This window comes from Ananas comosus, linkage group 2 (assembly GCF_001540865.1).
Source record: "Ananas comosus cultivar F153 linkage group 2, ASM154086v1, whole genome shotgun sequence".
Lineage (NCBI taxonomy): Eukaryota > Viridiplantae > Streptophyta > Magnoliopsida > Poales > Bromeliaceae > Ananas > Ananas comosus.
The window spans coordinates 13,502,612-13,638,528 of record NC_033622.1 but is presented as its reverse complement, the minus strand read 5'-3'; the positions used below and the strand labels follow the sequence as shown (position 1 = coordinate 13,638,528).

The 135,917-nt window shown below is 35.1% G+C and overlaps 15 protein-coding genes, 1 long non-coding RNA gene and 1 other non-coding gene across 30 annotated transcripts; 13 read left to right on the top strand and 4 right to left on the bottom strand.

Moving 5' to 3' along the window:
- On the top strand, positions 7,678-10,081 carry LOC109705582 (heavy metal-associated isoprenylated plant protein 5-like). The gene is made up of 3 exons (XM_020226327.1): positions 7,678-8,150; positions 9,230-9,305; positions 9,784-10,081. The coding sequence occupies exons 1-3, from the start codon at positions 7,830-7,832 to the stop codon at positions 9,921-9,923; spliced, it is 537 nt and encodes a 178-aa protein (XP_020081916.1). The 5' UTR covers positions 7,678-7,829; the 3' UTR covers positions 9,924-10,081.
- LOC109705574 lies at positions 12,474-14,088 on the bottom strand. The gene is made up of 4 exons (XM_020226315.1): positions 13,896-14,088; positions 13,180-13,405; positions 13,038-13,087; positions 12,474-12,787 (listed from the first exon to the last, which is right to left on the bottom strand). Exons 1-4 carry the CDS (start codon positions 14,016-14,018, stop codon positions 12,620-12,622), a joined length of 567 nt encoding a protein of 188 aa, XP_020081904.1. The 5' UTR covers positions 14,019-14,088; the 3' UTR covers positions 12,474-12,619.
- Positions 14,280-19,293, top strand: LOC109705558 (tRNA modification GTPase MnmE). 2 transcript variants are annotated; one of them, XM_020226304.1, is made up of 11 exons: positions 14,280-14,458; positions 14,549-14,841; positions 15,059-15,197; positions 15,276-15,397; positions 15,520-15,723; positions 16,134-16,193; positions 16,765-16,903; positions 17,064-17,182; positions 17,520-17,744; positions 18,320-18,532; positions 18,692-19,293. In XM_020226304.1, exons 1-10 carry the CDS (start codon positions 14,290-14,292, stop codon positions 18,512-18,514), a joined length of 1,665 nt encoding a protein of 554 aa, XP_020081893.1. In that variant the 5' UTR covers positions 14,280-14,289; the 3' UTR covers positions 18,515-18,532; positions 18,692-19,293. The 2 variants fall into 2 exon arrangements, with proteins under 2 accessions (XP_020081893.1, XP_020081885.1); XM_020226296.1 differs by having other exon boundaries at positions 18,686-19,293.
- On the top strand, positions 19,476-19,561 carry TRNAY-GUA. The gene is given in 2 exon segments: positions 19,476-19,512; positions 19,526-19,561. It is a non-coding gene; the product is annotated as a tRNA-Tyr (tRNA).
- Positions 20,238-21,238, top strand: LOC109727977 (non-specific lipid-transfer protein-like protein At5g64080). Its single transcript, XM_020258224.1, has 2 exons — positions 20,238-20,530; positions 21,013-21,238. Exons 1-2 carry the CDS (start codon positions 20,238-20,240, stop codon positions 21,236-21,238), a joined length of 519 nt encoding a protein of 172 aa, XP_020113813.1.
- Positions 22,559-24,110, top strand: LOC109706787 (chlorophyll a-b binding protein CP24 10A, chloroplastic). Its single transcript, XM_020227771.1, has 2 exons — positions 22,559-22,944; positions 23,331-24,110. Exons 1-2 carry the CDS (start codon positions 22,718-22,720, stop codon positions 23,878-23,880), a joined length of 777 nt encoding a protein of 258 aa, XP_020083360.1. The 5' UTR covers positions 22,559-22,717; the 3' UTR covers positions 23,881-24,110.
- Positions 37,086-38,860, bottom strand: LOC109706568. Its single transcript, XM_020227492.1, has 2 exons — positions 38,284-38,860; positions 37,086-37,527 (listed from the first exon to the last, which is right to left on the bottom strand). Exons 1-2 carry the CDS (start codon positions 38,658-38,660, stop codon positions 37,371-37,373), a joined length of 534 nt encoding a protein of 177 aa, XP_020083081.1. The 5' UTR covers positions 38,661-38,860; the 3' UTR covers positions 37,086-37,370.
- On the bottom strand, positions 47,595-63,968 carry LOC109704030. 10 transcript variants are annotated; one of them, XR_002214131.1, is made up of 9 exons: positions 63,818-63,963; positions 63,449-63,737; positions 63,036-63,291; positions 61,745-61,815; positions 58,139-58,237; positions 56,935-57,047; positions 56,309-56,533; positions 49,968-50,071; positions 47,595-48,129 (listed from the first exon to the last, which is right to left on the bottom strand). It is a non-coding gene; the product is annotated as an uncharacterized LOC109704030 (long non-coding RNA). The 10 variants fall into 10 exon arrangements; XR_002214148.1 differs by having other exon boundaries at positions 56,309-57,047; positions 63,449-63,653; positions 63,818-63,968; XR_002214132.1 differs by having other exon boundaries at positions 47,595-48,176; positions 56,309-57,047; positions 63,818-63,965.
- LOC109704018 (type I inositol polyphosphate 5-phosphatase 5-like) lies at positions 66,102-70,245 on the top strand. Its single transcript, XM_020224763.1, has 10 exons — positions 66,102-66,505; positions 66,604-66,691; positions 66,810-66,881; positions 66,973-67,060; positions 67,179-67,283; positions 67,991-68,528; positions 69,019-69,212; positions 69,305-69,413; positions 69,528-69,676; positions 69,806-70,245. Exons 1-10 carry the CDS (start codon positions 66,425-66,427, stop codon positions 70,032-70,034), a joined length of 1,653 nt encoding a protein of 550 aa, XP_020080352.1. The 5' UTR covers positions 66,102-66,424; the 3' UTR covers positions 70,035-70,245.
- Positions 70,832-73,920, top strand: LOC109706466 (metallophosphoesterase 1-like). 2 transcript variants are annotated; one of them, XM_020227287.1, is made up of 5 exons: positions 70,832-71,214; positions 71,410-71,650; positions 71,705-72,005; positions 72,630-72,716; positions 73,565-73,920. In XM_020227287.1, the coding sequence occupies exons 1-5, from the start codon at positions 70,939-70,941 to the stop codon at positions 73,818-73,820; spliced, it is 1,161 nt and encodes a 386-aa protein (XP_020082876.1). In that variant the 5' UTR covers positions 70,832-70,938; the 3' UTR covers positions 73,821-73,920. The 2 variants fall into 2 exon arrangements, with proteins under 2 accessions (XP_020082876.1, XP_020082875.1); XM_020227286.1 differs by having other exon boundaries at positions 71,410-72,005.
- On the top strand, positions 74,188-77,424 carry LOC109706467 (annexin D7-like). Of its 2 annotated transcripts, none has more exons than XM_020227289.1 (4): positions 74,188-75,173; positions 75,907-76,058; positions 76,147-76,351; positions 76,804-77,424. In XM_020227289.1, exons 1-4 carry the CDS (start codon positions 75,104-75,106, stop codon positions 77,325-77,327), a joined length of 951 nt encoding a protein of 316 aa, XP_020082878.1. In that variant the 5' UTR covers positions 74,188-75,103; the 3' UTR covers positions 77,328-77,424. The 2 variants fall into 2 exon arrangements, with proteins under 2 accessions (XP_020082878.1, XP_020082877.1); XM_020227288.1 differs by having other exon boundaries at positions 76,147-76,365; positions 76,791-77,424.
- On the top strand, positions 78,100-83,492 carry LOC109706908. Its single transcript, XM_020227930.1, has 5 exons — positions 78,100-80,182; positions 80,274-80,345; positions 80,489-80,694; positions 81,609-81,832; positions 82,567-83,492. The coding sequence occupies exons 1-5, from the start codon at positions 79,231-79,233 to the stop codon at positions 83,225-83,227; spliced, it is 2,115 nt and encodes a 704-aa protein (XP_020083519.1). The 5' UTR covers positions 78,100-79,230; the 3' UTR covers positions 83,228-83,492.
- On the bottom strand, positions 83,884-86,527 carry LOC109706632. The gene is made up of 5 exons (XM_020227573.1): positions 86,340-86,527; positions 85,055-85,824; positions 84,873-84,926; positions 84,560-84,744; positions 83,884-84,269 (listed from the first exon to the last, which is right to left on the bottom strand). The coding sequence occupies exons 2-5, from the start codon at positions 85,815-85,817 to the stop codon at positions 84,186-84,188; spliced, it is 1,086 nt and encodes a 361-aa protein (XP_020083162.1). The 5' UTR covers positions 85,818-85,824; positions 86,340-86,527; the 3' UTR covers positions 83,884-84,185.
- Positions 91,924-97,727, top strand: LOC109706769 (uncharacterized WD repeat-containing protein C2A9.03-like). Of its 2 annotated transcripts, XM_020227745.1 has the most exons (10): positions 91,924-92,029; positions 92,157-92,323; positions 92,445-92,603; positions 93,758-93,844; positions 95,541-95,675; positions 95,755-95,865; positions 95,953-96,044; positions 96,138-96,243; positions 96,360-96,446; positions 96,919-97,727. In XM_020227745.1, exons 2-10 carry the CDS (start codon positions 92,177-92,179, stop codon positions 97,330-97,332), a joined length of 1,338 nt encoding a protein of 445 aa, XP_020083334.1. In that variant the 5' UTR covers positions 91,924-92,029; positions 92,157-92,176; the 3' UTR covers positions 97,333-97,727. The 2 variants fall into 2 exon arrangements, with proteins under 2 accessions (XP_020083334.1, XP_020083335.1); XM_020227746.1 differs by lacking the exons at positions 91,924-92,029; positions 92,157-92,323; positions 92,445-92,603 and adding an exon at positions 94,797-94,858 and having other exon boundaries at positions 93,771-93,844.
- On the top strand, positions 106,382-108,325 carry LOC109706612 (ethylene-responsive transcription factor RAP2-13-like). Its single transcript, XM_020227555.1, has one exon. The coding sequence runs from the start codon at positions 107,078-107,080 to the stop codon at positions 107,981-107,983; it is 906 nt and encodes a 301-aa protein (XP_020083144.1). The 5' UTR covers positions 106,382-107,077; the 3' UTR covers positions 107,984-108,325.
- On the top strand, positions 109,687-114,595 carry LOC109727970. Its single transcript, XM_020258216.1, has 6 exons — positions 109,687-110,077; positions 110,755-110,925; positions 112,565-112,744; positions 113,769-113,822; positions 113,919-114,068; positions 114,233-114,595. Exons 1-6 carry the CDS (start codon positions 109,961-109,963, stop codon positions 114,593-114,595), a joined length of 1,035 nt encoding a protein of 344 aa, XP_020113805.1. The 5' UTR covers positions 109,687-109,960.
- LOC109727964 lies at positions 117,615-123,991 on the top strand. Its single transcript, XM_020258207.1, has 6 exons — positions 117,615-117,731; positions 118,323-118,493; positions 122,109-122,288; positions 123,156-123,209; positions 123,302-123,451; positions 123,635-123,991. The coding sequence occupies exons 1-6, from the start codon at positions 117,615-117,617 to the stop codon at positions 123,989-123,991; spliced, it is 1,029 nt and encodes a 342-aa protein (XP_020113796.1).

Sequence of the window (135,917 nt, the reverse complement as noted above, 5' to 3'; positions counted from 1 at the left end):
AAATATAAAATATATGTATTCGAGCTGTGGCCTATGTAAATACATAGACCACAGAAATATATGTTTTGGGCTAGTGTCGCAAACTAGGGCCTCAGTCCAACAAATCTATGCTATCTAGGAGTATGTTCGAACACAGGTTGGGCCTAATTTTGTTATCATCGGACTTGAGCCCAAGGGAGCCTTACTGTGTATAGTGGCGCTTATTGACCCGTCCAAATTAAGTAGTTAGTATTTTAGTACTAAACTCTAACTACTGATCAAGAAGTAATTTAAAGTGCGAGCGCATTTCTGATCTTTAACATAGTGACACTACATTTTATTTTTTCACAGGAAGTGCCTTGGGTTGCCCGAACATAATATCTCTTATAAAGCATTGTTGTGTTGGCAAATTTACGTGATATTTGGTCGACGGCATAAAATCAATCAAAATTTTTTACATTACGTGCATCAAAGTGTTAGAATCTTATTATGAAGATAATATTATGAAAAACTCAAATCATTACACAATTTTTTCACTAGGCAGAGTAATCTACGGTAATGATGGAAAGGCTTAAGTTATAACTTGTTATCGATCTATCTCTCTCTTTGGTCTCTATCCGCGCCATTTTTGTGCGAGTTCATTACTAAGTAGAAGAGCATCATAGCACTCTCACGCCCATCTACCAACGTGTTGGATTTGGATGTATTCTCAGTACAAAAAGCCAAATATAATTAAACAAATAGGACCACAAACTTTGGGCCCGGGACAGATACAGCAAGAAATGATTCATCTTGTACTATGTAATTATTTGTTACTCTTATATTCCTACTTTAATATTGGACATAATTCAAGTAAAATACATAGAGCTCGATCAGCTCCTACAAGTGGGTCTAACCATGAATCCATGATGGGACAATTCAGAATGGGCTTGGCCTACAATCTTTAGCTAAAGCTCAACCCAGCCCAAATCAAGCCCGAGTTGCCCGGTTGCATGTTGAACAACTAGAGACATTTACCGACCGTCCCTAGAGCAAGTGACAAAGGGCTTGGTGGTTGGTACCCGAGACCCAAGTTCGAATCCTAATTGATTCACATTTTCAGTTAAGTTTATTTCTAAATGAAATAAACAAAGCGGGTAGGGTGCTACTTATCCCTCAGAAAAAAAAAAAAAAAAAAAAAAAAAAAACTAGGAATGTTTTTTTTTTCCAGATTTTATGCATTGCCCCTAGTTTGTAGGCTTCCACCAACAGGCAGGAACTATGCTAATTACAAAACGTAAAAATGTCCAAAACTTATATAAACTATAGACTATTTTGAACGGACTATCTAATGTTTCAAAAAATTTTAATTTTACTATCCACCCTTTCAATTTGTTTGATTTGAGCTAATTAAATGTACAAAACTTGCATAAACTATAGATCATTTTTAGTCGGCTATAAATATATTTAAACTTTTAAAATTTTGATTTTACTATCAAACCTTTCAATTTGTTTGATTTGATTCAGTACTTTGACTTTAAAGTTTGTCATTTGTCTTAGCACGTTTAAGTAGTATATCTCATGCACAATTTCCGCACCTTAAATTCATTAAAGTAAGCAATGGTTTAATTTTTAAAGTCAAAGTATGCAACCAACTTATTAATGTCAAACAAATTAAAAAATTAGGCAATAAAATTAAATTTTTGAAAGGTTGGATAGTCGACTCAAATGGTTCATAGTTCAACAAATTTTGTACACTTTTTACTATTAATAAATGACAAACGTGAAAATTAAACTTGCAACGTTTTGGAACTAATTAGGCTTAAGACCGGTCTCGAAAACGGATATAATACGAACATCTTTGAAATAGTCTTAATAGAGGGTTAATTATCGATGGTGCTCAGTTGTTGATATATATACATACTTTGATGCTTAATTTGTTAGTGCACTCTTCATATGGGAGAGTCTCTGTAGTGCAAATTGCAAAGTGACAACATTCTGAAACTATTTATGCTTAAGACTGATCCAGAAAATAGATATAACATGAAAAGCTGTGAAACAACCTTAGAGGCCAGGTTAATTATGAATGATGCACGATGATTAATATAATCTAAACTTAAATACTTAATTTGTTAGTATGCACTTCGTCTGAACTAGACTCGAACTATGTAATCTAAATTTACATACTTAATTTGTTAGTATGCTCTTCGTCTGAACTTGACTCGAACCGCAAAGTGGCAAACAACTTGTGAGGGGAGGATGAGTGAAGATAATAAAGGCTGTGTAAGAGCTTCACATGGGGGTGCCGGGAGTACTATAGCGGCAGATCAGTAGTACTGTTAAAGGCAGTTAATCGTGGGACGCTGGGCACGCAGGGAGCACCAAAACCAACCAAAGTTGGTTGGGGGCAGCTCAGTGGTAACTACCTCTTGTCTCCTTAACTTAAGGTGAATGATTGGGCTATATATATATATATATATATATATATATATTTATAGAATTAAGCTATTATCCTTTTAAAAAGACGAAGATCTTCGTCCTTCTAAATCGTTTTAGATGATAGGAATTTCGAATCAATGATCGAAATCGTTAAAGTTAATTTAGCGTATTTAAAGTGTCTAAAAACTAAATTTTAAAAATTTTAAAAATTATTTACGTAGGGCTCAAAGAATCACAAAATCACCGTTTTTGACAGCCTGTATAAACCGTTTGCCTGTTTAATGGTGTAAAATTATCCAAACAGTTTTAAATTTTTGAAAAAAAAAATTTTATACTATTTAGATAATTTTTTATAACTCCAATCATAAATTGTAAAAGTCTAACATCTATTTTCACAAGATTTTTTTTTTACCGTTCATTTTTCAACTCTTCAATGAACTTGATAATAAATTTTAAAATTTATGAAATTTAGTTTTTAGACGTACGTTATAAATACTCTAGATCAATTTTAACGGTTCCGATCATCGATTTGAAATCTCTATCATCTAATATAATTTAGGAAGACGAAGTCATCCGTCCTCCTAAACGGATAGTAGCTGCGCTCTATATTTATATATAGCATGCATATATATATTGAACCTATATATAGAGCTTGCATTTCCTTAGCCCTAGCCCTACAGGATAAGTTAAATGGATGTTTAAAGGCACAGGGGACCAATCCCAAAATGACCAATCATGCACAAATACTTAGTTTTTTTTTTTTTTTTTTGTGAAAAGTATTGTTTGAATAGAATTAATTGTCGAAAAATTATAATTTGTAATTTTTTTTTAAGATTAAAGATAAAACTTAGAAGTTTCTATCTTCTTGAGTACTAGTGCTCTCTTTTTTTTTTTCTCAAAAAAAAAGAAAGATGCATTAATTTAATTTTACCAAACATTAACATTGGAAGGAATTTCGCATCCTTTTAGCTCCATCATTAACTTTACCGTATATACATAGGTAACGCATCATCCTATCTTTCACATTATTAGAATATTAAACATCTAATTAAAGTTCGTGTTTCGTCCATGTTGTGGTTATTTTATATATGATTGGTACTTGTCATAACGATGTTACAACTAATTAACTTAATTAAGGGTTAAAGAGTTGACCAAATCACAATTAGTGTTGTGACTTTTTTCCAAGTTGCTTTAACTAACAAACCTACTGTATTAAGCGATGATTGCTATGATATCTTATAATCACAGGAATACGTACTCGACAATAATTGTTTATTCAATCCTTTTAAGTCCCTTTCCACACTAGCGGGCTAAGTTCAAGTTCCAGAACAGTTAAGTCATTTTTTATTTTTATTTTTAAAAAAGTGGTCAGGAATCTATTAAAGATGACTTACTATCCATTAATTAGCACTAAACACTTGTTTCTTAGTTAATTGTATTACTTAATAATATCCCAAACATGTCAATTTTTATATATACAGTGATAATTATACCATGGTGAAACTATATTCCCTTTTTTTTTTTCTTTTTTTTTTTTTCATTCCTACCTCATGGAAGAGCCAAATTTTGGCAGCTGGTAAGTAATATATATATTGACATAAGACATAAGTTATATGAAACAAAAAAAAATTAGTAATTGCATGGGCTCACTATTCACTCCCTGCTACTATATATTCCCTGTCATTACTGCATATTCGTGTAGCTCTGAGTCTCTGACTCAACAGGTAAATAACACTATTATTATGCAATAAGGAGGGGAAAAAAACAAGTCATGTAAATTTGTGGCTAGTTTATTCGGATAAGGTCAAAATCCAGGTCTTATCTCTTCGCATTTTTCTATTATTAGAATCTCAATGGTTTGGTCAATGGTTGGTATCTGAGATCCCAAATTCGAAGCCTAGTCGTTATTTCACATTTCCAGCTAAATTTATTTCTAAAAAAAATAAATGAAGCGGGTAGTATGCTATCTTTCTCTAAAAAAAAAAAGAGAAAACAATGTAGAAATTAATACCAAAATCTAGTAGCGAGTTTTCCACCTCTTTGGTTTTGAAAAATTTGTTTGAACTTGTGATTTACTTGTACTATTCGAATTATGCTTTAGCTTCTGATCACAGAAGAGTAAAAAAGATTTGTTGCCTTTTTATCTCATCTGTTAATTAATTAATTTCCAAGCCATGCCTCAGATTAAAAAATAACAATCATCAGGCCATGTCTAGCAATTGTTATTTTTAATAGGTGTAATTAATAAATAAAGTTGAGCAAATTTGGTTAATTATCCCATTCCGGCTCGGCTCGTTTAGGAGTGTGACATGGGATATTCATGTCCTTTTGCATGAATGGGCACCTCAGACACCTCAGGCACTGTCTCCCTTTTGCCTTCTTCCTAATTAATAGCAAAAGGCCATCACCAAGAGAATCCAAAAGATAGAGTTCCCCAAATTATATAACCCCCCAAATTTTAGCCCAAAACAATAGAGTATTTCATGAGTACTACAAAGATGAAATTGTATTGGGAGGGATTGGATGTTCTTTATTCAGCTAGTACTTACTATCCAAACAATTGAATTAATTATTTTCTTTCTGGATTAATTATTGTTTTTATGAACATTGCTTTGTTGTCTCGATTCTCTTGAATTGAAGGTTAGATAGGGAGCAGAATAAATCTGACTTTAGCCAACTGAGTCTAGCTATCTACAGGTTAAGTCATGCTCGGCTCAGTTCACAGGACTAAATCGGTTTATAAAGAAACAAAAGGGACGGGCGCGTACACTTCTCGGTACTTCTTTAGTTTTACACGACCTAACTAGTTCGAATTGGGTTCCAATACTTAATAATCCGCTACGACTTGATTCAAACTCAAAAACTATTTTGTTACACTCAAATCGTGCAAAAACTAACACGATCGATCCTTTAACATGCCTATTTGGAACGCGATCCAAGTTGAGTAGTTTAATTCACTTAAGCCTGTTTAGAGAACTAGTTGAATTAATGAATAACATTCGATCCCTCCTACTACAAGCAGTTAATTAGGGTAAGTTTATAGTTACCTTGCTAGCCTTAGAACTGGCCTGGGGCTGATACTACTTGTGGGCACACGAAGAAGCATCGATCTCCCACCCAGCATCGATCTCCCACCCATCATTTATTAGTGGAAAGCATGGCCAGTTTTTGGGGATTGGAGGTGATTTTGACGTGTGATCGGTCGGACACCAACTGCTTTACGTTGCGCCTGCCATGCACAGCCCAACATGCCCGCTAAGTACGTACCAGCAATGCAAATATGCACGTCTCTATCGAAAAAGCCTTTATTGTAAGAGGTACATAAAATTTAATCAAAAATAATGATAATATTATATTATATTAATTACATTATGATGTTAAAAGAATTTTGTTACTACACCTGTGTGCAGTAAAAAGACCATTAACTAAAACTGGGACAAAAATTTTTTTCTCCATCTCAGCCTTTTCTTATGGCTATTAGCTGGCCGGAGTATATATATATAGCATGCTGATTCACTTATTACTATTCATGATTATAATCATTTACGTAAATTTTTTTGTAGTATTGATTCTATTTGTATCAAAAGAAGTCACGAAGGTTGCGTGTTGTGTTTTAGAATTATTCTTTCGAACTAGGTTTGAAATTATGACGTCTTATAGAAATATTCAAAACAATTTTAGATATTTTTGATGGTTCAAAATATAAAAACAGATGTTTTTAGTAACATAATCCTAAATTAGACCATGATATATATATAGGAAAGCGAAAGTAAAGTAACATTGATTACACAATCGAAATTAATGATGTAAAAAAAAAGAAAAAAAAGCTCCTTAGAGATTTTTTTTTTTTTTTTTTTTTTTTTTTTTTTTGCCCTGAAATGATAAATCTGTAACTGTAGGACGAGGCACAATACGAGAGAGGGGTTCAGGGAGAGCTCAGAGTGCAGTTTCCGAATCTTTCCCTCTGTTTACTGCAGTTATTGCACTGAACTTTAACTGAATCCTTACCACTTTTTACCATTCCCCCCTGTAGCTTTTTGACCCTCTTGATCTTCATTTCGTGGTAATTAATATTGTCCTTTGATCAGGTACTCTTTGTGGCCCCTAGAATTATAAAATGAAAAAAGGATGATTCAAGCTGCTTCTTTTTTTTTTTTTTCGTTGCATATAACGTTGCATGTTTGTAAATGAGAAATTTAGAACTTCATTTTTACAAAAAGCGAAAAGCTACTAGAGAAACTATAATAAAAAAATTGCTGATGCATTGTTTGACGAATAATTTTAGGTAAACAGCACATCTATAATCTTTTGTTAGTCATTGGTCATAAGAAAAAAAAATTACAATCATGGAAAAATTAAAGATTTTCAAATTGGTAGTTTTGGAAGGTTCATTCAAAATTAACGCAAAAACAATCTAATTGATCTAGAGTATAAAGTTTAAACATACTTCTGATTTATTTTTTTGAAAGAAAATTATATAAACTTGGAACGTGATCGCGCGTAAAGTTCATGCACGATTAATGGTGAGAAATGGACCGATCGAACTTTATCTCGACTCGACATTTATTACTGAGTCACTTCATAAATTAACTGGGACCCAACCAGTTAATTATTTTAGTGGTTGTCACGTGACCATACCCTTCGTGAAAATGAAAAATGGCAATGTTACCTTTCTTACCCCACTCGGTACATTACCCTACTGTGGTAACGAAATGACAAGGGCAGTATGGTCATTTCATTCCCACTATCACGTGACCGAGTCGAGCCGAGCCGATCGAGCCGAGTCCGCGCCGCTCTGAGTTAGCTCAGTCATTAAGAAAGCATGTCTCTCTCTTCCACTGTTCCTGCATATATATATATATATATATATATATATATATCTCCTTAACATAAACCACTTCACAAGTCAAAATTAAGAATATATGAGGGGAAAAAAAAATACATATAATGTTGAAAATGTTACCTGTCATAGTGCATTTTTACAGTAGAGTTTTTGAATTGAATTTTGATTTAGGCTTAATCAAAATTTGTTAGAATTTGGTTCTGAATCTCAGTTACTGATCATATTTAGATCAACATCTGACCCAAAGGACCATCGAACTCTAATGTCAAGAATTTGCTAATTAATATCATGTTTTTTTTTTAAAGTTTTATCCTAAGTAACAAAAAAAAAAAAAAAACAGTTGATATAACTTAGCTACTTCATATATGTACCTTATATTTTGCCATATATATTTGGAACTCAAGGTAGTTAGATGGTTCAGCAAGAGCATCATATCAACCTCCTTTTTATAAGTAAAGAGTGAACCCTCCTCTCTTTTCCCCTCCCTCTATTCCTATATATATCCTTAACCTCCACAAAACTAGCTCTCTCCTTCAATACCCCTCCTCCTCTCTCTCTCTCTCTTCTATCTCTCTCTCTCTCTATATCCATGAAGGCCAATGGAATGCTATGCCGGTCGCACGAGTCGACGGCGGTCTGCATACCGTGCGACGCGAGGACGATGATCACGACGACGAGGAGGGCGGCCGATAGGAAGATTATCGAGAATTCGCGGCACCTGGTAGACTTCAAGTACTCTCGGCTGCCCGACTCGCGGAGGTTCGGCCCCGGTCATGATCGGAGGCGGTCGGCGGTCACACTCCCCATGCTCACGAAGAAGGAAATCAGCAGGGAGCAGCCAAAGCCAAACAATGCTAATGTCGTACTGCCTCCTCTTGAACCTGTATCCACTGCTGATCATGTCTTTCAAGTAAGCTACCTACCTTAAGTCTCTTTTATTAGTGCTTTAAAAAATTACAAATATAGATGCTCATGTGCTTTTAATAGTAGAGGAACTAAACTCTCTCTCTCTCTCTCTCTCTCTCTCTCTCTCTCTCTATGTATATATAAATATATATATTTGTATTTCATGTAACTTTTATATTGTTTTATGGAGTATATTGTGGAAATTAACTAAAGGAGATTAATAAGCTAGGTTAATCAAATGAATTGACTTGTTAATTCGTGAATTAAAGCTACTACACATGCTAGGATCTTCTTAATTTTGCCCCCAATTATATATAAAATGCAAATAGAAAATCACGCTGTGTCTTACATATATGCTAGTTCAAAATTGGATGAAGTTGCATCATTCAATATTCTTTTTGGTGCCTAGCTGCTCATACGTAGAATAGCTTTTTTACCTCGAGAAGCAGATGAGAGCCAATTATGTAATTGACAAAACAAATTATGCATTTTTAATGTACTCTTGCGGATTAATGTGAAATAAGTCGATTATAAACCTCCAAAATATGTACAACGTTTAACTTAAAACTTTACTTCGGGTATAGCACACAATAAGAAATTTTGTAGCTAATTAATTAGTTGGCCAAAGAGGCCCTTTCATCATTCTAATCAAGAGAGGGCAAAACAGTACAGCATTATGTCAAGTTCATGAAATTTATTTATGTAAACAACTCATACTACAAACTGTGAGATTAATGAGATAAAAGCCTCCATAAAAGCTTCCTGCTAAACTTAACTGTGTGGTAATTGACATGTAGTAAAAGAAAAACAAGGAGGAGAATCCAAATGGCTCAAGTGGATCTGTATACATAGTACCAATTATCAAGACAATGGTAGTACTATGTACAAGTTCTCTTTTTTAAGTGGAGGAACAGTAGTGGCCCACTAACAAATATTGCTCCTTCCCTTCCTCTATGGTTAATTATTTTGGTGTTCACATTTTCCTCCAAGTATTAACCTGTTCCTTTGTCTTCATCCCCTACAAATTATTCTAGTTTAATTTCCTTTTTCACTCCTCCCTATTCTTTCTTTCTTATTTGATAGGTAGTGGTGATGAGAGTTGCTATTCATTGTCAAGGGTGTGCAGGAAAAGTAAGGAAACACATCTCCAAAATGGAAGGTATATAGACCAAAATATATTTAGTACTCTTCTGGAACTACTAAGAGAGTTCTTTAATTTCCTCCTCTTTTCTTTTTTTTTTCAAAAAAAATTTAAAAAATCACCCAATGTATAGTATTATTTAATATTTATAGTTTACTATTCCATGCATGGTTCAAAGATACAGTACTTTACCCTAAAATGTGGTTTTTGTTTTAAACATGGCAACAAAATTGATGGTATATTTTATAAATAACAAAGTATAGTGTAAAGTACAAATCTTAAAATGATAAAGTGCTATAATTTACTAACTTATGATTTATAAATACAGTATTTTACTATCGCTATTTAATGAAAGATACGTACGAAACTAAAACAGAACACATATATAGGATGGTAAATTGTAAGTGAATTATATATACAGATAGGTGGTTTTTGAGATTTTTTTTTCTTATTTAACATCATCACTTTATTTTTTTTCATTAAAAAAAAATGACAGGGGTGACATCCTTTAGCATAGATCTGGACACCAAGAGGGTCACTGTGATGGGCCATGTGTCACCAATGGGGGTCTTGGAGAGCATCTCAAAGGTTAAGAAAGCTGAGTTCTGGCCTGCTGATCATCAGTTGATCAACTAGATGCAGTTTCTGTGGGTGTGACATTGCAGCAGAAAATGTCTATGAGCTTTTGGTGAGGGAGATGAGTTGGATGGTTACATTATTTCATTATGAAAACTATGTTTGTAAGTCACTATTGTATAACTATATTTTTATATTTGTAGCAATATTTGTGTGTAGCTCTAGCATGTTAGTATTCATATATACTCATGTTACTTCTTTTGTTGATGCAGAATCATGCTAAGTTGATGAACATCTAATCACTTGTATTAAAAAAAAAAAAAATGTTCCTATACGTATCAAGGGACCTTTAATTATATATTAGTGGAAACACTAGTTGACAATTGTCTACCATCTAAAAAATTCGCATTCCTAGAACTCATTCCGTGGAGTTATAAATTGGTAGATTAAATTAGAACAAAGGTTTGAATGCTGTCCCATAGGACCACTTTTCTCATTGAGTGGTTAAGGGACCACTAAATTTTTTTTTAACTATTTGGAGATCCAAGTCAATAGGCTCTATTTAAAATGCCCTACTTGTAGATATTAAAGATGCACAAGGTTAGGAGCTAGATGATGCAATGTGTATATTTAATTACCAACATATATATGCATCTTTAGTTGTCTAATTCAGTTCAGAGAGTTAGATGAGAGGTGTTCCTCCTAAATACAACAAACTATTAGCAACCAATGGTAGATGAGTTCTTTTGTTTAGGCCTCAGGTCAACATGTGATCATGCTAAAACACTTTAATTTCAAGAAGAATCTCAGCTAATATGTGTTGTGAAATATTGAAAAAATGTTAATTAATTAACTCGACATGGTTTATCGGAGTAGTTGGCATCATATACCTTCCATTAAGGTGGACCTGTATTTTCGTTTTTTATGGAGTAATTGAAGACCAAAACTAAATGACATAATTGTTAAATAGTGTGATATATATTTTAGTTGTTAATAACTTCTTCGTGTATCAAAAGTAGAAGCGGCAAAATTGAGATCTCTATTTTTTGGTGCCTAGAAACGAAGTTGGATTTGACAACAAAATATTCAACCCTTTCAATTAACTGCCTGAATAAACATCTAGGCTTTGGAAATTTCCAAAGCAACTCACATGATACTGAAAAAAGACTCCTAAAAAACAGTACATGTTTAAAAAGCAACTCACATGATTCAGAAAAGCTTGAGCCGAACAAACTATAGCGAAAAGCTCGTCTCAAGTTTAGGGTCCATTTGGCTCAAAGTAAAATCGTGAAAAATAAGTTTTACGTCTTGTAGTATTTGATTTGTAGGAAAAAAAGTAATTTTTCATCAATATTTGTTTGATTGAAAGGAAAAAAAAATCACATCTGTTTGGTTCAGTGAAAAAAAATAAATGAAAAAAGTTTTACGTAACGTGAGTTTTCGTTTTCTGCCGAAAAATAGCGAAAATTGTAAACTTCAATTTTTTTCCAAATCTATAAAAATATTTTTACGAAAAAATATTTTTACATCAAACCAAACAAGCGGAAAACTGGTATCATACTAAAAATAATTTTTCAGTTCGTTTTACTGTGAACCAAACGCCTCTTAATTCGTTGGATTTTCATAATGTTGCATGACTTTGCTTGATCAGTTGAGTGTTATTAGTCGGCTGTTAATTTTTTCACAAATTATTTTTAGTAGCTTAGGGTTTAGTTAGGATTTGCATGAGTAATGATAAACTTAATTACAGCCCAAAATGAGCTGTAATCCTACACACTCTCTCATCCAAAGATCATTTTACTCTGTGAATTTTATCACTCTCTTTTTTCTTCTTCTTTTTTAAACTAAAACCAAAAAGAGGCTAGAAATTAAACTGTAGTGACCTTTGGATAAAAGGATCGTAGCCTTGTAGGATTCCGATTGCTTTTTTGGTTGTAGACTTCGCATTTTTTGGTTTGCAATAAAATGACCAATTCTGCATAAAAGTAAACAATTTTTTGTAGGTTAAGAGACATAAATTATACATAAATTTTTAGAAAAACCTAAAGAAAAATATAAAGGGAAAAGTCTTTGAACCACCTTAATTTGTTTGAATTATAATTCATTTCTAACCTTAAAACATTGATATTTACTCTCTGAACAAGAACACAACTAAGCTCTCATCTTCATCCAGCCACTAAAAGGTAATGTTCGTATCACATTTTATTAGTTATCCCAAATGTTTGGTGCTATTTATGACTGGACTAAAATATAATGCAAAAACAAAATCAAATTTGATGTATAGGGAGTTATTGACAAAGATCCTAAAGTGCAGGGTGGCTTTTGAAATATAGCGAAAAATTATTGGAATAGGCCCTGTTGGGTTGCACTGGTGTTAAACAGATAAAATCCTACAAACTTGTTAGAGACATACATTACTCTTAGGTATCCAATAGGATTTGGATACCCTCTGTCATGAACCATGATACAGATTCCAGGGCAAACAACATTAAGATGATGAAGGACATGAAACCTTAATGTCAGCTTAAACAGTTCATAGATTACTTTCCTGTCGAAAGTAAGAGAGATAAAAGGTGAAACAACCAAGGTTTAACATTATCTAACACCTTGTTCAGATTCCAATTGCAATATTATTACTGTGAGTTTCTGGCCAAGAAGTACAAAAATATAAGATTGACATAAATCGTGTATCTGCAATATCCAGAGAAAATTTAGTTATACAGAAAACTGTTAAGAGCATTGAGTCAACAGACGAATTATAAAGATGTTGCAAATAAGAGTAAGCTCGGAAGAGTTTCTAGGAACATAGTTAATACTCCGCCAAGAAGGAACATGAAGGCAAAGGTAAGCAGTATCTTCCCAATATAAGTCAGAAGTGTTAACCTGCCACTAGGCTTCTTCATAGACTGGAGTTCAGGTGGTTTCTGCAAAATAAAAAGCAAACAAAATGTCGGATTCCATTAAAATTTCAGCAGAATCCTAGATTCAAACCCAAAAAGAAAAACATTATAGACAGAGTAATACTAGGGCAACCCTTATGCGGCCCCCAAAGCGCCTCAGGGCAAGGATGTAAACTAGTAATTGTGCACCACGCGTGATTACTGACGTATAAACAGCCTTTAAGGAGACCTTTCATGATTTCCGTAGTAGCACTTCTTCTATGAAAAAACATACCTTGTTACTGACTGATGTAGACTGCATTCCTCTTGCATCTTCGTCGCCGACTTCACAAAAAATCAAGCATGTTAAGTTCCAGTTTGTTGATAAAAGTAAGTGAAGTTCCAAGTTCCAACAGATCAAGACTAGCCTATAATACCTTCTTCAGTAACTGTCTGCAACTTCCAACCTCGGCCATAATTAACCAAAACTGTCCTGGGACCAAAAATCACCGGTTCCTCCCCCTCCTTGACGGCCTCAATATACAAGGCGGGAAGAGTGCCGGCAGTTAATTTGCGATTAATACTATATAGTGCAAACCTTGCTTCTGTTCCTGCAGCAAAGCGCCGAACTTTACCTGAGCTCTTGCAGGCAATCTCCAAAAACTGATCAAGAAAAAGCTTTACTGGCTTCAACATTTGCATGGCTCAAACATACAAAGCAAGCAACATTTGGAAACGAATTGGAAGTACAAGTTTGGAATATGTACAATCTCAGCGTAATTGAGCTACAAGTAATTTACAGCTACATGTTTTATTGCAATACAAGTTGAACTAGACATAATTCTGAGCTTATTTGATATTATTGACAAATACTAAGAGCATTTAACCATATTAAGACGTACAAAAATGCACACAATGTGGAGCTTCCACACAATTTTTCAGCAACATGATAAACTAAATAATGAACTTAGAATCTAATGCCAAATTAACGAGCAGCGGCATGAAAGAAAGGATCAAGCACGCATAACACCACATAAATCACAACTTTCTTATACTTGAAATCGTGTTGAGCATGAAATTAATATAACCACCATAGTCTCAATCATCGTACAAAATCAAACCCTAGAACAAGGAAAAGCGTGCGATTTCTTACGGATTTGGAATCGGAATCGTCGGAGGGAGACTCGATCTCCTTCAACAACGAAGCTTTTGCTTCCTCCTCCTCCATTGGCACGTCATCGAACCTCGATCTCTTCTCCTCCGCCGCATCGGCCATGGAAACGAGGGAGAGGGGAGAGAACGAAGACGAAGAGGCGACGAGAGAGAGGAGAAATAGCTCTGTTTGAGGAGATAGGGAGAGTTGACTTTTTTAATCGGGTCAACGATTAGCCGAACCCAACCGGTGATCCTACTTTATTGGGCCGAGAATAGGCCCAAAATCGAGGATTATGTCCAAGGCCGAGGCACATCCTGGGCCCGTTAAGCCCATTAAAATTTTTATCTCCTCCCCGCGAAGAAGTCCAAAAAAGACGCCAAACTCGAAACCAATGGCTCTCACTCTCCCCCGCCACCTCCTCCCATGGCGAATTCCCAATCCCCTTCTCCTCCTCTCCCATTTCTTAAACCCTAGAACCCCTCTCCTCCCCTCCTCCTACTCCTCCCCCAATACCCTGATACGCCAATCCAGAACCCTAATCTCTCGCCTCTCCCCCTCAGGTTTCAGTCCCTTACCCTCCTCTCCTGGATTCTCCACTGTACTCGTCCTCAAAGTTTTGATCTTTTTCTCTCATCCGTTTGTTTCTGTAGATAAAACCCTAGTTCTCACCGAAGATGAGAGAAGCGCCTCATCCAAATCGGAGGAGGATAAGGCCTCGCCGGAGTCGGCAACGATCGCGGCGATCGTCACTGCCTTGGGCGGCGGTGCGGCGCCGGTGGGGATAGTTCGGCTCTCGGGTCCCACGGCGGTGGCGGTTGCGCGCCGCGTGTTTCGGCCTGCGAGGAGTTCGGCGAGGGGGCCTCGCGGAGTATCGTGGAAGCCCAAAAGCCATTTTGTAGAGTATGGCTTCGCGTTGGATCAAAAGGGCAATGTTATTGATGAGGTATCCAGTTGCTAATTATCTCTTGTTTTAGTGTATGCTATGTAGGTGACAAGTTCTATAGTGTTATCAGGTCCTTTTGTTTTGCGTTTGCATTTCTATTTCGAATGATTTTAATTTTTGCATTTCTCTGTGTCATCTTAATGAATTTAACTTCCGACGTTCCGGCATAGTGAATTGTTCACTTGGAGATGGTTTTTGATGCTGTAATCTCTATCAGGTTTTGGCCATCCCTATGTTGGCACCAAGATCCTATACCAGAGAAGATGTTGTTGAGCTTCAGTGCCATGGGAACGATGTTTGCTTGCAGCGGGTGTTAAGAGCTTGCTTAGAAGCAGGGGCAAAGCTTGCAGAACCTGGTTAGCTTCTTGTTCTTTTTGCCGATTCCGTATTTCTGGTTAATAGGCTCTCGTATTTAAATGGTTCAACTATGTTAGGCGAGTTCACTCTTCGTGCTTTTCTGAATGGACGATTGGACCTTTCTCAAGCAGAGAATGTTGCAAAACTTATTTCAGCCAAGTCGTTGGCTGCGGCAGACTCTGCATTAGCTGGTATACAGGCATGTTTTACTCTAATGCTGTTCTTTTTGCAGATTCTTAGGTGATGGTGCTTATAATTTACTGTCTAGGTTTCAGTAAAAGATGACGAGAATAAGCAGAATTTTTGTTCTTTTCTGTGCAGGGAGGCTTTTCTGCCATAGTAAAATCTTTGAGAGCTCAGTGCATTGAGTTGCTTACAGAAATAGAGGCTCGTTTAGACTTTGACGATGAAATGCCACCTTTAGACACCACAATATTGATCAACAAAATAAGTGATATGCGGCATGATGTGCAACAAGCAATGGATACTGCAAACTATGATAAACTCTTACAGTCAGGCTTACAGGTATTGTTTGCAATCTCGTGCTTCAGTCTTTGTATCTGGTAATTGAAAATTAAGAGCGTAATTAAGTTCTTTCTTTTCTGTCTTTTCGCCTCTTCTCTCATGTTTTTTCTTTTGCTGATACATTCTTTTCACTTGAGTGATTGGCTTACCTTCTTTCGTATATCAGTCTTTTCCGAAGTTTGCCATATTGACATAATTCTACATTAGATTTTTGAGCCTTTTGATGTGTCTAATCCCTTCTTACAGGCTTCTTTCATGTATTTCTCTTTTGTTTTGATATAAATATTATTGAGATATAGATATTGTCTTATATAAAAGACTTCTTTTGTGAATTCCCGGCCTGAAGGGTTCACCTTCATCTCCTGATATATTACAAAATCTTTAAGGAGTTCTGATTTCTTTTTTTGCAGATAGCGATCATTGGCAGGCCAAATGTTGGAAAGTCAAGCCTCCTCAATGCTTGGAGCAAAGTAGGCTACACTCAATTTGCTTCTTTTTTTTTCCCCTCTCTTTACATTTGGCAGTGCATTTTACTATTCTTGGAGCATTTTGGCCAAAGCGACAAAATTTAGTCTTAGAGAATTGATTTATATCCTCTTACATTTTGCTATACTGGGTGTGCAACTGACAAGCTACAGACATGCAATGGTTATGTCGGATCATGAGGGACATGCAACTAACATGCGATGAACACCTGATGAGATGCTGTTAGGATAATGGATGTGTGAACCATGGTAGTGAAGAATCCTAGTCTTCATTGGTGTGATTGGTGCTTAATGTGTCTCATATACAGCCCAAATCCATCTGAAGAAGCATGACTAAACTATTGTTGAAAAAAGATTATTGCACCATCTTGGATGAAAAACTATTAGTTCCTTCGGGATCTTGATAGACATTATTGTCTTAAATTTGATACTAGGTAATTCGGGATTGCCTGTACAGTGCAACTTTTTTGTGTTGATATGATGGGCTTTCTTTGGACTTTGATATCTATTTCTGCATCCTGTTATTTAATTATTAGTGTTTTATTTTAGCTTGCAGAGTGAGAGAGCAATAGTAACTGAAGTCGCTGGAACTACGAGGGATGTGATAGAAGCAAATGTCTCCATTCAAGGCATTCCTGTCACCCTTCTTGACACTGCTGGTATCAGAGAGACCGATGATATTGTAGAAAAAATTGGTAAGGTTCTCTCATATGTTACTAAAGGGTTGTATATTGCAGGCAATCATCTGATTGCAAATACATCACTTTTCTTTCTAATTTGCTGATGGTCTGCTACTTCAGAATGTTAACTGAAGAATTTGACAATTTGCTCTTCCTAATACTTTTCTTTTTATAGGTGTACAGCGATCAGAAGCTGCTGCATTGGCTGCTGACGTGATTATTATGACAGTAAGTGCAGTTGATGGATGGACGGAAGATGATGCAAAACTTATTGAGCACATTCAGATGAGTCAGGTATGCTATTTTATCTTCTTTCGTTATGGTCATGTAATTTTTAATGCAGTTCTGTCTGAAAATGCTGCAAAACTCTTGGCTCTATTGCTCATGCTTACCTTGCCAGTGGGAATGCTCCCTTTTTTTTGTGTGTGATAAAAAGAAAAGTAAGCTGTCATTAGACGATCTAACTATAAAAAAATTAAGTTGGACTTACCGTCACCTATATATAGATGCAATTGCTCTGAGATAATTTATGAGAAAATGCGTTTGATAGACCATGTTCTGTATGCCATTGTTTTCCTTATATAATATTTCCACAATACATATGCTGACTTTGTTTCTTCATGGAGAACAGAAACCTGCAGCTATTGCAATGCCCATCATTCTTGTTATCAATAAAGTGGATTGCGCACCATTTGTTTCGGTGGAAGAGTTTGGGAACATTAGTAGCTCTTTCAACAAGCATGTCTTGACATGTGCTGTCACTGGTAAAGGCATCCCTGAACTGGAGAAAGCAGTACTGGAGGTCCGAGGTCTTGAACCTACTGCTGTAGGGGGTCGCAGGTGGACTATAAACCAGGTAGAGATCTATATACAGGATAATGAGTGTCTCTTTACCCTATTACTCTCTTAATTTTGTCATCTTTCACTAGTTTGTTGCCAAACTATGGTACTTCGAAGGCAGTAATGTTGTAGTAGTAAAAGATTATGCAGGTAATAACTGAAGAGGAAAGAGGTGGTGGAATGCCATTACTACAAAGAGCCATCAAATTTCTATTTGTAATATAAGTTGGGTGTCAAAACGAGATACCTGTTCCACTTAACAAAACCAAAAGGGATTACATACATATCTTACTCAGATATGAACCATATAATATATCAAATGCTCAGTTTATGCATTGTTCTTTTTCCCCCTTTAGGGAATGACTTGGTTTTATGAGATTTATATAATAGATGTCACATGAATATTCAGGCCTCGTTTGATCTTGTAAGGACATTAGAGTAAAATTGGTGTTAAAATGCTTACATATCTGTTATGTTGTATTTGTTGAGCAACCAATACCATTTTATCCGGTTGGGTGGCTTATCATTTGTTAAAATAGATTTGTATGCAACTGTTTTCTTATTAATCATAGATCAATGATGATTATCCAGAGACAATTTGAGCAGCTCCTACGCACCAAAGAAGCTTTTTCTAGATTGAATTTATCAATTACTGAGGAGTTGCCAATGGACTTCTGGACTATAGACTTACGGGAAGCAGCTTTGGCTCTTGGAGAGATCACTGGGGAGGACATATCTGAAGAAGTCTTAACAAACATTTTTGGCAAGTTCTGTATTGGCAAATGAATGCGCTACTCTGGTCAGGTTGTAACTTTACCCCTACCTAACTGTTATGAGCAAATCCTCACACCTTATGTAGTTTATATCTGATAATTTCTATCAGAAATAATTTCTATCAGAAGTATGTTTTCTATTATTGTCTGTGATTCCCGCAAATTTCTGAAGCAAACTAAACAGTTGCAGGTCCTTCGGAGGGTTCGTTACTTCATGATTCTGACAAATCTCTTGATGAGCTTGGAGCGATAGATGACCATGCATAACTCAGATAACAAGTAGCTATGAGGATAATACCATCCGAAGACGCAGACATTCTGTGAGAGAAAAAAAAGGTTGTCGGAGAAACATTACTTCCAAGTGAGATTGCGCACCAAAGTTAACCCAGCGTATCAGATGACTTGCAAACATCTTAGAAGCATTTCTTTATGTTCTCTGATATCATTGTAATATAGGCCTCAGTTTTCAAGTCATATATAGTTAAGACTTTTGCTCCGTGCATAATGAATGTTTTGTATTTCATCGGGTGAGAATGGTTTGACCTTTTCCGTTGCTCTTCGGCCTGCCAATTTCAAGTGTTAGTGAAATATTACCGAATCTGCAGGATGAAGGTCGAAGCGATCTTTTGGTATCTTAAAAATTGCTTGCAAGCACGAATACAGGAATGGATAATGGATATTTGTAGTGATAGTAGAATGAATGTATGTGAATTTTTCCATCGCATCTTCAATGTGAAGTGTTGTAAAGCTACACTTCTCGTGTCTAATATTACGTAATCTATTGCTTATCTATAATCAATGGAGATAACCATGACATTATACCAACTATTCTTGCTTCTTTTTGTAGAATTCTGATTCAGATCAAGAACCAAATTAGTGTTTTTAGCAAAAATCCTTCGCTTACTAAAGTAAAGCCCTTAAATAGAGACCTCTAATTCTCGATAAAACTTAAAATAGTCAACAAAAATTGCAAACCGACCTTAGCTCAGTTGGTAGAGCGGAGGACTGTAGTCGTTGCAGCTAAATCCTTAGGTCGCTGGTTCGAATCCGGCAGGTCGGATTAATTTTTTTTAACTTTTTCTTTTATTTTAAAAATTAAAAAATTTGAGGGAGCTAAAAGACTTGATCAACTTCTTTGAAAAAAAAAAATAAAAATCAAATTTCTTATTTTATATTTTAAAATCTTTGGTTGATTTAAAATACTTCAACAAAGAATTAATTTTTTTTACGAGAAAGAAAAAACCCTTTATATTTTCTATTCTAAACTTAACTGCGTTGGAGGGGGAAACAGCCCAAAGTCTATATTTCAATAATTGATTCAATTAGTCCTTCCCTCACCCTGAAATTCTCAAATTTAAAATACTTTCCAATGAACTCACTGATCCAAATGAATGAATCACTATGAATAGTTGGTAATTCCATTGAACAAATACATGCAGTTTTTCAATAACCAAAAACCCATTCACTAATCACAACTGTTGCAGCTACCCAGAACCTTTTGATCTTCCAATGAATGATGTCAACCCACACTCTTTATCTCCCCACCAAAAGAGTTACTTAGCTTTTATTATTAGGATGATCTACACAATTAGCACCACTTAAACTCCATCATCATCATCTCCTCATTCTCCTAAACCAAATACCACACTCCAACAATGTCCTATGTCACGAATCAACTCTTCTTTTTACTATTCTTATTATTATTATTCTCGTTCGAGACCCTTTTGGGCTCGGTAATGAGCACGAACCTGTCAACGCCATTCGGGTCGAACCATAATTGTTCGGGCGCGTTGTTTGGGTTCAGCGAATGTTTGGAGTTTGTGGAGGGCGGGGCGAATGCGGCGGGGCCGAATCGGGGTTGCTGCTCCGGGCTCGGTCACGTGCTGAGCCGGAGCGTCACGTGCCTCTGTGAGGCCATACGAGAAGGGGCGAGGCTAGGCGTACCCGTGAACGTCACCAAAGCTCTCGCTTTGCCCTTGCTTTGTGGGCTCTCCTACACGCCAATAGTCCCATGTTACAAAAGTAAGGGGTATATTTTTTTATTTTTTATTTTTAGGATAATATATAAGAACATGAATTTTATAGAGAATACAATTCTAGTCATTATATGAAACAAAAATTTTAAAACTATGTAAATAGCAGATAAATGACTTTGTGTTTTACCTTTTTTTTGGTTTATCTTCATTATTATTATTATTATTTTACTCTTATTAAATTATGAAACAACTAATAAATGCCTAAGTATTTTTTCCTATTTTGTTTAATTTTTGAATGGCTAGCTAATTGTAATTTAGTTGCCTCAAAAATTGAAATTTTTTGGAGATCTATTTTATGATTTTAACAATTTTGAACATCTATTATGCTATTCTCCGTTGTATTAGAGGAATAATAGGAATATTTACCACTGTCCAATCTTTAATTCTTCAATTAAACGCAATCCTAGTTATTATTTCAAATATTTATTAAAACATTAATATTTCTATTCAAAAAATTTAACCGGTTATATTGAAGGTCCACCAAACCAGTCACCGGCGTACCCACCGTCGACGCAACCGACCCCATCCCCTTCGACGCCTCCGACTTCACCATTTCCTGCACCATCCTTGCCTCCGACGACATCGCCTTCGCTACCACCATTCTCTCCGGAGGGTCCATCCGTGCCACCACCGTTGTCGGAGTCCCCACAAGCCCCGGTACCGGCTGCGACATCGGCGAATTCGAAGTCGGGTGCAATTGAGCTCGGGTTCTCCGTGATGGCTCTTGTGGTTGCTTTTGTTGTTGCCTTGTTCTCGTACTTGGAGTTTTAGACTATGTTATGCATAGTTTACTTAGTGTTAGCTCTTCGTGCGTTGATCTTTTTTGGTTTGTTCATCGATGTATGAGGTGAATTTGTAGTTGGACATTTTGTTTTTGTTGACGCTAAGGAATAATTATGTGCATAATTTTGTATTATCCCTTATAACCAATTCATTTCTTGTGGCTATAAAGTATTTTATCATAAAGTACTATACAATTCGAAATGATTTGAACAAATTTCTAGTCCACGATAGAACCATGGTTGTAAGAACCAAAATTTTTGGCATTATATAATTAGTCTTAAATTTAGAGGGTTAAAATTTTAGATTAAATAGGTTTCATCAATATTTGAGGAATATTCTTATTAGGATCCACATAAGACTAAAATGTATATGCATGCAATTTATTAGTTCCCTCTCTTGTCGGGTAGTTGGCGCTTGTCATTAGTTCTAAAAATTTACATAATGCACACAGACACAATACTCACGTGTTTCAATTATGACTCAGTTTAACTAGCCTCACATCATTTTGAGTATAACTCGACTCAATTCAGTCTCTCATCGATTTGAGCAGGACTTGAACCAACTTAAACCTCTCGTCATAGTACAAAATGCTAGTTCCTTTGAGCTAACATCTCTTTCATAATCAAAATTGCTACTCTTACACCCTAGCTAGTTATGAGGTGCACAACTTATATTCACCATCCAAAAATTCTTTAATTTTTAATATTTTTAGCACAAAATTATTAATTTTTGAATAAATAAGATTGTAAGATTTATTTCTTACTTTCAGGTATCGTTTGGTTTGGGTATAAGCAAGAACTAGCTATTACAGGGATAGGTATAAGTATGGGAATAAGAAAAATAGTGTTTGGATAAAAATTGGGTTGTTTCCAGGAATAAGAACAATTTTAAATAGTTTTATATAGAAAATGGAGATGTTGGTGGGGATAATCGAGAATTACTATTCTCGAATAAAAAATTAACGTTTTGGTATAAAGAGAAGGATAACAGTCTATTTCTATTTCTATCCCCTAACCAAACGCTGCCTCAAAGTACAAAGCTCATAAAAAAAAAAAAATCTTAATTTTCTGGCCACTAAAATCTCGAGAGCCAAATCGAAAGGCCAGGATGAGGTCCACGTGTCAGTCAGGCAGCAGCCGAAGTGGATGGAGAGCCTCTTCCTATTGGCCAGAAATCTATCCTCCTTGGCCTCCGAGATTCCCCCCCAGATTTAGTGGCTCCCCCCAACTCCCTCACTCCCACACCTCAACCTCTCAATAGTATAACAACTATACCACCCAATAACTCACAGAGGAGGAGGAGGAGGAGCAGGAGGAGGAGGACGCGCACATTGAATCTTTAAGCACACCAAAGAAGAGTTTTGTGCTTGTGAGCTTAGAACAGAGGAGAAAACAAAAATGGCCATGGCCTCCACCTCCGCCGCGGTCCTCCAAAGCCTATCCAGCCCCTTCGTCGCCGGCTCGCGGAGGTCGCTCCTAAACGCCGCGATGGCCAGCAAGTCCGCTGCTGCCGCTGGCAATTCACGCAGGCTCCTCGTCGTCGCGGCCGCCGCACAGAAGAAGTCGTGGATCCCTGCTGTCAAGAGCGACAGCGAATTCATCAACCCCCCCTGGCTCGATGGCTCGTAAGCCCTCAAATATCTCTCTTTCTCTCTTCGGTTCTGTAGTTAACAGTTTTTTACTGCTAGTAATGCAGTCCATCGAAACAGAGATTCGATCTATGTTTGAAAATTTTAGGGAAAAAACCAAGATTTATAACTATAGAAAAAAAAGAAGAAATTAAGACTTGTGAATATGAAATTAGGAGCAGAACTAAGAACTAAATTATTATAATAAAAAAAAATAGCTGTCATTCAAATCATTAAAATCGGCGAACATTACATTTGGTTTTTTTTTAATTATTTTTATATTCAACACATTTGTTCTGTCGTATGATAAAGTATGAGAACTTAAACTTTGGCGGTAAAACTCTTTTTTTGTTTTGTTTTTTGGCGCGACCAATGTATGGAAGGCTTGCCGGCGACTACGGGTTCGACCCGCTGGGGCTGGGCAAGGACCCGGCGTTCCTGAAGTGGTACCGGGAGGCGGAGCTGATCCACGGGCGGTGGGCGATGACGGCGGTGGTGGGCATCTTCGTGGGGCAGGCGTGGAGCGGCATCCCCTGGTTCGAGGCCGGCGCCGACCCGGGCGCGGTGGCGCCCTTCTCCTTCGGCTCCCTCCTTGGCACCCAGCTGCTGCTCATGGGCTGGGTCGAGTCCAAGCGCTGGGTCGACTTCTTCAACCCCGAGTCCCAGGCCGTGGAGTGGGCCACCCCGTGGTCGCGCACCGCCGAGAACTTCGCCAACGCCACCGGCGAGCAGGGATACCCGGGGGGCAAGTTCTTCGACCCCCTGTGCCTCGCGGGGACGCTGCAGAACGGAGTCTACGTGCCCGATACCGAGAAGTTGGAGCGGCTGAAGCTCGCGGAGATCAAGCACGCCCGCATCGCCATGCTCGCCATGCTCATCTTCTACTTCGAGGCCGGCCAGGGCAAGACCCCGCTCGGCGCCCTCGGCCTATGAATCCAATCAACTGCTGCTCTTCTTCTTCTTCTTCTTCTTCTTCTTCTTCTTCTTCTCACGTTTTAGTTTTTTCCGGCTCTCTTAACTACTTGGTTAGATTCTCACTTCCAAGTGTGTTGGAATGTAAGGTAAGGTAACGTGGAAGGAGGGGTGGGGAGGCTTTTGTACAATGTAGTATATTTCCCTTTACTGTATGAAAACTATGGCATGATTTGTTTGATGGAGATATACATGTAGGCTATATATATATATATATATATATATATATATATATATGTATATATATATATATATATGTATGGCTTGTGGAGCTGCGAATGTATCTACGGCCTATGACATTTTATTTGAAGTGAGGAATGAATTCGCTGTTATGGAAGCGAAATCTAAAATTTGACTGGTTTGATCTTGAATATGAATTTCACAAATCTTTGAGACAAGGTCGAATTCCGATATGAAACTATGAAAGATACATGGAAGTAAAATACATGAGTACATTCAATTGCGCGGGTGCGTGGTAGGAAAACATAGGTATAATAGAGTATGAATAAGCGTGTTTTTAAGAATTTATGTGAATAGTCGTTCCATATGAAATTAAGTTCTGAAGATAAATGAGTTATTTATATGTAATAAATATGCCACATCCTAAACTCACGAGGTTGAAATGGGTTCGATCCCCCGCCTTCGAGGATAAAAAAAACACTAGGCGGCGTCTCTTAACTTGTACATATGTTTTGGAGAAAAACCAAAAGTGATTCAGCTGCAATTAATGTTTGAAGAAGATAAAGCTTAAGGAAGAGTTGGTTCTTTTACTTATGAAAGAAAATGATTATTAGAAATTCACCTCTAAATGGTTTATACCAAATAATTAATAAGAAAGTAAACAACTGATATATACTTAGTGGATCCAAATTTATGGGTATAAGCTTTTGGATTTTCTGACCGTCTTTAGCGCAAATGACAAAAGGTTTAGTGGTTGGTATCCAGAATCTCAGGTTCGAAGTCTAGTTGTTTCACATTTTCAGCTAAGTTAATTTTAAAAGAAAATAAATAAAGCAGATAGTGTGTTACCGTTCTTAAAAAAAAAGAAAAACCTTTTGGGTTTGATAAGTTCAAGAAGCCGATGTCGAAACTGGGCCAGTCCAAATTGTCGAATTCACTAGGCCCAAAATGGAAAATATGGGCTCCAGTTTTCAGATCCAAACTAAATGGGCTATAAATCATGGACCCCAATAATATCCAACCCAAGCCCATTGGGGAACAATCCACTAACTGGTCCATGGATGTCAACTACTATAAAGCTAAATCAACCCAACAAATTGATATGCTAAGCTACAAATTCAAGCCTCAGTTTGTGGCTCTAAATTTATGGTGGACCATGTACAGTACAACATACACAGCCCAACTTTTGGTTACCAAAACATCTACTCAATTACTCTAACCATGTTATACATACAAAACCAGAAGCTTCAAAGTTATTTTTCATATATACAAGTGTCCCAAGCTTCGGTATGATCTCGGCGTATTTGGCTTAAACATGAAGCAGAAGCAGAAGCAGAAGCAGAAGCAGTTGCTTATATATTCCGATCCCCATGTTCTAATATCTATTTAAGTACTCCTCCACTTGCGTTAAGACAGGTGGTTTCAAGCTGTACCCTCTGATCAGTAGCACTTATCTTTGGATTTAATTTGTCTTGGATCAACTTAGGTACAAAGAGTACACCTCCTAATTAATCAAAGCCATTGTTGCTATTCTAATTAGAAACATGTATATAGGGATAAGTTAAACTAATACGTGGTGCATGTTCCCAACTGTACGTTGAAGACACCAGTTGATGCGCGTGCACGTAAAGGAGTACATGTATAAAGCAATCAGAGCCTTAGATTTTCTTCCTTTTTTTTTTATAAATTTTCGTTGCTGTATAGTAGAGAGGCATGCATCAAGCATAGTCTTAATTAAAGAACTTCAAATCTAGTACATATATTGGCTTCTAGATTTTTTTTTTTTTTTTTTGAGAGATAGATAGCACGGTACCCGCTTTGTTTATTTTATTTAGAAATAAACTTAGCTGAAAATGTGAATCAACTAGGATTCGAACTTAAAACTTCTGGTACCAATCGTCAAACCCTTTGCACTTGTTCTAGGGACGGTCAGTGGCCTCTAAAATTGTTAACCATGCATATAAAGGAAAATGTTTGTTGCTCTCAATTGGATTCAAGCTTAATTAGGAAGTATTGGAAAACACTAGTTAGCTACCAAAAACTGAATTTGGAAAAGTGATATAATTACAAGAAAGAAGAAACTAACTAATGTATGTTTTTTTCTCTAAGGACTAATACCAATTATGTGGAGATGGGTACAAGTATTATATATCACCTTATTATATATCACCTAATTATATATCAACTAACAATCTTTAGAAATTCTACTGGGCATGTGCATACCATTGTTAACATCTAAAACCATATGCATTGGGCATTTAATAAGCACCAAGTTGCCATGTGGGTGCCCTTGTTCAGGTACATATTGGCTAATTGGACAACTCATAAGGGTCTTCTTGTAAGGCTCAACTGAGCTCGTTCTCAAGGAAAGGCACCAGTACAAGATAAGGAAATTAAGGCTTCTTTTTTTAAATTTTTTTTTTATTACAAAAAAGAGAAATCAGAATCGAAATCAAGTGCTTGGCTTACGCTTTATATCTCCAATCTCGTAACTGGGACTCAATTAATTCCACACCCTCGCCCGATCCCCACTTATGCCCTACCACTAGGGATCCTTAATTTATCGGTGTTCGAATTTCTAGCTTCTCACTTATCCATTTAAACCTCACCATTATGGTTCATCGTCTCATCGACTGCTCTGAAAGTTTAATAATGCTTCTATACTTACTATTTTTTTATACCGTTTATTCATTTTTAATCAATGGCTCAAATTTAATGTTTTTTTAAATTGTGACATGCAATACCAAATCATTTTGAGAGAGATATTTTGATCTTTTAATATATAGATAATTTAGTAATTTTACTTCTATTATAAAAAACTAAATCTCTATTCGATCTCTTTTTTGTTTCCTCTCTATTTTTCCACTTCATTCATGGCAGAGATGTAAAAAGGGTAAAAATGGTAGGATTTGAGGCGGATTTTCAAATATCCGAACCTGAACCCAACTATCAAATTCGAAACCCGAACCCGAACCCAAACCCAAATTCGACGAATTTTAGAAAATCATATCCAAACCCATACCCAACTAAAGATCCAAAACCCAAACCCTAATCCGAACCTGAAAATCCGAAACCGAAACATTTATTTCTCTTTACAATGTTTTAAAATATATTAAATTAAATCTAAATTTTTAAAATACATATTCAAATATAATATCAAACATTTATATATATTATATATAATGTAAAATAAATTCGGGTTACGGTCGGTTTCGGGTTCGAATTAGATACAGTCAAAATCCATATCCGAATTTAAATCTATCGGATTTCATTTTTGATATCCATATCCAAAACTATATCCATCTAGCATAGATAAATTCATTGCATTTGCTTTCGGGTTTGGATTCGGATTCGGATAAAATTATGGGTATTTGTATCCATTGACATCTGTAATCCAGAGATATTTTGTCATTTCATATCCGTAACCTACATATATTTCATTAGAAATATTACAACATATTAAATATATATGTTGAATCTAATTTTTTTATTTTTTTTACCTACATTCAAACTTTTTTAAAGTTTGTGATAAAAAATTAATATCTAAACTAGAGGAATTTAAAAGTTTCTTAAACAAATTAAATATGTTGAATTCGTTATTATCAACATTAAATTTGTTAAAATAGTAACACAAAATTTCTCTTTTTTAAATTTAAATTTAAATATTAAATATTTAAACTCAAGGTATTTATTACTATTTCTAAAATTTCAACAAGTTAAATTAATGCCTAAATTAGACGAATTCTAAAATTCCTAAAATTAATGCCTAAAATTTAGGATATCAATCAAATCTTAAATTAATGCTTAAATTAGTTACAAAATTAATGCTAAATTTGGGATATTAATCAAACTTTCTTAAAATTTTGTCTAGTTTAATTATAAAAATACCCTCACATGAAATAATCTTCTAACCTGCTTCATACTAAAATGATATTTTTAACCTTCATTAATCAACGATCAAAATCTTTTTTATTTTTTATAAAATAAAGTACCGAACCATTTCTCTAATTTAATTTGACAGATGTGGACATGATCTAGTAAATAGAGAAAATTAATTAAATGAGGCCAGGAGTTTGGTAAAATTTGAATTCAGAATCTCCTACAGATTTTGATACCATGTGAAATAACCAATTAAAGTACTTTGAATTCAGTGACGGCCGCCCGGTCCCAATGTTTTTTAGAGGGGGATAATTATTACCAATGAAGGTGTGGATTAGTTCAAACTTCATCTCTTTTTAGGGTTCCAGTACCTGAAAATTTTCAGGAAGAAGGATTAACAGCAAACCAATCATCAGGGGTTGTTCTTAGCAATAATTAGCAGACCAATCCATTTATGTTCAGGTCAGCTGTCAGCCTGTCTTGAGGGCTTTGTTTGCACCCTCATGAAGCTTTCACTCATCTAATGATGATAACTCTCCCTGCGTGCCTCCTGGGTGCATATGAAGGGCACAAGGGTTTTGGATCCTGTGGACAATTAATCATTCCAACAAGTAAACAACAGAACCCTTCGATCAAATGGAACAACATGTGGTTATTAAAAAGATCAATAATTTGACGAACGACTGATCAGAAAATAGTCTTTACACCCCTATGTAAGTGCATGATGGAGATCAGATGAATCCAATCAAGTTCATTGTCCGAGGTGTAATATTTATTTATATAATTAAAAGAAAACAAGAGAGGAGGCTTGTGACCGAGCTTAGGATTGTATTAAATTTAGACCAGTGGCAAAGACAAATCTGATGATCTCACACAGCCCTCCCAAATCAATTAATTATGGGCTACTTCTATTTGGAATTAATTTACCGATTTCTGTGGTGTTTTTGTGCTGTAATTATTTTAATGAAGCAATCAAATACTAACCAAAGAAAGATTAGGGTTGGTTACCAACCATTAATTGCCACCTTTTACTAAGGAACTAAACAAAAAGACAAAAGCGTAAGAGAGACATAATATAACCTGACTAAGTCTATACAAGCTACCACAAAGTGTGTTCTACATATATATATATATATATAACAGCTTATTCTCCCAACATGTGAGTGTCCCACAATCACCTGCTTAGCTGTACAACTCCAAACTTTTTCTTAGGGTTGGTTGCAATTATGTGTATTTGTAGCTAGTAGTGATTGAGTTCCATGAGTCTCTTTACCAAATTTAGGCAAACACATGAGACATTTTTTTTTTCCTTTTTTTTTTTAATTAATAAGAGTGCACCCAAGTGCTTCCCATCATTTGCATATCAAATATGTGAGCACGTCTCCTACGTTTTCAAAAATATGGAGGCTTTCATACTTGTAAGTTATTTTCGATGATGGAACATCCGATTTAGCGATCTGTTAAATATAATCTATATTATATTATTAGAGCTATTTAGAAACCAAAATTTTATAATTTTTCGACATCATTTACAAAGTGATCAAATAGTCTAAAAAATAACTATTTTAATGACCGATGTGATACATTTGTAAGTTCAACGGTGTAGAATAATTCAAATTGTATGAAACTTTAATAGAAAATTCTATTTAATATCAAGAACAAGATTAATATTTCTGATTCGAAATTTGAGTCTTTTATCATTATTTTTATGAAATTTTTATTTTCAACTGTTCATTTTGAGACAACTTGTTCACTAATAAGCAAATGAAATAAAAAAGTATGAAATTTGGTTTTCAAATGATTTTAATAGTATAGATCATGTTTAACGAAACCAATCATGAATTGAATGTCATATCATTAAAAATAATTTATAAGTGTGGAGGCCTTCGAACTTTTCAAAGTGTAGGAGCCTAGCTCCAAATATGTTACCACATGATCATTTTCATAGATACAATCAACATAATATACTAAACATCCACTTGCAAAGGTAACTTAATTTGGAGCTAGTAGGAGGTAAGCAAAACCAGCTACATGTGTAGCTGTCTCTTTTGAGAGGGGCTGTGATTACAACATCTTAACTTAACTGGGATTAGTAAAAGGATCAAATAAAAAATTAGCATGTGAAGAGAGGTTTAGTCCCCTAATTCCCAACTTATCTAGATTAAAGATCTAAATTAATCCCATGGCTTCCCCATCCACGGCAAGTGGTGATGTTTTAGAGGGAGACACTCATATATATATATATATATATATATATATATATATATATATATATATATATATATATATATATATATATATATATATATATATATATATATAACACCAAACTCCCTTCACCATTTTTTATTGGGTAAAATGTATGCATGGTCCTTGTGTTATCCCCACAGAGAAACCTGGTCTCTATACTTTTAATTAAATATTTTTGTTTCTAAACTTTTTCGTGTGTTGCACCTTTAGTTTCTAACAGAATATTTAATCATGTTTAAACTTTAAACTAAAGCAGCTAAAATAAATGAAAAAAAAATATTTTTCTTGTAATATTCTAGACTCAAGTACTTGTGCAAAAAGTAGAGAGATCAAGTTGCAATATAGGAATGGTACAAAGGACTATTCCCACAATTCACCCTTTTACTTTTAGAATAACCACTTGATCACCCAATTCCACTCTATCTTATATATTACACCACTCTATCTTATATATTACACTCTATCTTATATAGTATAGAACATTACCCTTTTCTTTTAATGCCTTAAGGGTGGTTCGCATTATGAAATATTACTAGGAATGAAAAGATGTCCGAGAATCTTATTCCTATTCATTCTATTACTAAGAATGTGAAATTCCTGTGTTTGGTTCGCACGGTAATATTATTTAGCCATGTTATTTAATATTACAAAAAATATACTATTTATTTATTTTTTTTAATTAATTTTAGATAATGCTACCAAAAGTTTCAACATCTTTTTAGAAAAAAAGGAAGAGGGAGCATAATTAAAAAAATAGAAAGAGAAATAGTGTCGAAATTAGAGAAAGTAAGAGAGTTGAGATTCTAGAAAGAGAGAGAGAGAAAGCTTAGTTTAGAGAGAGAAAAAAAAAGTTGAATTTTAGAGAGAAAGATAAGTTTAGAAAAAGATACGAGGTTAGAGTGTAAAGAAAAATGATATCAATTAGCCGGCGGGTAGGGAGAAAGAAAGAGAGTAGACATATTATGATTGATTATTCTAATCTATTAATATGAAGATACCCACCATTCCTCAAGGAATGAGATTAGTACTTTGGGATGAATCTTATTTCAAGTGAATCCAATATTACCAACTAGACTACTTACTGCGTTTAGCCAAACACCGTCATATTTTTTTATTTCTATTGGATTATTAGAAATCTTTAAAAAATAGCGCGAATCAAATGCACCCTAAGGCCCCGTTTGGATATCTCTAAAAACGTAGCATAGTTAAACTATGCTACGCTAGTAGGAAAATAATCCTATGAAGCGTTTGGAAGAAAAAAAAAATAACGTAATTTTTGGAGTATAGTTATACTATACTCCAAAAAATGGAGTAAACTTACAATCCACTTTAACCAAAAAAAAAAATTCCACCATTTTAGGCTCCCAAAGATGTATCAATTTCTAAATTTTAAATTTCTAAAATTCAATTTTAATTTTGATTTTAAATTTCAAATTTTAAATTTTAAATTTTAAATTTTAAAAAGTTCAAATATCAAATTCAAATTTCAAATTTCAAATTTCAACTTTCAAATTTCAAATTTCAAATTTCAAATTTCAAAAAGTTCAAATTTCAAATTTCAAACTTTAAATTTCAAATTTCAACTTTCAAATTTCAAATTTGAAATTTCAAATTTCAAAAACGTTTTAAATTTAAAATTTAAAATTAAAAATTTAAAATTTCATCTTTCCAATTCAACTTTCAAATTCAACTTTCAAATTTCAATTTCAAAAAGTTCAAATTTTAACTTTCAAATTTCAAACTTCAAAAAGTTCAAATTTCCAAATTTCAAATTTTAATTTAATTTTTAATTTTTAATTTTCAATTTTTAAAATTTTAATTTAAACTTAAATTTTAAATTTTAAATTTATAAATATGTAAATTTATAAATTATTAAATTTAAAATTTAAAATTTTAATTATATATTTTTTAAATTTCAAATTTTAAAGTTTAAATGGTATACTTTAAATTTTAAAATTTAAAGTTTCAAATTTTAAATTTTAAATTTCAAATTCCAAATTTCAAATTTCAAATTTAAAACATAAAATCTAATTTACTTTTTAATTTTAAATTTTAAAATTTAATTTTATATTTTGAATTTTGAATTTTAATTTTTAAAAATTTTATTTTTAAATTTTGAATTTTGAATTTTAAATTTTAAAATTTTAGATATTTAATTGTTATAAATACTGTGGAATTGTATGATCTGTATCCAAACAGCTTAAAAATGAAGCTGTGGAATTTTTTTGTAGTTACAGAATTTCGTATTTCATTTAGATCAAAACCATAGAATAAAAATTTCACGGAATTTTTTAACTATGCATCCAAACATGGCCTAAATGTAAGGCAACTCCCACCACTTTTCTCTATGGGGAATATGTTTTATATGTGGGTGGGTGGACAAAGAGAAAAAAAAAAAAAATAATAATAATAATAATAATAATAATAATAAACAAAAAATAAAAACAAATGCATTTGGAAGAACCCCAATTATTCCATTAACCCCACTTAATTCCCGGTCCCCCTCTTCTCCCAGTTGTCCACCTGATCGAAGCTGTTACACTTTGCCCAAAAATGTAAATATAATCCTTCTTAGTATATTTATATAACTCGGCGCAGATCTCCAACATAGTTTGCATAGATTCTACAGCATTTTATTATAAGAGGTTTCACCTCATCTAGGATTAATATTTTTATGGATACGTTACGAAAGTGGATTGGTTCATAGAACACGAGAATAGATTCGACCAGGTGAGCCCATTTTGGATTTAACTAAACTAAATAAATTAGAAAGTGTTTGGTCACTTAATTAATTTAAAGGAAACTCTTCATTACTTATTTATCTTCATAATATATTCTTTACAATTTGAATTATTGCATGAACCTGGTCCAACATGCGAGGCACGAACCCTCTTCTCTTAAATTCTTAGCCAGTTGTGTTAGATACAATTAGTGATTCTTTTTTATTTTAATCATTTCGATTAGCAAGTTATAATCTTTTTAAAACTTTAAGTTGTACATAATCAATTAAGTTAATTCCTCCAACCACAATGACTTGCTCGGAAAATAAACAACTTCTAAGAATAGAATTTTTTTTTTTTTTCTGAAAGAGATAGGTAGCACGCTATCCGTTTCGTTTATTTCATTTAGAAATAAACTTAGCTGGAAATGCGAATCAACTAGGATTCGAACTTGGGTCTCGAGTACCAACCAACAAGTCCTTTGCCACCTGCTCTAGAGACGGTCGGTAAGAATAACGGTCGGTAAGAATAGATGTGCGTTGTTTACTTGGGACTAACATTGTTTCTATATATCATCCTCACCGCAGATGGAGACTATACAATCATATCGCATATATAATTACTTTGCTACATCTATAGTGATAAATATATATATATATATATATATATATATATATATATATATATATATATATATATATATATAGAAAAACTTTAAATACCCCCTGTAGTTTCGCACTTTCTCATTTTAATACCCTCTGGTTTAAAGTGTATCAAGTTAATACCCTATAATTTCACACTTTCTCACTTTAGTACCCTTTGGTTTCAAGTGTATCAAGTTAGTATTCTGTGATTTCGCACTTTCTCACTTTAGTACTCTGTGGTTTAATATTTCGTTAAATTATATGTCCCGAAATGGATAATAAAAGAAAAAAAATTAAAATCACAGGATACTAACTTGATACACTTGAAACAACATGATACTAAAATAAGAAAGTGTGAAATTATAGGGTATTAACTTAATATACTTTAAACCACAAGTAGAAAAGTCAAAAAATACGAAACTATATGGGGTATTTGAAGTTTCCCCTAAAATATTCTATCCCGCGATCTACGTCACACAGCGAATATGAGAAGGACTGAGAGAGCGACACGTCGCGGTGGGGAGAAATGGACGGTCATATATAAAGGGCTTGGGGTGTGGGTGGGTGCAAATGCATCTTTCCAATGGGCCCACCTGGGCAAATGACAGGCTCTAATAAAGCTACAGGTCCCTCGTCTCTCTCTCTCTCTTATTAGAAATTATTTAGTTGTATGTAATTATATATATATATATAATAGATATTATTTAGCTGCATGTAATTTTATATATATATATATATATATATATATATATAAAATATCTAGAGTTAAGTTGGAATACTATCAGTAATTACCATCTATTTGTTTTCAATAATGTTGCCTCTAAATCGACAATCGGCACCGCCGAAAATGATCTATACCACTTGAAATACCTAAACACTAAATTTTAAATCTTATTAATATTATTGGTCTAATGATCAATATAAGACGTTTTTTGTTTAACGGTATAAAGATATTCAAATCAATTGAATTTTAGTTAAATTTTTTTAAAAAACTATTTTAAACATGAACTATACTCTTGATCTTGATTACAAAATTTTTATCATTATTTTTTAAATGATATTTATTTTTAGTCATTCATTTTTGTGTCCACTTGATTGAGAATAGAACAATTTCGAAAAAGCATGAAATTTAATTTTTAGATCATTTAAGTGGTATAAATTATGTTCAATGATACCGATCGGTGATTTGGAGGCTCTATCATCGAAAATAAATATGTGACAATAGAGTCCATTTGCTACTGATAGCATTCCAACTTAACTATATATATATATATATATNCTTAGAGAGAGAAAGGTAGTATGCTATTTATTTTTATTTTTTTTCTTTTTAAGAAATAAGTTTATCTGAAATTATGAAATAATTATATTTAGCTATGTAATTAAAATTAAATTTAAATCACATTCCCCTAACAAAGAAATAGTTAAAACATTTTTCGATAATTTGGTTAATTATATTCAGATTCTTTAATTTGAAGGGAAGATTAAAATAAAGAGAGCTTTGTTTGGGTATAAATGTTAGGAGCCATTTTCGCTCCTAAAAAGAAGATAGAAAAAAAGGAGCGCAGAAAAATAAGATTTTATTTTATTTTTTTGTTTTTTTTTTTTAAAAAAAAACTTCGTTTGAGATGGCAGAGAGATTGCGTTACGTGCGGTGAGAAAGTACGTTGGAAAAATATATTTGTTTCCGTAGGTAATATTGCGCTTCGCATATTGCGATGAGTCGGTTACGATATATTTTCTGCAGTTCCACCGGAAAAAGTAGAAGCAAATCCCTATATGCTTTTTTCTCAACTCTATTTTATCTAATAGCGTTAAATAGATTTCCATACCAAACAAAGCCTTAATAAGGGAGGACATTAGTGTGAAAAAAAATAATAAAAATCTTATTAAGTATTTCTTAGTTTATTTTTGCTGCTTACTACTGTTGTGTAAAACTTTGCTTTGAGTGATCAATATATGTGCAATATTACCGACCGTCCCTAGAGCAAATGTCAAAAGGCATGGTGATTGATATCCGAGGTCCCAAATTCAAGTTCTAATTGATTCACATTTTCAGCTAAGTTTATTTTTAAATGAAATAAACGAAGCGATAACGTGCTAATCTTTTCCAGTATTGTGGTCTACACGCATCTTAAAAAAGATCTCTTAATTGCACGATATAAGTTTTCTTACCTTCTTCCTTTTTTTTTTGTGCCTTGGGATCTACAATCTCCAGCACACGAACACTTCACTCAAACTTTTTTTTTTTACTGCATGGGACCCTCCCGCACGTGCGAACCTGGCGACGGCGAGCGTCCGTGCATGGGAATTTATGTAACACAGTGCAACCTAGTCCGGTCCCCAAATTTGCAAATTACATATTTTTTTAATAAGTTACAAAAAATTTACACAACTTGGCTACTGTAGATTGCGTTTTGATTTAATTATCTGATCTTTCAAAGTTTTTGTATAATTAAACTTCATCGCAATTAATATCTCGTTAGATCAGTTAAAAACACGGTTTATGCCTAACAAAAAGTTGTTAGATCAAATATATTATATTATAAAATTGGGAAGTAAAATTAGAAACTATATAATAATAATACTTGAAGCCCGAACCTAATTAAGACTCCCTTTTATATTGAGTGCCATCTAATATTATGGAGTTAAAAAAACAAAAGTTATGAGTCTCCGTTTTCTGATGGGATGAAATTAATGCTACAATCTACATAACAAAGTATTTTTTACAAAAAGCACAACAAATTTTTTTAAAATAAAAATAAATAAAATATTTTTTTTTTTGTATATTGTATATAGCACATACATTCTGAATCATCTCACGAAAGGAAATCTCTCTTTCGCTCCTTTTCTAACAATTAGAGCATGTTTGGTATGTGAAATCGAACTACATCCCAACAAACTCTGCGAGTTCCGTCCATACAATACAGAGGAGCTCAACTTTGCGCTCGTTGCGAACAAAGTCACGGTTTCATGCTATACGCGGCCTCGCCATCATCATGTGAGAGACGGATTCGCGCACGAGAGCATCGCAGGCTCAACGGAAGTCGAGCTCAGAGATATCATCCAAACACGGACGAACGAACTCCAACTCCAATTACGAAAAGTCGGCCAATTTCGATGAATCAAACGGGCCTTTATTTCGTGGATGAGAGCGCCAGGTTGAAAATAGCGATCGATCACATTCTTCTCCTTACGAATTTATGTGATCACAAACCTCTACCAATTTAATGCTCTATATATAATAACAATAATAATAATAATAATAATAATAATAATAATGACCAAAGGACCAATTAACCATTCATGTTTTTAACCTCTCTTCGTCACCACCCCCACTGTTTAGTCTCACTTTTCAAAGGCATAGACTAGTACGAATCACAAGAAAAGGATGGGGGAATCACCTGACTCATATGAAAGAGATAGTAATTGGGCCCACAATGGAACCCTAGGTTGTTCCATTCCTTCGCATTAGTATAGAGCCACCCAGAAAAAATTAAAGAGAGCTAAAACAAAAGGATTAATTAATTTGGGAGATTACTAAAAGCATCAGAGAAAATTATACGCGGTAGTAAGGCTTCTAATAACATGCACTGAGGTGCAGCAAAATGGATGGAGATCCATACAACCCAGAAAACATCATCTAATTTTGCTTCGCCTTATGGCGAAATAACAGCTATATAATATTTTTCGCAGGAGGCTGCAGCCAATTAAGGAGATCGAGGGAGGTATTTCTATAGAGGGAAAAAGGTTTATCGCGGCCGCGGACGAATCTAACTAGCTAGGCGGCCGCGACGGTCTCGCCGTTGCTGGATTGCTCGGAGCCGTTGGTCGACGGCGGGGCCTCCTTCATGGAGGTCAGAGAGCACTTCTCTTTCCGCTCGTCTTGATTGATCTGCTGCTGCCGACACTCCAGGCTGCAGAACGCAATGTCGCCCCTGCCCGCCGAAAGTCGAAACAGAAACCGTAATAAGAACACAAAACAAAAGCCAAGCGTCAATAGTTAATCTTAGATCATCATCCCAATCCACGAACAAATTAATACTTTCCGATGACGAAAAATGATTCAGAAATAGTCTTAACGTAGATAATATTGGGAACTATGATTAGTTCTGATTCCATGAAACCGAAAGGATCCATCTGTATAAGGTTATACGGCATAGATATATATATATCTATATCTATATATATATAATATTAGGAACTGTGCTAGGTTAGTGTATGTAGGAGGAGAATTAAGTTGTGCCTTGTATTAGATATTCACGTGCATGAGGAGGGACTGAAACAAACGAATCGTTTCTCACACGATCAGTAGCTTCTTTTGCGGAAGAATAAATCAAAAAGTATGCAGAAGCAAGAGAGAGGCGTGTTGCTAATTAAATTAAGGTGTGTGGCATCAGAAGAAGAAGACGCCAGGAAAATCAAGAAGTTGCATGAAAACCTGATTTAATAGCGAAATTAAGGAAGAGCGATCTGAAGCTACGATCGGTCGTATAAAATCATGGTGACGAACAAGCAAGCGAGCAAACAACACCCATCTCCGATGATCGAAGACGAAACGAAACCATAAGTGAAGTACCGCAGCGGAGTTAAGTTAGCTAAAATTTCATCCGATCCCAAAATCATCAAAAGAGAGAGAGAGAGAGAGAGAGAGAGAGGGAGGGATTGATATATATATACATATATATTATTACCTGTACATGAAGATGTCGCGGCCGGGGGCGAGGCGGCGCCTGCAGAGGCCGCAGGCGCGCAAGAAGGGGGCCGTCTCGACGGCGGCGAAGTCGGCGGAGCTCCGGCGGTTTCCGGCGGCGGCGGAGCGGCGGGGGGACGGGAGGNCGGCCCCCGCCCCGCCGTACGCCCGATGCGCCCCCGCCGGCGCCGCAGCTGCCTCGGACCGCGCCCGCTCCCGGGAGTGGTGGGGGTGGGGGTGGGGGTGGGGCGTCGCTTCCTGATTGGGCCGCGGCTGGGACTCACTACCGTCGGCGAGGAACTCCGGCGCGAACTCCGTCAGGCTCGCCGTCCGCCTCATCATCGACATCGACGGCCTCGGCCTCTTCCCCAACGACATCTCTCTCGCTCTCTCTTTTTTCTCTCTTTCTCCCGCTTCTTCTGCTATTACTATATTTTTCTAAGATTAGAAAAGTTTAGAGAGAGATATCGGAAACTAGTGAGGGGAGGGACGGGAGAAAGGGCATGACTAGAAAGGTAAAGAAAAGAAATGGACGGAGAGAGGATTTGGAAAGAGAGGAGAGGAAGGGGGAGATAAAAGAGACGAGGAGGAATCTAAGCCGTTCGCTAGAATCTCTGTAACCTTACGTCCACGTCAACCTCGCTTTCCTTTTATTATTTTTTTTATATATAATTTATTTTTGTTTGAATTTTTCTAGCATCTTTTGAAAGATTTTTTTTTTCCAAATTTAGAATTTTCCAAAGGGTAGTTACCTCTATTTGAGTTCAAAAATATAGGAGGGCACATTCATAGAAATATCTTTGTTAGATTAAGCATTTAAAAAAAATTGGTACAGAAAAAGTTTATCATTTTTATTTTATCTTTTATTAGTGTCATGTAGCAACTTACTAACAAATATAACACATAAACCTTTATAGAAAACAAAAGTATTTACTTCTCTCTATCTCTCTCTCTCTCTCTCTCTCTCTCCAATTTTACCACTATTTTGGTTTGTGTATTATCCAATCTCCTACTTCATTCATTCGACTTGTAATAGTTGAAGCCAAAATTGTGCTCTGTTCAAGTGAAAACACATCTTGACCCCAGTGGGAGCTTCTAACCTCTCTGAGTCTGCAGCTGGCGTTCAAAGTTTGACTGGTAAATCTCAGAGAGCACAATCAAACCTCTTTATTCATTTTTGGGGAACTGCAGAGAATAGCTTCGACCTCAAAATAAAAACAGAGAGGCACTGTTTGATCCTATGTTGTTAGTGAAACTTACATTTAATAAATTGCCGGAGTTTCTATTCACTATTCGTATCCTCAGCAAATTAAAGAGGGGAGATTAGGTCGCAGGTCGCTTACACTCACGGCGCAACCATAGAATCTAATTTTATTTTTAATTTTTATTATATATTTTCTTTAGGAAAGGCTTACTTTTTTTATTTTTATATTTTTATTTTTCCCAAGTCTCTGGGCGCTGCTTTGGGGAAGTCGTCGTACCGGGTGTAGCCGGTGAGAGAGAGAGAGAGAGAGCGGGAGAATCCGATCCTACGGACGAGAAACCGCGGAGTTTTTGGGCGAGGAGCGGAACCGCCGAGACGTCCATCGCGCCGTCGGGTTTGGATCGAACGGTCGGTGCGGTTGAGCGGAGGAGATGTTCGCTCTCGTCCTTCGGATTTTGATCGGACGGCCGGAAATCGCTGGGCCACGAGAATGGGGGTTTCTGTTGGGGAATTGATCGGTGGTCCCCTCGCGTTTGTGGTGGGGTGGGTTTGTGGGCCCCCGCGATAGCGGACTTAGAGAGTGAGCCGAGATGGGCGAATCATTGAGGTGGGCCCGGACTGAGTTGGATGAGGGCGACGGGGAGAATAGAGCGGGGCCCACCAAAAACGGGTGGTGGCAGGCCCACAGGCCACAGTTTTTTTAAAAGTTTTTTTAGGACAAAGTTCAAATACTACCTATGTGATTTTCGCACTTTCTCGCTTCAGTATCCTGCGATTTAAAGTGTATCAATTTTGTATCTTGTGGTTTTTTTTTTTCTTATCAACCTCTCCGTTAACGTTTTGTTAAATCATATACAAAAAAAACCTCAGATACTCTACATATAATTGATAAGAAAAGAAAAAAAATAAAACCACAGTACACGAAAGTGATACACCTTAAACTATAATTAAGGTACTAAAGTGAGAAAATACGAAACCACAGAAAATGATATTTAAAATTTTTTCATGTTTTTTTTCTAGCTCTAGCGGGCCCCACAGTATACAACCAATTGCATTTTTTTTTTTCTGAAACTATAATAAAATAATTGAGTTTCTAACAAATAATTTAATTGGTTGAAATATAAAACCTGTATTGCAACTTCCACATTCTAATTTTTTCTTTTTTCCGAGAAGTTCAGGGTGTGACGTGGCGGTGATGGAACGGTGGGCGTGGGGGGTGGGGACCACTGGGACAAGAAAAGATGGGCGCACAGAGGGACCCACCCGTGGTTGCAGAAGCGAACAGAAAATAAGAGGGGTGGAAGTATATACAACAAAATATATGTGGCGTGGCATTTACACCACACGATCAAAGATAAATTAATTATATAATTTTTAAAAAAATATTTTTTTATTAATTATAATAAAATAGTGAATTTAAAATGAACAATTATTTTGATTAAAACATCACATCACATCAGTAATATAATTAATATATTTAAAAAAAATTTGAAAGTATACACACGGCATAGGGATCCGTGAGTCAGCAGTTGTTGGACTCTACTGTATCTCTCTCTCTGTCTCTAATACATTTCTTTTTCTATTTTTGTTACTCCAGGCCCTCTCTGGATCATTAGGTAAAGTTGGTACCAAGGGGAATTATTTTAAAAAAAATCGAAAATAATTCATCAATTATTTGATTAATAAATATATATATATATATATGTACAGTACCAAGAATAAATTGGAATAGAAAAATCTTATGTAGTCATTATATCTTTTGTCAGCTCTGAGACAAGGAAAGATAGAAATTCAATAAATAATTCACTTGATAATGAATTATTATCATATGAATATGAGGTAGTTGAGTGATGGATATGACTTGGTTGATTGATCTCAAGACTTTGAACTCGAAATTCCAATTTTAGGTACGAAATTACAGTATCATGTAATTATAAATTCCCATGCAAAATGGTAAATACGCGAAACCAAAAAAATTATTAAGGCTTAGTTTGGTATTGAGATCTATTTAACATTGTTAGATAGAATGGAGTTGAGAAAAAATATATAGGGATATGCTTCTGCGTTCTTTGATGGGACTGTAGAAAATATATCGTAACCGACTAACCGCAACATAACGCAATATTACGTACAAAAACAAATAGGATATTTTTTCATCGCGATTTCTCACCGCACGAACGCAATCTCTCTGCAATTCCAGATGAAGCCTAAGACTCATATATTACATGGTGAAAACCAGATAAGAAGGGCTAGAAAAATCCCCTCTCTATTTAAACTCACATATCACATGAAGAGAAAATAAAACTTTCTTATAGAATCAACTGGGAAGTAAACTTATGTTTCACACCTACTCATATAAACCCAGCTGTGTCTTTCAAATTCTCCATTAATGGTAACTTTATGAAGCACTATAAAAGTACTAAGGAATAAAATAAAAGTAGAAATTATGTCACATAGACAACCATTATTGCTGGAAAGAAGTACTGTTTCCTATTTAATCCATATGATGATCATTCAAATAATTTTGCGACAGCAATAGATGTAAATAGCCCTAAGTGCTTATTTCCAGATGGGCTCCACGAATAGGCCTTCTCAATGAATAAAGCCATCAAACTTTGTGTACAGCCCACCAATTCGTACATTTCATTTATTTCACATTTCCAGTTAAGTTTATTTATTAAAAAAAAAAAACGAAACCGATAACATGTTGCCTCGCAAATAAAAAAAAAAAAAAAAAAACACATACAGATCAACTCAACCCACCCACAAAAATCACCACATATACTGTAATGCAAGAATTTCCTAGTATGCTTAAAGCAGGAGAGAAACCATTGCCCCCACATAAATCATTCATATCAACTAATTCTTCAATTCGAAACATTCACAAAATGTGGGGAAAAAAAATATGAATGAGGAGATCCTCATTCAAATTTATTCGACCTCTTTTAAATCCTCTGTTCAATATGGTATTAATATTCAGATGAAGAACTTTTAGATTAAAATAAACGTTTAATATGGAATACTCGTCGAGAAGCCCTCCCTTAAAGTCGCGCTTCAAAGATTTTGCTTCGTCGATGATATAATGTGTGTCTAACATACTGATATCTTAAAAAGTTAAAAAGTACCTTTGTCCGGTGAATGTAAAAGTATGATATGGTACAAACAATAGACTAAACTGTGGGGCATACAAAATACACGGACACACTAATCGTAGCAAATATCAATCACTACATAGCACTAGTACATGAACAGAAAAGTATTCTCTACAATAAATATTCCATATGGAACCACTAATGCCAATTAAGTATCACCATACATAAGGACAAAGGTACATAGACCAAAACATCTGTCCAGCAATAAATACTTCATATAGAACCACTAATGCCAATCAAATATCAGCATTATACCGAATAACAAAAGTTCATAGATGATATAGTACGAATGTAAAATGTGGGGGCATACAAAAAATACACGACGGATACACCAACTGTAGCACTAGTACATACACAGAAAAGGTATTCTGTATAATAAATATTCTATTACATAGACCAAATTAAACATCTATTTAGCAATAAGTAGAACCACTAATGCCAATCAAATATCACTACGCGGAATAACAAGAAAAGTACATAGATCAAAGCTTCTACTCAGCGTCCGCTTACTAGATTTGTACCACCTGCGCGACTTGAATAAGATTCGTGCGTGGAATATATATATATATATATAGATTAGATCTCATCGATCTCAGTTGCACAAAAAGGCTCTTTCCAGGTTCGCAGGCCAACAAGCGGAGCGCGAGATCGCGTCCCGCGAGAAAATCGCGGAGCGATCAGGTGACCGGCGATAAGCGGTGGCCGCGCTCATCGCCGGTCACTCGATGTGGTTCACATACACATACGGATGGGCGTGGGTGTGGGTGTGGGTGCGCGTGTACGTGCGTGTGCGTTTGTGGGGATCGTCGCTAAGCAATTATGCGGGGGTGGCGTCAATTATTTGGGGGGGCCGCGTTTTGTCCTTCGTTATTTATGGGGAAGCCATGCTTGTGCATTTTTTTTGCGCTCTCCGCCCCCTCGCTGGGAAAAAGAAATAGAGAAACGATAAGTTGACAGCCAGGACGGACTATTTTAAGCAGATGATGACGTCAATCGTCAGGACCCCCACTATACCCAGGCTTACTCAGCCCTGTCGGCCCTTTGTTCCCCCCTCTTCCACTTTCATTTCCTTCCCAGAATTTCATGTTGATTGATGATGATTTGTTTATTTATATTTATCGTACCTATCTTAAGATAACTTATTAATATTTAAAATTTAATTATATAATGTAAATTATATTTTTTTTTTAAAAAAAAATATAAGGCTCTAAAAAATATATACTAAGTTAGTTGATTTATAATAACAGTGAGAACGATTAAAAGTTGAAAAAGCCTATTTTTCTGTACCCAGCTCTACTTAATACACTAGTATTAAAAGCATAGCGAAAGATAGGGGTGTCAATGAGCCGAACACAAGCGAGTTGGAATCGACTCGTCCATAAACGAGCCGAACTCGAGCTAACATACTAAAATATTGAGCCGAAAAATTCAGCTCATGTTCAACTTGTTTATTAACAAGTCGAACATTAACCGGCTCACAAACAATAAGCTAAAATAATTAAAAAGAATATATATAAATAAGATAAATTTATAAAATTATATTCATTAGACTTTAATTTAATGGTTAAAAATTTTACATATAAATAAATTTTTTATAATTAAGATAGATTTTATATTTATGTTGGACTAAAAATTAAATAATATATATATATATATATATATATATATATATATATATATTTATATATATATATATATATATATATATATNATATAAAATTACTTATTTATATATTTAAATTAAAAATATATAAATTATATAAATATAAAATATACGTATTCGAACTATTATCAAACCAAATACGAGTTGACCCCAACTTGTATTCGATTCATTCATTAAACAAGCTAAAAAATTAAGTATATATACAACTTATTTACTAAACGAGCGTTCGATCTCGCATTCATTTCAAGCCGAACACGTATTGTCTAGCAAACAACGAGCTGTAGCGCCGCCCCTACTGAATGCACACCCAAGACATTAAAAAAAAAAAATATGACTCTTACACTTCATTCAACCAAAAACCAATATTTCAATAGTAGTTTTGCGATCCTCCTTTTAATATTAAAAAATATAAAAAAAAGTTCTAAATTTTTTAGTTTTTTAACCTCATTTTACATGTACAACTAACATTTCTCTGTGGCGACATATTTTTTATACCCTCACAAGTAGGTGTCTTCTATTTACTGTTGTATTATGTTATAAATAGCAGAATACCAATAACATATAAACAAAGAACATTTTTAAAAATCATCTCAGTACGAAAAAGAAAATATTAAACACCGTTCCATATTAGGCAGTATTTGGATTGGGGATAAGGGGAGGGATAACCCCTTATCCCCCTCTTTATATCCAAACACACCCAAACGCAAATTTTTTATCCGAAAATAGTAATTCTCGGATATCTAAAATAAGCTGACATTATTAACCCCACCAACACCTCTATTTTCTATATATAACTACCCACTATTTTTCTTATTCCATATTATATATCCAAACGCTATTTTTCTTATCCACGGGAACAACCCGATTTTCATCCAAACACTATTTTGCTTATCCCCATACTTGTACCTATTCCTGTAATAGCTAATTATTGCTTATACCCAAACCAAATGGTACCTTAATAAAATAATAAATAGCCCCATTAATAAGTATAAAATATTCAATAAAAAAGAAAAAGTTTTGGTCAAACAAGTCTTCTCTCCGGTGTTACTGTCATTTGAATGTATCACACCAATAATACAAAATCATAATAAAAAATATCAGATAAAAAACTAAATAACAATAGCAGAGTGATTTTTATACCAATATTTGCTTGACCTTGGTATTCAACTTCTAGAAATGTTATTCAAGAACACTTGCCCCTAGAAGGGATATTTTTTGACAAACGAACTCGTGCACGGGCACGAGACCTCTCACAATAGCTGCCTTTCTCCAAAAAGACATGTTTTCCTTTGGGAGGGTTCAGTGTAAAATGAACCGTTCAAAATTATTTTTAATATAAAAAATACTTCTCTACTTATTTAATTCGATAAAAATTGAAATTTTTATTTTTCACTTATTTTTAGTGAAAAATAAAAACTCAAACTACACAAAACTTTTTTATTTTATTTTTTTCTCACCAAACTTAACAAATATGATTTTTTTTTTCAACCAAACAAACATTAATGAAAAATTACTTTTTTTTTAGTTCAAACTAAACACTACAAAAAGTAAAATTTTATTTCCACCTAAAATTTTTTTTATAAAAAATTATTTTTCACACTTTCATATTGAACCAAACAGACTCTTAATTTCAGCATAGCTAAAATTATAGTCTACAACACCTAGTTAGCATTTTGACCAAGAGATATTCGCTAAATTAACTATTAAATTTAAAAATGTAACAAGTTTGATTGCATTTGTTTAATTGCCTTGCCTACATATCTAATTACATTCTAATTAAACTAATTTGTAATCTATGTTAAACTAAGTTGTAATAAAAAATAAATATTATATATAATGACTTGAATTAGTTTTCAATTACAGAATATGAGGAATATAATAATGCAAAAGTAAATACTGTTTTCACAGCTTCTGTACGAACTGAGGTCTTACGAAACCTCTTAGATATTCCGAAAAATGAGAAAAGCAAAGCTCTAAAAATCATTCTCCATGGTACGTTTCTTAAGAAGCTTCTCTTCTAGAGAAGCACCCACCAAGCATTTCATAACACACATCATAATCTTCTTGGAGCAAAAGCCTAGTTTATTAGTCTTAAGTAAAAGCTTCATTTTGAAGCTTCTACTTCTAACCGTAGTAGAATTTTTTTCTTTGAGAAATAAATAACATACTACCCGCTTTATTTACTTTATTTAAAAATAAATTTAGTTGAAAATATAAACCAACCACCAAACCCTTTACCACTTGCACTAGAAACAGTCGATAACTATAGTAAAAAATTACTAAATTACTAACGGAATGTTGAGGATTCTGCTAAAACCCCAATCCAAATAGCACGTCCAGAAAGCAAGAGAGGCTGAAGAGGACCACAAAACACAATATCCACCTGGCCGCAGCACCAAAATCAAAATAAACCAACAATATGCATATGGCTTATGACTAAAGTTCACCTCTTAAGTGATTTTGGATCCAATAAAACAATAGGTAAAATATCAAACCTACACCTAGGGATGTCAATGGGTATGATTATCTATAATTTTATTCGAACCCGAACCCGAATGAAACGGATATATCCGATGGATATGAATATGAATTCAGATATGAATATAAAAAATAAAAACCCGACGGATATGAATTCGAATATAAATTTTGATTGTACCTGATCCGAACCCGAACCTGAACCCGACCCGAACTTATTTTGTATTATATAATATATATATATATATATATATATATATATATATATATATTTGATGTTATATTTGATTTTGTATTTTAAAAATTTAGATTTAATATAATATATTTTGAAATATTGAAAAAAGAAATAATTGTTTCGGTTTTGAATTTTCGGATTCGGGTTCGGATTTGGGTCTCAAGTTTGGAGCCGGGTTCGGGTTCGAGTTTTTAAAAATTCGCTCCGAATCCGACCCGTTGACATCTCTACCTACACCATATCCACTTGGTGTTCCAGATCATTTTGGATCCAGGCCATATAAACCGACAAAGTCAATTGCATGTCGGGTTGTAACCTAATACGGCCTCATGACGAATGTAAAACAATCAATTAGTCGATATGATTGATTTGAGGGATATCATTACCTTAAAATCGAAATGAGGGCCTATACCATCTTCATATTGAGATAATTAGTCCAAAACAAAGGTTCTAAATATTGCAATAACTAATGAAAATGCTGAATGGCTGAATGGAAAAGAAGAGAATATTGTATAAATTAAACAAGATAAACAACAAAAATTAAACTTAAAAAACAGCAGTACAAAACTTATCAAAAAGATAATTAAGATAAATGACAAAAAAATACATTTATAAAGCACCAATACAGACCTATTGAATATTCAGGTAAAAAAAGAACACAGGCTTAATGCAACACACTTTTATATAGGTTTGATTGATAAAAGTCCCGATTTTGCTATCTAATCCTACAACACTTCCAACTAGGTGCTTTAACTTTAAAAATTAAAGTCTACTGCTAAATTTTTTTCCCACAATCTCTGAAGTTAGGTAATGGAACCAAAATCATTAAAGTTCAGATATTTATTACAAAAATGGTATAAGATAAACTAGTAACATCAAATATGGGCCTTATCTTAGACTCTTCCTTATAGAGACCACGGGCACACATACAGGCTCTACATCAGGGCTTGTTTGGGGTATGGTTTGAAGACTGGGTATCAGGTCAAAGTGACAATTCTAACAATAGACACAACAGTTTTATCTCAAATAATTAATGTAAAATGTAATCAAATAAAACAAGCAAAAGGTGGAGACGTGGTAATATCTCTTTGGCAATCTTGCATAAATATAGAACATATCTGCAGAAACAACTTCAGATGTTAAGTTATCAAGGTTAACATTCTTCCTGAAAGTAATATAGAGGTGCAAATTAGTAATTTTCTTACAATTATACCATGCCACTTTGAAAATTATTGAACTGAAATAATTTATAGTATATTATTGAATCCATGCACTATTATACAAATTATTTGTTAGGAATATCTAACACAAATATATACAAAATAGCAGTAATTTTGCATTGTGCAGTTCTCTGTGTCAAGTTTAACTGAATAACACGCAGACTACGAAAACCTCTAGATGAAGAAGCATATCGCTAAAAAAGTTTTTTAAAAAAAGGCAAGAGTTTGATGCAAATTAAACCACAACTTGAGTGGAAGTGAACGTAGGACCTTCACATATATACAGCTCTAAGTGTTTGTTTGTGCAATTTGTGTTAAAAAGTTCTACGGTCCCTTCCATAAAATTTTGATGTCTATCCATCCATCTTTGCACAAACCAATTATATCAAAGGGTAATTTACGCTAATTTTTGATGAACTAATAAAATCTCTTGATGACTATATTATTCAAAGGGCTTTGTTAATCACTCATTTTTCACTATTCGAACTATAGATCTGAGATATGCCACATAGAAATAAGTGCCACACGAAGCTAGTGTCCGAGTACTGCAGCCTCAGAGCATAAGTGTCCATTATTGGTCATTTCCTTCATCTGTGCCGACTAAATCAAACCTACCAATCAAGTTCTTTTCTTCTCTTCGGAATATTTAGAACTTATTTGGTCTTCCAACAAGCAAAATTGCATGACCAAGACTATTAATTTGGTTGAACATTTTACAGAAAACCTATGAAAAAACAAAATGGTAATAGTGGCAAAAAGCTTCTTTCAGCCATTTTCTATCATTTGAACTGTAGCTACTTATGGGTAGAAACCTTTTGCTTATGTCTGAGCGAAGGGGAATACTAGAGGCGAGAAACTTAAAAAATTGCACAATAGAAATTTAGCCTCAGCCACATGTAAACATTAAGAAACCTACCATGAGAATTCCAGACACTAGTGAATTTGATCTCAACCATGAACTACATTAGCTAAGCACCAAACTAGATAACATTCCCAAGTGCCATATATAATTACATGTAAACATGCGCTTAAAACCATTCAAGAACCAAGTAGGTATTCACTATTATGTATCAAATTATAAAAAATAAAATTAAACCCAAAGTTCAACAATGTACACAGACCATAACAATCCAATCTAGCAACAGCGAGATAAGACTGAAATGACCAAATTGTCATTGTTTGATCAAGAAATCACATAAATTCCCTTTGAGGTACATAAGGCAATCCGTTATTTTAGCATTAGCTATAAGTTGCAAAGAAGGATTTGGGCCTAAGTGATTCACATTAAGAGTGCAAATAATGCACTTGGTGAATGCCTAGAGGACAAGATGCGACATCTCGTCCTCCTAATGTTGGCAGTATAGATACCCCACCAACTTTTGGCTTTTTGGCAATCAACGCAGCAAAGGTTTTCAGCATCCAGATAATCAAAATGTCCTCCACAATAACAATCCCATTACTTTATGGTGAATTTGGGACCATTAGATAGCCACATTCTTACTCTTAATTCATTCTCTACTACACTATTCCAAGTTCCCCACACTTTTTTTTTTTGAAAAGAATGCTAGACCTATGAAAGGATGACAAAGAGAAGAGATGAGTCAGGTGTTGGCCCTACCAATAGAAATAGAATATATGTAACCGTGGAATATCGATAAGCACTAGTAGAAGGGCTTCTGACGTCACAAAAACAGGGCTTAAAAAATAAATCATACAGTGGCATAAAGTTCAATTACCTTTGCACCTGTTTACTGTTATCTGTTGTGCTCTTGCCTTTTTGTGGTGCGTCACTTGGATTTGAGAATGTCACCAAGCACTATACTCCACTAATCTCAGATACCTGTGCAAAGCATCCACAAAGTTTTACCTGATTCGTGATGCAAGAATTCTTTAAAAGGGCTAACTTTCAATTGAGTTTATTTGATTGGCTTTTGAACATACTAGTCCTAGTAAAGATGACTGCTTAAAATTTGAGACAAGGATTATCACAGAGCATGAAGAATCACAATAGCAAAACCGTAAAGAATATAACTTATCATTGGATAACTTAGTTTAACATCCAAACAGGTTTTAAAGATTATATCATTCAGGCCGAACATGGGGGTTAAAAACTGTTCTACGGTAGTACTATCAGAAGAAAATTAGATAGGAGTACCAGAGATGAAAGAAGAAGTTCAATAAGAATGATGTCATATTATGCAACAATTTGACCTGAAAGTTAGATGCTATAAACAACCTGTCCCGTGATCATCTCTGTTCAAGAGCATCTTCATCATATATATATATATATATATATATATATATATATATATATATATATATATATATATAGAGAGAGAGAGAGAGAGAGAGAGAGACTTGTGTGCTTTCAAAAGCACCCTAGCCTCCGTGCTATCAAGTCATTTCCGATGCTGGGACTTTCGAATCGATGATCAGCTCCGTTACAATGGATCTAGAGTATTTTAAATACCTAGAAAATAAATTTTATAAATTTTCGATATCATTTACTTAGTGGCCGAATAGGCCTAAAATCATCAATTTTAATGGTCCTGGTGAGCCATTTGCAAGTTTAACAACATAGAAATATCCAAATCATTTGAAATTTTAATGGACGATTCTTTATACTATATAAAACAAAATCAATATCTTTGATCTAAAATTTTACTGTCATAACATCACTTTTTATGAGATTCCGTGCTTCTAAAAGCACACACATGAGTATTTAAAAACCGGCAATCTAGATGGGAAGTTAGTAAAAGTGGGCAATCTAATATCATAAATTGGTTGATGGGTGAGTTGGGATCCCCCGAGTGATAGTTGGATTGGCATTGGTGAGAGTAGGATTGGCGTGTAAAAAAAGTAGATTTGCCGGCTTTTAAATACTCATATTTCCCGAGATATGTGTATACTCATATCTCTCTCTCTCGATCCGAAGATACGAAAGCTTTCATGCCTCCGGAGGCACGAATATTCAACAAAAGCTATTATCCTGTAGGCTAAGCCGCTAGTCAAGGCAATCTGAACTAGACGGGATAACATTGATAAATCCTAAGTATGATAAGGTTTGGTGGTTTATAGTTTGGGATCCGTTCCCGGGTTTTTCATCTTCGTCGTATGAAGACCTTCATAAGATCGATATAAGATATATATATCTCTCTCTCTCGATCCGAAGATACGAAAGCTTTCATGCCTCCGGAGGCACGAATATTCAACAAAAGCTATTATCCTGTAGGCTAAGCCGCTAGTCAAGGCAATCTGAACTAGACGGGATAACATTGATAAATCCTAAGTATGATAAGGTTTGGTGGTTTATAGTTTGGGATCCGTTCCCGGGTTTTTCATCTTCGTCGTATGAAGACCTTCATAAGATCGATATAAGATATATATATCTCTCTCTCTCGATCCGAAGATACGAAAGCTTTCATGCCTCCGGAGGCACGAATATTCAACAAAAGCTATTATCCTGTAGGCTAAGCCGCTAGTCAAGGCAATCTGAACTAGACGGGATAACATTGATAAATCCTAAGTATGATAAGGTTTGGTGGTTTATAGTTTGGGATCCGTTCCCGGGTTTTTCATCTTCGTTGTATGAAGACCTTCATAAGATCGATATAAGATATATAAATATATATATATATATCTCTCTCTCTCAAACCGANATATATATATATATAACTAGGCTACTATACTATCGGTAGCACGAAGGGCTCCGTGCTACCAAGTTGTTTTTGATGATGCGGCTTCCAAATCAACGATCGGCTCCGTTAGACTTGATCTACACTATTAAAAGTATTTAGAAACTAAATTTCATAATTTTTCTATATCATTTACCTATCAAACAAGTAGTCTAAAATTGAACGGCTGAAAATAAAAATCTCATAAAAAATGATGACAAAAGATTTAATTCAAGATCAGATATACTGATCTTACTCTAAATAGTGAAAAAAAATTTCTATAAAATTTTCATCGCATTTGAATTGTTTTACACCGTTAAACTCACAAACACACCACATCGGCCATTAAAATTATCAATTTTGAGATTTTTTGATCACTAGTCAAATGATGTCAAAAAAATTTGAAATTTAGTTTCCAAATACTTTCAATAGTGTAGATCAAGTCTAACGGAGCCGATCGTCGATTTGGAAGCCGCATCATCAAAAACAACTTGGTAGCACGGAGCCCTCCATGCTACCGATAGTATAGTAGCTGGACTCTCTCTCTCTCTCTCCTCTCTCTCTCTCTCTGAGAGAGAGAGAGAGAGAACTAGGCTGGAATACTATCAATAGTACCAAGTTATTGGTGCTATTGAATTTTTAACCCTTGGATTGAGAAATATGCGATTAGGATGATGTGGGCCCCCTAGGGTTGAGTGGGTGGTTGGTTGAATAGTATAATCTAACTGGTAAAAATAATCAAAGGGATTAATCTAACGGTAGAAAACTTAATAGCACTTTTCTCAAAAAAAAAAAGAACTTAATAGCACCAAGTGCTTGGTGCTATCGATAGCATAACTGCCGGACTCTCTCTCTCTCTCTCTAAATATATATATATATATATATATATATATATATATATATATATATATACATATGTGAGTCCAGCTACTATACCCTTATAAGTACGATCGCCTTCATACTAATAAATTATTTTCGATGATACAATCCATATAGTTAAATATGATTTAGAGCATTTCAAATTTCCAGAAACCAAGTTTCATAATTTTAGACATTATTTACCTTACGATCAAAAGATATTAAAATTGACAATTTTTAGGAGGTTTGATTTTGACCGTCATTTTATGCCAACTTGATGAACATTATTATAATTTCAAAAAATTATGAAATTTATTTTCTAGAAATTTTAAATGCTCTATATCATGTTTAATGGTACGGATCGTCGATTTGAAATCTCTATCATCGAAAACGACTAATGAGTACGAAGGCCTTCATACTAATAAGAGTAAAATAGTCTTGCTCTCTCTCTCCCTCTCTCTCTCTCTCTATATATATATATATAGAGAGAGAGAGAGAGAGAGAGAGTTGAGCTAGAATACTTCTAAAAGTACTACTATAGACATACTTCTTACTTTTCCACCTTTGGATCTACTCCTACTCCACCTACCCCCACTAAAACCATCCGAGGGCTACAAAGGATGGAGGCAAGTGAATAGTGATACTTCCAAAAGTATTCCAACTGGACCTATATATATAGGGGTAAGCTAAAAATGCTTTTCGACGTAGCTATTTTCAACTTTTGGGCCCCTGAATCTATACTATTCCAACAACCAAATAGTAAACCCAAGGCATCCAAAAGCTAAGAGGTTGGAAGTAGAATGCTTCCGACAGTATTCTAGTCAGATTATAAATAAATAAATAAATATCTATATATATAGTTCACCTGGAATACTTTTAATAGTAACGGAATATTATTTACTATTAACTTGTTAACCCTTAGATTAAACACTATTTCATCTACCACCACTAACCCTAGGCATCGAAAGGCTAAAAGATAGGTAGTGAATACTATTCCTTTACTATCAAAAGTATTCTAGCTTCATTCTATATATATAAAATTTCGTTGTGTTAATATCTTACATGCAAGACCTGCTTATTAATGTACCTACTCCATACAACTGCATGGTGATTATTGTGAATTTGATGGTTAAAATTTCATGACAACTTTCTGATCCCTGAATAACAGTTTTAAGTCAAGTATTATTGTACTTGAAGAAAGTATCAATTCATAGATTTAAATCCAATATGCAACGTCATGTAGCAGCAAAGCAATATTGATCACCAATAATGATTATTTGAATTTCTTTTTGTTGTAATCTGCCGTAAGTTATACTCGTTTAAAATTGCATCTAAAGGCTTGCCAACTAATTTAACATAAATTGCACGAACTTTGATGAAATTGCAACCACTTGCAAGATCTAGTGTAACCAACAGGGTCTGGCAGATCATATAAAAAATCATCTTGAGAATACAGGACAAGAATCAAGATGATTCTAGTAAAATGAGAATCAAAATAAAAATTTGAATAATTGCATCTAAAGGCTTGCCAACTAATTTAACATAAATTGCACGAACTTTGATGAAATTGCAACCACTTGCAAGATCTAGTGTAACCAACAGGGTCTGGCAGATCATATAAAAAATCATCTTGAGAATACAGGACAAGAATCAAGATGATTCTAGTAAAATGAGAATCAAAGTAAAAATTTGAAACAACAATTATATTGATAAACATCCAAGAAAACACATTAAAGTGTTTCTTACATTTTATTTGTTTCGAAGAACTAGAGTTATATTTAGAAGAATGCACCATCAACCAGACTTATATTCGTGATTTAATTAATTAGCTTGTGATGCACCCAGCTGGATGCATGATGGTGCCTTCATAAATTGAAAAATATAGAGTTAAAAAAAGTTAATATTGAGTTTTTATCTTTAGGAGCCAAACAAAACCAATAGGGCCATTAAAGCACAGAGCTTGATTAAAAAAAATAAAGCAGACGTGTTTACCCAATAAGGCCTACAGCAGTGATAAAAATGACTCGATTTCCTATGCAACAACAAAGAACTAAAGAATAATCTCGTACAATATAACGTATCATCAGACATTTGCCATGCATAAGATCAAACAGAAAGACTAACTCACTCAAAGATCACAATCATAAAAATTTCGAAGTAATGCATAAAAATCATGGTTTTGCCCACCATATTTTAACAGAAAAAGATTCTGGATAGCAAGAGATATTAAGTGCTCATAAAGTTGAAAACATCTCGAAATCAATCATGCATACATGTTTCTGAATAATATAGACATGATTGCATACTAAAATGTCAGGAAGAAGAACTATTAATAGACTTGAGAGCGTATAATCTCAGCTGTTTAGATAAAATAAATGATAACAAAAATTAGACCTGCAAGAGATATTGTCAGTCAGAATATGATGAGGGGACATGCTAAAACTACAGAGTTTATGAATGTTCTGAAACTATGCTTCTATATTTGTAATTTTGTACAAGTAATTCAGGTAAATCTTCTTCCTTTTAAATCCACTTGCACCTCAAAATTGTTGGTTCATACATAGAAATAATGAACAAGACTACAAGCATAATATATCAAGAGTATCAAAGAAAAAAACAAAAGGTTTGTTTTAACATGCTATGGAGAAAACCGGTTAATACAAAATGTAAAAAGGTTAGCAAGAAAATTGATTAAGCAACAGGAAGACATCAGCAAGGTGATCCAGACATATTAAAAGTGAACAGATTAATAAGTGATCTACAACTAGATCAAAGTTGATAATTATAATGCATACTGATGGCACATTTATCGATGCAATTCAAAAGAGAGCTATTGTAGGAATATTTGGATACATTAACAAAATAAATCACCAGGATTTCAAAACAGAAGAGCAAGTCATTACAACTATGTAGAGTAAAATTTCACTTATATCATATTATGAGAAACAAGATGTAGGTGTAGTACCTTCAAAAATAGAAAATCAGAAAAATCATCATAAGAAGTCTAGCTTAGCTTTGAAAATAAGATATTGAATTGCAGTAGAACAAATTAATACCAACAATTTGGAAAAACTTCACTATTACGAGCACAAAGTTAAGTCTAAAATAACTATAGGGTAAAATATATAGATAGTCTCCTGCACTATTTTCAAACTCCAACTTGGTCCCTGACACCCTGTACTTCTGATTTGAGCAGTTTAGTGCCTGAACTTGGTCCTTATACTTCTACATGTATTGAACTTCAGGAATTGAACATGAAAAGAACTATTCTTCTATAGACCCCGTCTCCTGTAAAATGGCTTATTTCATTGTACTTCAAATGGGTTAAAGGGTCGCACTTTATAATAGAAGACATTTCTAATAAATGCAATGCATGTGAAAGTTTGAGGACAACTTTTCAGTGAAAAAATACGGAGAAGTCACAATATCAGGATGGCTCAGGGACTACACTTACATTTTACCTGAAAACAACAAAGTATACAGGAACACAAACGATAAAGCCACGAAGAAAGCAATAAGTATAGATATCAATTTGAGGGAACAACCAAGTTGTTGTTAAGCACGACATCTAGATCAACAAGCCACAAGAAGGTGAATGATGCGTGCTAGAATGGCCTCCATCTTATCAAGCCACCCCAACTAGAGAAGAACTCGGATAGTCACTGCACACTATAAAGGTATCAGACAGTTATGAAGCTATTGATCCTTGCTATCGATGGAGGAAATGCTTAACCAAACCTTTTCTTCTGAATATACAAGAACCTACATTGCTACCAAAGAAAGCACAACATAAAAATTAGGTAACAATAAAAAGGACTACAAGCTAAAGCAAAACAGAGCCTCCTGAAAGAACTTAGAATAGACCAGAAAGGACTGAACCCCCATACTCTCAGCGCAATCTTATCGACACCTTGAAACATGACCTAAAGTCATTCTCCGTAAAAGAAAAAAAGAAAAAAGAAAAAGAAAGAAACAGCGAGCATGTAGAATATAGAAGAACAAACCAAAAGAAGAGCCTGAAAAAGATGTTACCTTTACCTAGTGCAAGGAAATTTTAAAATTTGAGGTACTTGCCCTGTCATTCTCAGGGCCAATATTGGTCACATTAATGAAAGGAACAAAAAGACAGAAAAAAAACATAGAAGATACTTCGGATATTGTTAACCCTAACCTCAATGAAAGTCATCCACTGCAAGCAGATACAACAAAGGCCACTTATGTTATAGAATCACCAAAATATTCACTTCCTGATTTTCTTTAACCTTCGCCAATAGTAACTTTGTCCTAGCATTATGTTGAAAGACACTTTACTTAGAGCAGGAATACTTGATCAAAGCGAATAGTTTCCTTACTATATCCATGTATTGCAAATTTGCAACATGTACACAAAAAGAAATATGTTTTGAATTGTTTCCAATGGCATGTAGGTGCTTATATCAGTTTTGCATGAAAGAGTCCATATGATTTGCATGTAAACACTAACAGTTGGTCGAGATACTCAACTGTATAAGAACTTGTGAAAGAATTTACGAAAGATGTTTATAACACTGAATAGTTATTTTACCTAGTTGCCACCACTCTGAATAGTTATTTTTTTACCTAGTTGCCACCACTGAGATATCTTTTCTGCTTCCTTTAATCTCAGACAACAGAAAAGAAANCTTCGCCAACAGTAACTTTGTCCTAGCATTATGTTGAAAGACACTTTACTTAGAGCAGGAATACTTGATCAAAGCGAATAGTTTCCTTACTATATCTCTGAATAGTTATTTTTTTACCTAGTTGCCACCACTGAGATATCTTTTCTGCTTCCTTTAATCTCAGACAACAGAAAAGAAATTCATTGTAACTTACTCTGTATTATATGAATATGGCTTTTTAAGAAATAACATATAATTTACATGACATTTGGATATGGATTCAATGAATGCTATGAAAATTAAGAAAGCCAACTTCATTGAAGGAAACACACCTTCAACACCTTCAATCTTAACTTGCAACAAAATTCCAAATTTTCAACAATACTATTCACACTAATTTCAGATGCGAAAATCTCCAGGAGAGAAATCTTTCTTGCAGGATCAATAAGCATACAAACTTTCCTCTTGATGAGATAACAATTATAAGCGTGAAGAAGTATCTTACATATAAGGTGCACCGAATGACCATTCTAAATCTAAAGTTAGACAAGAAATAGGAGAATAATGCAGAACGTTAGACAAGAAATAGGAGAATAATGCAGAACGGGATGGAGACAGTATGAAAGAACTTACATACTATCAAGAAGATAAATTTCCCAACTACAGAGCACCTGACCAGAAATAATATGCATGACTGACAAACAAGTTACCAAACTATCAAGATTAGGAGACTACCTTCCTCTGGGTGTACACCTCCACAACCACTACAATTGAATATCTAGATTGGAATTCATCGCCAGCACCGGCAGATCATCTTCCGGCTTTGATGCACGCCTGAGAAGGCTCAACCATAACCCTCTGTTAATCTAATTTGTACCTTTATGGGACTTTGTAGTGCAAAAATTTTACTAATCTAGGCCAGCAATTTTAAAGGCATTGAAGCATATAGGAAGACAAAATTAATACCAAGATCCAAGAAGCCTTCTTGATTGTAACAAGGATAATTTAAATAAAGAAAGAAAGATAATGAGCTGGAGTGCAAAACCAATACCGACATCACATCACAATCTCAGTAGGCTGAATCAGCTTCTGAGAACAGCTGAATCAAGTTCTCAGAATCAAGAATTGAACCTTTCTTGGTCATATCAGAGAAGATGGTCGCTATCCAAATCATACGACATAACAATTGATAAATCTATCTGAAAAAGACCTAAAAAGCCACTTATAAACGGAATCTATCAAATCTATATCAATATCGTTACAAGAAGAAGAGAGGAACTACAAATAAGCAACAAAGAAGAACATCGGGGAAATCCATAAAGACCGGAAAGGCCTAATTTCTTAATAGATTTAACATTTGGAGCACTTTCCTCTCATTTAAAAGAACGGAATCTTTTCAAAAGCACTTCCCATTGATTTAAAAGCACAGAATCTTTTTGAAGTTAATAAAGGCTATAATTTTATGATGTCAAAATAAGGAGCATTAAAATCACAATAAATAATAGCCAATCAAGCAAAATACAATGATGCATAAGTTTCGAAAGAGTTTATGGGAACTAGTTTTCGTAATTTATCCCAAGGATTGCCCGTGCTGCCCCGCGCCGAGGCCGTGCCAGCATGTGGCATAGGGGCATGCCGACACCATATCGACAAAATATTTTTTTTGAGTTTTTGGAGATGAAAAGGTTTACAATAGTTTTTCCACATCTTGAAATATATAAATCTTGTAAATTTACTAACATTTGTTGCAATTAGTGAGTTCAATTGCATATGATATCATCTTTTAGTGAAAAAAAGAAAATACAAAAATGAAGATCTCCCCCTTTTTTTTTTTATTTTAGATGTATTGAATTTGCTATGGCATTGTTTTTCTAAAAATTTTACCCAATTACAACTTTATTTTTGTTTTCATGCATATACTTTCCATAATATATGTAAAATAAATTTTTGTAGTAATTAAAATCTTTATGACTCTATTCTTACTAAATTGTACAAGATAGAACACAAACCATTTTTATAACTACTAAAGATATTAAAACAATCTAAAAAACTAATTTTTAACGAATATTTGATTAAAAAAATCCTCCAATGCATGTCAATACTCAATATGCCAGTGGTGCCATTAGCACCGGGGGGGGATCATTGCCGACATTGACACGCCCTATGTTGCTATGTCGTGCCAGTGGCATGGGCTGTGAAAGTGGCACGGCAATCCATAACATCCCAGAAAATTTTTGTCTCTATAGAAGTACATAAGCAGATGCAAAAACATCATCACCGAATCAGGTTAAGAACTAACAAAGACAAGATTAAATAAAGTATAATTACTATACATCAGTTTAATGATTTCATGTCGATGCCAACAAGAAACTTGCAAAGAAGAAGATTGGATAGGCATTTTGACAACTAAGGTGAAGATTCAGAATCAAATATAAATAGTACTTAACCAATAATTCATTATATAGATTGTGCAAAGGTGGGGGGGGGGGGGGGGCAGACCATCACAAAAAAAAAAAAAAAAAACCCATTGGGGTTGGAGGAAGGCGAACCACAAAAAAAAAAAAAATCCATGGGGGGTGGGGGGGAAAAATCACTCAAAAAAGCCATCATGAGGAAGGAAGAAAAAAACCACAAAATAAAAAACCATCAGGGGAGAAGGAAAAAAAAACATCCAGTGTTGGGGGGAAGGGAAAAAAAAAAAAAAAAAGTCATTTTGGATGTGTGGGCAGTGGGGATAAAAAAAAAAAAATCCATTAGCGAAAGAGGGAAGAAAAAAAACCCATCGAAGGGGGGAAGGGCGAGGGAGGGGGAGAAAAAAAAATCACAAAAAAATAAAAAAACCAATCAGCAGGAGGAGGGGAGGGGAGGGGAGGGGAGGGGAAGAAAACAAAAAAACGCATTAGCGGAAGGAGGGAAGGAAAAAAAAAAAACCATCGAAGAGGGGGGGTTGGGGAGGGAGAGGGAGAAAAAAAATCACAAAAAAATAAAAAACCAATCAACGGGAGAATGGGAGGGGAAAAAAACAAAAAACCCATTAGCAGGAGGAGAGAAAAAAAAAAACCACTCAAAAAGAAACCTATCAGGATAAAGGAGAGAAAAACCACAAAAAAAAAAAACATCAGGGGGAAGGAAAAAAAAAGCACAGGAACGACACTTTGAACCTTAGTGTTTTAGATCACTAGAAATTCAGATGCACTGTTAAGTCATACAATAAAATCTCAGATATTAGATCTTTCAATCAGTTGAGAAAGTAGAAGAACCAGTTGTTCGAGTATTGTGAATCATTCTACTTGAAATACAATGACAGCAATGCATTCACATATTAGAGCAAAAGTACAGAAGGCTACCAGGGTCAAAAGCCTATTTTGATCTTCTGTCCCAAAAAAGTGCATAACCTCCCTCTATTTTTCTCAGCCAAACAACAGAAGATAACCATCTCTACCACATTCTCTAAAACTCTTTGATGCCTGTGAAGCCCTGAGATATAAAAGACTTTTGGTTGCTAGTTGTTATTCAGCTAATATCTAGTTAAATACTTTTTCTATGATGCAGTGGAAAGTTGACCATGATCCCACCATAGTGAGAATTGTCGACTGCTAGTTCACAACTGTCCTGGACATCAACTAACTCTCGCAGTAGGAAACTTTGGATTTCCATATAAAAGGTCCTAATTCAACCAAATAGACTCACCAAAACTACTGATAAAACTTAACTTACGACCAAACAAAAGAGATGTTCTTACAATCAATTTAGACACATCCCTGACACAATTTGACCCTGTGTTGAACCCTTTCAGTAGACCCAATGTGGACACCAATTGATGCTCACACAAATGCAATTATCTGAATCGTAGTTAACAATGTCTTCCATAAGATAAAGCGGTGCTTCAGATCTAGAATAGAAGTTAATCTCAAGAAATCCGGATAAACAAAAACAACAAGGATTGAACCACATGCCAAGTTGATGTGAAATAAAAAAATCAAAAAGCAATAAAAGTCATGCATATTTGAAGACAATAAAGAGCTCCGAAACATTTCTTGCATGGTCTTCAGTCAAACATAACAACTGAGAAATTACAACCAATTGAAGGGTAAATATAGAACACAATATTTGCCTTTATCTGGAACCCTAGGAGATAAAATTAATTTTGAAGCTACATCACTCAAGAGGTCATCTCAAGTTTTATGTTGAAGCTTTAAACAATAGAAATATGAATACATAGTAAAACCATTAGTAAAAAGAGTATCCACAGGTGTTAAGGGCATAAATCTTTTGAAGTTGCTCTAGAGAAAAAGATGCACAAAAAATCAGATACAGTAGAAGCAGAAGATTTCGTTTTACCATCTGAGGAAAGAACACCCATTGGATGCCAAGTGTAAGAAGCATCCAGAAGAAGTGAATGATTAAGCAATCTGCAACAAAATCAAGGACCAAGATAAGACATTAGAATAGCATTCCTAACCCTTGCTAGTTTAGATTGCATCAAATAAAAGGATCAAATGGAAAGTAGACTTCGAAATGCCCCTTCGATAGATATCGAACCGATGGAATCCTTTGAACAGCTTCAAATTTTCTACTTCTGTTGTTATCATGAAGAATAATTTTTATTTCACTGGTTTGAAGTGAAGAAATGTCCCTCTCCCAACAATATATCACTAAACCTTGTCTTTGCATGACTAGCATAATTAATCCTTTTTCTCAGAAACATCTGCAATCCTCATTGGATACTAAAGAATCAATCAGCCTCACAATTTCTCAGTGACCCCTAACTCTTATCAACCAAATTAAAAAATCAATAAAAAAATAATATAAAATTCAGCTATCTAGAATTTCCATACCAATATATTCTATCGAATCCCTTTGCTCTAGATTTTCTCTTTTCAGCTATTAATATCTATGTCAACAGTTATTTCAAGTCTTTCAACAGGCTTTATAACAGTATCATTTCTGTTAAACAGATTAATAGGCCATGTCTCATTTGATGACATTTATTTTCTATAGATAATGGACTAAGGTTCAATAGCCGGATTGTTCTCACCAATTCCTCCAAATTTAGTGCACTTGGAAATTAACAAACTTAAGCAAAATTATCAGATTTTCTTACAACTCCATTGCAACCCTTTCCCTAACTATATGTAAGAAGAAGAAAGCCAACCACATTGAAGAAAAATCATCTTCATTCTCAGCTCTGCAATAAAATTCTAGATTTCCAACTAAACTCTTCATCCTAATTTCAGATATCAAAATCTCTAGAAGTGAAATATATCTTGCAGGATCAATAGCACAGGAAATGTTCTTCTGACTGACATGACAGTTACAAGACAAATGATCATTCAAAAAGTTTCTTACATCCACAACATGCAGTTCTTGACCACATTATAGGCATCGTTGCAGACAAAGTCCTTCATATTCCACTTCTTAGCATATCATTAAATTTAACACTTTCCACTTCTTAGCATATTGTTAAATTTAGCACCTTCTAAATCTAAAATTATGCAGGAAGAAGGAAAAGAATGCTGATGAACAGGATGGAGACAGTAAGAACTTACATATTATCAAGATTACGATACGATTTTCAAATTTCGGGGCACCAGACAAGAGACAAATTATGCATGATTGACGAATACATTACCAAACTAATTATCAAGATTAGGATGCTCCCTCTGGCTGCACAACTCCACCACCAGGTCCACCACCGTCCAAACGTCTTCCTGCTTTGATGCAGACCGGAGAAGATGAACCATAATCTTTGTTAACATAATTAGCACCTTTAAGGGATTTGTTTACTGTAGAAATTCTGCTCTTCGTCTTCTTCATTTCATCCCGGTTGAATCAATTTGAAAATAACATACAAAGCCAATCGCATCTTAACTTCTTCAAAAGAATATCTATAAATGGAATCGATAGGATCTTTATCAGATTTGTTACAATTAAGATAGGAACAATTGATAAGCCAAAAAAATAATGCCAAATCCAAAAAAAAAAAATCCAAGAAATCCGAATAGAACCCTAATACTACAGAAATAGCAGAAGAATTAGGCTCACCACACTTGACGAGGAAGGTAGATGATGACGAGAGGAGAAAATCAAAACGAACCGATTCAAGAAGCTTCCCGAGGAGATCACCTCCCCTTCGTCTTTTTCGTGCCATCCCCGTTGGATCATTTTGAAAAACAACATACAAAGCCAATCGCATCTTAACTCCTTCAAGAGGAGTTCTATAAACGGAATCCATAGGACTTTTATCGGACTGTTCCAAGAAGAAGATAGGAACAATCGATAAGCAAAAAAACGACGCCAAAATCTCCAAGGAATCCCGAATAGAGCCCTAATTCTAGAGAAAAATCGGAGGGATTAGGGTTCACCATCCCGCGAAACATAAACAACGAGGAGAAGAGAACGATCGGAACGAACCGATGGGAGAAGCTTCCCGAAGAGCTCGTCTCCACTCCGAACCTTTCTCTGATCTCTCTCTCTCTCTCTCTCTCTTCCCCCCGAACACTCCAAGCTCTCTCCCTCGCTCTCTCTCTCTCTCTCTCTCTCTCTCTCTCTCTCTCTCTCTTCGTCTTTTGGCCTCGTCGCATCTCTCGCGATATCGCGCTCTACGTCGGCTTAAATAGGCATAAAAAATGACCGTTGGCTTGGATTGGAAACCCACGGGTCTGATTCGGACTCCGAGACCGGCCAAGAAATGTAATGGGCCTAATGGAGGTGGGCTTAAATAAGTATTAATGTGACTCTCGGGTTAGAGTCCGAGACCAACTAGGAAACGTAATGGGCATTTGGGGTTGGCCTTAAATAAGCGTGAATATTACCGTTGGCTTAGATGGACCGAGGGTCCGGATTGTGAGTTCGAAAAGTAATGGGCCTATCTATCTATCTATCAATATTATTACGGCTTAAATTTCACGCTAAATTGCAAAATCCCATCCTACAATTTATTTCACAAATCTTATTTATTTTTACTTATATTTCATGTCATTGAATACTTACCTTTGTTTTTGAATCACCCATCAAGTATAACTATAACTACCTTTTACTTATTTGGTTATATTTTTATAATATTAGCATGATCATCACCCAAAGCTTAGATTAGTTGTTTGGCATTTTGGCAAGTTAATCAGGATCAAAGTCATGGAAGCCATGGTTAGACCAAACATTGAGCATATTCAACAGAGCCCCAAAAGAGTCTAAAAATAGTTGACTTTGTTATAAAGAGCATCTCCTTCTCATTTCTCTATTTTTATATCCATCTTAACTTTTCTTTTCTTTATCGTGTTGTTGTTAACTGACAAGTTATTGTATGCACCCAGTGCACCCCTCCCTGTAATTTAAAATTTAAGCTAAGAAATAAAATTTATAATTTTAATTAAATATAGAGTAACGTTAAAATATTTGTAGAAATAAATAAAACTATTGATTTTCGCATTGTTTTTGGTAATGGAGCGTCTCCAAACCGGTGACCCATATTATTAGGCTATATAAATTTTAAATTTTGACTATTTGCCAGTGACCCATATTATCAGGCTATATAAATTTTAAATTTTGATTATTTGCCAATTATTTTAGTAGTTCTAGTATTTTTTTTTTCTTTTTGAGAAAAAGAATAAGTAGCATACTAAAGATTTGTTCTATTATTTAAAAATGAGCTTCTCACTTGCGTTATAAACGATACTCCAGAATTGACAATTTTTTGCGGCTAATATAATGTAGACATAAAACTATATAAGCATCTGATAAATTGTGTAATAAAATCGTACAATTTAATTTTTTTTGTTACGAAGTTTAAATAGCTTAGATCATATTTACTGATACCAATTGTTGATTTAGGCTTCATCACGAATCTCGTTTACTTCTACAATAATCTCAATTGAATTTAAAAATTTATACTGAATTATTTTTCTGAAGGTTTGAGGAAACTTCTAAAATAATTTCCTTAAGTATCACTACAAATTTAGAATTATAAATTTAGAATTTTATTATCTAGCATTACCTACATACAAATACAAAAGAACATTATTTGACCCACAAAATATAATTATTAAAAATCATACCTTAAATCTCATAATATACAAAATAATAATAATAATAATATTTTGGCTAAATTATAAAAAATTTTAATGTCAATATCCGTTTTTTCACTTTTTCCTGTGTCATTCAAAAATCTAGACTTTACCTTCTTAAAAAATAAAAAATATTCATATGAGTACATTATGACAAAATGACCAAATTATTCCTCATTTTTATCGGGATGGATGTGAACGGAGAGATGGGCGAGGACGAGGGTGAGGCGGCGTAGGCGTGCGAGGGCGTGCGTATGGGTATGGACAGAGAAGTAGGCGAGGGTGAGGCGACGTGGCGAAGGGCGAGACGGCGCAGCTGAGGATGAGGAAAAAGGAGGGCTTTAGGGGTATTTTGGATATAAAAAATAAGATATAAACGAAACTTTAACGAAACACTGACAACAGAAATCAAGGTGAATATTTTTTATTTTTTAAGAAGGTAAAGTTTAAATTTTTGAATGAGAAAAAAAAAAAGAGTGAGTATTGACGGAGGACTTTTTTCCGTAATTTATCCTAATACTTTTTTGAAAAAAAAAATTTGACGAGTGGGATAAATGCATGGTGCACCAGGCGCATGCATTAATTTGCCTCGTTCGGCTCCGGCTATTGCGGCCCCACCAGCGTGCAGTATTCGAATTCGGAGGCAGGCGAGACGACCCGGTCGCGGCCTCCGCTGGAGGCGGCGGAGACGTTCGGGCCCGTCCGAGGAGGTGGCGGGAGAGTTTGTTATCTTTCTTAACCAAACCCATTAACAAATGCTTTACCCAAATCGGGTAACTGCGCCGATGTAGGCCTCTTTCTCTCCTTCTCTATCTATCTCCCCACCTTTTTCTTTTTCTCTTTCTTTTTTTTTTTCTAATCTTCGAACTTCTTTCTCCTCACCTGATTATGAAATTATGACAAATCCCTTCGAGGTTTTGTTTCTTTTTCGACACCATATTCTCTGTTCTTGAATTGGATGTCAAATCATAACCCTTCCTTTGATATGACCAAATCTAGTACTTCGGATAACTCTGTTAAAAATGACAAAAAGAAAAAGGTACGTATATGCATCTGTGTTGATTGTTTTCTGAGAGATATTTAAACTACATTGCGTATGTACGATCACACTGCTTTGAATTTGTTTCTCTTAATTAGTCGATTATATCCAACATTTTTGGTAAGAAAGGAAAGAACGGGAGGAGCTCGGATGACGACATATTCTCGCGCAGGGAAATTGTTCTCGGTATGCTACTAATTTTTTTTTTTTCTCCATATTTCATTGTGGGTTGAGAATTTTAGATTTACATTTGTTCATTTTTTGTTATTATTATTATTGTTGTTGTTGTTGTTGTTCGCAATAGATTTAGAGAGGAGGTATGTGGCGAGGAGGAGCTTCTTGGATGCATCCCCTTTTGTTCGCAAAAGCTTTTCAGGTCGCTTTAATGAACAACATTTACCTCTAAATTTGTGCATTGCAGTTATAGTTGCATTTTACGATTTCATCCCAAATTTGCTTGTATTCAGATAGACACTGTAGTTCGCGGATCGAAGGTTTGAATCTGTGCGGCTTTGATCGGCCCAAGCGGCAAGTCGTTGAAGTACAGGAAATTCGGTAGCGTAATATATGCTTTTAATCCCTTTTTTTTTGTTGAATTTTGGCGCAGCATCGCGACGAATGGTGTTAGACTTTTGTGATCTGTTCTGAATTTATAAGATGCTTCATATTGCAGGGTGTTTGTGGCAACATGGAATGTTGGTGGAAAACCTCCGAACAATGGCCTCAACCTAGAAGACTTTCTACAAGTAGAAGGATCTTCCGACATCTATGTGTTAGGGTATGCTTCCCTTTTCTGGAACTTTTTGCATATTTAAATTTTACGGTAGAAGCATTTAACACTTTTTTTAAAAAAAGAAAAAACACAATGTGCTTATTGAGCCTTTAAAAGTAATGTTTCTACTATGCAAGGAAAATTTAACATCATTTAAGAAATTGAAGCTAACGAAGCCGCAGTTAGGTTTAAGGAAAAGGGCATGGAATTAGTTGCTTTTAGTGTCCCTGTCGTGCCTAAGTAAAGAAAATATAGCTAGTGATGTTTATCCTGCCAGAGCTTGGTATGCTCTGATTTCTGCCAGCCTGTCGCAGTATTATTATTATTATTGTTTTTAAAGCATTTGGGAATAAAGAAATCAGATCATTTTATGTAAATTCCTCAACTATGAAATTAGTGCCTATCAAGAGAACAATAAGATCCTTACATGAAATGTTGTATTATAATATCCGATCAGTAAATCCCTGCAGTTATCTTACCGAGCACATGCGCCTGTAGTAACTCTTTTTTCTTGCACATTGCTGATTTTCCAATAAGAACCATGTTTGCGAAAAAGGCTAGAGGCCAAGCCATGTTTGGATATCATTACACACTACTGGTAATCCTAGCGACTTTTTTGGGTGTAACTAGCAATCGTAATTACATATGTTCAAATCTCCTCATCACAGAGCCAGAATGATGTGATGAACTCTCCTCTTCTGTTTCTCCCTCAGGTTTCAGGAAATAGTTCCTTTAAATGCAGGGAATGTGTTGGTCATCGAAGACAACGAGCCCGCCGCAAAATGGCTTGGCCTCATCTGCCAAGCCCTCAACAAGCCCCGTGACCAATCCGCTAAGGACGACTCCTCAGAATCGAATAGTGGTTCTAAACATTATAGGGATTCCAAGTCCTCAAGCGGCCTCCTCTTCTTCCAAAAACCATCACTCAAAGTCCTCAGTAAGAACTACCGCGTTGACAGTGCCCTTGTTAAGACCTGCAATTGTTCTTCCGAGCCGTCCCGCATGCGTAGAAGGGCGAGAGAGCTAAGAGAGTTCATCTATAGAATAGAGTCGGGCTCCGATGAAGATTCCCCAACAACTGATTTCTCAGGATCTGATCTTAGGAGTAACATGAACTACTGCCTAATTTCGAGTAAGCAAATGGTGGGACTCTTTTTGTCAGTGTGGGTGAGAAGTGAGCTTGTGCAACACATTGGACACCTAAGGGTGGCATCTGTAGGTAGAGGGATCATGGGTTGTCTTGGTAATAAGGTAAGCCCATTATTTATATTTTCTAGTAACACTTTTAAATTCCTCAATTCCTCAAGTTTGATAATGATTTAAGCTATTCCTTGAAGTTCAATATTAACAATTTCATTCTTGAAGTTTGTTCTATGTCGATTAAATCCTTTTGTTAGTCTATAATCCGCATACGAGATCATCTTTATCTTCTTTAGAGCTCGGTGGCAGCATTTTAAGGTTTCAATGTGGATGATAGTGTTTATGTATTTTTGTTGACGAACGTGTGTATATACAATTTTTGGAATGTGGTAGACTAATGGAAGGATTTTTTTTTTTTAATACAATGTAATTGTTGTGTAGAACAAACTTCATGAACTAAGTTGCTAAATTATAACTTTGAGGGAATAATTAAAATCATGATCAAACTTTATGAGGTAAATTTGCAATTAACCATTTATTGATCTTCGGTACTATCAACTAAGAAAAGTTTGTCACCTATGACATTTTGTTTCCAATATAGGGGTGCATTGCAATCAGCATGTCTCTGTTCCGCACGAGCTTCTGCTTCGTGTGCAGCCACTTAGCATCCGGCGAAAAGGAGGGCGACGAGCTGAGGAGGAACTCAGACGTGGCTGAAATCCTAAAGAGCACACAATTTCCAAGAATTTGCAAGGTCCCTGGCCGTAAAATTCCTGAAAAAATCCTCGATCACGAGTAGGATTATAAAACTCTGCTATATTTCGATACAAAATCAGAATTGCATAATTCTTGGTTTCTAATATAATGTCGAATTGAATGCAAGACAGTCGGGTGATCTGGCTTGGGGATTTGAACTACCGCGTTGCATTAAGCTATAAAGAGACACGAGTTCTTCTCGAGGATAACGACTGGGACGCACTCCTAGAGAAAGATCAGGTAAACAAATCTCACCAAATAACAATCCTACAAACAAGCTATGTACGACATACGCAACCAGGCAATGTAATTTTCTTTTGGTACTAGTTTATTTACTCTATTATCTAATGACAGTTGAAGTTAGAGAAAGAAGCAGGTAGAGTATTCACTGGGTGGAAAGAAGGCAAGATATATTTTGCGCCTACTTATAAATATTCCCATAACTCGGACGCATATGCTGGAGAGACCGTGAAATCTAAGAAGAAGCGTAGAACGCCTGCGTGGTATGTTATGCCATTAATTAGTCTATTTACTACTCAAGTAATTCTTATGAGTACTCGAAAAAGAGTAGCTTTCTGAGAGAAAAAAGGGGGGCAAAAAATATGTTAATGATCTTTATCATGTTGATTTAGGTGTGACAGGATCTTATGGTATGGGAACAGCATTGAACAGCTACAATACATAAGAGGAGAATCGAGATTCTCCGATCATAGACCCGTGTGTGCCGTCTTCATGATTCAGGTTGACATGAGCAATGGAAACAGAGGCAGAAAGGGCTACTCCAGCATCTATTCGAGCATCGGCTCGAGAATTCCGTTGGAAGACTGCATACCTCAAAGGCACAGCTTCTATGAGTTCTAACAGTTATAAAGAGTTCATCTGACTTGTACATGTTTATGGATGAGAAATTAGTCTCATCATGTCTATATATATATATTGCTTATAGGTTTGTATCAAGTACTCAAAAGAAGTCCTACATAAGGTTATCAAACAAGCCCAAACAAAGGCTCCGTCTCATCAATATGTAAAATATTATCACGTTTCTAGTCTCCTGCTCTTTATTTTCTTTTAAGAGCAAAATGAAGCGCGTGTAACTATTTATCTAACATCGAAAATGGCAGTGTAATTTAACTATGCATTTCTAGAAATTATTTACATGTGACTTTTAACTAATGCTGATCTCTTGAACATCAGTGAAAACTGAAAAAAAATACACTGAGACCGTTAGCTGAAACGTCGATTTGATATATAACTTCCTCCTCTTTTTCTGCCTCAACCTAGTTCAGAGTGCACAAAAGTAATCTCAATTACGTGATCACAATTTGTAAATTCATGAACCCTCAATCAACAGGGACTATAGAGCAAAGATAATTTCGGTCTCGGTCTTGGATATCGAATTTGTTTGGGATCAAACCCGTTTGAGGCCCAGTTAAGAGCTCAGTCTAAACCTTGGGCCCGGCCTAGCTCGGAATCGATTAAAATCTAAAGCCCTTGATTCAATGGTGGGACTCGGAATTCAGGCCGGGTTTTCTTGCATTAATTCTGGTCCAATTTTCTAGCTTGTATAACCCCCTTTTCGGGCCGGGTTTGGACCGTTCCTGTAGTCCGAGGCCTTCAAAGGAGAGTTGATCCCTGGACCAGGTCCACCACGTCAGCACCTACCAAAATTCCGCCCCGGGTACTGTGCCACTACAGGGAGCAAACACGGCTGCGGCCATGGCGGAGGGAACCCTAAATCTTCGCGGCGCTCGAACTCTCGGCATCCATGGCGAACCCTTCTCTCTTCTTCGCCATGCTTAGCCCAGCGCCGGAGATGACGCCTCTCGCATCGGCGTTGCCCCTCCTCCTCGTCGCCGCGCTAATCGCCTTCGAGGATTGGGTCTCCACGCCTTCATGCTCGATCTCCGGAGGCGGGGGTGGCGATTTGGGCCACTCGGGTGATTTGAAGGTGATGATGGTGGCAGATCTCCTGTTGCGGGGCTCCGATGCGTCGTACATCGACCTCTTCTTCAGATACCCCTTCACATCCAAGTTCTTCAGCGTAAAGTTCTCGTTTCGATCCCTTTAGCACATTTGGTTCTTTTGATCGTTCGTTGAACTTAGCTCTAGAGTTAGAATTGTGATTATAAGCAGAATTCGGGGTTTTCGGCCTTATATTGCTTGCTTAAAGGATAAATTTATGATCTTTGAAATGCATTTCCTTGAAATCTAAGTTACTGTTCTATTCGTGAACCAGAAATCCTTTCAGATTCTAAATCCGGATATGCTTGTAGTATTGGGAGACATATCTGCGAAGGGATTTGAACTCACTGAGAGTAAGTGGTTAACAATACTGCAGCAGTTTCAAAAGATGCTGGAACCTGCTGTAGATCTTCCTCTTCATATTGTGTTGGGCGATAGAGATGTTGGGGAATGCAGCAACTTAGATAGGAAGCTTGTTAGAGAGATTGCAGACCATATGCCGGGACTTGATTCAGGTGGTTGTAGCGCTTTCGAGATCGGCAACATTAGTTTTGTTTCACTAAATGCAGTTGCAATGCTTTGTGGCAGCAATGACTTGCGCTTCAGTGTCGAGAAGGTCGTAGAGAGGGAAAGTGTTGATCTACAAAGCCAGATTAATGTTGTGGCAGGAGAAGCTACTGCATCACCTGAAAAGGAAGCTGTATTCAGCAACTTCCCCTGGAGAGGGAATAACATAGAATTGGGTTCTGGTCCTGTGGTCTTACTTCACTTTCCTCTTTATAGTGCTATTAAAAATGAACGTGGAGATGGCAAGGTTGCTGAGGGAAATTGCTGGCATAATCATTTGTGGAGTTTAAGTTCTGGATATAGGTATCGCAGCCTCGCCGATTTGTACTTTTTGGCTATCTCATCATTTCATCATACATATGGTACAGTATATTTCCGTATTAGTTAATTAGGGGTGGAATTTGTTATTTTTTGATGCAACTATAAGAATTGATAACCAGCTTTGCTATGATGCTTGAATCGAATATACTAAGTAGCCTATAATTTCCAGTATGTAAGGACAATTAAGAAATCGAAAATATTGAAGATGCCTCATGGTTGTATATGTCTTACAATGCTTAAGATTGGGGAGAAAAAATATCTTGTTGGAATCTTTTATACCAAATTTTAGCTGAGGTTATTATTTATATTATGTGCAAATCCACTTCACAGTTTATCCTCTAGTCAGAGTGATAAGAGTCCTCATAAACCAATATATCTAGGATGGTTGAGAACTCGGTTACAGTTTCTGTTATCAAGTCTTGGCCAGATCTGATGTCATAGCTTTTAGGTACCTCCTCTTTTTTAGATGTTCCCATGATCAGAGTTTCTGGATTGCAGTGCGATACCAAAAATATTGAGCCTCATTGCATCTTGGTTGTTTATCAAGTATATTTGTGTTACAGGACATATTTGTAATTCATCATCCTTTGTTTTTTATTTTGGCAGTGAAGTCTTTGACCTGCCAACATATGATCTGAATCATACTCTTCCAGCAAATGCTACCGAATATATCCTTCAGGCGCTTAAGCCTAGGTGAGTATTTCCAAGAATTTCGAAGCTTCTTTTCATTGTAAATGTCGATAATTGCATGTAGTGGGCTGGTGGTACAAAGATATGTACAGCTGATATTTTTGAGAGCAAGGTCAAATAATACTTTGTGGGACTCGGGTTATCCCCAGTAGCATGTGCGTGAGTCATTAAGAAGAAGGGAATTTATCAATTGAAGAAGCTGGAAAATATATTCTCTTTTTTTTAGATGTTGTGGTGACGGAAAGATATATAGTTGGGTATCTTCGATGACTGTAAGTTCCAAAAATGTCTGTCTTGATCAGAACAGTATCTGCATATATTGTTACCGTCTATTAGTGCCATGTTGATGAGCAATCTTGCCGTATTCTTGTTTGTTAGGCATTTAAGACCATGGATTGGGAAATAGTCAGCTAAGAACATCGAAACATACTTTATATATGCATCACCTCAAGCACAATTATTTGGTTCCGAGAAGCTCAAATCTGCAACCTTGATTTTCTTTTTTAAATTAATGTGATCACTTCCAACAAAGCACTTTGGGTTGAGCTGAGCATAGCAGAATAAATGAATTTTATCCTCTTTCCTGTAAAGTACGTGTCATTGTCTGTCGCCTTTTTGTTGTCGCCGTTGCACTTCTTTCTTTTCCTAATGGTATATTTTTCATTGAAGATTAAGTTTGGACCTCTCTTTTGCCTGTTATTTGAAGGAATCATGCAACCGGTGTAGTGATCTTAATTTGAATACATTAATAAAAAGCGTTATTTCATTTTGTATTTTACCTCTGACTGTCAATTATCTTGTACCAACTCTCAATGAGGGTTGCCGATCAATGAAATGTTTCCCTTGTGCAGGATAGTGTTTAGTGCTCATGCCCACAGATTCTATGACCACATCCATAGTGATGGGATTCGGGAAGTGACAGTGCCAGCCATGACATGGGCTGCAAGGGGGAAGCCTGGTTTTGTTGTTGTTACATTTGAACAGAGCAAGGCGCTTAGTGTGAGCCACTGCACTCTGGCTGCGGAGTGGCATGTAATGACGAGCTATGTATTTCTATTTCTCCTGTCAATAGCAGTAGCAATTGCAATTAAGTGGTCGAAATTGTAAGTATTATTTGGTGTAAAGTCAGTAATATATTTTGTTTAGTGGTGGAGATCAGATATATTTAGATATCAAGTATTATTCCTCTACACTTCATTTTTTTTCCCCCTGTTTTATGTGAGCACTCACTTGATTCAAAATTCTCTCTGTTGTTGTAAAAGAGTTTTTTTTGCCTCTACTCGGAGAAGGATGGTTAATAGAAGGTTACTGATCTGTTACTCATTTAACAAATGTTTGCTCGTTAACTGGTGTTTTAGTGTACACACAATGTTTTTTGTATCAGAGGCTGATTTAGTAAACTTCACATCTGGGAGACTGGGATTGCTAGTTGAATACTTGGGAAAGCCATAATTAGATTTGAAAAAGAGTGGAACAATTCTGATTCAAATAATTAAAAACTTTGTGCCTCATTATGCATCATAACTGACCCTACTAATCTTTCGTAAACAATTGATGGCCTTATGACGCCTGAAGAACCATTTTGGAAACACCAAATTCATCAGATGATACACGGCATTGCCTTGAAGAATGTTAAACCTTACATTTGTAGTATATTAATCACTACTGGTGAAAATTATTCTTTGCTAGTACTTACATACTATTAACTCTTTATTAGTGTGAACAATCTCTCAAAGGAGGTATGATACTACTGATGTGTAGATAAGGAACAAGGAATCTCATGACAAGTCTGAATGCTACTTTGTTTTCTAACTGGACAAATAAAAAGTTTTCCTTGTCCAGTTCACATGTCGGAATGTGAAAATTAGTTGACAATGCCTTATGGGTGAAGAATAATCGTTGAATTGAGACATAATATTTTAGTATTTAAAAGTTAGCTTTCATGGTATACTTTTTTTTCTTATTTAATTTGTCGATTCTCTATGCATGGAAACTAACAAGGCAGCTTCCCACCACCACCAAGAACTACCTCTTGGATTCCTTGTTTTATTGAAAAAAATTAGTTAACATTGTCTGTGCTCTCATTAGAGCTGATTTTGCTATCCCAAGAGAATGAAATTTCAATTAGAAGTATTTGAGAATTGATATGTAAGTGTCCTTGGTTGACGATGATTGATTAGTGATAGAAAGTGAAGTCCTGCGCAATAGCTATTGTTGAATTTGGAAGGTAGAATATGTTCCTGGCATAACCAACAATGTTCTTTTTTACTTTTAATATTTTTTTAAAGAAGTGATATTCCAAAGTAGTGCATCTTGAACTATATAAATTCTAAGGCCTCTTTGAAATTCCGAGTCATTCTTCAAGGTTTGTCATCACAGGTTCTTCCAATATGGCAACTAGTAAACAGCTTGCTAAGAAATACGAAGCAGATTGTCAATACCTTCACCACTTATTTTCTGGTACACTGTCCATGCTTTTAGCAGATTTGGAATGAGACCTATCCCATTAATAATCGTATTCTCTTTCTACATGTGCTTGTTCAAGACTGTTCGAATAACTCGTGTTTGACTCACTTTTGTGTAGAGATGTTTGCAGTGGTTTTTCGGATTTCATGAACAATTTTGAGGTTTTCTCACCATTTCGTGACAAAACCTTGTTTGTACTTTGAGTTCTCTTACATTGCAGACTTGTAGTTTTATCTGAAGTTTTGGTCTGAACTTTCTGCCTACAAGTACTTTGCCGTGCAAAAGTTACAATTTAAATATTTTTTTGAGAGGATTAGTTATCTTTCCAGTTTGTATTTTCACACAGATTATTTGTCAGCTTCAGCTATACCTGCTAGCTATAATGACATATCTTGCCCCTCATTAGGCATTATTTAGTTTCCTCTTCTTTTATCTTTTTTTTTCTTCGAACTTGGACTTGGTTTTTATTTTTGTTATCATTCTTGAAAAGAACATCAAACATTCTCTGATTGGTAACCAACATAGGCTCCTAATTGAAGACAATAGATACTAAAACAAAAAATAAGGGTGCACTTGGATTTCTTACACCCTTTTGTTTTGTAGCTATAGAAAATGACAAAAATGACTGAATCACATTGTCATAATGGAACAACATGTTGTGGAAATTCTTATCTATATGATAACTCAGCATTTGAAGCATAACTGTGGTCAACTTTGTAAAAAACAGGTTACTCTGCATCTAGGGATGAGGCAAGGGCAGCAGTGGAGATCTTCACGCACAGAAACACAGAAGAGCTAAAACTCATTTGCCAGGCCTATCGCGCTCTTTATAGTTGTGATCTCTTTCACCTCCTCACCAGACATAACACTACTTTTGCAGTAAGTCTACGTGGTAACTCAAATTCAAGTGAAAGCAGTTTATTAAGTAAAAAGCAGTTCACATCAAACTGACTCTCGATACATGCAGAGGGTGGCCTATCTTCGCGCTAGTGAGCCTTCTAATCTGGATGCGGAGATAACTAGGGAAGCACTCTTTGGTACGGCTTTGAACACCGATGTGCTCATAGAGATCATTTGCACTCGTTCTTCATCGGAACTTGTCTCCACCAAGCAAGCCTACCAAGCTAGATACAACTCCAATCTCGAGCGTGATGTTTCATTTAAAATTAACGGTAACATAAAGGAGGTAATTCTTGTTCTTAGTAGTGTAAATTACCAGGGATAAGCACACTGCAGTAATTACTGTGTTTTGGCAGAGACCATCTAAGTTTGCTCTATATAATTAAATTTTCGTTAATAGCTAGCTAGTCATATAGCAGTCAATTGAAACAAATGCACCTAATCTCATCTAGGAATTCAAAGAAAGAGGATTATAGGTAAACTTTTTAGGGTCACCTGACAGTTAAAAAAAAATTGGCAGAAGTAGGGGTAAATGGACAGATTGTTTTTCATGGCTTTTGAAAAAACTGGAAGTTTAGGTGGTCATCTGTAAAACTGTGATATTCAGTGAATTGATGCAATCATTTCCCATCCACTCCCTTTACAAGATAAATAAGAAATTATTATGAGAAGGAACTTTAGATGGTAAATTACTCTTTTGGATTCTGACAGGTTCTTTTGGCAGCCTTAAACTCGAACAAATATAATGGAGGAAGAGTTGACACAAGTATGGCTATGTGTGATGCAAAGACACTTTACGAGGCGATTGAAAGCGGAAAATACATTGATCAGAGGTGCATCATTTTGGTGCTGAGTCAGAGAAGCACTGATCAAATTAAAGCAATTCTTTCCTCATACAAGCAACTCTACGGCCGCGAATTCACAAAGTTTCTGAAGAAAGAGAAATGTGGGGAGTTTGGCCAGCTTCTTCGCGGAGTGATCCAATGCATTCAGTTTCCTGAGAAGCACTTTGCGAAGCAACTTCGCAAGAGATTGAAAGCCGGAGATGCGCGAGAGGTTCTGATTCGGACCGTCGTGACGAGATCAGAAATTGATGTCAGGAACATAAACAGAGTTTTCACTGCAAAAACTGGATGGACGCTAGAAAGTGTCATTAGGAATGAGTTCAGCAACAGCAGCTCTTATAATGACAAATTGTATTACTCTGTTGGTGATTTCCTTGTTGCACTCCTCGAACAGTCATGCTGATGTTATGCTTCTATTTACTTGGCTATTTGCTGCTTTCAATGCAGATACAATATCTTAATGAATAAGAAACTGATTATAAAGAGGAGATTTGCTGTCACCGGTATAATAGCCTTGTTTAAATTAGTAAGATGCAGATCTTCATGAATAAATATCAAATAAACAGTACCTTCTGATGTTTTTTTTTTTTTTTAAAATAGAATTTGTTAGACATATGGCAATTTAAAAATAGATATACTGAGGATATAAACTAATTAATATACTAAACCATGTCAGTAACTTTTTGCAAATTCAACAATTACTTTAAAATTTTAATTTATTTGACCCAGGAATAAAGATCTCCTTTTTTTAATTTAGCGTGGTATGAATCCGTACACTAATATATATATATATATATATATATATAAAGGGGAGTGGGGGTTTGTTACTGCTCGAGGTGATCAATCAATCGGCTGTTCCCCCCATCACAGCCGTCCGTTCCGTCCCGCTGATATCTCGTACCCACGCGGGAGTTCCATCTCTGTACAGCGGCGCCCAACTCTTCTTGCACCGAATTTACCAAAATACCCTCCTTTGAGCAGGCCCGGGCCCGCATCCCAAAGGGGAGGAGGTACGATTAAGAACGAATAGAGCCGTTGGGAAACCCTAGGGGCACTTTTGTCACGGTATATTCTCAGTACTCACTTTTTGTCGATTAATTGCGTATGGTAATTATTAAGATTCGGAATTGGGCCAGGTGGTTCTCCTCGGGGCCCATTACTGCTCACCAGCGTTGCACTATTCTCGATTCCCACGCTCCCGTGTAAATGCTCTCTCAGGAGAGCGAAGCATTTAAAACAGAGTATTGGTGAAATATTAATTGCTAAATCTCTCCTCCTCCTCCTCCTCCTCCTCTGAGTTGAGGAGAGAGAGAGAGAGAGAGAGAGAAAGAGAGGGGTTTGTAGAGGTTTCACTACAGTCGAGGTTCTCTTTCTCTTGCTTCTTTTCTCTCTTACGCATGCACGGTCTCTTTGTTGTAGTGGTGGTGGCTTTTTCTTTGCTGGGTTTTTGTCTTTTATCTACCGGGAGCTTTAGCTTTTTTTTTTTTTTTTCTTTTTCTGTTTCTGCTGTTCTTGGTGTTCTGTTTTCGCAGAGATTATAGCTAGAAAAGGGTAGTGGGTGGGTGTGTGTAGCATTCTCTTCTACCTGATCTTTCCCTTTAAAGGGTTTTGCTTTGTGCGGAGAGCCACAGAGAGAGAGAGAGAGAGAGAGAGAGAGAGAGAGAGAAGGCGGGGTGTGGGAGTTCGTGTGTGAAGGGTTTGTGATTTTTAATTTTTTGAGGTGGGTTTTTCTTGGGAACTCGGGATTCGTAGGTTTTTGGCTCGGAGGAGGTGGAAAAGAGGGAGCTTGGCCATTTGGCCGAGGCTAAATTTGTGGGTGTGGGTTTAAGTAGGGTTTTTGATCGGGGAGGGATTTTGGTCGACGAGGGTTTGAGGTGGAGAAAGGTTTCTGAGGAGCGACGCAATGCTGGGTCCTTCGAGCTCTCGGAAGTTGTTTCCTGAGTTGGGTTTCCATCAGGAAGTAGAATGCGCTTCCCGGGTAGAAGATGAACTGCTCAAATCTTAAAGTGGAGTTAGAAAGTGGAGGCTTTTAGAGATATTCTAAAGAATCTGATGATTCATAAAAAAAATGCATTTCGAAAGGGAAGAGGTCTTTCCTCTTACACTGAGGCAAGTTGCATGTTTTAAGTCTAGGCAGGGGAAGACAAGCCATGTTTTGGGTAGTATGAGGTTTTCAGACACAGACTTCCCTTAATCTGCTTCATGAGTGTTTTTTGAGCGCTCAAGCCGCATAATAGATTCGATACGGACGATTCGATTCGCAACGGTGTCTCTCGCCATCGAGAAGCTCTGAAGGTTTTTGTCTGATGGGTAATTCATGCACGAAACAGGACCGTAGTGCGGCGCTGCAGCTATGCAAGGAGCGCATGCGGTTCATTAAGCAAGCAATCGACTCAAGGTATGCTCTCTCGGCGGCTCAGCTGTCTTATGTTCAATCTCTTCGGAACGTAGGAACTGCTCTAAGACAGTTTGTGGAGGCTGAGACTTTAATTGAAGTACCTGTCGCAACTTCTGAGCCCGATAAATCTCCGTCTCATTCTTCTTATGCTTCGCCATCTCCTTCCCCTCTCGCCGACAATTTTGGCTCACCTTTGACCAATGAAAGTCCTTTAAATCCTCGTATTTCCGACGTCAGCTTCATGAGGGCTACAGGAAGTGCTTCTCTAAAAGTTACAGTTAATTCAACACAAGGCCACTTTGTTGAAGAGGATGCATCCCCTACTTTTCCTTTCCCTCCGCCACCTCCGGATATTAACTCATCTTGGGACTTCTTTGATCCTGTTGTTCCGTTTGATAATGTCGGCATCCAGAATTTTAATAGGTTGGGGGATTTCCAGCATTCTAAAGAAAAGCATCTGAGTCCTTCAATTGGAGAGAAAAATGAGGTGTTTGGAAAGAATGAGGAAAAGGCATCCACCAGTACTAATTCAGAAGTTGATTGTCAGAACAATGGCTTGGAGCCATATCATTTAATGGGAAGGTCTGGATTTATTACAACCGATGGAAAAAATGAACGTCTGAATAGAGTTGCCTCGTCGGAAGTAACCACTTCTGTGTCAAAGGATGTTGGTGTTGAGAAAGAACCACGCAATGAAAGGGAAGATGCGTCTGAGTTCATAACTCATAGAGCTAAAGATTTCTTAACCAGTATGAAAGATATTGAAAGCCGGTTCAGTAAGGCTGCAGATTCTGGCCACGAAGTGTCGAGAATGCTGGAAACGAATAAGATTCGACTTAGCATTTCTTCTGAGACAATAGGTAACATATGAAGTTTTTTTGTAGTTGAAACGCAGTTCGAGTTTTCGCTTGCTAACCTTTTTAATTCTCACACCAACTTCTTGATGGACAGGGAAATCTTCACCATCGTTAGTCCTTACCCCCTTCTTAATATGTTGCATGGCAGAGAACAACACAGCCCATGGTAGGTCATATTTGTTAGCGTAGAAGTCAATAAAATTTACTTTTCAAGACAATTAGCTATTCAAAGAGTGTGTAGTGCTGTGAGACATTACAGTTCAAAGTGGATTAAATTCTTCTGTTTCAAAATTTTCCAATTTTGTGTAGAATCAGACAAGCAGGTTATTACTTGGAAACGCTCGATTTCGTCACAGTCATCATCATCAAGAAATCCTCTTATTTCGGCATCAAGGGATGACGCAACTGAAAGTGGTAGTGATTTTATTGAAGAATTTTGCATGATTTCAGGGAGTCATTCATCAACTTTAGATAGATTGTATGCTTGGGAGAGAAAACTTTACGATGAACTGAAGGTAAACTGGTTTATGTGATAAAACATTTCATTTTCTAGAATGCTTTGGGAAATTTCTTTTGTAACCTGATTATAAATTTCATATCTAATGAAAGAAGAGGGTATTTCTGGCATTCGAATTGTGTTCCTCTAGTGGGGGCTTCTGTAGTTAATTTAAGTCCAAGTATATTCTGTTCTGAAAAACTTGTACAACTTAGTTTTCTATGCGCTCAATATTTTAACAAGGTAGAATAGGAATTCTGCATTTTACCATCACTTGCTAGCATTATAATTCCTCATAGAGTGTTAAGTTCTGGTCTAGCCTTGTGCCTTGAAGCTTATACCTCACCTCATTCACACTCTTCAGTCCTTGTCTATGTCTCCCTATTTTAGTAACTACATGATGTTTGATCTGTTTCTTCTTTCCTTTTCAAATTTCTGTTTCTGAGAACAGTTATTTTGTTTGTAATATACACATAGTTAAGTTGTCAAATTGTGATGGAAATGGGATGTCATCTTAAAGAATCTACACTGGTCACTGGCGACACAATCATATATGTGTATTCAAGCTCTACATCAGAATATGTGGCCAAACTTTCGGTTGGCTTAGTTTTACAACTCTGACCTGGGGGTTTCAGAAAGTGTGTGCAGCTGAGTTGAGATTATTAGACCAATGAAATTATAATATCACGAGTTGTATATTTAGCAAACACTCTACAATTGTATAGTTTTTTTTTTTTTTTTTTTTTTTTTTGCCATGTTTACTCAAAAACGAACCACTTTGTAATCATTGAAAAAAGAAATAAAAAACAACAATATCTAAGATGAATTTTGCTCCTTTGTATTCTTTTATCTCATGCATTTGTGCTTTTCTCTCAATTAATACCACTATTTTATTTTATTATTGTGATTTCACTCTATTTTTCAACTTCACAGTCTAGTGAGTCCATCAGTAAGGCATATGATCGGAAATGCGTCCAGCTTAGACACCAATTTGCAAGAGACTTAGATGCCCGCGTGATCGACAAAACTCGGGCTGTCGCGAAAGTTCTGCATTCAAGATTGAGAGTAGCAATTCAAACAGTTGATTCAATTTCTAGAAGAATCGAGAGGCTAAGGGATGAAGAACTGCAACCCCAACTCATCGAACTGATTCAAGGGTATGTATGCTATTTTACCTTCTATTTAATGATTCATCTTTCTAATGGAATGCATGCTATGGGAAATGTATCTGCTACGACTAATTTCCTAGTATTTCTATCAAAACTAATTCCCATTAATGCTGCGTTTATCTGTTGCTTGATAATATCCGCTTCCGAAGACAAATTCCCTCTTAATAGCATGCAAATCCAATAGAATCCTCTCACAGAATGAATTAATCAAAAGAATTTTTAAAATTTCTTCCTGTCGAAAAGTCGTCTTATCTTTGTTGTTTGAACTTCTTGACAAGCTATACTACAGCATTGACGGTATTCTGAATATTGTTGATTAGGTTGCCTTTCATGTTTTGCATCTGATAAAAAAAAAATATAAACTCTTGAATAGTAATTTCCATGAATAGTTTAGTAGACACTGTCAACTAATGTCGGCATATAGATTACTAACAAAGCAAACTTTGAATTTATCCAGATCCCAGACTGAACATTGATCCTAAATTTCTTGCATTTCTATATAATTACTAGTCCATGACTTCATACACCTGTTAGTGTTGTTGACTCAGTTTTCTTCATTGACTGTTTCAAATGTCCGACGCAAGTCGAATTCGGCAAATGTTGTTGTACAATGTAAATTTATTGTACCGATCATTCTATCCATACTTTTCTTGTTGCATTGACTACAAGTCTTGGTTTGTAACTTTGGCAAGTTAAACAGCAAACTGTACTGTGTTTTGCAGGTTGATCCGCATGTGGAGAATTATGCTTGAAACCCACCATGCACAATATATAACTATCTCACTTGCCTATCACACAAAAAGCTCAGCTTTAGTACCACCTAGTGAGTCCTGTAAACGAGCTCTGATCCACCTACGAAGTGAGATGGATTGTTTTGGCTTAAGCTTTTCAAATTGGGTAAAAGCCCATAAATCCTATGTAGAAGCTCTCAACTCCTGGCTCCAAAAGTGTGTCTTGCCACCACAAGAACGTTCGAGGGGAAGAAAGGTAGCCTTTTCGCCTCGCCGAACCCTCGCCCCTCCAATATTTGTTCTCTTGCGGGAATGGTTGAATGGAATATTGTCGCAAAATTCAGATGAAGTTAATGATTCTATAGATCAGATCACACTGGTCTTGCATGAATGGTTCAAGCAGCACTCACAATTAAAACAAGCCAAAAAGAAGCTTTCTGATGAGGAAAATGAGACAGAGCCGAAGGAAGAGAACAAAGAAGAGAAATGTAAGGAGATAGAATCGAAGGTGGTCAACTTGCAAGGTAGCTTGACAAGATTGTTTGATCGGCTAACGAAATTTGCGGAGGCCATGTTGAAAACTTACGAAGAGGTCAAACAAGAGAGTGAGAAAGCTCAGGCTGCTTACATAGAGGGTAGAGTCATTAGGTAAATTAATATGTAAATGTAATTGGTATCCTTGTAAGTATTCTGTTTGGGCGAAGTTTTATATTTTTGGGAAGCTGTCAAATGCTGCACGGAGGAAGAGCATGCTGATTTTCCGGCATTGTTTCAACATTTGCTCGCAGGACGGCTAGTCACAGAGCTAACCAAAGTGCTATAGATTTTCAGTGGCTATGGGATGTGTTCATTTAAAATTTCTCCTGTACAAAATATTTTTGGCTTATCTAATGGGTTGTTCTAAATTACTTTTGTCATGAATGAATTGTGTTAGTTTACCACCTTTGGCTGAAAACTAATTTCTGATAGACATTCTGGTGCAGTTTTTTTGGGTTTTTATGTTGATATAGAATTATAGATAAAAAAAGATTACAGGAACTTGGTATGTTGTGAAAGTAACAGTAAACAATCACAAGTACTATCAGCAACCTAATCTAGCTTGACAATTGGTGCAAAGTCTAAAAAAATCTCTCAGATCACAAGTCGCATGGCTAATGAAGATTGTTCCTTTCATTTGGAGAACTGTTACACAATGCAACTTTGAAGACCTAAACATAGCCACATTTATCTCTTCAGAGATGCTAATGAAGACATTCCGCAAGTGCAGTACTACAATGATTGATCCACTCAAATAAAATTAGGGCAGAATTATATAGAGATTTCCAGTTTGATATTCAAATGAATTTTGTGGCTGATCAATGCAGCCCAATGTACAGTAAAATTACACTTGCTGAAAGTGATAGCATACAACAACTTATATGCTGCCTAAATAGCAACTGACATAGAAGCACTTGCCAATGCTTGTCCGGATAAAACTACAACACAGTAAGCATCAAATCGGATCGTAATTACCGAGTTCCAGCTCCTACCTTGCTTCCTAAAATACATAGTGATCAACATACAAGGATGGCCAAATTATGAATGATCCACTCGAAAGTACCAAATAACTCTCAATCATCTAAAGAAACTGTGCTAATCTCAAGATCTCTCTTGCAGTTCTCCTTCAATTCCTTTAACCTCAGTAGGGTGGAATGCTGCCATAGAAACAAAAAGAACATATACCTGATTACTTTCCAACAATAGAGAAGGGATGTATACCACATAAAGGAGTTGCATGACAAACACATAATTGAGTCATACTTTGAGGTTTTTAGATTTTTGACAATATTTCAAGCAATTTTCTGTATTTCAGTCCTTGCTACTAGTCTGCAACCAGTGACCATTATCATTTATATTAGGCCTTGCAAGTATCTCATTTCTACTCACCATTCAAAAGGATCAAAAGATAAATCGAGACATACAAATGATTCAGTGGGCAACTTACAAGCTGCGTCATCTCACGCTCAAGGACGTTGTCCGTATGAAGAAAGAGTGATTTCCAGTGTTGCGTGAGTTCAAGCTCCATTTCTACGGATTGCTTTGGGATATCTCTAGGAGTCTTGCCGGTTTGTGCAAGGCCATAATTTTTCCCTTCCAGTAACCGAATCTGTTTTCTAGTCCTGTTCACCGCTAAGGAAATAAACAAAGTTTTAGTCATGAGAAGCTAGAAGTAGACATGAAACTAGAATGCTTATGATCAACAACTGCACAAAACCATCTGCAATTCATTCATTCCTGAATCAATCAAGTAAGCTCACCAGAAAGACGGCCGCTGGCATCCTGGTAATGAAGATCCGCCAACATATGAGCAGCTAATCCAGCAACATACAATATAAGATCAGGAAGTTATAAGAGCCAAGAAAATTTTCAGATAAATTTCTATGCAGTTAATATAAGTTTAGCAGATAATTGCATGAGGGAAACAAGATAGTAATTTTACCTTTAAGACAAAAGGAGCACATACATGCTTTGTCCAAATGAACACTGCCTTTCCCCTTGGCATCCTCACCGTTTTGCGCGTGGTGCAAATTCAGAATCTCGTTCGTATCATTCATTCTGTACCCCGATGAACCAGATGTGTCAAATAACTCTAACGATCCCGATTTCCCAACTGGATCTTTGGCTTCATCATTCCCAACATTTATCTTATCTTCCATTTCAGAAAAAGAATTCAAAAATTCACCATCATTTCGCGCAGCATTTCTGGAAGTCTCTTCACCATCTGTTTCATAACCCTCTTCACGGCGTTCCTCTTGTTCCGGCTGTGACTCTCTTGCTTTACTGCTGCGACCGGATAAAGAACCCAAAAGTTCACAATCATGTTTCGGCATTTTCGCTTCTATATTTCCACATGTATTAGAGTCACTGTCTATATTGTCCGAACACAAACTAAAAGGATGGTCAGCGGTTCGAGTATTCTCTTTGTTAAGGTAATCTCTATAATCTGAAGCCGTAGAATGGCAGGTTTCTTTCGCACTACCTCTTCTATTTTCCTTGTCATCTATCGCACATTTGTTCTTTCGATAACACCGCGTCTCGTATCCTGTTCCTTTTTGTCTTTTCGGTGGACTCTCTTTATATCTCTCGACCTTGTTCTCATTCGTAGAAATTTTCAAATCCAATGAGAGTGGCCTCTTACCAAAGATGTTGGTCATATCACCCAAAATGCGCGGAGCCTCATCTCCGAGGCCTTCATTAGCCATTGTATTCCTGTGCAATTAAAATGTAGGTTCAACAAATGTCACCCAAAAAAAAAACTTTTTTCGTATATATCTTTCTTCTTTTGTTTCTCGGATTCAAAATAATACTCGCATAGTTTCCCATGCCTAATGCGAAATATATTCTGCATAGATCTAGACGCAAAATAAAAAAAGCCAAAAATTGAATAAGAAAAGGTCATCATTTTGTCAAATTGAACCCAGATTTTGACCAAAAAAAGGGAAAATAAAGCAATTTTACATCACATTCTAATATATCTGCAAAATTTGCTTCGAATGTTACGTTAAAAAAACACATTGTACCGCGATTAAGAATAAGAACGCAAAAACGGGATCTGCCTCTACAATTCGCAGTAGATCGGAAGCAGATCTACCCAAAAATCTAAAGATCCACGCATAAAAAATTCGTTGGAATTACAAAAAAAAGAAAAAAAAACAAATCAAATGGGAGTGAAATTAGGGGCTCGCGAGATCGAGAGAGAAAGGTAAAAGAGAAGCAACGGTAACCTTTTTGGCGATCGCGCTCTCCGTGGACTCGGGTGGCGGAGGAGTAGCCGCGTTTAGGGTTTTGGAAAAAAGAGACGCGGGGGAGAGAGTGGAAATGGGTTTTTGGAAATTGAGAGGGAGCGAGAGTGCGTAGAAGAAGCGAGGGAGGTGAAACGCGCGGTCCGTTTTTCGAATTTGTCCGCAAAAATAGATTTTTTTTTTTTTTCGTTTTTGTTTTGTTTTGTTTTTTTTGGGTTGGTTGGGACGGTAAGAATACGCAAAAGTCTCAAACTAGTCTGAACTCTGAACTCAATGCTACAAATATTTTTTAAAAAATTCAAATTTAGACGTAATTTATTCTTTTCAGGCATTGTTTAAGTTTACCAAAAAAATTACCATACATGCAGAAAAAAAAATCTATATTATGTTTCATGTATTATAATTTATGAGAAGTTTAGCTACTATATTATCGATAGTACTAAGTTCCTAATACTCTAGTCTCTTCTGTTGTTGCTTTTCTTGAGACTCCGGTTGGCGCACCTCTGTAGCTTAATTCATCCATTCAATGAATGAAAAAAAAATAAAATAAAATAAACAAACAAACAAAAACAAACAAAAAGATTACTTGAAAATAGGTTTTCAGAATCGGGAGGGAGAAGAGGGTGTAGACGATGAGAGGGAGGCGAAATGTTGGGTTCACTATTTCGAATTGTTGGAAAAATAGAAACAAACTTTTCTTATTTTTTGACATTTTGGTCATTTTTGGGCTGAGAGGGATAAGAGGCCGCGCTCTACACGAAACATCAGAAGACCCGGGACTAGCCTGAACTAAAATGCTATTAGATTTTTTAAAAAATTTTAAATTTTAGACGTGTTTTGGATTTTTTTTTAAGTACCTTTTGAGAATATTGAGAAGATTATAATACGTGAAGAAAAAAATATATATAATAAGAAAATACAAAAAGCACTTTTCATATCTTTTTGTCCAAACTCTATTTTAACTGTTAGCGTTAGATGAATCTCGATATTAAAAACGGATCGTTAAATGGTTTGTATTATTAAAATTTATAATTTTAAAAATTCTAGTCGGAAGTCGATCCAGCCAAGTCATTTTTGAAAAATATTATTTAATTTGGATTTCAAATTCGGTACGAAATGATCAAACTAGGTCAGGTCGGATCAAGTCAGGTGATGGAAAAGTAAGTTGGACCGGATCAATCAGTGCGAATATTTCCGGGCTTCGGATTTTAAATCCGACCCAACCTCCCTTTACCGGGTTAGGTACAACCAACCCAAAGAAGAAAATCGGGCCCAACGAATCGGGCCAAGTCTTTGGGTTTCAAAGAATTAATGGAAGCGCGTTTGAGGTTATTTAATTGGGTAAACTTAAAATACCCCCGTTCTTTCACACTTTCTCACTTTAGTATTATGTGATTTAAAGCGTATCAAGTTAGCCTATGTGGTTTTGCACTTTCTCACTTTAGTACCATGTTGGTTTAAAGTATATCAAGTTAATACCTTGTGGCTTCATTTTTCTTTTTTTACTATTCATTTCACTAATTTTTTTTTTGTTAAATCAGTGACAAAGTTAAAATTAAAGGGTACTAAAGTGAATATTCGATAAACCTAGGTAAGGTATCTGAAGTTTTTTTGTATATAATTTAACAAAATATTAACAGAGGGAAAAAAAGTGAAAAAGTTAAAACTAAACGGTACTAAAGTAAATATTCGATAAACAAAGAAGCTGACGGAAAAAAAAAAATGAAACTACAGAGTACTAAATTGATGCACTTTAAACTATACGGTAGTAAAGTGAGAAAGTACGAAACCACATGGTACTAAATTGATACACTTTAAAACATAAAGTACTAAAATGAAAAGTGAGGAGTGGTATTTGAAGTTTCCGTGTTTAATTTGTTGGCTTTTATTTGACCATGCACTTTCGTATTTGAAGCGGCATTGTGTTTTGCTCTCTCTCCTTCTTTAAATTGGTTGAGGTGGGGTCCCAAACATTTTCCTTGGACACCCTCTAAACCCACTCAACGTTCTATGATTTGCTACTTTTAACATCTATGTAGGTGATGCAATATATGATGAATTTGCCTGAGACGTGTCTCTTCCAATTTTTTGTCGTTTCGAGATACTCGACAAGGATGCTTCCCAACTCACAATATCATGTTGCCTTAACTACGTACATCCACTGATGAGAAACATTTTACATGAAGGTGCCATGTATAGAGTTCTCTTTATTCGAATCGTTGTTTTCATCCTTTTCCTTTATTGTGCATGGCCATGTTATTAGATTCCAATTTGTTGATCTATTCCCACATGATTGATAAGGGAAACAAATGGAAGGGAAGCGTCCATTTGTTATAAACCGACCTTGTAGTAAAGGGCTGATACTCAAAACCATGGTCGCCTTTGTATCCTTTGTTCACTTTCAACTTTCTTTTATTTTAATTTTTGGATTCTTTCCTCTATTGTGAAATTCTCTCCAAAGAACATTGCTTTATTCTCACACGACAACTACAAAATGAAAGTTACGTACTCTTTGTTCTCGGTGTCGATATTTGACGTGGCTGCATAAGTTTAATTAGCTTATTCATGAATTAATTACGTGACATTGATTCACGATGGCGATTTGCTACCTTTTCTCTCCACATAATATATACTCTATTTCCTGAAATTAGATTCTGTGTGATATCCATGTAACACAAATTTTTATTAATAGATAAAAAATACTAAATCTAGTCATATTGTCTCAATCTACTGACTAGATATATGTGCAGCTCAGCGTCTCATCGATTATGTCCACACCAACGATTTATTAAACCAAGTTGTACTATCAGAAAGATTAATTATCTCAACTGTGTGTAATCACTTATGCATTAATTTCAAGTTACCATAAAGCAAACTAGCTTATGCTAATTAGTTAGACCACCTTAATTAGATGCGATAATTAAGTTTCTGTGCAAAACCACATGGAGATGAGATTTGAATATAATGTCACAGGTTGGGTTTCAACAGCTACGTAGAGGTAGACATTTTTCCAAACACCTTGTGCAGTAGTGTACGCACCCCGTAAATCGTATAATGGAGGTCTTTAAAACAGAATTTTAAGTCATAAAATATGTTTTATGACATATGGTAAAGCCTATATATATATATATATATAGTTGAACTGGGCTACTATTAGTAGCAAAATTCCATTGTTGCTATCAGTTTTTTAGCCTTTGGATCAACTCTTTTTATTATTTCTAACCATTGGATTAAATACTATAACCCAATGGGGACCACTCAACCCTAGGGGGACCACTCAACTCTAACCGACTAATATCATTCTGACCCTATAATTTTTCATCCAAAGGTTAAAAACTTAATAGCAAAAAGAGTGTTTTACTATTAATAGTATTCCAGCCTAATTCTATATATATATATATATATATAATAATATATATATATAATATATATATATATATATATAATATTGGACTTCCTATGCTTTAAAAGTACTAAGTCATTGGTGTTTGTAAGTTTTCGCGGCCCTTGGATAAAGGATGTGCGTTAGGGATAGTGGGCCCCTAGGGTTGAGTGGGTGGTTGTTGAATTAGTATAATCTAACGGGTAAAAATGATCAAAGACAGAGATCTAACGGTAAAAAATTTACAAGCACCAAGTGCTTGGTACTTTTTACAAGCACCGTAAGCCCGGACTCTATATATATATATCGTAGGCACGGAGCGCTCCGCGCTACCAGTTGTTTTCGATGAGCGGCTTCCAAATTCGACGATCGGCTGCCGTTAGACTTGATTCTAACATATAAAGTATTTAGAAACTAAATTTCAGATTTTTTCGACATCATTTGACTAGTGATTAAAAGATCTCAAAATTGACAATTTTAATGGCCGATGTGGTGTGTGTGTTAATTTAACGGTGTAAAACAATCAATGCGATAAAATTTATAAAAAATTCTTTTCACTCTTTTAGATAAAGATCAGTATATCTGATTGAATTTAAATCTTTTATCAATCATTTTCATGAGATTTTTATTTCAGCCGTTCAATTTTAGACTACTTGTTTGATAGTAAATGATATCGAAAAAATATGAATATTTAGTTTCTAATACTTTCAATAATGTAGATCAAGTCTAACGGAGCCGATCGTCGATTTGGAACCGCCATCATGCGAAAATAACTTGTAGCAACGGAGCGCTCCGTGCTACCGATAGTATAGAAGCCTAGTTATATATATATATTATATATATATATATATATATAATATATTATCAAATATGTTTGTTTAGACAATTTGCTTTTATGAATTGCACGATGTACGTCCCTCTCTATAATTTAACTTTTAGACAAAAAATTACAATTTGGAAAACATAATATTAGAGATTTTGTTCTTAATATATTGATCATCTAAAATTCAATGTGGTGCACCGACCATCCCTAGAGCAAGTGGCAAAGGGCTTGATGGTTGGTACTGAGGTCCCAAGTTCGAATCCTAGTTGATTCACATTTCTAGCTAAGTTTATTTCTAAATAAAATAAACGAAGCGGGTAGCGTGCTACCTATCTCTCAAAAAAAAAAAAAAAAAAAAAAAATCAATGTGGTGCATGAGATATACAATACACGGGGTGCAGGCAACAGTTTCTCACTTAGATCCCGTCATGCTCATACAAGCATGATTTACGTGGACCGAGTGGCAACATTTCCTACAGTGTGGATTAATTAATTTATTTTAATGGACCCGTACGAATCATTATCTCTAAGTTAGATACGTAGAATAATCTACACGAACATGGTCGATACGTGTAACACCACCACCAAGAGGGACGTACATATAAAGTTTAATTAAGTACGCGTTGCACGTCTCAGTTCAGCGTGTGTGGTACCCACACTGGGCCATCAAAGTGATCACACACGGCATCGAACCCCCTTAACCTTTAAATCGAGCTATTAGAAAGCATCTGTTCGCTTCGTTTATTTCATTTATTTAAAAATAAATTTAATTAAAAATATAAATCAAGTAAAATTCGAATTTGAGATTTTGAATACCAACAATCAAATTCTTTACCACTTGCGCTAAAAACTGTCAATAACCATATTACTTTTACAACATAATTCAAATAATATTTTGCGAATCACGCAGCAGGCTTTAAACATTAAGTTACAACACTTTGAGTAAAAAAAAACTTATTACTCTTTTTTTTCTAATTTTATTTAATTAGTACTTTAACCAGGTCCTAAGCTAAATAGACACATTCTTGGTCGATTGGGCCCAAACCAATGCGGAACATACAGTTTGGTCCCGAGGGTCCCCCGCTGGGTCAAACAACCAAAAGTCAAGCCGCTAACAAACTAATTAATTAATTACTAGATAAAATAAATGGACATATATGGCGCGAATAAGACCGCATCACCAACCAACATGATCTAACCATTAGTTGATCGCCACGTACCCTTCCACGGCATGCAAAATTTGGAGATGCCACGTGTCCTAACGACGCACCGTTGTGTCGCATGCCACACTTGTTGTTTCCTGTTAGGCTAGTTTACCGGATCCTTCCCCATTCCCATACACCGCTCTCCCGCGACTATAAATTTTTCCGAGTGTGCTCTTAATTTTCCCCTCGGATCCCTCTTTTATCCGATCCTAAATATATTTCGCTTAAATCTCTTTAGCTTCGCCTAGTTCGCGTTCACAAGGTATGCCATGGTGTTTCTAATTCTCAAGAAATTTTTATTATCGATGTTTCAATGCGTTTTTCGTACAATTTTTTTGGATTTTTTTTTTGTAGTAATTAATCTCTAATTATTGGTAAAAAAAAAAAAGTGGAAAAAAATAGGGTACATATGGCGCAATTTATCGACAACGATCTCGATTACATGTTGCAATTCGGCGGAATACTAGGGTTTGAATTTGATTACGATTCATACGAAGATGACACTGATTCAGAGAGGGGAGGTGAGGATTTGGACTTCAATGAAGACAATGAAGTGGTAATTTTTCCACCTTTCCTCCCCAATTTGGTAGTTTATTATGATCAACTGGTTTTGTAGAGAAATTTTTAAGAAAAAAAATCTATTTTTCTGTTAATTTTTTCTCTTGTTTTGCTGTTAGAAAACCGAAACATTGGCCTCTGAGGCTCATAGTGAGAAGGATATACAAGGGATTCCATGGGAACGAATGAGGCTTACGAGGAAGGAGTATCGGGAAATTAGGTTGAAGCAGTATAGGAACTACGAGAACCTTTCCATCCCCCGGGACCAATTGGATAAGGTCATATATTGGATTTTATTTTATGCTCTTTGACATTTCTTATACTTTTGTATTAGGGTTTATGTGAGTTGGGTTTTATTATTATTGCTATCAAAGGAGAGAAAAATATTAGTTAAGATGCGTTGGATATGCTATTTGGATTCTAGGATTGTTCACGGATTACCGGGCTACTGTTCTTTTAACTTTCTCTTGTTTCTTAGCATTGAACTGGTAATTTACACATCCTCGCGTCCCTTTCGTAATCTTTCATGATTTTATTTCTGCTTACTTTTCAACAGTGGTAGCTTTTTATACTCATGAAAAAGGGTGATGGATCTTCTCTTGGAAGTGCTCCTTGAGGTCCCATAAACATTTGTTTATTGTTAAATGAGCCTTCAATCAATGTTTCTGGAGTTAAAACTAAATGAGTTTTTCTCGGAAAGCCAAGTCAAATCGATCGTAGCCCTTCATTCATTTTGCGGAACAGAGGAGGAGTTTCTTGTCGACTAGTTACCTGAGTTACATAAAAAAGTTGGCAGTAGTCAGCAACAATACCAAAAAAAAGGGGACTCATCAAAAAGAAAAATTGCTCATATATCTTTAGTCCATTTTTCATTGTCAACACTGTTTTTCTGCTTATATATTATTCTTTGTAGGTTATTCGTTTATATCTGGGTGCTATTCATTGGTGAGTGATAGTTTAGAACTTAGATGACTTGTCAAGATCTAGTCCTGCCACAATACAGGGATTTTTTTTTTTTGGGATAGGCAGAAGAAGAATTTAGATAGCCAAATCTTTGGATTGAGAAATAAAACTCATCTGTAAGTTGTGATAAGGTTAATTCCAACACCGGTTGATTGAGAAATAAAACTCTTTACTCTTTGCAGCACATATGTTAGTCTAGTTGTTAATCTCCACTACGCACTTGTCCAAAAGACAGCGGCAAAAAAAACAAAGATAGTAGTTATTAACCTTTAATTTGAGTATTTACATAATATACTCTTTTGGCCATCATCTTTGCCAACTTTGGGATGCACAAATGGGCATTCACTAGTATGCTATGAAATTCATGCATGCAAATTATCAGGTGCTCCTTAAGTTATGTGAATATAAATAGGAACTCTATTCCTTGTGAATGATCCTTTCCATTTTTTGACACACTTTGTTGTTACAGGAATGCAAGCAGGTGGAGAAAGGACGTACTTTCTTTGATTTTCAACAGAACACAAGGCTTGTCAAGTTGTCAATTGTACATTTCCAGGTAATTTTTGAATTAATTTTCCAATCTGAATTGGTAGTTATTCCTTTTATGCTGGTCATGATTGGTTTACTGTTAGTCTGCCACCTTGCTAGCATTTTGGAAAGAATATTATGCAGGTCAATGTGGTTTAGGTGTCTCTTTCCTCAGCTGATCTCCTTAATGTTTTTGAGAGGAACCAATGGATATTCTGAAAGAAGAATTAGACCATGTTAGTTATTTTGATTTTGAAATGTAAACAATTTACGTTCTAATACAAAATGAATATAGAGAAACTATTAAATACACTTAAGTTGACAACATTTTGCTGATATAAACCTATGAAAACCTGTTAACATAGATACATCAACTCACACCCCTCAACCAATACTTGGACCTGTCAACCCAATTGATTGCCAAAGCTGTGTAGGTGAGTATTTCATACACTGTGTGCTTAGGCTCCAAATTTAGCTGTTGTAGATTTCATTTTCTTCCTTTATTTTTTTTATTTTTTATTTTTTTGAGAGAAAGGTAGCATACTACCCGCTTCATTTATTTCATTTTGAAATAAACTTAGCTGGAAATGTGAATCAACTAGGATTCGAACTTGGGTCTCGGGTACCAACCACCAAGCCCTTTTTCTTCCTTTATCACATTTGGTTTATCTCGATTTTCTTTTGAAACAAGTTGTTCTTTCTGATTGTACTGTTCCTTGGACGTTATTGTTGTGTTGATTTCTTTAATTAATAATAGCAGCAGCAGCAAACATACGCGCAAGGGAATGATGACCTGTTGTAGTCGACAAAATCCTGTACTAACTGGATTTTGTTATTGGGTGCAATATGCATTTTAAATCTGTATCTGACTATTTCTTTGTAGGATGTCCTTTTGTTTTAGTTCTAACCATCTAATGTGCCTGTTACCTAGCTGTATCTAACATTTAGCAGCAGATTGCCTTATAACATGTTTTTACCAGCATTAAAGCATCAGGCCAGTCTTTATGATCAGATGAAGCTATGAGAAGTTTCTATCCACATGGTATGGCAGGGAAAATATTATGTTTTGTCTGAACCTGACTGCATGCATCTTCTGTTTGTAGCCATTTTTATTTTTTCTTTCAGTACAAGGGGCCACATAAGATAGGACTCTTCTCCCGCAGGAAATTACTACTTAGAACTTGGTTAATGCCATCTTTGTTACTATGGATTTTTTTTTCCTGATATATGTTTTTTCTTTTAAATTACAGAGAATGCCTATTTTTTTTTTATGCAAATGGTGTTTTAATTTCGTTTTGTGCTTGCTTGTGTTTTAACATGTGCTTACACTCATGCGCTGCATTATTTCTATTGTTTCCTAATTTAACAACTAACTAAAACTTTCTAAAGCAAATTATATTGGCATACTGCTTAAGTCAACTGAAATGATTCACATCTTTAGCCAAGTTTAAATATTCTAAGCATCTTGTATTGATTTACACTCATGTTATTGAACTCCTTGTTAGAGAGTGATTATTATGTTGTTGGAAGCATATGCAGTAAGAATTTCACTAGAAAGCTAAATTGATAGTTCACCAAAAAGTTAAAAGAAATTTTATAATAAGGCATTTTACTACAACTTTATGAAATTTAATTTGTTAATTATTTATTCTGTGCAATTTATTTCTTATCAATAATTCAATGTGTTACTTGTCAGTAATTCTCAACAATGATCTGTTTTGCAGTTGAGAAACCTTCTTTGGGCAACGTCAAAGCACGATGTCTACACAGCTCAGAATTATTCAGTTAAGCATTGGTCTTCAATGCGACGGAACTGCACAGAAGTACTCAATGTAGCTGGCCAGGTTGTACCGACACAGGTCATTATCTTTATCTGCTACAGATTTTTTTATTTGCTTTTTGCTTCTTTTATCACTTATCTCTTGTTAGATTTTACAGGAACATTGTGGTTCTTTAGTACAATCAGTCTCAAGGGTACAAATAAGCTCGATGGCTGTGAGAGAGAACTTATTAGCAGCTGGTGGTTTTCAAGGGGAGCTTATTTGTAAGGTAACTTACATTTGCAAATATTCCCTGATATTCTTTGTCCTGTTTATCTTGAATGTCTGATAAACCATAATCTTCTTGATTTCACAGTATTTGGATCAACCTGGAGTGGTCTTCTGCACAAAAGTAACTAATGATGAGAATGCCATTACCAATTCAGTGGATATCTACCAGGACATAAAGTGAGAATTCACCTAGTGGTTAATCATTTGTATTTTAGCTCTTCGTGATTCTTCTTTAGAATCGCCGTCTAACATCTGAAAACTATATAACAGGGGCTCCACTCTCCTGATGGCTGCAAACAATGATTGCTCTGTGAGGATTTTTGATGCTCAGAACTTCTCCTTGTTAAATCAGTTTGCATTCCCATGGTCTGTTAATGTGAGTAGCCTAAATCACCTGTGCACCTTTCTTTGATTCTAACAGTTAGCTTAAGTATACAATTTAGGCTTTTCTTCTGCCATTGCAAATTCATTGCTATTGGTTGGTTTCTGCAGAGTACTTCTGTTAGTCCGGATAGCAAGCTCCTTGCAGTTGCTGGGGACAGTGTAGATTGTTTAGTAGCTGATGCTAAGTCGGGGAAGGTAAAGTCCATCTCTTTGTTCTTGGAGCTATGTCATTCATTTTTTATAAGGTAGTATGTATGGACTGATCCTTTAAAGTTTTGCATTATTCCGACTTAGTCCCTGAATTTTTCGCTTGGTTCTAGTAAATGTTTCCCTGGGGTCCATTAAGCCAAGTAACCTCAATCCCTATTTCTGTAAAATGTCCACATTTGCCTTTTCCAAAAAAACTATGAGGATAAGTCAATTTGCAGAAAGGAGTTTAAAATGGCCAGTTTACTTAAATGTCAATTGTGGAGCACATGATGTAATGGACATCAAGGATCAAACATTTTGGATGACAGTCGATGACAAGGATTTCAATCACAAAACTATGAGAAGGTTTTGCAACTACATTGTTTCGGTGAAATGTTCAGGGGAAATATTTTGAAAGTATAGCAACTTCCTGGGCGTTTTGTTCTACTTGCTAACATTATAGCTCATTTTTTGTTAGGCTATTGGAAATCTCAAAGGCCACATGGATTATTCATTTTCATCAGCTTGGCACCCTGAGGGCCACATCTTAGCTACTGGGAATCAAGACAAAACATGCAGGCTATGGGATATGAGGAATCTTTCTGAATCATTTACCACACTAAAAGGGAGGATGGGGGCGATTCGGTGTATTAAGTTCTCGTCTGATGGTCGTTTTATGGCAATTGCTGAGCCTGCTGATTTTGTTCACATATACGATGCCATGACCGATTACTCCCAAGCTCAGGAGATTGATTTGTTTGGTGAGATAGCCGGGCAATCTTTTAGCCCGGATTCAGAGGCTTTCTTTGTAGGTGTAGCCGACCGAACTTACGGAAGTCTAATAGAGTTCAATAGGAGGCATAGCTATCAGTACTTGGATTGTTTCCTGTGATCAAGGGACGACTTTATTAATGAAGAATAAGAGTGTACACAGATGAATTAATTAAGTTCCATGGAAAAAGTAGAGAGAGTCAGAGAAGTATCTGTCTTGCTTTAGTTAATGATGCAGCATAAAGAGCTTCCTCCTAGGAGTGATGTTATAGATGAAGTCTAGTTTTGCATGTTCATAATTCATGTTTGTATGAAGGATCTCTGCTTTTAATGAAGATCCTTCTCCCCTTATCTGTCAATGTGTTTTCCACAGTATTGTTATACAAAATAGTGTGTTTTTCCACAGTATTGATATACAAAATAGTTATGTATTCGCTGAATTTGGACAAGTATGTATATAACCTATGCCATACTAAGAAAATGATTGTGTATAATATATTTATGGTTCTTTCTCTATTCCTGGTTCTGAGTTGTGGGTTCTTCTATTGTTCAGAGCTTGACAATTTACAGCAGCTACTTTTCCTTGACGCTAGAAGATACTTTGGCGACGTCACCGAACTTGTAATGCTTAACATTCTCTCACCTGTGTTTCTCAGAGAAATTTTCTCTCGCTTATCGAAGTCCCAAATTCAGTGAAAGACTACAAGCTGCTCATCAGGTACGACATTTTAACCGCATCCTTCAATTATAGTTTTTAAGAGATTATACACACTTAACAATTTATGAAATATTCAATTAGTTTGTTAATCATCTTACATATAGAAGTGGAAAAGAAGATCTCCATTTATATTCCAAGTAGAGGTATCGTTTTTTTTTCCCCGTCTTTTAAATAAGAAAATAAACGTTGTAACAGTGCACATTTGGATACTTAATCTTTAGTTGCACTGTGTGTGTAAATTAGGACATTGTATTTGTTGGAGTTGTTCAACCAAACGATCAAACAAGCTACTAAAGATCCAAGTTTTGAGCGTGATCTTACCAACTATTTTGTTCTTTTATCTCTCAAAAAATAGAAATAAAAAAGTGCTCGAAATGTTTCTATCCTCAAGGTGTGCAGCTGTAGTAGGTGCGTTGTGTGACTTGTGTCTTTCGCTTGCTCGTATTCTGAAAGCGCCATATAATCGTGGTGTTCTACAACCCCTTCAGGTAACCCCTTCAGGTACTATGTAGTCTAAACAACGAAAATGTCTCATATCGAAAATTGTACAGTTCGGGCACCTACTACTTATGGTTCGACTGAATATTAAAGTAGATATTGATTCTGAAAACGCGTATTGAAAAATATCGCATATTGTGTATGAGTTGTACAAATTCTCGGACACAGGCACTTATCTCTCTGCTTAGGACACTCCTACATCGTGTGCGAAACTGTAGAGCCCGGTGCATGAGTTGTACAGATTCGCCAAAATGCCGGCCATTATCGCTCTGCTTAGGTCACTCCCATATATGTGTGTGTGTGAGACACAGTCTCGAGATCTTAACATTAGAGTTTGGTTAAGATAAATATTGACAAAAAAGCGAATTGCACTTACTGATGTGTGCTTGTAGAAGCAAGTATAAAAGCTTTCTTTTTTTTTGAGAGAGAAATGGAAACTAAGCAAGATAACAAGTTATCTGCTCGGTTCATATTATTTAGAAAAAAATTAACTTACTTAAAAATATGAAGCAACTCAGCTTCAAACTTCAAAATTCGGATACTAACTATTAAATTTTTTTTGACGGACTGTGATGGTATGGTTGGTGAGTTAATTCAAATTCTTTACATCTCTTGCTTTTTTAGAAGAAATCCTGAGGTTATGAAAAGACTTTTAATACTTGGCTAGTGTAACACGCTATAAGCTAGTAACTTAACTTATAATTATCTAGTTGGGCTTGAATATATGATTGGACTTCCATTTTCTCTACTTCATAGTCAAATACAGAAAATATGTAATATAAGGAATATATTATATGTCCCTCAAAATAAATATTTAAATGATTTGCCAATAAAAAGAGCCCCTAGTATTGCCCTCTGCAAAAGAATAGCCAGTGGAAAATTTATGTACTTCTAGAAGTAAAATAGACTGTTTACTTTTGTATCATTTCCGTGATAGCCCATCAAAATCAACAATCGGGCCATTAAATATGATCTAGGTTGTTTCAACTTTTTAAAAGTTAAATTTCATATCTTTTTGATACTATTGATCTAGTGATTAAGTGGTCTCAAATTTACTTTATTTTAGTCATTAAAGATTATTAATTCTAAGAACATTTCAATATTAGGCAAATGATACTGCAAAATTATAAAATTCGAAACCTAGAAAGTTCAAATAGCATCGAACAATTTTGACGGTGCCGATCGTTGATTTGGATACTATATTATCGAAAATAACACAAAAGTTAATTGTTCAAATAATATAGATCGGTTTTGACGGTGTCGATTATTGATTCGAATATTCTATTGTTGAAAGCAACGTAAGAAGCCAACGGCCGCCTTACGTACAATATTATTTTTTGGAATAGGCTTGCGTACGTATATGCACCAACGTCTGAAAACTCTTGGCAATGAAATTTGAGTTTCCGGACAAAAGTCTATGTCGACAGCTTCTTTTTTTATGGTTTTCATTTTTAGAGTGACATTCCAGATTTTCAGCATGAAATTAAGTTCTCAAGCAAAGCAACAACACATACCTAAATATATATGGGCTCTTTCTATGAATATATACGAACATAAAATTGGTGATACATAAGCATGTTAAGTTATTTCTAAGAATGCATACACAATTGTTACTTTTGAGGAGTGTAACATATATAAATGCATAAATTTTGAGGGGGACTATATTCAAAAACTACTTCAATAAATAGAAACTTATATAGAAGATTCTGCTAGTGACTTCTCAAGCAACTTTAATTTGGTGCCCAGAGTCTCTGGCGTTTGCTTCATCTAAATGTATAGGTCCAAGATATATAGAACTCGAATTTATTCGCTTTAGTTTGTTTTCATCTTGCTTTATGCGATGCTTCTTTTTGCGAAGATCAACATCTATTTCGTTTGCGTAACTTCTTTTACCTTTGATTTTATCGGCCATGAAAATTCTTTGTTGTAGCTTTCACTCTATTAATTCTAACATTATATATGCCGGATGGTGATGGCGATACTTTAACTTTCGTGCCGAAAATCACTTGCCTCAACTTGCTCTTCTCTTTTGAGTTGTAATTTCTAGAGAGCGAAAAATGAATACGCAATTAAACACTTTTTTTTTTTCTTCTTTCTTTCACGTACGTCTTCAATTACTCTAAATTTTGTAAATTTGAGAAGCATGAAATCTACAGTCATGATGCAAATTTCACTAACACAATTCATTCGGCAAAAAAATCAATTTGAACTAAATGAACTTTTTATGAAACATATTTAATTTGAATTTAGCACACACACTACAATTTTATAGATTTTTTTTTTTAGAGAAAGATAGTATGTTATCTGTTATTTTTATTTTTAATTTTTTTGAGAGAAATGTAGCATACTACCTGTAACGCTCCAATAGTCCCACATCGGATGAGATACTGATTCCGATCAGTTTATATGAGGTTTACACATTAGTAATAATAACTGGACTTAAATATTTTGGGCCGCTGGTTTGGATTCAACGAGTTATTATTGCTGGCGGACCGGATTGTTGCAAGAGGTAAGTGCTATGCGGGGGCAAAGTGCCACCTCTAGAATCTCACATCGTGCCACCACCTCTAGAATCTCTATGTGGATTTGGTGGGACTTTTTTATTTTTCTTAGAAATAAACTTAGCTGGAAATATGAATCAACTTGGATTCGAGTTTAGGACCACGGATATCAATCTTTGCCACTTACGCTAGGGACAGTCGACCTTCGAACTTAAAATTTTAAATATTTATTATTAATTTTTTTTATCACTTAAGTTGGAGACAGCTTATAATTTTTGGAGATATATATTATGTAGAGATTTGCAAAGCCTTATTGGAGTTGTTGAGAAACACCAAACGAGGCGTTGAATATTTTCGCAGATGCATGCATGAACACAGATCTACTTTATATATATATATATATTTTTTTTAAAAAAAGAAAATAATGTTACGGTACAGGTTAGTGGATACGAAAAGCATTAATTAATTTGATTTTAATCTCAGAAAATATAAAATAAAAAAATATATAAAAAAAAGATCTAGAGAGAGCGCGCATGTGATCCGATCTGGTGGTTCATTCTGCGCGTGCAGTCGCACGCCGTTTTGTATGCGACTGCGGATTCCATTCCACCCACTCCGAGAAGGAACCGTACCCGTTGGATCTCGATCGTGGGGGCCCACTTTGGGTGGGTCACGTGCCCGAGGGGCGGGGCAACAGAGACGGGGTGTGGTGCGTTGACCGTGACTATTGACTATTGAAGATATGCATAATTATGAATTGATTAGCACGGCACAGCGAGTCGCTTGAGTTGGAAGGGAACATTTTGCGTGGGCCCCACAACCTTTTGACTTTTTTGGGCTCCGTTCGAACCGGGGTAGTGTCTTTCTCCTTCCTCTCGCGCTTCAGGGGATTGATGTAACGGGGATGATGATCTGGTGGTGTTTTTTTTTTTTTTTTTTCTCATGTAAGTATATCTATATTTATGGATTAATTTTATATAAGTTACTACAAATATACTAAATAATAAATATTTTTCTATAAAGTTCAACTTTTATATTTTATTGTTATAAAAGTTTTACTATTTTTAAGCATGTTCCTCCGATTTTTCTTTTTTTTTTTTTTTGAGAGAAGGTTGCATGCGACGGCTTCATTCAATAAGAATATGAACTATCGATTGTCGCTAGAGCAAGTGACAAAAGGTTTGGTGGTTGGTATCCGAGACTTAAGTTCGAATTCTAGCTGATTCACATTTCTAGCTAAGTTTATTTCTAAATGAAATAAACGAAGCGGATAGCGTACTATCTATCTCTCAAAAAAAATATATATATATATATATATTTTAGCTACAAGGTTGCGGCAATGAAGCCACAGAAAAAAAAGAGAAAGAAAATTAGAAAGAAAGAAATAACAAAATAACAAATAAACGAAAAGAAGAGAGAACAAGGCACACCCAATTACACCCCAAAATATTAATGCACTCGATGTTGTTCCCACAACATCCGTTAGAGAACCGTATATTTTTAATTTTGCCATCACAAATACATTCCTCCGAAAATATAACAGCAAAATATAAGAGTATAAAAATGCAAAAAAAAAAAAACCAAAATTAAGTACTTAATCTATGATTAACTAAATTTTTTTAACGAATTCTAACGGTAGGGATATATTTGAAAGTATTAGAACTTTTGTAGGGATAGCATATTTCACGAACCTGTATGAAATTAACCCTATATTTATTATCTATTATCTATAAATTTTAAATTGTTTTATTAAAAATCACTATGTTTTTGTGTAAGTCTTAAGCCTCCGTTTGGTTCGGGGTTAAGGAAAAAGTAGCTATTCCAGGGATAGAGTTAAGTTCAGGATTAAAGTGGGGTTAAAGTTTTTTTGTGTTTGGTTGGGGGTTGGAGTTAGTTTAGAATAATGAAAAATAGTGTTTGGTTGGGTAGGTGGGATAAGAAGATAATGATTGATAAAGAAGGATAATGATTGGTTGGAGTAGGTGTGATAAGAAAAATAGTGGGTTACTATGAATAGAAAATAGTGTTTGGTTGGAATTTGGTGGGGTTATGTGGGGTTAGCTAACCTGGAATAATTTATTTGAAGTGGGGTTAGGTGCCCACCTATTTTTTGAAGTGTTTGGGGATAAAATGGAGGTTAAGGGATTATTCCACCTCTTAACCCCCAACCAAACAAGGGCTAAGGGTATAAAATTTCCACCTTTGTTTGGGATGTAAAGATGGTTTTGTTTTTTTGTTTTTTTGCTTTTTTTAAGCAATGGTACCTGTAGGTCTATAATATAGGTATAAATCCCCAACATCTTAAATTTCTTATGATCTAGATTTGTTTTTTTTATTTTTTGTTTTTAAAAAATTTAATTTTGTTTAAACTTTTGAATGTAAGGATATAAGCTTTACTCTCCCGCATATGGAATGTTTTCTTTTAAATAATTGTTTGATTATTTCTTGATTTTGGTATCATATTATGTTGTGTTAATAAGTAGAGTAATGCTACATGTATACCTATAATATAAAAATAAATTTTACACTTTTAATTGTTTAATGTCTAGATTTACTCATCTTTTTAATTATTTTTTTGCTAAAACTTAAAATAAAATTTAAATTTTTAATTACAAGAGTGTAAGATTTATACCATTATATGAAGTATGTAAATGATATGTTTTTTTTTTTCTAATAAATATTCTCGTGGCAGTTGGGTAGATCTAACTCTTTGTTAAAAATAGAAAATTAAATATGTACATGGATCTATATATCGATATCTTAAAAAAGGACTTAATTATACTCTACTTCACAGTATTAGTGTTAGTTTTATTTGCAGCATTGTATAATTTTTTTTAAAGTCGACGTCATTATATTATTGTATTTTATCAAACTTTATACTGTATTTTAAATTTATTTTATTAATCTATCTTGTATTATTGTTTTTTTGTAAATATTACTAAACTATTTTTCCTCATCAATTCCTATATTACTTTTAACAAATTTATTACTTTAAACAAAATCTAACAATTTTATTAAAAGACACTGATTAAATAGTAAAATAAAATACAATTTTTGCCATAATAGATTTATTTAAAGTTTCTGTCAAGTTATTTTTTATTATTTTTATATTATAATGAGTCGAATATATGCTTAACCAGTATCTTTTAACAACTTTTATAAAAAGAATTTAGATTTATTGTTTATAGTGTAAGAATTAAAAAAAAGTTTAAAATTACTTGCAGTTGATGCGTATCGAACTTTTCAAATTATCGGTTAGAAATTTAAATCTCATGAATTATGGGTTATAAATTTAAATCTCATGTATGCAAAAGTGTAAAATTAGCAATTATTTTATAGTATACTTGTGACCTTATAAGTCGCAAGAATCGATGGTCATGCTGTAGCTTATCATCATTGCAAGCTAAATGGTCATCTGGTTCAGTGTACCATCTTGCTTGTTTTTTATCTAGAAGGAATCTCGGTAATTAGAATTTATACCCTATTATAAGATTTTTTTTTTTATTTTAAAAAACGTTTTTAACTGTTATAGCACAACATTATATTGCAAATTGTCTAACTTTTTTTTCCCCTTAAAAAATAGCATATTCCTTCATAAGTGTGACGCAAAAAAACACGAAAAAAGGACTCATGGCTAGGTTTAAAGTTTTTTTTTTTTGAGAGAAAGAGAAAGATAGTACATATTTCATTCTTCTTTTTAAAAAATAAATAAAATTAAAAATATAAAGTAATTAAATTTTGAATATTAATTATAAAATTATTTGTTATTTGTGCTAGAAACAGTTGATAGACAGGTTTAAAGTTAGGGATTAAGGTTTGGCACGATAAGGGAGTAAAGGATCTTATCGACGTGGAAAGTGGTGGAAAGAGAAGAGGGTGCTGCATTTGGTTTCCCTAGAATCCAATCAAATTTTCATGTACCAAATGCGTATATTTCCTAGCACATTTCTATAACTTAATAGGTTATAAAAATAATAATTTAATAAATTTATTTTATAATATTTAAAAATTTTATATAATATATAGGTAGGTATACTTAAAAATAAGTGCCTACTTTTTATGGATTGATGAAATGTTTTTCCTTTTGGAGCATGAATTTTGGAAACTACTTAATGTGTATATCTATTTATATGCAAACACTTTAGATACTTTACCTTATAAAATTAAGTAATAACTTTTATAAGATATTAACCGTTGTTGTGGTGTACAGTACAGTACGTGTAACAATTTGCCCATCAATCCCTTAAATTTGCCACCAACCGTTCAATTCTTAATCCCAAATTAATCAAAAGGAAAATAAAAAGCGGCTAAACGAGTTTGGCACAATCCACAAAAAGGATCAACATTGAATTAAATGCATTACTAAATCTACATGGCATTTCTTTTAGAATATGTATAAATAAATAAATAAATAATTGTTATTTTATAATATTAATATATTAATCAATTATAACTAAAAATAATATTATAAGAAATCTGTAGCAGTAAATTTAATTTAATTTTTTTTTAATCAACGCAGGGGCCCACACTGTATGTCGATGAATGGTGGTGGTGGGGCTGGTGTGAAAATTGGTGTCGGTATTACTGTTAATTATTATTTTGTTCAGCAACTTTTTTTTGTTTGGTTTGAATATAATTTATTGTTTTCGGATGCATTAGCTTCGTGAGTTATCCTTATCTTCGGGAAATTAAAATATTATTCATCATTTGTTTTTATTCCAAACAATGACTAGTCTGAGCAGGCTCCAGTGGTTAGTTAAATATATATATAGATTGATTGACCAGATTAATCTGAATTTAATATTCAATTATTTCTAAATTGTGATTTGATTTCATTAATATGATATATTCTTAACTTAGTTGGAAAAAATTTTCAACTTGCATCCAATTTTTACACCTTTATTAATAATCGTTTTGATTAAATCGTTTCACTTCATGTTACTACAAAGTGTATATATCAAACATGCGAGCCGCAATTAATTGATTATTAAGATTCTATTATATTATATATATATAAATATATATATTTATGATTTATCAAAAATTTCAGCACACGTGGCATATTCTTATTGGCTTTTCCTAAGGTAGCCCAATACTATTATCGTAAGGCGATAGCCCAAAAGCCCAAGCCGAGACCAGAAACAATGAGTCGAATCAGAGCCATACATCCCCAATGATGTAGCGACACGTAACTTTTGACCGGACTGAACACTAACACGTGGCGTTCTTTCATTGGCTACATAGCAACTTGATTAGCTTTGCGTGACAAGAGATGACGATCTCACGAAAGTGCCTTTGCGTGTTAATTAGGTTAACGATTAAATAAATTTATTTAATCTCGGATTTTTCTTAATTTAATAATTAATGGCAAACCATTAATAAATAAAGGCAAAAAAAAGAAAAAGAAAAAAAAAAAGAGCATAAGCCGGTCTATAAAAGCCGTGTTCATCTCCCACCTTCGTCCTCAACCAGAAAACAGAGAGAGAGAGAGACCTCCACCCAAGAGCTGAAGCCATTTTTGGTCCCATCCATCTCGGTGAGGTCGAGTGATCCCTTCGAAGGTGCTCCACAGGTTCGTTCTCTTTAAAACTCTTTTAATCTCCTCTTCCACTTCTTTTTTCTGAATCCTTTTCCTTTAATCTTTGTCTTCTGTGAAGGATTTAAAAGAGAGAAAGAGAAAAAAAAAAAAAAAAAGTTGATTTTGAAGTCCTATTAGTAAGGCTTTTCAAAGTCCTTTTTTTTAAAAAAAAATTTGAACTTCTTTTAGGGAGCCAAAGGTTAACAGAAGAGAGATCCAGAGCCTTTTATTTCTGGGTTTTCTTTTTGTTTAGACTTTTTTTTGTTTTTTTTCACTTTTGCTTTTTTCTAAAACCTGTAAGCCAAAGAGGGTTGTTTTTTCATACCCTATAGGCTATTTTCTTTCCTCTTCTTTTTATAGATCTAAAGAGGCTTTCTTTTTAAGTAAACCTCTTCTTCTTCTTCTTAAATCCTTCGTTAAGAACCCCTTCGCCTGTTCTTTGTTTTGCTTGAGAACCAGGTGGGTTATATTTTTATTTTTATTTTTATTCTCCCTTAAGAAAAGAAAAACCAAAAAAAGAAGAAGAAAGATTTAGAAAAGAAAATCTTTTTTTAACTTTTGCTTAGATTACATGGCTGCTGCTATAGATATGTATAATCCTCAATCAGTGTTCTCGTCAGACCCCTTTAATGGGGAGCTCATGAAAGCACTCGAACCTTTTTTAAGAAGAGCCGCTTCTCCCTCCTCTCCCTCGCCCTCTCCCTCTCCCCTCTCTTCTCTTTCTTCTCTCTCTTCCGACTCCACTCCTCAAACCACCACCTCCTCCTCCTTTCCCTCGCCTTCTCCCTACTCTTCCTACTACTCCCCTCTCGCTCTCTCCTCTCCTCATCAGAGCCAGTCGAGTACGTTCTACCACACGGAGGGCACGGTGGGCCTACAGCCGGCCCTGGAGCGGGTGCGGCCGGTGGGGCTGGCCCAGCTGAGCGCGGCCCAGATCGAGTGCATCCAGGCCCAGCTCCACTACCAGCAGCTGCAGCAGGGGCTGGGCCCACGGGCCCAGCCCATGAAGCAGCAGTCGGCTCCGAGGCCGGCGAAGCTGTACCGCGGGGTGCGGCAGCGGCACTGGGGGAAGTGGGTGGCCGAGATCCGCCTCCCGCGCAACCGCACGCGGCTCTGGCTCGGCACCTTCGACACCGCCGAGGACGCCGCCCTCGCCTACGACCGCGCCGCCTTCCGCCTCCGCGGCGACTCCGCCCGCCTCAACTTCCCCGACCTCCGCCACCGCCACCTCCCCCTCCCCCTCCCCTCCGCCGCCGTCGACGCCAAGCTCCACGCCATTTGCCAGACCCTCGCCCCCAACCCCGAGCCCGAGCCCGAGCCCGAGCTCGAGTCCTCGTCCGAGGCCTCCTTGGCCTCGTCGCCCGTCTCGGAGATCCAAAACCTCGACTTCACCGAAGCGCCGTGGGACGAGTCCGAGAGCCTCGCGCTCGCCAAGTACCCGTCGTGGGACATCGATTGGGACTCAATCCTCTCGTGAAAAATAACACTTTCTTGTTGATGTTGTTGGCGCATGCAGGTCCGTCGTCTCAAGTTGCTGCAGCAGCAGATGGGGTTTTAGACATCTGTCGCTGCTTCTGGCAAGCTAGAAAATGTTATGTTACTGTTATCTCTCTTCATTGGACTGTACCTCCTCCCGGCGTTGCTAGTTAATTTTTTTGCTGGCACCGCCGGTTAAATATTAACCCTCCTTCCTTGTAGCTTTGAATAAATCTTGTCCTGTGATGAATAGAGTAGAATTTGTGTTCTTGTTGTGGTTTATGAATGCATGGTGTGTAATTGTGTTATGTATGAGCTTCAAGAAATGTTTTCTATTTTTTTTCGTCCCTTTTGATGTGCAGAGCGAGATAAGATAAGCTTCAGGAGAAATCATCACTCTTATTCAACTGCTTAGCTAGAGCTGGATTTGGATGGATTTGATCCGATTTATTCTGGCCCGGGAGAATCGAGCTCTTAAGTATTTGAAATTTTGGCCTAAGTCTCCGGTTGGCGAAAACATCACGAAAAACCTGCAGCTACTAGGGTTTCAGCTGAACTAAAACTAAAAGCTACTGGAATTATCACTATCTTCAGCTAGAATATGGAAAAACTAATGCATGCTACTCTATATTTAGCAATTAATATATATTGTTGATGTTGTGAAAGAAGGTGGTGGTTTCTCTATTCGTCTGTACAACGTTTATAGCGTTACCATTTTGAATCAAAATACAACACAATTTACTTGATAAGCTCACTACTTATCTTTTTTCGAATAAATTTACTTGTCAAATGACCGAGACATATCTCATCACTCTTATTTATCGGGCGACTAAAATGCCTCGCAAAAATGCCTTTAAATGAAGGGGCTCAAGAAGACATTAAACTCAACAATTTTGGCATGCACATTCCGTGAATAGGCCATTCCAACTGCTTCTAGGGCATTTGATAAATTATTGCTTGTAAATTTTTTTTACTATACGTTTTCTCATTTAAAATCCATTTGCACAGTTTTCAAAGAAGAGAATAAAGAAAATCTTAGGATTAAGTGAATCATCATTTGGTGATATCTATGGTTGCTATAAACGCTCTCTCTCTGTCTCTAGTTCTAGTTATGCTATATTGTTTTAAAATTGTTTAGGGGCTATTTGGTTTCTCAACAAAGTGTGGATAAATTGTTTTTGAGAAACGAAAAACTAATTTTTAAGTTTTTGGCCAATTTGGTTTCAAGAAAAATTAGTTTTTTTTAAATTTTTTTTTTCAGATTTTATCGAAAACTAGCATTTTTTGTTTTTCTAAATTTTTTTAAAAAATAGTAATTTTTCATGAAATTTTTTTAAAAAATTCTCAAAAAAATAGTTTTCTTGAAAGCAAATAAGAGGAAAATTGAAAAAGAGATTTTTCATGAAAGACTTTTTTTTTTTCAAAAACAAAAAATTGTCCGTATATTACACGTACACACATGTCTGTACTCAAAATAGCAATTATACCCGACTTACGGTGCCCAAAACCAAAAACTCTTTCATGGGTAAAATTAACCATAACTATCATATTTAATTTGTAAAAAGATTAAATACTAAGAAAAAAAAAAATCAAATCNGCCCCTTAGTAACTACAATTTGAACATTAATTATTTTATGATATTTTATCTTTTTAATCCATGTACATTGATTGTACTCAAAGTTTCCTAGGATATACAAATCCCTTCATACCATATATTAATCCTTTCGTACTCTTTAAAATGAAGGTTAGATTCAGTTAATATAAAAAAAAAAACTTAGGACCACTATATTCTAAATAAATTTCATCCAAAGTTACATATCCTCATATTAAGACAATAGGCCTCTAAATAAAAGCTTTCCAAATGAACTAACTAATCTTCCATATTCTCTCTTAAAAAAAAAACCTATAAAGTTTTATTTTTCTATCTATATAAAGGGGGTTGGTTCGGACACTTATCTACGTACATCAATCTTCATCCATGGCCTATATGGAAATTTTCACATTTTCTTTTATGTGGCTCACTCTTGTCTCTTGCTCTCCCGTTAGGGGGAGATTGGTGATGGAAAGTTATGATGCACTCGAAGCAAAGGCACAGGTAATTGAATCTCGCATTTTAAGATCACTGATCACCAAATTATCTACATTTTCTCAATATTTTGCTTTGCATGTTTGATAGTTGGAACTCCTATTGATTCCAAGTTCTTTTATATATAATTTTTTCTCCTCTTATCTATTGTAATTTTCACAACCGTGTTGTTATTATATTCAGGAATTTATATGTGAGGGATAGCGCTCTCCCAAGCTACAATAACATAGGAATATCTACCATAAAATTGCTTAATTAATTTTATGGTAGATATTCCAAGTTCTTTTATATATAATTTTTTCTCCTCTTATCTATTGTAATTTTCACAACCGTGTTGTTATTATATTCAGGAATTTATATGTGAGGGATAGCGCTCTCCCAAGCTACAATAACATAGGAATATCTACCATAAAATTAATTAAGCATAAAATTAATCATGGTTTATATTATTTTGGCCATAGTTAATTATTAGTTATTACCATTTGAAAGCACTATGAGTAACTACTTATGATTGCTATAACGCGCGTGATTGTGAGTTTTATTTTCTTAGTAGTAATAGTTGCTTATATTTTTATAAGATTTCCTAGCTGTTTGTGACGCACTTGTTTCTCTCATTATCAATTTTTTTTAGAATTAATTATTTTTTTTCACAAAATTAATTGTTTGGTCAATCATTTGCCATGCAGAAAACTGTTTATGGTTCAGAGATAGAAGTGCATGCACTAAATTCCAGTAATAGAGTTGAGAGAGTAATTCCTTCACAATTGGCACCAAGGTCGAATGAGTCTCTCCGAACCAAAATTCCATCATCAATAAATATTTACGCACCTGAAGATGACTCCGATCGCATAGAACATGTGAGTGATTTTACTATTTTCTTTATATGTTATGTTTTTATATATTTTACATCAATTCTAAAGCTTTGTTTGAGATCGTAGGGAAATTTCATTTTGTAATACTGAGGAAGTGTGTTGGAATTTTAGATCAAATTTGATGAGGGAGACGTTCATTTTGTAATACTTAGGAAGTGTGTTGGAATTTTAGATCAAATTTGATGACGAAGTGTGTTGTAATACTGAGGACTTGTGTTTACCGTCTAGAGTCGGAGACGGGAGACCACTTGTTCTTAGACTGTGTGTACGCTAATGCCCTGCTAGAAGGGCTACTACCTAACAAACGTTTTCTCTGCTACTCTGCTACTGCTATTCTGCTCATGGAATTTGGGAGGCAAGTTATAACAAAAGAGGAGTACATAGGAGTAGAGTGTTAACGACTATCGCTGCTACGTGGTGGGTTCTTTGGCTAGAGCGGAATTGTAGAATCTTCGAAAACAAAAAAAAACCTGCTATGCATCTTAATAGCCAAGATTCGTTCGCTCAGAAATCTTTGGCTCCATTTCTGTCCCCTAAATAGCGGCTGAGGTGTTTTTTTTTTTTTTTTTTTTGCAAGGCCCGGCTGTCTCACCTTATACGTAGTTAAGTTCATATTCATAATGAATGAAACAGTAGCATACCATCTTTTCTCAAAGAAAAATAAAAAATTGATGAGCGCTGATCGTCAATTGATTTAACCCACTGATGACAAAATTGAATGCACAAAGACTCTCCTATTTTGATGCCAACACATTTGAATTGATGATCCTAGCCATTAGAAATGATCTTATAGTGTTTATTATTAATATTATTTTTTTGAAAGAGAAAAATAACAAACTACTCTCCAATCATTTTTGAGAGATGAACTCAGTTAGAAATGTAAAATACCATCTATCAAATCCTTAACCAACTATACTAACTATATATAGTCGGCTAGTGTTTGAAATTATTAAAAAACTCAAAATGCACAAATACGATGCTTTTTATCTGTGCAATAAGTGATGACACGAAAAGAACGATGTCATGCATGTATCACCTACAGTAATCTGTAGTTTATAAATTATTTTTAATCTACTAACCAATTTAATGGTAAGTTCTCAAAATAAAGTTAAAAAAATGGCTAAATTACAAAAAAATTCTCTGTCAAAACCCGATTTTTCACTTTCTCCTTCTGTCACTTCAAAATCTACATTTTGCTCCTTTATAAAATGAAAAATATTCAATTCACCTCCTGTCGTTAAGAATTCGTTAGAGTTCCGTTTATAAAATATTATGTCAAAAACCTTTTCTTATGTTGCCAAAAATAGTGAGGGACAAAATGATTATTTTGTCATCACAGTTTATACCATATCCTCTGTGACTATTTTTTATTTTACAAGGGGGCAAAGTAAGTATAGATTTTTAAATTACAGGGAGGAAAAGTGAAAAATCAGGTTTTGACACGAGGGTTTTATATAATTTAGCCAAAAAAAATTATAAGTTTGCATGCAATATGAAAATTTTCAACCACATGGCGGCACAGTAAATTAAAATGCACTAAACGATAGAGAATTCATTTAAATTTTCCCCAAAATTTATTTACAGAACATGTAAATCTTCTTTGTTCTTTTGTTTTTTATTACAGTGGGCAGTATATCAATCAGGGACAGGAACATCTAAGGCTTATTATGGTGCCAAAGCAACACTGGTTGTTTACGGCTTTCCTAATCTAGAAGTTGGCCAGATAAGCTCAGCAGGTATTTGGGTTGCGAACGGTGCAGATGGACCTCGTAATCAACTTAATGTGATCCAAGCTGGATGGCAAGTAAGTTAGATGTTTTCATATATTGTTCCTTATTGTTTTAAGTATGCCGATAAAGTTTTTTCTTTTTTTTTTTTTTTTTGGTTGATGACTTATATCTGATTTTTATGTTAAGAAGAAATGGCTTGCTTTTCATAGTTGAAGTAATTTTGTATTATTTACAAAATTAGTTTGTGCTATTCTAAGGTTGCAGCTTTAGTTCTTCGGCAACTCTGGTGGTTTAATTCCTCGAGACATTTTTGGTTTAGAGATGATGATCAAGTGTTCTGTTTTCTTTTGTGCTTTAGTTTCCTTTTATCTATTTCATTTTAGAATTCAAATGGGCTTTAGATGGGGTTATCCAATGAGCTACCATGTTGGGCCTGACACTATTTTCAGATTATTGTTAGGCTTGGTTGTGGGGAGTATAAATTGAATCATGCCCTAATCCAATATTGAGCTTAAAATCTGGGGTCCTAAAGGGTCAAGCTTTTATCCTCCAATGAAATTAGCCTGCCTACAGGCCTTTACAGAGATTTTTTTTTCCAAAAAAAAAGAAATAGTATATAACTGTTCGTAAGAAAATTCAAGATACATTTAGTTGTATCAAATCAGGATTTTAGTGCCAAAGTTATTTGGTAGTATTAAAAGATCACAAGTTTAGGATTAACATATCTTAGGAATTGCATAGGGGAATGTTGCCATTGGAAGACTCTTATATATAGTCTAAACAACCTAATCTTTCAAAAAAGAAAAAAAGAAAAAAAAAAATGCAAACAGTAGAGCATTGACTTGCTTACTTCAACATGTTTTATCAAGCCATAGTACGTATATATTTTCTTTGAGAAGTGCTGGGTTTACAACCCACTCTGGATTGTAATCTTACAACTTCTCTTATCCGAAAGCTTCTTTCTCTCTACGTGTCTTATGACATTTTTTTAATAAAAACTAAAACCCAAAAAGGAGCTGGTAAACCCGCTTGGATAAGTTGTTGCGCAGATTACCATCCCTTTTGATTGCAGAATTTGTTCTTTATTTTTTTCTGCAGGTGTTTCCTGAATTATATGGGGATAGCAATACTCACTTTTTCACATCTTGGACGGTATGCAGTTATTATAACATCTCTTCTTTTTCTCGTCTTAAGTATTAATTTGTTGCATTATATATATATATATATATCATTATTTGAAAAATACAGGCGGATGGCTATAATTCAACAGGATGCTACAATCTTCAATGCAATGGTTTCGTATTAACAAATACTTCTGGTCTTGCTCCTGGAGTGCTCCTACGTCCTGTTACCACTCCCGGTGGAACACAGTATGAAATATCAATAAGAATTTTTAAGGTAAAAAAGGCCATTTATTCGTCAAACACGTATCTTCGTTGATTCTCATTTTTCCACTAGAAAGTAGGCACCACAAAGTATACTATAGATTTTAAAGTTGATATTCAATGTAATGCTAAGTATGGTTTCAAAGTTTCACTTGTAATGCTTATCCCACATTGTAGGATCCAACAACTGGAAATTGGTGGCTCCAGTATGGACATGGTGATAACTTAACTCCTGTAGGATACTGGCCGAAGTCTCTCTTTACTTCTTTAGCTGATGAAGCAACTCGAGTTGATTTTGGCGGAGAAGTATCTTTTCAAAAAAAGAATGGCGTGAGTCCTCCAATGGGTAGTGGTTATTTTCCAACAGATCATAGTAAAACAGCCTACATTAAAGATACTGCATATGTTGATAAAGATGGCAATTACTTTATCCCTAAGAATCCTGCATCCTATGCGGACAATCCCTATTGTTACAAACTCGCAGGGTATGATCCTCTTCGTTTTGCCTATGGTGGGCCTGGTGGTTGTAATAATAATTAGCATAAACCACAATCATATTTAAATCTTGATTTTTATGGAAAGGTAAGCGACGTAACAAAATATTTTTTACATGCAATAATATGCAATCATGGAATATCTTAAGTTTCTTAATTAGTTTCTTGACAATGGCACAAATGTGTTTGCATTTTTTTTTACTTGTATCGCGCGTGTTCTTTTACTAATTAGATCACTTACATTACATTCATTTTTAGTCCTTGATGAATGGACAAAATCCCCTCTCAGATACTTCCTTTCTCTGCTAAATGACAATAATGTATCTCAGTTATTTAATTCCATGCATGTACTAAGATGCGTTTCTCTCCAAAGAGTTTGATTCCCAAATTTGTGAGGTAGCTCAGTTTTTTTTTTTTCCTTTTCTTTTCTCGATCTCCATCCAAAAGCACTATTAAAAATCTTTCAGAGATGTGGAGAGGTTGTCTTGACATTTAAAGAAGTGCAAATGAAGCAAAACTAAATTCAACTTTTAATTTTAACGACCCGACCCGTTAGCAACAATAACTCGTTGGGTCCAAACCACTAGTCCAAAATGTTTTAGCTCAGTTATTATTACTAGCATGTAGGCCTCATATAAACTGATCGAAATCAGTATTCTTCTAATGTGGAACTATTGGGACGTTACATATCTATGGTTGCTATTAACACTATCTCTCTGTCTCTAGTTCTCGTTATGGTATATTGTTTTAAAATTGCTTAGGGGCTATTTGGTTTCTCAAAAAAGCGTGGATAAATTTTTTTGAGAAATGAAAACTAATTTTAAGTTTTTTGGCAATTTGGTTTCAAGAAAAATTAGTCTTTATAATTTTTTTTTTCAGATTTTATAGAAAACTAGCATTCTTGTTTTTCTAAAAAAAATTTAAAAAATAGTAATTTTTCATGAAATTTTTTAAAAAAATTCTCAAGAATTTACTTTTATTGAAAGCAAATGGGAGGAAATTGAAAAAGAGATTTTCCATGAAGAACTTTTTCTTCAAAAACATTTATTTCCATACTTTATCATTATGGGAATGTACACGCGGTAGAAAAATTACGTCAATCTATTGAGATATGGTATTGTTAAAAGATCATCATTATGGGAATGTACACGCGGTAGAAAAATTACGTCTATCTATTAAGATTTGGTATGCTCCAAGTGAATATTTGAGACAAGAAATCTATACTCTTATATGAATCCCCAATATGAAATGATGACGTGGCAAGCTCTCATTTTTTTAATTTACGTTTCATCTCCACTTCTAAATGCTCAACCCTTAACCTCTCCACATTTAATTATATTCATCATATTCCATCAATTAGTGAGCTTAATTTGTAACTTCAATCAACTTCCCTCCACCATTAATCCCCCCACCCCCTCTTTTGCATGATATATGTTATGAATCCCCAATATGAAATAATAATTTGGCAAGCTCTCATTTTTTTAAATTTACGTTTCATCTCCACTTCTAAATGCTCAACCCTTCACCTCTCCACATTTAATTACATGCATCATATTCAACCAATTAGTGAGCATAATTTGTAACTCCAATCCACTCCCCTCCACCATTAATCCCCCCATCTCCTCTTTTTTGCATGACATGTTATTTTACATACAAAAAAGAAAATTATCATCTAATCTCTCACCTCACACTCATCTCCTTCTCTCTATCTCATTGTGTTAACAAAGATTATGAGGATAATGAAGAAGAAGAGCATGCGAAGAACGCTGTCTCCTTCAAGAAGTATCGTCCTGTAAAGTCCAGCCATGGCCCATAAAAGTGCTTGCGTGGGCCGGTCTGCGCCGGAGCCCTCGCTCGCCGTGAACCGTCGCCACCTCGGCTGCCTCCTCGCGCGGCTCGCGCGCGCCCACAACTGGGTCGAGGGGAGCGGCGTCCTAGCCTCCTCTTCGCGGGGACGTTGCGCGGGAGCTCGCTTCTCAAGAATCGCAGGAACTTTTTGGTAAATCAAATTGTTTAAGTATTAGAATTTCTGTGGTTGATGTGATGGCAAGACTGTGTCGGTTTAGATATCGCAGTTTGGTGATGTAGATGAGGTGTTTGTTCATAGGTTACAATGGAAATCCAGAAGTGACTCGGCGCGGGAAGCAACTACCAGCTGAAAATTAAGAAGATGTATAAGGTTTGGATGAGTAAGAGAAGTGCTCCAAAAAAGTATTAGTTTTTTTAAGATTGATGTTTTTTGTTTTATTTTCATCTTATGACTATTTTTTTGAGTAAACACTGTTGTGGACAAAATTCTTGTCGTAGATTAAAAAGTATGATGTGGAGACTGGAGCCTGAGACTCTACCCAAAATTTTCTTAAGCCAGAAACGTTAAGTTATTATTTATGTATTTCATATGCTTCTAGCTTTAATTTTATTTTTTAACAATTGAATTTAGTCATGCAAATTGACTGTGCTTAACATGGTATAGCTTCCTATAAGCTGTAAATATAAATTTTATTTAAAATTTAAAAATTTGTTTTTATTATCTACCAGCTGCATCGCGCAGGTCTCTACACTAGTGAATCCTAATTTTGGGATGACTGATCCCTCTATTCCGGTCTATCTAATGTCTTTTTCAGGAGCAAGGAGAAGGAAACCAACAACCCCTTAGTAACTACAATTTGAACATTAATTATTTTATGATATTTTATCCTTTTAATCCACATTCATTGTACTCAAACTTTACTAGGATATACAAATCCCTTCATACCATATAATCCTTTGGTACCCATTAAAATGAAGATTAGATTCAGTTAATATAAAAAAAACCTAAAATTTAGGTATGGTGATATTAGGACCACGATATTAATTCTAAATAAATTCCATCCAAAATTACATATCCTCATATTAAGACAATAGGTCTCTAAATAAAAGCTTTCTAAATGAAGTAACTAATCTTCCTTATTCTCTCTTAAAAAAAACCTAATTAGTCGTCCGTAAAATCATTGAAAATTTTATTTTTCTATCCATATAAAGGGGGCTGGTTCGGACACTTATCTACGTACATCAATCTTCATCCAATGGCCTATATGGAAATTTTCACATTTTCTTTTATTTGGCTCACTCTTGTCTCTTGCTCTCAAGTTAGGGGGAGATTGGTGATGGAAAGTTATGATGCACTCGAAGCAAAGGCACAGGTAATTGAATCTCGCATTTTAAGATCACTAACCAAATTATCTACATTTTTCCAATATTTTGTTTTGCATGTTTGATAGTTGGAACTCCTATGGATTCCAAGTTCTTTTATAATTTTTTCTCCTCTTATCTATTGTAATTTTCATGACGCCCCTTTTGTTATTATCTTTTGTTAGGAATTTATATGTGAGAAATAGTTCTCTCTCAAGCTAAAATAACATAGGAATTAAGGCCAGTATAATTTACTGTTGTGTGAAGACACTAACAACATAAAATTAAGCATGTTTTATATTATTTCGGCCATAGTTAATTATTAGTTTATTACCATTTGAAAGCACTATGAGTAACTAGTTAATCCGTCCAATATCTAAGTAAGATTTAGTGCATTTGGTAACTTAATTTATGGATAGTTGTGATTGCTATATGGCGTGTACGTGATTCTGAGTTTTGTTTTCTTAGTAGTAATAGTTGCTTATATTTTTATAAGATTCCTAGCTATTTGTGACGTACTTGTTTCTCTCATTATCTCTTTTTTTCAGAATTAATTCTTTTTTTCACAAAATTAATTATTTGGTCAATCATTTGCCATACAGAAAACTGTACATGGTTCAGAGATGCAAGTGCATGCATTAAATTCCAATAATGGAGATGAGAAAGTAATTTCTTCAGAATTGGCACCAAAGTCGAATGAGTCTCTCCCAGCCCACATTTCATCGTCAATAAATATTTATGCGCCTGAAGATGACCCCAATCGCATACAACATGTGAGTGATTTTACAATATTCCTAATATGTTAGGTCTTTATACATTTTACATCAATTCTAAGGCTTAATTTGTTTGAGATTGTAAAAAAAAAATTACATTATGCAATACTTAGAAAGTATTTTGGCAAACTATTTATATATCTAGACAAATTTTTTTTTCTAGTCTGTGGCATTATATCCCTCGACACTAAATTGTCTTAGAGCAGATGATGAGGGAAAGAAAATAGAAAATTAGAATTTTAGATCAAATTTGATATGTGCTTATCGTCAATTTATTTGTCCCATGGAGAACAAAATGGAATCATAGAGTGTTTTTTTTTTTTTTTTTTTTTAAGACATGTAATAAAGTGTCATATTTGTTCATTTTTAAGAAATGAATTCAGCTAAAAATATAATAATGGATGAAATCCAAGAGATCGATAATAACGAGGAGAAGGGCGAATTAATCCTGGAAATAGTTAAGCGAAGGGAGGAGCTTAAGGCTAAACTACTAGGGGTGCTTAAAGACGAAGAAGCGGTGTGGAGGACCAGAGCGAAGCAACACTGGCTAAAAGAAGGAGATAGCAATACTAAATTCTTTCATGCGGTAGCAAACGACAGAAGGAGAACGAACAGAATTGATACGCTTGAAGATGCCGAAACAGTGTACCATTCTGAAGGGGATAAAAAGCGCCACTTATTCCAGAAGTTTCAGGAGCTATTCATGCCGGAAGAATAGGCTACAACATCGTTTGGGGATTAGAGCAGCCTCTTTAGATCGAGGCACATTATTTCCGACACTCTGACTCATATCTCGGGGCCTTTCAGTATATATGAAATTAAACAAGCAGTCTTCCAATTGGACAGAGATAAGGTGCTGGGACTTGACGGTTTCCTATTAAGTTTCTATCAAACTTTCTGAGACACACTCCAAGGAGACTTATTGAATCTATTTCATGAAATGTTTGAGGGGAGGTTGTCCACCGACCCCATTGACTACACCTATATCTGTTGAATCCCTAAGAAGGAATGAGCTAAACGAGCGAATGACTTCAGACCCATAAGCCTCCTGAACGGGATCCAGAAAATCATATCTAAGGTTTTAGCTAATCGGTTGGAACAGGTTATGAGTGACATAATATTCCCTTCCCAATCGGCTTTCCTGAAGGGGAAAAACATCACTGATGCATTTGTAATTGTCCGTGAGCTTTTAGGCTGGGGAAGTAGGTCGGGTGCTGAGGGAGTCGACGTAAAGGTGGACTTCGAAAAGACATACGATAGAATTTATTGGCCTTTCCTTTTTGACAGTTTAGATTAGTGGGGCATCGACGAAAAATGGAGCAACTGGATCAAACTCTACGTTTGCAACACCAAGGTTGCAGTCCTGATTAATGATGATGCCACTAATTGGATTAAGACAAAAATGGGTGTTTGACAGGAGGATCCGCTACTTGTTGTGGAACTAATGAGGCACTCGGTAATAATCTCATTACTGGCATCGGTCCCATAGAGGCATCCAGGACTACCCTTATACAATTTGTAGACGATACCTTCTTCTTTTGTAAGGCCAAGAAAAGATGCTTGAGAAACCTAAAATTTATATGGCAACTCTTCGAATGAGCATCTGGATTGAGAATTAATAGAGAGAAGTTGAAAATTTTTTACACCAGTCAGATAGGGAGAAAAGCCAATTGGATTGCGCATTTACTCAAATGTAAAGTCGGTAGTTTACCCACCAAGTATCTGGGTTTGCCTCTGTCAATCAGACCCCCTTCTAAGGAGGACTCGAGGGGGATCTTCCGTAAATCCAAACTAAAATCGACGGGTGGCAAGGAAAGCTACTATCGAGAGGGGGCAGACTTATCCTTGTAAATGCAGTACTCTCTAATCTACCCCTCTACTATCTCTCGGTCTTCACGACCCCTAAATGGGTAATCAAGCGTATAGAGGCAGTACAGAGAGATTTCTTCTGGACCAGAGGACTGACTTCCCTAGGCAAAAGATGTCTAGTTTCATAGCAGAGTGTTTGCTGGAACAAGGACAGTGAACTGGACATTCTCGACATTAGTACGATGAACCCAGCCTGCTCGTTAAGTGGTGGTGGAAATTGCAGACCGCACCCAGGCCAGTTGCAATGGACTAAACTAACTCACGACTTGTTCTATCGTAGAAGAAGACCGCTGATCGAGGGACGATTTTTCAGACCACCTTTCTCTTGGTGGAAGGGAGTACTAAGCCTAAAAGAAATCTATAAATGGGAAGCATTTTATAAGCTGGGTAACAAGCGTAATATCGACTTTTGGGATGACCATTGGAGTAGGGAAACAACGCTACGTTTGTAGTTCCCCGAGATATTCCACCTATCACCTCGTAAAAACTTGAAAATCAGTGATTGTTTGAGTAGCAATGGTTGGTGCTGTGATACGATTTTGAGTGGCGACATTTATGTTAATCACAACACGAACTCAAGCACTACTGCTCTTAAGGACAGGATCTCCAATGTTCCAACTATCCAGGGACAGGATAGCACACATTGGCGTTGGAGCACCGACAGACGCTTTATCGTGAAGTCAACTTATTCAACACTATGTGACGGAGGCACAAGGGATGCTCGTATGGGCAGGATCTGGTCTTTGCGTTTACCTCTAAAAGTGAAAGTGTTCAGTTGGCTTGTTCAAAAGAAGAGACCGTTTACAGCTGACAATTTGGTAAAAAGGGGATGGAGTGGCAACACGAAATGCATGCTGTGTGGACTGGAAGGGGAAACAGTTGACCACCTATTCATTCAGTGTGTAATTACTAGATTTCTTATGGCGATGACCCAAGAGAATACCCAACTGGGAGATCTGGGAGATGATGTGCATTTGGTCTGGGATAGATGGGCAGGAAGAAAGCAAACACAGCCGACCTCAACCGGTCTTATAGGACTTATAGCCTGCTGGTGGGTCATTTGGGACTTCAGGAATAGAGCGATCTTCAGGATGACCCAGACTGACCCAACAGTCGGTATCTACAAGATTAAGTAGCTGACGGACTTGTAGAAAAAACTTAGTCCAGAGGAGTGACCGAATTGTTAACGTTTAGTCACTCATGTAGCTTAATTCACTTCCTCACCCTTTTTTTTTTTTTCCGCGCCACTTGTCGAGGCCCTTGCTACCCCACCCATATAGCTTACTTCACTTTTTTACTGAATGATGCGGGTAGCGCGCTACCTTTCTCTCTAAAAAAAAAATAACGTTTCAAACTTGGGATCATAGTTACAAACTATCAACCCTTATTTAACCAGCTATGTTAAGTACGACCGGTTCGTGTTTGAAATTATTAAAGAAAACCGAAATGCACGTATGCGATGATTTTTATCTATGCAATAATGAACTATGTCAATCAAATAACACTTGCATTAATCTCGTAGATTGTAAATTATATTAAATTTCTTATCCAATTTAAATGTAAGTTCTTAAAATAAACTAAAAAAAAAAACATAAGGTTGCGTGCAATTTGAAAATTTTCAAACCACATGGCGGCACAGTAAAAATGCGTTAAACCACAATAAAATTAGTTAAAATTTTTCTCTATAGTTTTTTGAGATATTTTCATTGACAGAACATAAAACTCTTCTATTTTTTTTTATTATAGTGGGCAGAATATCAAAGCGGGACAGGGACATCCAAGGCGTATTATGGTGCCAAATCAACACTAGTTGTTTATGGCTTTCCTAATCTGGAAGCCGGCAAGAGTACCGCAACCGGGATTTGGATCGCAAACGGTGCAGACGGCCCTCGTAATCAACTTAATGTGATCCAAGCTGGATGGCATGTAAGTTAGATGCTGTCATATTTGATTTCTTACTTCTTGTTTTAAGCACGCTGATAAAACTTTTTTTTTTTTTTGCGTCGTCGATGATCTACATTTGATTTTTATGATAAGAAAAAACAACTTACTTTTCATAGTTGAAGTACATCGTATTCTTTACAAAATTATTATTTTGTGCTATTCTAAGGTTGCAGCTTTAGTTCTTCGGCAACTCTGGTGGTTTAATTCCTAATTGCTATGAATAGCTTGAGACGTTTTTGGTTTAGAGATGATCAAATGCTTTATTATTTGTGCGCTTTAATTTCCTTTTTTCTATTTATTTTTGGTACTCCAATGGGCTTTAGATGGGGTTGTCCAATGAGCTTTTATAGTGGGCCTGAGACCTTTTGCAAATTTTTTTTAGGCTTAGTTGTGGATGCAATATTGGGCTTAAAATCTGGGTTTCTATGTCAAATTCAAGATACATTTAGTTGCATCAAATAAATCAGGATTTTAGTGCTAAAGTTATTTGGTAGTGTTAAAAGATCACAAGTTAATGATTAACATATCTTAGGAATTATGCAGGTGAAGTTACCATTGAATTTACGTAAAAAATATTTTATCGTCTTAGCCTTACTACGGTTGTTAAAGGTCTATTTCTTTGAGTGCGCGCTTGGTCTATAACCCACTATATATATATGGGTTATAATCCTACAATTTCTCCCCATCAAAATGCCACATTCTTTCTACTTATTTTATCACTTTTTTTTATTACTACTAAAAATTTAAAGGGGATTGACAAATCTTATAATTCTTGGATAAAAGGTTGTAGAGATTGTACAATCTCTTTGATCATAGACGTAAACATTTATCTATTTCTTTTCTATGCAGGTGTTTCCTGAAGAATATGGGGATACCGCGACTCACTTTTTCATAGCTTGGACGGTATATATTTATTATAACATCTCTTGTCTCTCTCTTCTCGTAAGTGAAGTAAAAGTTGTTGCATAATATATACCATTGTTTGAAAAATACAGGCGGATGGCTACATTTCAACAGGATGCTTCAATCTTAAATGCCAAGGTTTCGTATTAACAAACAGTTCCGATCTTGTTCCTGGAACAGTTTTACAACCAGTTTCCACTCCCGGTGGACCGCAGTATGAGATATCTATAAGAATTTTTAAGGTGAAAAAAGGCTATTTATTAGCCAAGTATGTACCTTTATTATTTTCATTTTATTTAAGAAATTTTCACTAGAAAATATGCACCAAAAAGCATATATATAATAGAATTTAAAGTTGATTCATATTGATGCTAAGTATGTTTCAAATTAAGCAACATATGTAATGCTTAATTATCTCATTGCAGGGTCAATCAACTGGAGATTGGTGGCTCCAGCATGTACACGGTGACAATGCCATTCCCGTAGGATATTGGCCAAAGTCTCTCTTTACTTCTTTAGCTGATGAAGCAACTCGAGTTGATTTTGGCGGACATGTATCCTTTCAAAAGAGCAGCGTAAGCCCTCCAATGGGTAGCGGTTATTTTCCAACAGATAGTAAAGCAGCGTACTTTAAAAATACCGCATATATCAATAAAGATGGTGGTTTCTTTGTTAATAAAAAACCTCCGGCCTATTATGTGGACAATCCCCATTGTTATAACCTCGCAGAGTTTGATCCAGATCGTTTTACTTACGGTGGGCCCGGTGGTTGTGGTAATTAATTCGCATAAACAATAATCATACTTAAATCTTGATCTTAATGAAAAGTTAGTGATGTAACAAAATATATTTTACATGCAATAACATGCAATCTGTGCAAATGGAATATCTGAGGTTTCCTAATTAGGTTCTTGATAATAGCACAAGTGTGTTTGCATTTTTTTGTCACTTACATCAAGTTCTCTTGGATCACTTATATATATCTCACTCATTTCTAGTCCTCTCAAATAGACAATAATGTGTCTCTCAGTCATTTCCATGCATGTATTAGTTAAGATGAGTTTCTCTGGAAAGAGTTTGATTCCCAATTAAATCTGTGCTTTCGTTTCTGTATATATGAGAAAACTAAAATGTCACACACGCATGGATAGTTTATCGAAGAATAAGTTTAAGGACACGAAATAAATTAGAGCGAGTAAAAATTTAGTTTTGTAATTTGATCAGAATTTTCATTTTGTTCCTTAGGTTTCACCAGAATTAAAATTTTCACTAGAGTTTCAACCTTCGAAGTGACGCCTTTTTACATGGAAACTGATATATTCATAGCAATTTTTAATAGGTGCAATTGCTTATATATATCATTGAAAAATTTCGAGTTTCCGATTTATCTATTTTAGGAGGTTAATATTGAAAATACTTTTTTTACGTTCCAACATATTTCAAATATACCCCTAAAGTTAAATTCTATTAATAAACGATTAGCAATAGTTGTTATCTGTATAAAATTATTATTTTGCCCTTTCAAATATACCTTTCTACTATCACTGACTTTTCTTATTTGCCCTTAAGTTAGGGACACAAGAAATATTTTGATTTTTGATCTTTTCAAATATATCCTTCTACTATCACCAAAATTTCTCGATAAAAGAGGTATTTTATTTTTTTTAAAATTTAGTAGATATTTAACTCATGTTTAATCTAAGTTAACTTAACAGGAAGTAACTGTAGAGCTACTTTGGAATAACGAAAAAACAAATAAGGGGTATATTGAAAAGAAAAAAAAAACTAAAAATAAATGAGATATTTTTGAAATTTTGAATGGTATATAGACAATTATCCCTTTTTAAAATATTGCCAAAATAGATACATTAACATGAAGAACTTAGCTATTATTCAAGACAAATTTCAGAAACTAAATTATTTTGTTAAAAGTTTAAATATGACATTTAAATTATGCCCGTATTTGAGAAATTAATTTTATAATTAACCAGGAAAATTAGTTAGCGTTCTCTAGTTCTTATTAAAGAAGCCCTGTAAAATGAGAAATTTCAAAGGACTAGACTGTGAAAGAGAGAACTTTGCTTGGCCTAGGAGCAGCTTTGTAATATATAGATGCTTTCCCTGCTCCAAATGCGCAATCTCATTAATACAAACAATATATATAAATAAAACAAAATCTCCTCACGCTTGATGTCGCATTTGGTTAACCTACTACTAAAGCAAATCGTACTGATAAATAAGCTGCATTTTTTTTTTTGGACCTAAAGTTGAGGTAGATATAATTACACTTTATTTATCAAAGAATTGTCACAAGTTTTTATGTAAAAAAAATAAAAACATAAAAAGCGAAGAAGCTCAGGGAAGAATCCATTTCATATGATTATATATAAGGAATCTCACCATCCATCAATTGTCCCGCGGTTTTTGTTATATTTATTCATATAGAACACAGTTTCATATATTCTTTAGGAAGTAAAATTTCTTTGGTATATATTCTTGTAGTTACAAAAATAATATTTTAAACAGTTTTTTTAACACAAAAAAAAAAATGAGTGGAGCACCCTCTAAACTATAAACAGATTATATATATATATATAGAGAGAGAGAGAGAGAGCAGGGCTACTATACTATTAGGAGCACATCAGTTTTTATAATCCTAACTTTCTAACCATTTATCAATTTTGATGGGTGATTAGGATTAGAGAGAGAAGAGAAGAGAAATTTAATCGAAATTTAAAAAAAAGAGAAATTAAGATATTCAATTTCTCCTCAATTTTTTTTTCTCTCTCTAATCCTAACCACCCATCAAAATTGATGGATAGTTAGAAATTTAAGAGCACAAGGATTGTTGTGCTTCTAATAACACAGTAGCTCTGCACTCACACACACACACACACATATATATATATATATACATATATATATATATATATATATTAATAGCACCAAGTTATTGGTGCTACCAAGTTTTTGGCCATTGAATTAAGAGATGTATGGTTAGTATGATGTAGACCCTCTAGAGTTAAGTGGGTGCATGTTGGTTGAATAGCATGATCTAACGGGTGAAAATGATCAAAAGGGTAGATCTAACGGAGGAAAACTTGGTAGCACCAAGTGCTCCGTGCTATCTCTCTCTCTCTCTCTCTCTCTCTCTCTCTCTCTCTCTCTATATATATATATATATATATATATATATATGGAAGAATTTGAGTTTCTGCTAGTATGCTATACCCACTAACAATTTATGATGTGGACCGACCGTCCCTAGAGCGAGTGGCAAAAGGCTTGGTGGTTGATACCCGAGACCTAAGTTTGAATCCTAGTTGATTCATATTTCTGCTAAGTTTATTTCTAAATGAAATAAATGAAGCGGATAGCTTGCTACCTATCTCTAAAAAAAAAAAAAACCAATTTACGATGTGTTAAAAGTATGCGAACCATGGAATTTGAAGATTCATATCTTTGTAAGGTTAGTAAGCGTTATTCCTAAAAATATAAATAAAATATTAAATTTTTATTAGGGTACATATGCAAATATATAGTTACATTATTGATCGTCCTTGCGAATATGGAATAAAGTAAAACCGGCCCCTCGCTCTCCCATAATGCAGTTATGACCACAAATCATGCATGGGCCAAGATCCGATACTTCCTACGGGGGCAATGATCATCTCATGCAAGTTGTAGAAAATTCCTCCATTGGCCTTTATTCTGTAGAAAGTTCCAGTAATTAACAAGGTTATTTTTTTATTATTATTTTTTTTTACTATAGATGCAAAATTGTTAAGTATACTTTAACCTTCCCCCGAGAAGAAGATATTGCTGCAACCAAGAACTAGTCTTATATAAAATGCTTCTTGCAAAATATACTAAATACACGTACGTAGAGCTCCGACTATGGTAAAACCTTATATACCAACTCTGCCCTTATAATTGATAAGCTTTCGCGTACAGAAACAAAACCTTAAGGACGTATATATACTGCACACTAACGCATCAAAAAGGGGAGATTATATGCTCTTTCTCCTACTAGTAGTTACTGTATACATGCATGTATATTGCTAATTGCCACATTACGCTCACATAATATTAGCTAGGCCTACCTCTTAGGCATCTAATAATCTTCCTACATTGGCATGATTAGCTCTATGATCTCTACACCGATATGAGGTGCCTTTATGGATCAAATCAAATCTCCATGCGATTCACGTTGTTGGATTATATATATCATTACTATGCTAGTTTTGGATCACTAAAATCGAACTCGTTGTTGTCCGGTGGGTTAGGATTTGATCGATCCGTCATTTAGATCGGATATGGTTCATTAACGTAATGAAATATATATATTCAAAATGTGAGCTCATGATGAAAAGCTTAACACGAGATCGATTCAGGTTGAGTTAGCTTAGAATAATTAATGGTACCACACGACTCATCGAATTAATTCAAATGCCCAATGAATCTGATCCGAATCAGACGTGCTTGCATCTATACATTGCATCTGTACATTTTCATTGTGATGTTTTGATAAGATGGACATGTGACGCGAGCAAAAGGACTTCTAAGGCATCCTCAGAGCTCAGCAAATCTTATCAAGCACAGTACTAAAAAGAGGAGTCGGCGGCGATAACAAAAATAATAGATTGTGGGACTTGAAAGGAGAAGAAACATTGTAACCTACAATTAAATCTCCGCGTGCTGATCGCAAGATAACAAAAGCTAAAGAGCTCTGAATATCTGATTTGATATATATATAGGGGAATGGGGGGATATATTAGCTACAAGATAACCCTACAATCTAGATTGTGTTGAGCCTAAGAATTTGGCGGACCACTTTTCTTATTCTAAGTGCCACTAATGAGAGAATGTACGTGGAGAAACTAGTGCTCGCACCTGGTGTATCCGTACATCTCATCTACTGTATCTAATATTTCACGATCAATATTTTAAAGTCGCAATCTGATACAGTAAATATAATTGACAATACATAAAAAAAACCTATGTATACAAATTATGAATACTAAGAAAAGTTTTTTGGATTAATAAGAAATAGGTGTTGAGAGAGAAGTTATACATTAGCTTATAGGGGGTGGTGTTATTGGAATATATTTATATACATTTAGCACTTAAAAAGGGAGTTGTTGGGATTAGGTGGGACCCAAGATAGGCCCATTGGAATAGTTGATTGGACAAAAGCCCATTTGCTTGGTGCACGCATTTGATGGTGATAGGGCCCCAACCAAAGATGGAGAGAAGCCTCACAAATGTTTCAGTACCCTATCATTTGCTCAACTACAAAAAAAACAAAAACAAAAAAAGTGTACCAAGGATGCTACTTTGATTTTCTAGCATGTTAATTAGTAGTTCACTTTAGATGTCTTTATCCTAACTTTTTATATTCCCCAATGCTGCATCATTTTACCTCCTCCTATGCTTAACATACAGCATCTGACAACTTTGTAGTAATATGTAGGTATCTTCCTATTTTACTTAGGTTGTTACTTTACCTCCTCCATTGCTGAAAATTTAAAAGCTTGGTGTAAAATTCCAAGTTAATTCTTGGACTTTATGAAAAATTTTTGGTCCATGTATATAGTGCTCTGTTTCTTTGGTTATAGAAACTCAGCTGAATCTACCTTTAGGTTACTAGTTTGAGAATCCTTGATTATTTCAAACATAATGCATTCTAAAGACTAGTAATTAAGAGGTATTCGTAGGCTTTATAACCAAATTAATATTCACACTAATTAATGCGATTCCTCACTAATTATCCGTGTCCTCAACTTGGCAACTGGCAATTGATCTACAGTGTGGAGATTCGTGAAGATAAAAAGGGCTTCTTTTTTCTTTTTTTTGTGCGGAGGGGCCATAATACAAGAATATTTTCGAGATTGTCATATGTTAGCATGCATTTAACTACTAGGAAAGTAGTTGATGTTCATTAAATCCTAGGCCGTGTTCATGACATTTAAAATTATAATATTAAACGCCAAAAAAAATTAAAACATAAGAAAGAAAATGGGAAAAATAAAATGTTGCGAAAAAGGGTAAATAATAAAATCATCTCATTTTTTTGTGAGTTTTTTTATTTAATATAAAATTATTATAATTGATAATTGATAAACGTTGCAAGCAACGGTGGAGGGCCCCGTGATGAGTCATCCGTATAACGCGACACGTGAGGCGGGAACAAGAACGTGGGGCCCATCCGACGTGGCGACGTGACTGCAGGAACCGGACACTCTATCCCGGTGGGGCCCGAATTAAAGTACGCCTTAACCCGACACTGATTTTGACTCAAAATATATATACAAACAAATATGACTGCGTCGAACCTCAATTGGTCTAATGGCCTAATTAACCATCTTTGTTAACCAACTTATATTTAAAATTACATAAATTACCTTCTTAAGTTTTATTATTGCTTTAAATATATACCAAAGTTTATGATGATGTTGCAAAATTTTTACTAAAATAGATTGCCATATCTTCTTTTTGTTTTTCTTCTGGTTACTTCAGGAGGCCTTAGTTGCTTCCAACATGTACGTCCAGTTCATTTTGCTTAATGAATGAAGCAGGTAGCTTTGTTATCTTTTCTCAAAAAAAAAAAAAAAGATTGGCATATAATACCGATCTATATCTCGATATCTATTTACTTTGTAACCTCAAAAAATAGATAAAAGAATTAGAGAAAAGAGATATTTGCTAATACTGTTCAAATTAATAATTAATTTAATAATTCTATTAAATTTATGTAATTTTTCTGTATTAATTATAACTAATTTTATCTACCAATTTATGTTTATAAAATTTTTCAGCTAAATTTAATACTTATTTTAAAATTTCAAATTTAGTTAAAATAATGATAAAATACGAAAATGTAATTAATACAGTTTTCAATGTATTTAGTAATTGAACTAGGGGCTCAAATTTATGGGAGTTTTTTACCATTATAATACATCCCAAAAAATAATAAAAAGAGCCTTCTTGCTCTTTTATATATATTCAAATTATTTTTTGTCAGGCATAGAAAAGTTTCTTTCGATCAGCTACTATGTGGTGACTGTCAGATCGTTGACGCTAACCATTAATCTCAAAAACTCGAGCTGTTAGAAATACGCAACTAATTCACTTAAAACGTACAGATACAATGTTTACGAGTCTCGATTGTGACTCTGCATAATCAGGCTCACGCTACTTCGAACATGACTTGGCCCAACCCAGCCTTATCATTTCGAATATGATTCAACCCACATAGCTACTCTCCGTAGGGCAGGATACTGGTCCATTTAAGTCAATAGTGACAATGCGAAATAACCCAAATTTAGGATTGACGTTTGTAATGCGCATGGTGTTAATCACTAATATGATATAACAAAAAATGATTCAAAAATTTTAGTTCCGGGGAAGATAAAGTAAATTACAGTGCCAATGAAAATTATTTTTCAGGATACAAACTCTATTATTATGATAAAAAAATATTTTGATATGTGTTCCAAACTCAGTTGCAATATTTTATTCCAATCTAAGTTGTAGGGAATCTCTCTACCGTGCAACCTATCTATATCCCCAGTAGGAAGGGACCCACGCGAATCTAAGTGGTGCAGTGGGGCCCACAGTGTGACTCGGATAAGTGCGAACCATCGATTCGGCAGTTAAATCGGTTGAGGTTGACCAGACCAAAACAAGTTGTGGGCCCCAGCGCGATCCAATGGGTTATGGGCGCCCAAAACCAAGCCCCGTAGTGGGCCCCCACTCAACCCCCAACAACCAGTCGTTGGCTTTGATGCTGCCACGTGTCCGGCAGAGGCAAAAACCCCCTTTTATGTTAGACCGGAGTCGGATTTTTAAACACCGGTTTGTTTCGAGTTGAGCCGGTCTGAATTTGGAATATTTATCTAAGAGCAATAATTTTTCTCTCCAATAAAATTATTAATGAAGCTAATTTTACTATTATTATGTATAGCTATTGAGTTTATTTATTATTTTACTAACTAAATTTGATCAGGTTTGATAAGTATAATCAAACGTGAATAAAGATGACTTTTTTAATACATGTGCATGCACGGTTGTGTTAGCTGCGTCAATTACAAAGATGAGCTTGTTAATCGAGTCGCAATCTACGCTTAATCTAACAATAATCGCAACATCTGGTGCGGTTCCCCGGAAAATTAATTAATATTTTCTATTAGCAATAAAAGTATTGAATTTGGTGAAAAAGTAACAATAAAGAAATGAATGAGAGATTATAGGCTTTGAGAATCTCATGCCTTGTTTCTCTTGCGATTCCCTTGTTATTTTTAGCATAGAATCTCAAACGATACACATAAAATAATCAATATTATTACTTTATTTAAAAGGTATATATATAATGGGCCAGGCCAGTTGCGTGTGCTTCCTAGCTACTTTTATGTTTGCTTCTTCACAAGGTTAAAAATCAAACATAAAACTATTGCATGCATGTGGTTGTTAGGGCACGCACTAATATAAATTTGGATGGAGAGGCACCAACTGTATGTACATATTTTCAAATGAAACTATGTCTCTTGAGTATATGGTAACTCAAATGTACGTCCAATGCTAGCATTATTAGTGTGCATCACTAGAAAGTACACTGGAAACGTGTCGAATATCTAAAGTGGGGACTAGATCTTGCAACTTGTTGTACGTAATAATAATAATAATATATATTGTACGTAATAATAATAATAATATAATATATACTACTGTGGCAGCGACAAACAAAGTCAACCCGAGCTAGAGTTTTCATGAACCTACCACTTAACGATTTGCACTTTGTCATGTCATGCATTAACGTCTCCTATAGTGATGCGAATGCACCTTTCGATTCAAAACATATAATTGGTTTCTATCTATTTTGGTTAGGTGAAAAGCTCTTAGAGGTTGACAACGCAGTGTAGACACAAACATACTAGTCAAGCACAGCAACATTGCAAGGCACGCTTCCCCTTTAACTAGCCCCACAAGTCACTCTTTCTTTCTTTTCTCTGATTCGCGTGCGTGCTTCAACACTCCACAACCCACACATACTCGATCGGAGTCGTTAAACAACGCAGTGTAGACACAAAACATACTAGTCAAGCACAGCAACATTGCAAGGCACGCTTCCCCTTTAACTAGCCCCACAAGTCACTCTTTCTTTCTTTTCTCTGATTCGCGTGCGTGCTTCAACACTCCACAACCCACACATACTCGATCGGAGTCGTTAAACAAATACAGCTGCAGGGTAGTTAGATGGTATGCAAAAGCTACAAGCAATTAATTAAACACCAAGAAAAAAGGAGTTTGGCTTTCTATATTTGGAATTTATTTACACCGATAATCAATTAAAAGCACAATACATGCTAGCTCGATCGAATTGGTTAAACCTTATAAAAGTTATTATTAGATTAGCCAGGAGTTGTAAAGGTTAATTAATGCAACCTCTTTAAGTTATAGACTTAGCATTTCTCTAATTAAAATAAAGATTATAGTCTTAGCTATTCTTAATTTTCAGGGTTGTTAATTACACCAGTAGTCCCCAACCTTTCCACAAAGTTTCACTTGGGTCCTCAACCTTTTTTTTTTTTGCAATTGAGTCTCTAATCTATTGATTTTATTTCAATTAAGTCCTATCCGTTAGATAGGTGTTAAAATTGACGGAAAATGCCACGTCAGTATCATATCAGCGCTACGGAGGTGCCATGTTAGCGCCACGATGGCGTTGTGTCAGTGGATTGTAAAAAAAAAAAAAGATTGGAGAACAAATTAAAAAATCGTGCAAGGTTGGGGACCAGTAGTGTAATTAATCTATTAAATTTATAAATTCAAAATAAGATTTTTAATTTAAGATTTAAAATTTATATTTAAATTCGAATTCAAAATTTGATTTTATATTTAATTTTTAACAGTTGAGACTTAATTGTAATAAAATCAAGAGATTAAGGACTCAATTGCAAAAAAAAAAAAAGTTGGGAACCAAGAAAAAATTAGTGGAAAGATTGGTTATTACCGGTGTAATCAACCTTAATTTTTAATATGTTTGATATATAAAAATTTGTTATCGGTCAATATCAATCAATCAAATACGAGAGTGTTGGAGCTGTTCAAAAAAAAAAAGAAGAGGAAAACAATGCAAGAAAGGGCGAATGTGGGTCTTGTCCCGTCCCGTCTCCATCTCGTTTACGTTATAAGACCACACTAACTTGGAATCGAAGCAGGGGAAACAAGGCACCGTGACAGGCCAGGACGTGTAGTAGTTGGAGCTTCAATACAACACAATAATAATAACAATTTATAATAATAATAATGCACGGCATGTCACAACAGATCGAAGGGGGTTCTGCTCTGCTCTGCTCTGCCGCAGACGTAAAAAAGGACGTGTCGAAATAGAGACGAGAGAAACGAAGAAAAGGGTTTCGCAGGAGAAATTTTATACTGTCATACTTACATCACATCATTAATAACAGATTAATAACATATTTTTTTTTAAATAAAAATATAATAAAAATATTTTTTTACAATTATAATGAAATATATACCTAAAAAAAAATATTTAATTAATTTATTATGCCACGTAATTAATGTATCTGTTGTATTCTAAAATTTTTCCTTCGCAGGGAGGGTCGGGGGAGGAGAAGTGGAGAACGCAGGCGAAAAAAAAAAAAGAGGCGTTCTTGGATTTGGACACGTGGCGCCTCGGGGGAGTTCGTAGAATCGTAGTATGGGAGCCCCGTGGGACACGCGTCGGTCGATCGGTGGCCCTCTTTTAATCACGTCAAACTGTCAAAGTTCCTTGCACCGCCTTACGACCTGGGAAAGCAAGGGGTTCACCACCTCCTGTATCTCGCCGCCTTCTTGGTAGGTTGGGGCTGATTCTGAATAAATTAATTTTTATTTTTTAAAATTTTTATTTATTTATTATTATTTTATTGCAGACGAATCACAACCACAAGTAAATTTTTGATACATTTTTAGATCTTATTTGAATATTATAATAAATTAATTTAAACCTAATTTATCTTGTATAACTTTTTTTTTCTAATATTGTTGTGAGAAATTTAATTTTTTATTCATTCAAAAGTTTTGTTATTTATGATTTGATTGAGTAATATATTTTTTCTATAAATTTGTTTGTTTTGTTCAAAAAATAATTTAAAGATAATATAAGTATCCAATCAACATTTTAGTACAAATTTCTTAATTTTTATTTTGGGTTAATTTCATACAGATCTCTGTGAATATAGTAAATGACAAATATATTTCTACAAAATTTAACTTTCATATATTATTTCGATAAAAGTTTTAATATTGTCAAATACGTCTCTCTTATTTATACCGTTAGAAAATCATTTATATTTTCAATTTTGTCACCACAAATATATCCCTCTAAAAGTCACAATAGTATAGTATAAGAAGAATAAAAATATCAAAAACTAATCAGGATAATTAAATATTTAACTTATAATTAACCAAAATTTACTAACGGATTCTAACAGCATGGGTATATTTAAAGACATTAGGACTTTTGTAGCGACAACAAATAAAAGTTAAACTCTGTCGAAATATATTTATCGTTCATAATATTTATAAGGACCTATATGAAAATTAACCCTTATATTTTTTGCCCCCTCTTGTGCACAAATTATTTTTTATTATTTGTAAAAGCTTTTATAGCATGCATGTTAACATATTAATATGCTACTATATATACAAAGGCATTATTTAGGGGCAAAATTTTATGGACACCATGCACAAAAAAATGTTTTTGAGGAAACACTGGATGGGCGCCGCGTGGCACCCGAGCCACGCGGGCCCATCGGTCCCGTTGCTCTCCCAACAGGGAGAGCAGTTGGATTTTTTTTGGTGCACCCGGTGCACTAGTTTATTTTAAAATTTTATTTTTTATTTTTTATTATAATTTAATTATATATATATTATGATATTTTAAAAATATATAAAATAATTTAGAATTTAAAATTTAAAATTCTTTTTACATATATTTTTAAAATAAATAAAATATATATCTATTATATTAAATTAAAATTAAAATTAAAATTTTAAATAAGAATGGTACACCCGCTGCTCTCCCAAGAGCAGAGCAGCGGGACGGTGGCCTCGTGGCTCGGGTGCCACGCGGCGTCCATCAAGAGTATCTCTAAAAAAAAAAAAAATAAAATAAAAAAAAAAAAAAAAAAAAAAAATGGACATGGTGTTTTTAAAATTTTTGCCCATTGTTTAGAGGACTCGTGGCGAGTACTCTTCGTCTGACCTATTTGTACTTTGTTCTTTTAATTTGCCTCGTATACTCTGTATTTTATATAAAATATTAAAATAATATTTTTTTAGAATTATTTTTAAATAATTAATTATTTTGTATTGTACAAGTCAAAATAAGAAGTTTCGAGTTTGAGTTGCGTGCAAAGATCAGCACTACTACGTACCTTAAATTTTTGAGTAATTGGCTATATACGCACTATATTTAGTCATACCTTTGTTATGCCATAATTGCTATCACGAATTCCATTTATCTCCATCACGTGCCTCATATATAAAATATATTATATATAACTCAGGCTCATTTTCTAGAAAAGGTATTAAATTTCGTGATTGTCTTACGAGTAGTTGCGATGACCACCCCAACAAAGGTTGGAAATTAAAAATCCACGGATGGCTAATTTTAAGAGGATGCACCCTACGTACGTACAT

Excerpts from the sequence above, each read along its gene's own strand:
- LOC109705582 (XM_020226327.1), top strand. The coding sequence starts at position 7,830 with ATGAAGGCCAATGGAATGCTATGCCGGTCGCACGAGTCGACGGCGGTC. Across the intron at positions 8,151-9,229 it reads CTGCTGATCATGTCTTTCAA|GTAGTGGTGATGAGAGTTGC; the intron begins GTAAGCTACCTA and ends CTTATTTGATAG. Across the intron at positions 9,306-9,783 it reads ACACATCTCCAAAATGGAAG|GGGTGACATCCTTTAGCATA; the intron begins GTATATAGACCA and ends AAAAAATGACAG.
- LOC109705574 (XM_020226315.1), bottom strand. The coding sequence starts at position 14,018 with ATGGCCGATGCGGCGGAGGAGAAGAGATCGAGGTTCGATGACGTGCCA. Across the intron at positions 13,406-13,895 it reads ACGATTCCGATTCCAAATCC|TTTTTGGAGATTGCCTGCAA; the intron begins GTAAGAAATCGC and ends TTTCTTGATCAG. Across the intron at positions 12,788-13,037 it reads CTACATCAGTCAGTAACAAG|AAACCACCTGAACTCCAGTC; the intron begins GTATGTTTTTTC and ends TTTATTTTGCAG.
- LOC109705558 (XM_020226304.1), top strand. The coding sequence starts at position 14,290 with ATGGCTCTCACTCTCCCCCGCCACCTCCTCCCATGGCGAATTCCCAAT. Across the intron at positions 16,194-16,764 it reads TCCTCAATGCTTGGAGCAAA|AGTGAGAGAGCAATAGTAAC; the intron begins GTAGGCTACACT and ends TTTAGCTTGCAG. Across the intron at positions 17,183-17,519 it reads AGCACATTCAGATGAGTCAG|AAACCTGCAGCTATTGCAAT; the intron begins GTATGCTATTTT and ends CATGGAGAACAG.
- LOC109727977 (XM_020258224.1), top strand. The coding sequence starts at position 20,238 with ATGAGCACGAACCTGTCAACGCCATTCGGGTCGAACCATAATTGTTCG. Across the intron at positions 20,531-21,012 it reads CCATGTTACAAAAGTAAGGG|GTCCACCAAACCAGTCACCG; the intron begins GTATATTTTTTT and ends GTTATATTGAAG.
- LOC109706787 (XM_020227771.1), top strand. The coding sequence starts at position 22,718 with ATGGCCATGGCCTCCACCTCCGCCGCGGTCCTCCAAAGCCTATCCAGC. Across the intron at positions 22,945-23,330 it reads CCCCCCTGGCTCGATGGCTC|GCTTGCCGGCGACTACGGGT; the intron begins GTAAGCCCTCAA and ends AATGTATGGAAG.
- LOC109704018 (XM_020224763.1), top strand. The coding sequence starts at position 66,425 with ATGTCAAATCATAACCCTTCCTTTGATATGACCAAATCTAGTACTTCG. Across the intron at positions 67,061-67,178 it reads GTTGAAGTACAGGAAATTCG|GGTGTTTGTGGCAACATGGA; the intron begins GTAGCGTAATAT and ends TTCATATTGCAG. Across the intron at positions 69,414-69,527 it reads CACTCCTAGAGAAAGATCAG|TTGAAGTTAGAGAAAGAAGC; the intron begins GTAAACAAATCT and ends ATCTAATGACAG.
- LOC109706466 (XM_020227286.1), top strand. The coding sequence starts at position 70,939 with ATGGCGAACCCTTCTCTCTTCTTCGCCATGCTTAGCCCAGCGCCGGAG. Across the intron at positions 71,215-71,409 it reads TCACATCCAAGTTCTTCAGC|AAATCCTTTCAGATTCTAAA; the intron begins GTAAAGTTCTCG and ends TTCGTGAACCAG. Across the intron at positions 72,717-73,564 it reads CTTCAGGCGCTTAAGCCTAG|GATAGTGTTTAGTGCTCATG; the intron begins GTGAGTATTTCC and ends TCCCTTGTGCAG.
- LOC109706467 (XM_020227288.1), top strand. The coding sequence starts at position 75,104 with ATGGCAACTAGTAAACAGCTTGCTAAGAAATACGAAGCAGATTGTCAA. Across the intron at positions 75,174-75,906 it reads CCTTCACCACTTATTTTCTG|GTTACTCTGCATCTAGGGAT; the intron begins GTACACTGTCCA and ends TGTAAAAAACAG. Across the intron at positions 76,059-76,146 it reads GACATAACACTACTTTTGCA|AGGGTGGCCTATCTTCGCGC; the intron begins GTAAGTCTACGT and ends CGATACATGCAG.
- LOC109706908 (XM_020227930.1), top strand. The coding sequence starts at position 79,231 with ATGGGTAATTCATGCACGAAACAGGACCGTAGTGCGGCGCTGCAGCTA. Across the intron at positions 80,695-81,608 it reads AACTTTACGATGAACTGAAG|TCTAGTGAGTCCATCAGTAA; the intron begins GTAAACTGGTTT and ends TCAACTTCACAG. Across the intron at positions 81,833-82,566 it reads CTCATCGAACTGATTCAAGG|GTTGATCCGCATGTGGAGAA; the intron begins GTATGTATGCTA and ends TGTGTTTTGCAG.
- LOC109706632 (XM_020227573.1), bottom strand. The coding sequence starts at position 85,817 with ATGGCTAATGAAGGCCTCGGAGATGAGGCTCCGCGCATTTTGGGTGAT. Across the intron at positions 84,927-85,054 it reads GTGCTCCTTTTGTCTTAAAG|CTGCTCATATGTTGGCGGAT; the intron begins GTAAAATTACTA and ends TTGCTGGATTAG. Across the intron at positions 84,745-84,872 it reads TGCCAGCGGCCGTCTTTCTG|CGGTGAACAGGACTAGAAAA; the intron begins GTGAGCTTACTT and ends TTATTTCCTTAG.
- LOC109706769 (XM_020227745.1), top strand. The coding sequence starts at position 92,177 with ATGGCGCAATTTATCGACAACGATCTCGATTACATGTTGCAATTCGGC. Across the intron at positions 92,324-92,444 it reads TCAATGAAGACAATGAAGTG|AAAACCGAAACATTGGCCTC; the intron begins GTAATTTTTCCA and ends TTTTGCTGTTAG. Across the intron at positions 93,845-95,540 it reads TGTCAATTGTACATTTCCAG|TTGAGAAACCTTCTTTGGGC; the intron begins GTAATTTTTGAA and ends TCTGTTTTGCAG.
- LOC109706612 (XM_020227555.1), top strand. The coding sequence starts at position 107,078 with ATGGCTGCTGCTATAGATATGTATAATCCTCAATCAGTGTTCTCGTCA.
- LOC109727970 (XM_020258216.1), top strand. The coding sequence starts at position 109,961 with ATGGCCTATATGGAAATTTTCACATTTTCTTTTATGTGGCTCACTCTT. Across the intron at positions 110,078-110,754 it reads CACTCGAAGCAAAGGCACAG|AAAACTGTTTATGGTTCAGA; the intron begins GTAATTGAATCT and ends TTTGCCATGCAG. Across the intron at positions 114,069-114,232 it reads TATCAATAAGAATTTTTAAG|GATCCAACAACTGGAAATTG; the intron begins GTAAAAAAGGCC and ends CCCACATTGTAG.
- LOC109727964 (XM_020258207.1), top strand. The coding sequence starts at position 117,615 with ATGGCCTATATGGAAATTTTCACATTTTCTTTTATTTGGCTCACTCTT. Across the intron at positions 118,494-122,108 it reads ACCCCAATCGCATACAACAT|TGGGCAGAATATCAAAGCGG; the intron begins GTGAGTGATTTT and ends TTTTTATTATAG. Across the intron at positions 123,210-123,301 it reads ACTTTTTCATAGCTTGGACG|GCGGATGGCTACATTTCAAC; the intron begins GTATATATTTAT and ends TGAAAAATACAG.